At 46.2% G+C, this 110784-nt stretch overlaps 2 protein-coding genes and 1 long non-coding RNA gene across 5 annotated transcripts; 1 reads left to right on the top strand and 2 right to left on the bottom strand.

The window, feature by feature from the left end:
- The first annotated feature begins 8289 nt into the window (after positions 1-8289).
- Positions 8290-12181, top strand: LOC309380919 (uncharacterized protein). The gene is made up of 8 exons (XM_081931151.1): positions 8290-8899; positions 9314-9488; positions 10047-10188; positions 10266-10384; positions 10516-10665; positions 11080-11222; positions 11376-11490; positions 11602-12181. Exons 1-8 carry the CDS (start codon positions 8775-8777, stop codon positions 11740-11742), a joined length of 1110 nt encoding a protein of 369 aa, XP_081787277.1. The 5' UTR covers positions 8290-8774; the 3' UTR covers positions 11743-12181.
- Positions 8962-13504, bottom strand: LOC309380982. The gene is made up of 2 exons (XR_014173254.1): positions 13254-13504; positions 8962-9467 (listed from the first exon to the last, which is right to left on the bottom strand). It is a non-coding gene; the product is annotated as an uncharacterized lncRNA (long non-coding RNA).
- Positions 13505-17358: 3854 nt separating this feature from the next.
- TBX20 (T-box transcription factor 20) lies at positions 17359-60198 on the bottom strand. 3 transcript variants are annotated; one of them, XM_081931132.1, is made up of 8 exons: positions 59790-60198; positions 51470-51710; positions 47250-47414; positions 40443-40551; positions 37042-37200; positions 32186-32262; positions 20833-20945; positions 17359-19959 (listed from the first exon to the last, which is right to left on the bottom strand). In XM_081931132.1, the coding sequence occupies exons 1-8, from the start codon at positions 59914-59916 to the stop codon at positions 19619-19621; spliced, it is 1332 nt and encodes a 443-aa protein (XP_081787258.1). In that variant the 5' UTR covers positions 59917-60198; the 3' UTR covers positions 17359-19618. The 3 variants fall into 3 exon arrangements, with proteins under 3 accessions (XP_081787258.1, XP_081787259.1, XP_081787260.1); XM_081931133.1 differs by lacking the exon at positions 59790-60198 and adding an exon at positions 54638-54771; XM_081931134.1 differs by lacking the exons at positions 17359-19959; positions 20833-20945 and adding an exon at positions 26910-27407.
- Between the last annotated feature and the right edge of the window lie 50586 nt (positions 60199-110784).

Here is a 110784-nt window from a genome sequence, read left to right as displayed (position 1 = left end):
AATTGAAATCCTCTTTTCATTTGTAACTGCGTTAAAAATGTGGGAGAAATTGCACTGGAATCTTGATTGTGACTAAAACAGGGTGGTCAAAGGGGTCAAGTCACATTAAGTGATCAAGAATATTCAGACATATGAGCAAGTTCCTAATCAGCAGCATTCCTGTTTTTATACTGAATATTCAAAGCTGATTAATGGACAGATCCATAACACAAAGCCTCTACGCTTATAAACGATCCCATTTTAATTACTTTTTTTAAAAAAGAAGAAGAAGATTGATTTTGAATTTTAACGTAGTTATTTAATTGCACATACATTTGTTTTGGAATGGCATCTAATAAATCTTGCAAATGAATATATTCAGGCTGCAGTTCTACACAGACTTTCCCTGGGAATCATTCCTGTTGAATTTAGTGGGACTAGGTGCTCAACATCCAACCCCGGTCTGAGGGCACTTCTAGACAGTCCCCATTTTCAGGTGGGATTCAATCACAGAATAGCAAATTTGGGTTGCATGGTTGAAGTCGATTAGCGAGAGTTTTCCCCGCCCCCCAAATAAGACTTCTCGTGATAAGTAAATGCACTAGAAGGGGTGAGAGAATAATTGTTTGATGCAACCTTGTCTAACCTCTATGCACACTTCGTGCAAACAAATCAGGATGAATGCCCAGTAAATAGGTCATTGGGAAGCAGCTTGAAATTGTGCTTCTGTTTGGAAGAATTCTTTTCTTCCTGGCTGGACTGATCTCTTGAAAAGCCTTTGTTATATCACTGTATGCATTTCTGAGAAAAACAATAATGTTCTGTGCTTGGCTGGAGGCTGTTTTTTTCAGGTTTACAAAGCAAAACAAAAGTGCCTGTAACAATCACTGTGACAGACTATACATGGGTGTACATAAAATTAAATATTTAATCACTATACATCTTAGAATAAATTACATTCATACCAGTTGGCCTTTAAATGAGATTCTATTTTAATAGATTCTTTATCATATAGGTTCTGTTTGTAATTGTGCTGGGGAAAATAATTGAGGCTTGCTTATCTGCTTAATTTTCTGTGTGGTGGCTAAAGGCTAATACTGTCATCATGCATGGATAATTGCCTGGAGCTGGTCATTATAGTATCAAAGTCAGAACGAACCAAAATGCCATCTAATCCAGTCTTCTGCCTTGAGGCAGAACCATCCACAGCCTCTCGCAGAACAGCCATGCAATCCTGCACATGGTGTGTTACAAGCAGACCGCATAGGCATTGCAAGTGGGTGCTTTCAGAGCAAAAAGCTCCAGATGCATTATTCAAATGACCAGAGGGCATTATTCGCTTATTAAAAACATGGATAACCCACCCTGCATATGCACAGATACCAAGGTGGGGGGTGCAGAAGAGAACATTTGCGAACCATGTAGTGCATGGGTAGGCAAACTAAGGCCTGGGGGCCGGATCCAGCCCAATCGCCTTCTAAATCCAGCCTGTTGCTGAGTTAGGAATAGGAAGACAGACTTCGGTGGGTTGAGTGGATGAGACCAATAAAGGTAAAGGTAAAGGGACCCCTGACCATTAGGTCCAGTCGTGGCCAACTCTGGGGCTGCGGCGCTCATCTTGCTTTATTGGCCGAGAGAGCCGGTATACAGCTTCCAGGTCATGTGGCCAGCATGACTAAGCCGCTTCTGGAGAACCAGAGCAGTGCACGGAAACGCCGTTTACCTTCCCGCTGGAGTGGTACCTATTTATCTACTTGCACTTTGACGTGATTTCAAACTGCTAGGTTGGCAGGAGCAGGGACCAAGCAACGGGAGCTCACCCCGTCGCGGGGATTTGAACCGCTGACCTTCTGATCGGCAAGTCCTAAGCTCTGTGGCATCCACGTCCCCTGATGAGACCAATAGTGGGTCCCTTATTCAAGAAGACAGGTTCTGCATGTGCTGTAGAGGAAAGAGAGGGGCAGATGGGGCTTGTCAACCTGGGAAGGGAGCCCATCTAGGAGAAGGAAAACTCTGAACCTAAACCTCTGCTGCCTTACAGCTATACTTGTCAGGGACTGGGCGGAGGAGGAATGGTGGAGACCGCCTCTCCATCCTGACCTTCCCAGGGAGGAGGAGGAAGACAGTATAGATTTACAACAGGGGTTTGCGGGAGGTCGCAGCTCAGAGGCAGAGGAGGGGGAAAGTTGGGAAAATCATGGGAGGGGAGGAGGAGGAGGCAGAACTGGAGCAGCAGCTGGCGGACGCATTTTCACTAGAAAGCATTCCAGACCCTCCATCTCCCAGAACCCGGCGAGACTTAAAAGTAGGAGAGCAAAGACCTCAAAGACAGAGGACACTTAGCGGCACCTGTAGAGGAGGTGATGATGATGACGAATGTGGAAGTGGGAGAGACACAGGGGGTGTTGAAGATTCACTCGGGACAACCCCATTATCCAAGAGGCTGGGTTCTTAGCCTCTCTCTGTAAAAACTGAAATAAAATAGGACTGTGAGAAACTTTTTCTTGTCTTTATACTTTCCTTGGCAACCAGCTGGGAGCCACTGACAACACCTTGACAACACTCATCTGGTGCCATCTGGTCTTGCATGTTTATAGCACATTCAAATCGCTGTTTCTTTACTAATGTGTGGTATCTGAGTCCTGAGACCTCCATACACACTGTCCAAGACATTGCCTCTAACACAGCAAAACCAATGCAGGAAGCAGCAGTTACGAATTACCAGTCTTGGAAGCTACAGCAGGTGTCGTGATTCTCCAGTATTCACCTTGAGGCACACTCCATTGTCTCTCAGGACAGACAGATGCCAACAACAAAATACACTAATCGATTAAAAAAACCCAGAAGAGTCAGTTGGGTAAGGAGGCACCCAGCTTTGGGAAAGAGGTGGGGGGGTTCTGATAGGGTCCTAGAGCCCTCCCACCCCCTCCCCAAAACTGGGAAAGTGCTGACTAGGCTTTGGGAAGGCGGTCGGAAGGCTCTAGAGCCCTCTCTTACCCAAGCTTTGAGAAGGCAGCCTTGGTTCAGTGCCCAGTACCTGCACTTAGCTCACACAGCTCTAAATCTGCCTTTGAAACAGTTCAACAGAACAAATAAATGACAGTTATAAAAGCAACAACACATGGAAATAGAATGAGTTAACAGTCACCAACTTAAAAACCCTTAAGCTTTCAGGGGCCTGTTGTGGCACCAAAAAGCTAACAATGTTGGTACCGGTCATAATATAATTAACACATACACACACACACACACATATATATATACACACACACACACATACATACATATATATATATAAACAGGCCAAAGGTAAAGATAAAGGGGCTGGTAAGTGAGACGCACTGATTAAAGGTAAATGGACCCCTGACCATTAGGTCCAGTCGTGACCGACTCTGGGGTTGTGGCGCTCATCTCGCTTTACTGGCTGAGGGAGCCGGCGTACAGCTTCCAGGTCATGTGGCCAGCATGACTAAGCCGCTTCTGGTGAACCAGAGCAGCGCACAGAAACGCCGTTTACCTTCCCGCTGGAGCAATTATCTACTTGCAATTATGACGTGCTTTCAAACTGCTAGCTTGGCAGGAGCAGGGACCAAGTAATGGGAGCTCACCCCGTTGTGGGGATTCGAACTGCCAACCTTTTGATCGGCAAGTCCTAGGCTCTGTGGTTTAACCCACAGCGGCACCCGCATCCCAAAAACAGGCCAAACCCTACGCCAAAGGATAAGTAGACATAAATCTGACATCAAGAATCACAAGACAGAGAAGCCAGTAGGAGAACACAGAAGTCTCCCAGGACATTCAATACAGGATCTTAAAGCAGCTGTCTTATTACAAAAGAATTTCAGAAACAGACTTGAAAGAGAAGTTGCTGAGCTACCGGCATTTTAAATTGTGACTATGAAGCCAGGTGTATATTTGTATTGCATTATTTTCAACAGGAAGGTGTTGTATAGTATAAATAGAACAATATTATTTGCAATGAATTCAGTCATTTCATTTGCCCCAGCTATTTTGAAAAAGCCTATGACTACAATATATTTTGCAGGATATTAAATAAAGTATTCCAGCTCAGCCAAATGAGGTTTGCCTTTTTAAACAGAAAGAAAGACTGATGGATTCTCTGTCACGCTGCATAATGTGCTTGTATGTGCTCAAAGAGGGAGATGGAAATTTATGCAGGCACGGGAAGTTCTTGCCATAGTCCTTTAAAGCTATAGACAGTTATATCATACCTGATATGTGACAATATCTTGTTATGGCAAAAAAGACAATAAAAGTGACTGGAAGGACAATATAAATTTATTTATTGTTACATTTTTATTCTGGCTTGTCAAATGGTTAAATGCACATTGTGGTAAATTATCGCTCAGTAAATGGTTACCATGTTCACATTTTGTATAGTGGAAGAAAAATTAAGCACCGGAAAAAATTTCCACGCAAATCACTGATAGCTAGATGTGTAACCTCTTCGAGAGTTCCACCACCAGTTAAGTGTCTGAACTTCCATGGGATTTTACAACAGCTTGATCATTTATCTAGCTTTGTACTGTTCATTTAATACGTCACTCAACTAAAATCCAGTTGATTAAGCTAAGCATATTTAATCAGTTGACAGATCTATTTTTTATTCTTTCCAACGCAAAGTTACTACAGAATGTGTAGCTTAAAAGTCATAGTTAACAGGTGCTAGTAGAATGTTTCTGCAGTATATGAGGATTACACAGTATAACCAACAGATGGCACTGTGTGCAAAACTATATTAATGTAGCATTTAAGAAATACCATAAATGTTTCCTATCTTCAAATGATTCTGTATTACTCTAGTACCTGGGATGGCCAATTTTTTTCAGGCCAACAACTACATTGACTGAGGCTCCTTGCCAAAGTGGGAGTGGTTGAAATATGGAAGTGGGTATGGCTAAAGTGTAAACATGGGTGTGGCCAGTTTTTATTTTTAAATGATATACTGTATTTACTCGAATGTAATGCACACCTTTTTTTGCCAAATTACGTTGCAAAAATTAGGGCGTGCATTATATTCGATGGCACATTACATTCGAGTAAATATGGTATTTTGGGAAGGGGCATTACAAAAAGCATTTATTTATTAAATGAGAATGCCCCAGTTATTTCAATTCAGTCTATAATGGATCTCTGGTTAAGATTAAACCACAACAAGAATCAAATAGTGTGTTAGAAAAGAAACAGCTGTCTTTCCCCCTATGCTCAAAGAACTTTTTGACTAAGGGAAGAACATGATATAGATTCATAAAAATGTGGGCTGATATTCAATATTATTCATAGAGTCATTGAAATCAATGCACTTAATTAACCGAAGCCCATTGATTTCAGTGGATCTACTCTGAGTATGATTTAGTTGGGTATCATTCCTTGTATTACGGGGAGAACAAAATGTCATTTCTGCTTCTCAAAGTGCTGGAACTTGGAACTATAAAATCATAACTCCCTGTAATAGTGAACTCAGGTGATTAAGTACCTATAAGATTGGAAGCAAAGTAGGGGCACAGAAAATAAGGGTTTGTTTTCTATAAACTTTGGAGAATGCCTAGGTATGCAGCAAGGCTGTGGCCTGGCTGGACGGAGCTGGCTGAGAGAGGTTCCCTTACCCATAGGCACTAGGGGTGCAGGGCACCCGGGCGCTGGGCTCTCAGGGGCGACAGGCTGAGAGTCTGGGGCCCCAGAGTTGAGTCCAGGGAAGATTGCGCCCATCTGTCGGAGCGCCACAGCAGGCTCTTCTGCTGCGGGTGGCTCTGCGCCGTGAGTTTGGGGGCGAGTGAGCCAGCAAGGCGCTGAGGCGGCCGGCCGGCCGGCTCCACCCTCCTGCATTTCTGGGACTGGGAAACCGGGGGGCGGGGGGTGCTGGGAAGATCTTTGCACCCCGATGCCACATATGCTCAAGACAGCCTTGACCGTCACGATGGTCCCTTGGAGCCAGAAGGTCCTCATCCAGGAGCAAACCCCCAGCTGGGGTGGCCACCTGGCCTTCCAAAGATGGATTGGTCCTGTTTCAGCGGCACAGAGTCCCTGCTCCCTTTGGGATGCCTTTGGTCATGTTCTTGAAGTCATAAGAAATAAAATGTAAAAGTTTTTCCCCACACCCTAACTTGCTTGTCTTGTGCAGCGTACCTCTCCCTCCCTCCCTAGCTGGCTGATTGACACTCCAGGCTAGCCAATAGAGCTCATCAGCCAGTAGGCTCTTCTGGGGTGGGCAGCGCGTGATGCCAATGGCTACCAGAGAAGCAGCCAGACCTTTCCTGGAGCAGCAGCCTCTGCTTGCAAAGCTCCATCTCCCTCAACCTTTCGCTGGGGGTCTAAGGGGTCTCTGGGCTCCTTTCCACCTCTAGAATGGATTGTGTGGAGGCTGCAAAGGAACCCTCTTACCTTGAGGGTTCAGTCACTGAAATGGCCCACATGAAGGGTGACATGCAAATTTTATAAATAATCACCACCACATGCCATTTCCTGGGCATTAAAGCACCATATACAGGCACCCCCAAACTCGGCCCTCCAGATGTTTCGGGACTACAACTCCCATCATCCCTAGCTAACAAGACCAGTGGTCAGGGATGATGGGAATTGTAGTCCCAAAACACCTGGAGGTCTGAATTTGGGGATGCCTGCATTATAACCTTCCTATATTGGAGCTCTCAGGGGGATGAGGGGTTTTGCCAGCTGGAGGCAAAGCTCCATGAAGAAGAGAAGCAGAATTGGTGGTTATCTCTTCCCCCTTTTCTTCCTTCTATTTTGAATTGGTTTCTACATTTACGATTATTCTGGCAGTTAGAAATTCAGCAGGTGGGGAGCATTTGCCAGGCACTGCCTGTTGCTGCCTGTGGGGCCCAGATCAACCTCCACCCTGTGGGGTATCTGAGAGGGGTTTGAGCCCCACAGCCCCCTTGAAGTTGGGCATGAAGGCCTACAGGGTCAATTGCTGTGTCTCTGTCCAAGAAGAGCTGTGGGTGGGGAAGGTCAGCTTGGCCCCAGCAGGACAGGACTTGCCTGGGGACACCTCAGGCCTCTCCTTGGGCCTTGGGAAAGGGGCTTTTCCTCTGCCTTCTTCCTCCACATCCCTTCCATTCGGTGTCTTTGGACTTTCCAAACCTGAGGACAGGACTTGTCTCACCTTCTTTTAAATCAATGTCAGCTGCTTTAGGAGACAACAAGAGTCTGCAAAGCAGGATGAAAGTAATAGAAAAAGGATTAAACTGTACATTTCAAAGAATATATACAAATCACCCTTGAGTTGCATGGCATTCACACTGTTCTAACCACTAGGCGGGACGCGGGTGGCGCTGTGGGTAAAAGCCTCAGCGCCTAGGACTTGCTGATCGAAAGGTCGGCGGTTTGAATCCCCGCGGTGGGGTGCGCTCCCGTCGTTCGGTCCTAGCACCTGCCAACCTAGCAGTTCGAAAGCACCCCTGGGTGCAAGTAGATAAGTAGGGACCGCTTACTAGCGGGAAGGTAAACGGCGTTCCGTGTGCTGCGCTGGCTCACCAGATGCAGCTTGTCACGCTGGCCACGTGACCCGGAAGTGTCTGCGGACAGCGCTGGCTCCCGGCCTATAGAGTGAGATGAGCGCACAACCCTAGAGTCTGGCAAGACTGGCCCGTACGGGCAGGGGTACCTTTACCTTTACCTTTAACCACTAGGCCTCACAGACTCTCCTAGAACCTTGGCACTGAGGCCGGGAATTCCATGTTCCCAAGGGCCATTGCCTAGCAACGGAGCTTGTGACCATTTGAACTGAGGTTACTGCATCTTCAGCATCTCAAGGTTTGCAGAGGTGGCCTGTAGTGACCGGTGCTCAGTCACTACATTAGAAGATGGCGTCCCAAAGACTCCTGGAGGTAAGTGGAGGTTGCCATGGCCAGGGGACCTAACTCTAGAACCTAGTTCAATGGTATCACCAAGTTTGGCAAAGAGCTATCCAAAGTCAAAGAAAGGGTTGAGCTTTCCCCAAGTTGTTGGAAGGGGAGAAGGAATGCCCAAAAGGAAAATTTAGTGTTCTATATTGCAGTCGATTGACTATTTTTTTGAACAGAGGATTCCTTCTGATTTCTGTACATGTGCATCTGGGAGAGGCTTCATTTCCATTTCTACATGCTGGATGTTATCTTTGTACTATAGTTTGGAGGGAAAGGGAAAAACAGAAGAAGGAAAGAGAGCGTGAGCAGCCGGCCCAGTGGAGGGGAAGCGGGGGCTGGATGGATCTGGTTTTTCTGCAGAGCTGATGCAGGGAGCTCTGCTGCCCACAGAGTCCATCATAGGGGAGGATTGCTCCTGGGGGCAGGCGAGGGAGAGACAGGAGGCCTGGCGGAGCTCCGCTCCTGGAGGAAGGATGGATGAGAAACAGCGCCATGGGCTCTGCTGAGACAGGCCAGCTCCCTGAGGCCTCCTCTCCCCCAACTGGCATCTGGTGGCAGCCATTTCATTTCATCAGGCTGCCTCTGTGGGAGAGATGAGAACAGCATTCTAGACCCAGGGGCCTGAGTTTGTGAGTTGTTTTTTCCTCTCCCCTCCTTGCACCCTTTCCTTGTGTGTTGTATTTCCATTGGTCAGATTGTTTCTTACAATAGAAGTCTGCGATTAGGGAGTTTCTTGCATTTGATTTCATGGAAGGCTCTCTTGGAGCGTTTTTGGCTTAAGAGAGGGGTACAAATGCTCTAAAGGAATGAATGGATGAATAAGGTCTCTAAGGAAATGGAGGACAGAGATTTCCAGTTTGTTTCCCAACCTATCTTGCCTGCGCTTTCCTGATCAACACAAAAACATGAATGGGTCTGATCCATTCTTCACATTCTGACGTTGATGTTTCTCTTTCTCATGGACAGGGAATTGATTTCGATGAGGATCAAATCTCGGAAATGAGTCTGGAAGAAGGAGAGGATCTTCCTCTAAGGTAATGCTGTGCTAATCCCCTGCCCCCAATCATCAATTGTGAAATATACTCAGAGTCGAGAGTGGATTTCATGCTCTTTATTCAGCTCATAGTGGTGAGGAGGAATGGAAGTTCCCCCAGAATGTCTGCTTTATATACATTATTTACACAATGGGCCCCACATGATTGGCTAATTCTGGGATTCTCCTGTAGGCCAATCAGGTTGCGGATTCACTTCCACCTGGAGCTGGATTGGGTGGCTCCTGTGGACCAATCAGACTGCTGCATTCTGAATCCTATTGAACTCAGTACATAACAAATTGCTTTCAAAAGCCACCGCCCCCGTCCATTTTTATGGTGGTGGTACTAGGGGTCTTTGAAGGATGGGAGTCAATAAAACCTTTTGACATAAGTGCTACTTCTCTCTCCCCTCAGCATCCCAACCACAGGTTCTCCAGATGTGGCTGATGTTCCTCCCGAAGGCTTCAGCAAGAACCAGCTGAAGGCCAGACTTACGGATGTCATCACCACGATGAAGAGTGGAAAGAAGATAGTCCGAAGGAAGGCGATCCGAGATCTTTCTGACCTCCTGCAGAAGATCCAGGAATATGTGAGTTACTGAAGCAAAGCATTGCAACCATGCAGGGCTGTCAAGGCTTTCAGGCTGTCACTTCTAGGCCCACCCTGCAAGTTGCCCTAAGGACAATCAGGCATCCCAGTACATACCCAATTTTGAGAACAGAGCTGGGCCATAGCAGAATGAATCCTACTGAGTAAAACAGCTGAGAAAAGACGTAAAAAGCAAACATCAGGAAAAGAGGGGTGGGAAGTAAAAAAGAAATTGATTTTTTCTGTATAGGATGCTAAATGTTTTGGAATGTTTTGAAGATTTAATAAAAATGTTTTAATTATCAGTTTTTATCCTTCCATTATCCGTGTTTAATCTTGTATTTTATTCAGATGTTTTATCCTATGCTTGTTTCTTTGTCCTTATTTGCTCCAACATTTCAACATTTATCAGTTAAAAATTGCTATTTTATTTATATGTTGTTGTTGTTTTTTATCCTGGTCTGTGACTGTAATAAAGCTTTTTTTAAAAAAAAATGTTATAGGAAAAATGGTGATGGGTTGCTTCTCTCATCAGTCCCTTCTCTGGGTTTCTTCTCAGCCATCGGCAGTGCTTCCTGCGTCCTCCCTTGGCCAACTGGTGGCCATTTCCTGTCTGTGCGCATTGGATCCAGACCCGGAGTGCAGGCAGCGGGCAGCAGAGACCCTCTGCCATCTTCTGCCCATCTTGCGGTGCAAAGAAGGTAAGACTGGAAGAATTAATCCCAGCATGGGGTGGGGTGAGCAAGACCTGAACTAACCCTTTGGCTTTCCTTTGCAGAGACGCTGGCACGAACGTCCAGGAACCAAACACTCATCATCAGAGCTCAGAAGGTCCTCAATTCCACCAGAAGTCCGGTTCCTGCATTGTTCATCAATGACTGCTACTCTCTTGCCAAGGTAAGTCGCTGTCACACAAGGCACAGCGGTCTCTCAAGCCTCATGTTCTGGGTCCCACAGAGAAAGCCCCTGGGCTTTCTGCTCCCCAGCCCTGCCCTGTGGGCATCTCTGACCTTCGTCTCTTGCTTCAGGTCTTTGGCGCCTTTCTCCCTGCGGAGCAGCTCTTGGAGGCCATGTGCTTCCTGGCCAGCAACCTGGTTCTTGAGAGCAGCTTCAACCCCTTGGATATCTCCCACCTGTTGCAAGAGTTCATCAAGCAGTTTAGCGGCAAAGTAGTAGAGGTAAGATGTCTGCAAAGGTAGGAGAGGAGAAGAATCTCCACTTTGGTGTAGGGGAGGCAACCTCATGCCATTGGGTGGCCAGGGACACATGTTTGTTGAGAGGGGCCTGGCAATGTCAGGACAAGAAGCTCAGCCAAGGGTCCTGAGAAACATGGGTTCAAGAATGGGGAATCCTCCTCCTTCTGGGAGCAGACGGGCAAGCTTCTTCTCTTGGCCCACAATGGATAGGGGAACTGGTGCCCTGGAGCTGCCTGGGTCCAGTACTCTCAAGGACCCTGAGTGGTACCTTTGAAGGAAGATGTCTATGGTGGCACAGGTCAAGGGTCCCTCTTTCGATGAGGGATGGAGGGATCTGCCTGCAGACAGCCCTGCTTCCTTTTACTCTCCAAGGAACCCTTCCCTTTTCTCTGACAGGTGGAGGTGCTGCTGGAGGCCTTCTACAAATTCACCCAGGGGCCTACAGTGGAGGGCAGAAACATGGCCATCTTCGTTTTCTCCATCTTGTCACACCACAGTCTGGAGAAAGTGGTTGAATACCTCCTCCAGTTTCCCTTCAGGTATGGAGCCCTCCAAGTTCTACTGGGCTAAGGGAAAGGTTGGCAAGCTGCAGAGCTTGCTCAGAAAGCCCTAGCTGCCATTTCCTCTCTCTGGGGCACAGCAGCAAGCAGGAGACTTGGATTTGAGCGTTGCTCTTGTTTTTGCATTCACAGAGGCTGCCAGAGAATATGGAAGGAGGTTTTGGCATCGGCCGACCAAGAACAACTGCTCCATCTCATGGCCGAGCAGCTTTACCAAAGCCCCTTGGCGGAATCTGCCACCCAAGTGGTAAGAACCAACCACCTGCTTTCTGGCTTCCTTCTTCCCAGGGTGATATCGAGGGGTTTCTGTATTCTGCACAAAAGCAGGGAAAGAGACTTGCACCTCTCTCTCTTCCAGGAACATCTCACCAGCCTGTTGCACACCACCTTCAGGATGAAGAAATACAAAAGAGCTGTGCGCCGGAACTTCCCACAGCTTCTGATCGCTCTCCTGGGGATAGTTGTCAACTTCCACTATGACCAGGAATTCCTCGGGTGAGTAGTGTGCTGCAAAGGCGCCAATGGAGTCATTTTCCCTTCAAGCTCTGGGCGTTTCCAGTCTAGCTTGATTGTCCAAGGGAGGCTCTCTTTCAGGCAGCTGCTAGAGAGCAAGGATGGGGAAGGAATTTGAGTGTGTGACAATGACCCTCCTGGTAAAACTGGCCTAATCCAAGGGAGGGCAAAATTCCTCTTTGGAGCCCTGAACAAAAGTTCTTCTTCCTTCAAAAGGCTGGGGATACAAGGCAACACTCTGTTGAAGGTCTGACTTGTAAAATTGTGAGCGCAGCGGATGCAGGACAGATACCGTACATGCAGTAAATCTGACTTGCAGAGTTAATTGCTGCTTCAAGGTAGCAATGGCCACAAGCTTAAATGTCCTTAAAAGAGCCATCTTCTAAAGGAGACAAATTCATGGAAAATTATATCTATCAGTAGAATATATACCTGTACCTTTCTCATCTGTACATATTCTGACGGCTCCTTTGAATCAAAAGGTTTCAATAGGTCTTTGTCTGTCCTTGTGTTCCTGCCATCATATTCAGAGGCAACGCATATCTGATTAGCAAATATTGGAACTAAGTGATCCGGGACGAGGTTTAGATCTCTCATGAGCTTCCTTGTTTAGCACTGTTGGAGGCAGAAGGCTAGATTTCATGGCTGGTTGGTTGAATCCAAAGGCAATTCTTGTTAGGTTATGCTATTCTTCCGCTTAACGTTCATTCCTTTAAAATGAGAGCTCCTTAGTGGAAGACTGTTCCCTCCAGCTCACAACCCCAGTGGTGCAACAATGCCATCATGTGGCCAATTTTAATAAAAGCTGCTGGTGTGAAGATGCTGAAAGGCCATTTGTTTTTTTGCCTGGGGTCACCTCCAGACCATCAGTATCTTGCAGGAGAGATTCAGTCATGTACCAGGAATGTAGGTGTGCACAGTTAAAGTGGATTTAAAGCACTCTGGTGCTCTGAGGCAATCAATTCATTATTATTATTTTAAGCCAGACTTTTTGCAGTTAGAAGAGGAACAGATGTGGGATAAACAACTAACTAATGGGAAGAGAGATGACATCTATCTTTTTTTGTATTTAACTTTTGGCATTTCTGTATTTAACTGTTAAGACTTTCCCCCCCTCCAAAATGGCTGCTGCTTAAGTTGTCTGTTGTTGCTTTAGTTTTCTGAACATTTTCTGATAAGTGGTATAGAAAGGGTAATTAAGTCCCTAAAAAACTTTAAAATAACCACTGCACAAGCAAATCCGGATGGCTGCTCCTTCTTGTATAGCCTCCCGCTAAGCAGAACAAATGCTTGATGAAGAAAGGACATGGTCCAACCTCTGTGTAAACATTGTGCAAGCAAATCAGGATGAATACTCAATACTGTACTGTAAACAAGTTGTATGGAGGAGTCCCAAGGGAAAGCATGGGTTCAGGGAGGCACCCTCTGCCCATTACAATGTTCGACTCAGGAAAAATAGGACTAAGATATCCTAGAAGTCAGACAAGGGGAAATAACCTCTCCATGACACACACACCCCTCCACACCTTCATTATAGGCTGTGCCTGAAAGTACAGGACAGGCACAGTGGAGTCTGGCTAAGACCCTGATGGATGGTCTAATTCAATATATGGCAGTTTCCTCTGTTCCTACCATGGCCCTATATACCACTGGGTGAACCAAGTCAGAGGAGAACAGAAATGTAGACTAAGGGAAAGCAGCACACACAGAAAAATCTGCTTCCTGCCTTCTGTGTTAATGAAGAGCCAGTCACCAGGCCCAGTTTATAGGTGCCGGTGGCGATCACACAGGGTCTCCGCACGTTTGACGGTCTATTGATCCCTGTGCCAGCACTATGATCACTTCCCCGCTGCCACCAGCCCATTTCTCTTGGGTGCACACTGTGTCCAGACAGTTGTTAACAAATAATCAAGTTTATCTTATAAGCATGAACAAGTTTAGGGTTTCAGATCATTTTTCTTGTCAGTTTCTTATCCTTAGTTTCTATACCGGCCTATACCTTCCTAATAACTTCTAACTGATCATCCCAACTGCCTATCTGACTCCTCCTAACAGTTTCTCTCGCTCTCACACATCAAAACTAGACCAACCCACAGACTTATTCTCCCTCTTCCTTCTCCAACTCCCAACTGACTTCCCAACAACTCCAACTGTAACGCTAACTCCTCCCCTTGGGTTCCCACCGGCCAATCACTTCACACTCATTTAACCCTTTCCTTATGACCCACCTAGGAGGGCAAACGCCACAGTGCCCCTTGGTGCTGTGCAACTGGATTTGTACAGATGCTGTTTCTTACCAAACCCAGACTGAAATTTATCTAGATTCCAGTGCCAAATTAGCTCTGTTGAGCTAAAACACAAATAAAAAGGGAGTCGTGTGATTAAAAGGGCAAAGGAGAAGGTCTCTCAAAAAATGGCATGTGCCACTGGTTGGCCACCAAGCTTGTTCCTCCCCAATGGAGATACCGCAGGATCAGGCCTGCACTATCTGGCATTCACTACCACAGAACATGGCGACGACTGCCAACTTAGATGGCTTTAAATGGGCATTAGCAGGGCCGGATTTAGGTTTGATGAGGCCCTAAGCTACTGAAGGCAATGGGGCCCTTTATATGTCCAGCTGTCCTTTGTCAGCAACAAATTGCCTGTTTTTTGTGTTCAATATATGATATATGGTAATTTATGGACCTAATAGGTATCTAAGGCCATTTGCACATAACAAAATATGCATTTTATCAAAGTAATTGTTGAACGGAAATACAATTAAGAAGAAGTATATTAATAGTGAAATAATTATTAAGCTGTATGTAGGTTTTATTTTATTTGTTTTTTTTATCTTATATTTTGGAAATGTACATCCAGTTGCTTTTTTCTTTAATTTTTTTGGGGGGCCCCAAAAGAGTGGGGCCCTAAGCTATAGCTTGTTTAGCATATTATACGTAAATCTGGCACTGGGCATTAGACAAATCCAAGGAGGAGAGAGTAATTAGTGGCTACTAATCAAGACGCGGGTGGAGCTGTGGGTTAAACCACAGAGCCTAGGGCTTGCTGATTAGAAGGTCGGCGGTTTGAATCCCCACAACAGGGTGAGCTCCCGTTGCTTGGTCCCTGCTCCTGCCAACCTAGCAGTTCGAAAGCACATCAAAGTTCAAGTAGATGAATAGGTACCGCTCCAGCGGGAAGGTAAACAATGTTTCCGTACACTGCTCTGGTTCGCCAGAAGCGGCTTAGTCATGCTGGTCACATGACCCGGAAGGTGTACGCCGGCTCCCTCGGCCTGTAAAGCGAGATAAGTGCTGCAACCCCAGAGTCGGCCACGACTGGACCTAATGGTCAGAAGTCCCTTTACCTTTACTAATCAAGATGGATACTTGCTGCTTCCACGAACAGAGGCAGTTTGGCTCTCAATACCAGCTAGGGAATATAAACACGAGAGAGGCCTATTTGCCCTCAAGTCCTGCTTTGGGTCTTGACTTTGGGGTGCTGGTAGCCAGCAGGTGCTCTGCATGGCCATTAAAAAATACTGTATGTCAAATGGTTTAAAATCGAAACAAGCTTGAACAAATGAACACATACCATATTTAAAAATCCCAGTATTTTAATGAAAGGAAAAAATGAATATCCACACATTTGCACTTATGTACAACTTTGTGATATATATATATATATATTTATATATAATCATTTTAAGCTGTTTACAAATCACATTTAGTGCTTGAAATATCACATCATGTTGATATTATATTTCTGGCAGAAATAAATATATTGCACTTAAAAAGAATCTTTTGGTTGTTGATGCTGGATATTGTTTTCTAATTTGCAGTGCAAGCCTATACACTTCGACACAGATATTAGTCCCATTGTGCTCAATGGGATTTTCTCCCAGATAAGTGGATTTCGGATTGCAGTCTTACATACTCAACTTCTTTTTCGTAAAACATTTTGCCCTCACCTCCCAAATTACGCACGCACACACGTCATTACATGGTGAATGTGTTCACACAATTAATTTAAACCATTTAACACAGCAAACAGACCTGTAATACATTCTGTTAAGAGAGACTACCTCCAGTTTTTACTTTCCCTATGTTTACAGAAACACTTTCCTCCTATTTCTGGTATTACAGTAAGAAACTAAATGCTCGTTTAAAATGTGCCAAAGCTAAAATACAGCAATCTGTATTTTTTTTGTCCAAAATCATTTTTAAAAGAAGTTATTTAGAAAGTAACACAATTATTGACTGAAATCACTTTCTTCAGTATTTTAAAACAATATCAAACCCTGATCTTTTAAACCAGAAATTGTCATAAATAAACCCTTCATCCCGTTAAGATTCAGGAAGTACCAGAACCATATTTACTGCAAATAATGAGCAGGGAAAACAAAGAATCTGACTTTGTGGTAAAAGCAAGTTGAAAAAGTGAAAAGGAAAAGGTTTAGCTGACTCCCCAACCCTAAAGGCATCCTAGTCCAACAGCTTCAGTGCTCAGGTGCAGCTGCTGTCCAATGTCTGCAGTACAGTGGTACCTCGGGTTAAGTACTTAATTCATTCCGGAGGTCTGTTCTTAACCTGAAGCACCACTTTAGCTAATGGGGCCTCCTGCTGCTGCCGCGCCGCCGGAGCACGATTTCTGTTCTCATCCTGAAGCAAAGTTCTTAACCCGAGGTACTATTTCTGGGTTAGCGGAGTCTGTAACCTGAAGCATCTGTAACCCGAGGTACCACTGTGCTGACTGCCGCTTTGACAGCCCGCGCTGCCTACGCGACTCCCGTATGTATCCCGAGGTACCACTGTACTGGGAAATGCTCAACACATGCAAGTGGGACATGACACGTTTTGCAGAAATGAGAAGAGGCAACCCTTACTTATACAGTGGTACCTCGCAAGACGAATGCCTCGTAAGTCGAAAAACTTGCAAGATGAAAGAGTTTTTCGTTTTTTGAGTTGCTTCGCAAGACGAATTTCCCTATGGGCTTGCTTCGCAAGACAAAAACGTCTTGTGAGTTTGTTTCCTTTTTCTTTTTCAATGCATTCCTATGGGAATCCGTGCTTCGCAAGACGAAAAATTCACAAGACAAAAAAACCTCACAGAACGAATTAATTTCGTCTTGAGAGGTACCACTGTATCATGAAATTTGATGTGTGCCTAACAGCCTCACGAAGTCTTCTACTGCGCCCACTATTTTGAGCAGCTGTTTCAGTGTTTATCTGCCCACAATTGGCAGATAAACTATATGTGCCCCTAAGTCTGGTTTAAATCACCAGCCCTTAGGCTTAGGATGAACCAACTGCAGCAACTACGAACCTGTGGGGAGGAACCGATTGTTTGGTCTTCTTTCCCATCACTGTCAGGTAAGCAGTTTCTACCATCATTTCCAACCTCCTTCCATGGGTTTGCAAGTAGATTCATTAGGGCAAAACCGTAGGTCCATTAGGGCAAACGGGACAGTGCCCCACAACTTCACTCTGCTCTCACTTTCCTGCTACCTACCTTCTTACTTACTTGTCAGTGGCATAGCGTGGGTTGCCTGTGCCCGGGGCCATGAATAGCAGGTGGGATGGAGAGAACGGATGGAGGACACATGCACATGCCTAGTGTTGAAATTTTGCGCCCCTAACAATTTTGTGTCCGGGGCAACTGCCCCCCACTACACCATGACTCACTGTTGGTCTTATAGAACTCGGCAGCAAGAAGGGTGTGGACAAAATGATAATTAGTTGTCTCAGCCTGTCCTTGGCTCTAACGCCACCTACTGTTGAGTGCCAACAACCACTGGGTTCTGGGAACATGGTAATGTAATGCTTGTCTCATTGCAGAGCCAGATCCTAAACACTACAGGCTCTCCAGAGCAGCCAGAGAGTCGGTTTTAAGCAGCCCCATACAGCTAATGGTTTTGTGATGCCACCCTCCCTTAACGTTCTCTAGATCTTTCTCAACAGGATTGGGCAACACCAAGGTTGCAATCCTTTGCAGCCCCCAGGATAATCTTCATACTATGGAATCAGAAATCAAGAGAACTGAAAATTTATTGGGCCTTTTAGAATGTAGTTTCAATGTTTTCAGTTCTTTAGCTAGGAACTTGCTTAAACAATGAATTGAAAAAATGCTGGTTGGGGCATTGTTGACTCATCTTGAGGTGTGGCTTTCTGCTCCTCTGGGTCTTTCCATATTACAAATACGTGTTCCCATTCAGAGCGTCTGATTGGGAGTGGGTTGGATTTTATCATCCTTCTAGGACTGAGGTTTTCCCTATTGCTTTTTTCTAATTTTCAGCGAGGACCACACACCGATGCACCTCTTTGACTTTTTCCATGCTCGTTCTCATTACAGAAACTCTTGATGCCTATCTACTGAATTTGTAGTGTTCTGCGTTACATAATAATCAGGGAAAGGAAATGCTTCATGTCTCACCTCTTGTTCCAAAATACAATTATGCAAGGAAGAAGGCCTTGAAGGTGAACAACAGCAGGTGCCAACAACCTCCCACTTCTAAATGTCCCTCTGCCACATATTTTTCTAGCACAGGTAAGCCTTGTAGATACAATGTCAGATCAACAGAGTTGTCAGTTATCTGTTGTGGCCTCCGACAATGCTCCAATAATGTCTGGTGATCAATTAAGGGTGTGCTCTGGGTCTGCATGATGCAGCCATCTTGCAGTTTTGGCATATGCCCAGATGGGAAATCACCTGGAAATCCCATGTATCCTACCTTGAGTTCCATGATGGAAGAAAGGCAGGATGGAAAAGTACAAAAATAAATAACTAGGCCCCCAGGGACCACATGAACACACCCAATATGGCCCACAGACACTGGTATCAATACTGCTTATACGATCCTACCAAATTACTGGGCAGGCATGGGATCTAGTCATAAGATCCAGCCCCAGAGCAACATTTATGGATCAGGGCTGAGTAACAGACAGGTGAAGCCTGAAACTGCTGCTCTTCAGCCTTGTACAATGTTCTTCAAAGTAACACGGTGCTAAACCTCACCAGTTCCAGATATATCGCCATTGCAGATGGTAAGAGTGAGGTGCATGTGACAGGCGCCATAGATTAGTACCCCACAAATTGTCCCAACATTTGCAATGAGCTGTGAATAAAATAACAGAATGCAGAGAAATCTTCCGTCACCCTGTTTTACCATCAGTCCTCCCTGCTGCTGTCAGTATCCAAGAAAAAAACACCTGAGCTATATGAACCGTTGGCATGTTCTGTCATCTGAACTCTGCAAACTGTGGTTAACCCTATCTATGGTTTGGTGAAACAGCTTCCATTCATTTCAAACAAGGCTCATGCAGGAGGAATTCCAGCGGATTATGCCCAGTGTTCTTAACTAACTGGATTCCATATTTAAAATAAAGGAGTTTAAAGGATGGCACGGGGAAGGGAATGGTGCAGTCTTTTCCTTCTGTTTCTTTCATAGCGAGCTTAATGCTGAAGTAGCCTAAACATGCTCAAAGCAACAAATATCCCCCCCCCCCATTCATAAAAAGCAATGAAGTTATCAGCACAGTATTGCCTCTTTGGCCTCTGTCAGGAGGGGAAGTCTATACACAATTCAAACTATACACTGCTGCATGATGGCAGCCTCACATCTAGTGGTTATGATGCACCTTCAGATCGTTCAGTGTTTAATTAGAGACCTTGCAAACATTTGGAGTCCCTTGGGCCATGCCCATTTTCGGAGCCACTCAAGCTCCCTTAACCATCCCTTAACATGGATCCTTCAAGAGGAGGGATCTAACTCCACAATGCCTTTATGCAAGCTGGTTGTCTTAGTCGTTTTGCCCTGGGCCTTCCCAACAGGCCCAGGCTGGTTTGCCTGCCAAGTCTTGGCTTCTCTTGCCTTAGGTCAGTCATACGAAAGGGGTCATCACCGCAGAGGAGTGGCGCAGTCCCTGGATCGCTGCGTAAGGACCCTGCTGAAAGTAGTGGTGGTACCTGGGCATGTGGAAAGAAGGGAACGTCGGGCCACTGCCCTGCATCGAGCTGGCGATGGCAGAAGGGGTTAGAGGCATTCCCAGGCGGCTGTATGGGGGCAGGGAGCCTTGGATCGGGTGAGGAATCGGCGTGGCTATGGACGCAGCGCCGGAACCAAGAGCGGTCAAGGACTGCGGGTGTTGGAATCCCGGGAAACTTGATGTCGACGAGACCCAGGAACTGAGGGGCAGGTTGTCGGAAGTGGTAAAAGCTGATCCTGCAAACAAAGGGAAAGAGTGGAGGTTTGCATAAGGGCAACTAAATCCAATGTACCAACTGATGTAAGTAATGGGGCTGCCATAGCAAGACTACATGAGGTTAGGGGGCATACTCAACCAGAGCCAGGGCCTTTTCAACACTGGCTCCGGCCTGGTGGAACGCTCTGTCTCATGAGACCTGGGCCCTGCGGGATCTGATTTCTTTCTGCAGGGCCTTCCGCCTGGCCTTTGGCTTGGAATCAGCCTGATCCCCTCCCCCTCTTTCATTTTCCTTCTGTGATGGAACTCCTATTTGGGGACTTGCCTGGCTTTTTTCTGGCCCATGTAGGACCAGTCTGGAAAGTTAGCCTTGGTGACGACGTGACATTACCATCCCCAAAAAAGTTTTTGATTTGAGTTTCCATTGAAATGAAGCCGTATTTTAATATTTTAATGTTGTATTTTAATCTTGTTTTTAAGTTGTATTTCAATCAATTTGTTTTTATATTGGTTGTTAGCCACCCTGAGCCCGGTCTTGGCTGGGGAGGGCGGGGTATAAATAATTTTATTATTATTATTATTATTATTATTATTATTATTATTATTATTATTATTAAAAGGGGTCACTGCCACATGCACAGCAGGCACAGCTGATTTTCTTCAAGGGGCCGGTTATTATCATTTTATTTATTTATCTTGGATCATTTACAAATAATTGATAAAGAAAAGGAGAGGGCACGCAGATTCCAAGCATTGTGCATAATCAGATTCACAATGATACAGGAATCGCATGGAAGAAGGGGTACCTCCTCTTTCCAAATTGTGGGCTCGTTTGAAAGTACCAAAGGTTCTGATCTTGAACCTCTGCTCTTCAAGATCAGATGTTCTCCTACCTCTGCTTTGGGCTGCTTGGTTCTCGTCTCCCAGAACTTCATCCTCTGCGCCATAGGTTCTGATGGGGGATCGTGCATAGGAATGCTTTTGAATAAGGCTCTCAACGCTTTCTCTGCGAAAGACAACATTCCACGTTAGCAACAGAGTGAAAGCCATCTATGCACTTCTTTAATAGCTCCCTCTACTCCTAATATGGGCCAGCCCAGTCAAGAGGCAAGGTGAGGCCACTGCCTCAGGTGGCAGGATGCACAAAGACAGCAAATTCAGACTTAGATCTTTATCCCCTCATCTTGTTCACGATGTAAATCTTCACTTCACGTTCCCCTGGTGGGAAAGCGGGGCATTTTGTGGTTTACCTCAGGTGTCAAAATGTCTTCGGCAGGCCGTTCGATGGACATACAATGGAAGCATGTGCTTGGATTATTTTGAACTGAAGGCCCTTTCAGATATCTCCGTAAAAAACACCAGGACTGAGTTAAGTCACGCTGAAAACTGACTTTATGGGGTACCCAGTAAAATAGAGTACCTCATAGACTAGAACAGAGTTGCAAGAGCCCCAGTTACGATGGGGGCATAGAAAGGATCTTAAAGGGCATGTTAAAGGTAAAGGGACCCCTGACCATTAGGTCCAGTCATGGCTGACTCTGGGATTGCGGCGCTCATCTCACTTTATTGGCCGAGGGAGCCAGTGTTCAGCTTCCGGGTCATGTGGCCAGCATGACTAAGCTGCTTCTGGCGAACCAGAGCAGCTCACGGAAACACCGTTTACCATCCCGCCGGAGCGGTACCTATTTATCTACTTGCACTTTGATGTGCTTTCAAACTGCTAGGTTGGCAGGAGCAGGGACCGAGCAACGGGAGCTCACCCCATCGTGGGGATTCGAACCACCGACCTTCTGATCGGCAAGCCCTAGGCTCTGTGGTTTAACCCACAGCGCCACCCGCGTATATGCTGACAATTATTAAAATAACATCCAAATCACACATACTTTCTTTTCAGTTTGGAACATTGAGAGAAGCTTTCAAAGTAGCAGATAATAAACCTGTTACTGGGAGGCTTAGTAAGGGCAGAAGATCATGCAGAGTTACATCCTAGTTTGTACTTGTACCCACAGCCTAACACAGTAGATTATTTTCACCCACTGGGTGATATTGTTGGTGGTGGAGGAGGAAAAATCGTAACTCTACCTGGTTATTATAGATTGGACAATAGAATAATGCCAGGACACCAGGGGATGGGAATCGGCCAGAACACAAACATAGCTAAATACTTGCACCACTAGGGCTGGAAAAGTTAGCTCCCCATAATCTTCTGTGGGACTGCGTCTCAGTGGGGAGCATGGCCAGAAGCTTTGTATAGTAGGCAATGCAATAGTCAGAGCTTTCAACACACAACACCCACCCTGTGGAACGCCCTCCCACCACATGTCAAAGTGAAAAATAACTACCAAACTTTTAGAAGACATCTGAAGGCAGCCCTGTTTAGGGAAGCTTTTAATGTTTAATAGGTTATTGTATTTTAGTGTTTTGTTGGAAGCTGCCCATAGTGGCTGGGGAAACGCAGCAGATGGGCGGGGTATAAATAATAAATTATTTTATTATTATTATTATTATTATTATTATTATTATTATTATTATTACTACTACTACTACTACTACTACTACTACTACTCCTCTCCGTCTTCCACCCAGGCAAGAAAAAGGCATTTGTCACTGTTCAAAGACACATTAAAAAGGTAAAGGTACCCCTGCCCGTACGGGCCAGTCTTGACAGACTCTAGGGTTGTGCGCTCATCTCACTCTAGAGGCCGGGAGCCAGCACTGTCCACAGACACTTCCGGGTCACATGGCCAGCATGACTAAGCTGCATCTGGCGAGCCAGCACAGCACACGGAACGCCGTTTACCTTCCCGCTGGTAAGCGGTCCCTATTTATCTACTTGCACCCAGGGGTGCTTTCGAACTGCTAGGTTGGCAGGCGCTGGGACCGAATGACGGGAGCGCACCCCACCGCGGGGATTCGAACCACCGACCATGTGATCGGCAAGTCCTAGGCGCTGAGGTTTTACCCACAGCGCCACCCGCGCAAAGACGCATTACAGCCAAGCAAAAGCATTTGTGGAGTATGGCCAGGAAGAGATATGCAAAAAGCATAACCAGGGCAGAGTCCCAGGGGCCACATAAAGAAGTCTGAAGGGCCACATTCAGTGCCACCCCCAGACCTGAGGTTCCCTACCCTTGCACTAGCACATAATTGTGTAAATTCTCCCTGGCCGTGAGCCAGATTATTTCCAGAGCTGCCAAAGCATCACAAGCCAGAGGACGCAGAATTCAATGACTACCACTCACTGTAGATTTTACAGTCAGGAGATTATGATAGAGGATGGTATTTATTTTTGACCCCACTGTGCTAGAGTGACTGCAGTTTGGGTCGCTTTGAGCCAGTCTGCCTCAGATTCTCATGGGACAGGTTTTTTGTAATGATTCTGATTAAACTCATGCAGCAGGGCAGAGAAGCAATTTGCTTCTTTTTCTGTGTGTTCACTATGAGTACAGAATTCACCCAAAGTTTCATTTCATTTTTTCAAATACCGTATTTTTCGCCCTATAGGACGCACCGTCCCATAAGGCGTACCTAGTTTTTTGGGGGGGAAATAAAGGGAAAAAAATTATTTCCCCCCCCAGGCGTGGGGCTAGGGCGGGGGAGGCCCGAGCTTCCCCCGACCCCAGTCCCCAAACAGGCAGCTCTCTGCAAGCCGCGGGAGCCCAGCGCTGGCTCCTGCAGCTTGCGGAGAGGTCCACGAAGCCTGGACGCGCTGAGCTCAGCACGCGCAGGCTTTGGCATGCAGGCAACTCTCCGCAAGCAGCTGGAGTGCTCCCGCTGCTTGCGGAGAGGTCCACGAAGCCTAGAGAGCGAGAGGGGTCGGTGCGCACCGACCCCTCTCGCTTTCCAGGCTTCAGCGAAAGCCTGCATTCGCCCCATAGGACGCACACACATTTCCCCTTCATTTTTGGAGGGGAAAAAGTGCGTCTTATAGGGCGAAAAATACGGTACTTAACAAGAAACATCACATAGATTTCAGCTGCACTGCTAGAAAGCTTAGTAGTAGTAGTAAGAAGGAGAACTGATTTAATGAACAAAGCCATTTTATCTATCAGGATTCCCCAAAGGCCAATCTGACCTGATGCACTTCAAATCAGCTGTCTATCCCTGCTCCCATAGACAATCCAGTTAATTGAAGCCATTTAAACCTAGCCTTTGGCAGAGATCCCTGCTGAACCCACGTTTGGTAACTCAGCTAACTAAAAATGCATTGCCTTTCAGCAAAGCCTACTACATTTAAAAATAAAATAAAACGGGGAGGACAGTTTACCAAACAGTGCAATAAATCCATCACAGTGATCCCACCTCCTTACAAAAGAGCCGAGAATATTTTGTCCTTGGAATATCACTGGTATCATTCCATATACAAGCCTCTTGCAGGAGAGGGGAAATGAGAGTAAGAGTGAAAGGAGGAGAGGGAGGGGAATCTTATTGAAGCAATTTACTTGCAGGGACTGGAAGTGGACAGAAAGCAATGGCAGTTGCTACTGAGAGGAGGCTATAATTGAATTATTCCCTTTTAAGTGATTGAAGACAGTGGCCATCCAGCGTTATCTCCCAGAAGATCTTACAAGGGAAAGGGTGGGGGGGAGAGAAAGAGGCTACATTGGTTACATTATGGATCTGAATGGCCCCTTTCCCCCTGATTCTAGCAAAAGGAGAAATGCAAAAAAACCCATTTCATGTTATTACAAAGGCCATGGAGTCAATGAGCAAGGCTCTCCAGGCTTTGGTTCAATACACTCCCTTGAAGTAAATATTCCATTGTGTTAACATTTAGTTACTTTTTCAGCTACTGGTTTTGATGGTGGGGGGTGCTCGAAGGAGGGGGTAGAAGGTGGGGTTTTGGTCCCACTCATCTGTCACGCCGGATTACCAGCAAAACTCCTTCCTATACTCCTCTCTTGTCTGCAAATTGGCATGTCAGGGGCCAGTGGGCAATACTCAAGGGACCAGACTCATCCCCAATGTCTCCTGTTCCTGACCTCTAACGCAGCACAGTTTGCCAAGCATGCGCCTACCCAACCTCCATTCATTTCTGTCAAGCATGGGCAAGAACCCTGTGGCATTAATGGAGATCACTGCCAGGAAGCGCTCATCAGCTCCACTTCGGTTTGTAAGGCAAGATCACCTGAGGCCACTTGAGACTTGCGTCTGTGGCTCCAGCCCCTGAGCTTGAGGCGCTGTGAACATCTGCACAGAGGTAACTGCAGAAGAAAGCCTCTCTGTTTTTATTTTTTATATTATAGTGGTATTGTAGTGGTACCTTGGTTCTCAAACGGCTTAGTTGTCGAACAAATCGGCTCCCAAACACCACAAACCCGGAAGTAAGTGTTCTGGTTTGCGAACGTTTTTTGGAAGCCAAACATCCGACGCAGCTTCTGCTGGAGTGCAGGAAGGTCCTGCAGCCAATTAGAAGCCACACCCTGGTTTTCAAACAGTTTTGGGAGTTGAACGGACTCCCGGAACGGGTTAAGTTTGAGAACAAAGGTACCATTGTACTTGGATGACAAACCTAAATTAAAGCCTGTAAATTATTGGACTTCAGCTCCTTCCATCCCTGATTACGGGGCCAGGTGGATTGGGGATGGCAGGAGCTGAGGTCAAACAACATCTGGGAAGATAGCAGGTTCCCCATACCTGTTACATACACATGAATAATTGCTCTCCTATAGAGTTCAGCCATGCACGATTTAGCACATATGTGAGAAAACCTGGGGGTCACAGGCTGAAATCACAAAAATCCATGCGTTGTTGCTTTCCAAATGTTCTTCAAATACAAAACACATAATTCCTACATGCAGTTGAAACATGCGCAGCCACTAGGGAAGTACTTTGATGGTCCCAAACAAATATAAGCTAAGAAATGGGGAACAGGCGTGGACTGGATCCAGCTCTCTTCACAAATAGCTGATCAGCACCATGACTGACCCTACCTGTGAACGGAAGCTTTGTCACCCAATTTAGTGAGGCAAAGATTCCTCTCATTTATGTCTCAACAACTTCTTAGGCTGCAAGATCACCTTGTACTGTACACCGCCACCTTGCGATGGTGTTTTTCATAAGCAGATGCAGATAATTTTATAAATTACCAGCAGGCAGATCAATATATTTCCTATTACAATTCTACCCCATAAAAATACGTCAATGGCAATTTGAGGCAGAAATTCAATCTAGGGTGTTTTTAGACTGCACAACTGCACATTTTTCAAAAATGATACATATTGAGCCAGTCATTTTTGTGAATAATTGTATAATTCTACTTTAATTTTAGAAAAGCTTTGGGCATGTTTATAAGTCAGATATACATTGCCTCTGATGCTTAATCCCATTTTTCTCTGAAGATAAACTTTGACAACACCATCCATTAAAAGCAATCCTAAAGAACAGTCACAAATGCTACAGATATTTTTCTTCCATGATTGATAGAAGCCATAGCTTCCAATCAAGAGCTCTGAATAAACACACACATGAGCACATATATATGTCCCAGCACTAGATGACTTCCCCATTCACTTCAATGGATGGGACAGCTCGAAGCACACATGGAGCTCCTCGTCCTTTGACGTGAACGGAGAACCATTTGTAGGCACAAACCTAGTGCACAAAATTCATGGCTTAGGACCTCTAAGTCACTCTCTAACAACACTCTTGGTTTTGTGCCCTCTCTGCACAATAATCACCAACACCCACTCAATAAAATGGGCTGCAAACAGGAAAGGTTTAATTACAGGTGAATGGGCTCCTAAAAGCCTCAACAACTCTTTGTCTGTTTATATTAGGAAGGCCAGTCTTGTAATTATATTATATTAGGGATGAGGAGAGTTTTGTTCATTCCACATCTTTAAGCAAACCAGATTCACACATTCTGGACAAATACACAATTTGGAATGCAGTTATCCCTTCATCTTCCTACTTTTCCCAATTTTGAGGCTCAGAAAAGCACCAGCAATCTGTATTTGGGGTTTAAATGCATACAAAATGCATGCTTTGGGAGACAATGTGCACAAAAATGCATCTCAAATGAAAAAAATATGTTCAAGAATAATGCAAATGTTTGGTTTTTAATTTACAGGTTGATGTGGAAATAGGACAGAGCAGATTTATTAATAAGAACACAGGAATACTCCACATAAAACTGACAGGGCCTGGAAATACGTCATACATCAATTGTGACCAAAACAAATTAACCCACAAATCAGGGCTGGAAAACACAGGTCAATACAAAAAGCAGTGGACTCCAACAGGCCAACAGCAAGGTCAGCTGGGCTCTGCACAAAAAAACAAGTTAAAAAAGAACAGCAATTCCAGGAAAGGGCTCAAGCAAAAGCAACCCAACAGGTAGGCCCAAAATATAAGATGGCACCGCTCTTTGAGCAGATGAGACCAGTTGTGGGTCCAATGGTGAAGAAGGCACTTTCTGCATGCGCTGTCTGTAGAGGGAAGTAAGGGGCAGATGGGGCTCGTCAACCTGGAAAGGTAGTCCATTGAGGAGAAAGAAAACTCTGATCCTAAACTTCCACTGCCTTGTGGTTTATCTTCAGAAGAAGAAGCTAAGCAGTAAACCCTACACAGGGACGCGGGTGGCGCTGTGGGTCAAACCACAGAGCCTAGGACTTGCCGATCAGAAGGTCGGCGGTTCAAATCCCTGCGACGGGGTGAGCTCCCGTTGCTCGGTCCCTGCTCCTGCCCACCTAGTAGTTTGAAAGCACTTCAAAGTGCAAGTAGATAAATAGGCACCGCTCTGGCGGGAAGGTAAACGGCGTTTCCGTGCGCTGCTCTGGTTCTCCAGAAGCGGCTTAGTCATGCTTGCCACATGACCTGGAAGCTGTACACCGGCTCCCTCGGCCAATAAAGTGAGATGAACGCAGCAACCCCAGAGTCGGTCACAACTGGACCTAATGGTCAGGGGTCCCTTTACCTTTAAACCCTACACAAATCTAGAGTGAAGTCCCTAAGACAGTTGGGTGTCGCCTTGTATGCCTCCTTCTGGCAACTCCTGCAGGCAAACTGGTGTCAAATTTATTACTGTATGTTCCGGCATATAAGACGACTTTTTAACCCAGGAAAATCACGCCAAAGGTCTGGGGTTGTCTTATACGCTGGGTATACGTGGAGCCACCTGTGGTGAGCAGAGGTGCCCCTTCTGCCATTGCTCCTCCTCCCTCCCCACGGAAGGGGGCGCAGCCGCCTGTGACCTACTGAGAGAGGCAACTGGGCTGCACTGGGGACAGAAGTTGTTTTAGGGTAGCGGGACTGGTTCAGCTGGACTGCAGAGGGCACCACAGCAGTGCTGTGGAACAGAGAACAAGAAACAGCGAAGCACCAAATGTTAGCCTAGGCGCAGGGCACCGCTGAAATTTGAGGGCCCAAAGTCTGCCACTGCTGGGAAGGGAAGGCAGGGGCTGATCCCCAAGAGTCGCAGACTTCTCCCCATGCCATAGACTGGCCACCCATGCAGTAAGAAGTCACCCACTCATAATTTCTCCTCTTTTGTTTTCACGTGATTGCCGGTGAATAGAATATTAATGAGAGAGAACAAATAATAAAACCTCACGAATCAAATTTGCTTCTCCATTCAACGCCCGACAAAAGAAAAGCGCCAAAGCGGATATGGAGTGCATGGCTTGGCAGTCACCAGCGTGAAGGACTTCTTTAGTTCTAAATTTCAAAAGGTTTTCGTTTCGTGCAGTTGCCTCTTTGCACATTTGGAAGAATGCCCAGATTGCAAAAAACAACAACCACCACCAGAGGTGAGTCATCGGAATGGGTTCCAAAGGAGGCATAAAAATAAATTCACCAGGCACCTCAGTACAGAAGAAGGGAAGGGTGACTAAAAGGCAGAAGACAAAAAGAAATTGTACCATCCTCTTCCTCACACACACATGCACAACAGCCATATCCAGCTGCAGTATGTGTGTAGCTATCAGATACACATGATCACAACATGGTATGATGGCTGTCTTACTTGTGATGGAAGCCTAGCTGGGAGAACAATGGCTGAGTGAGCAACATCCACTCAGATGGCCTCGCCCATGTGCTTCTGTGTAGACATGCAAACTATGCTTAAGGGGGCAGTGACAGTGAACCCTCTGGCTCTGAATACAACAGAATACCGATAGGAATCCATTTGCAGAGAACTGGGCCCGCAGAAATGCTACCTAGCACTGAGTAGGCAGTCTGGTATTGGGCTAAGGCTCAACCTGCCTGGAAACCATTCTGTATGAGTTTGCCCTTAAGCCCAGGTGTTCCCTCAACAAGGATCTCAGCAGTGCATAACTGTCAACCATCCCTTATTTGGTGGGAAAGTCCCTTATCCCAGCGCCCTGTCCCGCTGCTGTCCTGGATTGATGATGTCCCGTAAATTTCCTGGGTTTCAAAGGAAGCAGCTCCTCTCCCTCCCTCCCTGCCAGCCAGGGAGGAGGGAGGCTCCAACTGTGTTGCTTGGCTGCGTTGCTCACCCAATAAGGAGTTTAAGAACAACTGGGGGGTGGAGCTTGCATGCCTTGTGCCGATCAAATTGGCCGCGTTGCCTGGGGACTCGCCTTTGCTCAGCACTTCCCAGTGGAGAGGTGACGGTGGTTTTCCTTGCTGCATCCCCTTTGCCGGGTTGCTGCGCTGTGGGAACCACCGCTTGAGGCTTCGTTAGGCTGCTGGCTGGGCTTTCTGCCTTTGGCTTGGAGGAGCTCAGAAGCTGAACCTACCTGTGCTCTGAAAATCCCTTATTTTGGCTGCTGATCCCTTATTTTTGAGGCTGCTTATTTCAAGGTCCCTTATTTTCAAATCTGTAAGTTGACAGCTATGCAGCAGTGGAGGGAAAGCACTCTGTCTATGCTCAGATGCTTTCTTAGACAAAGCCCTGCCATCGAAAACAGGCTGGGCTCACAGATTCCGCGTTGAGCCCTGGCTCAAATTAAGTCCTGGCAGAGACCGTAAATTTGAAATGGGAAGTTTGAAATTGTTAGAGTCATGTATTTATAAAAAACCTATTCAATTAGGCTAGAAAAGTGCAATGTCTGTCATCATGTCATAAAAAGATGTGTTTTTTCTCTCAGATCAACCGAAAGGAAGCCCAGCCTCTATTGCGGCAGATAGAAGCAGTGTTCAATCAGTTACATGGAGCAATCCAATTACTAGATGGTTTAGTGCGGTAACTGACTCCAGCCTAATTTGATTTCTTTAGGTCTCTAAAGATCAATTGATCTGATTTGCTTCCCTCCCTAAAGGCTAGTTAGGAAAAAAAGCAGACTTAAATATCTGGAAATTAAATCCAAAGCTTTGTCCCACATTCACACTATTTAGGTCAACCCAAAGACAGGCAGTGTGCAAGGAATAAAAGTCCTCACAGATGCTTTGCCCAGCATAGGGGACCATGCTATAGCCCAAATTGTTCATACACAAAAGCGTGTCTGCCTTACGAAGTCCATTCAAAAAATGGATTATCTGATTACAAGAGCTAATCAAATATCCACCTTTCAAGAAGGTGTGAATGTGAACTGGCAAACCGTCCATGCCAAGGCATGTAAATAGAACTGATAATATTGTTTGTTTCCAGAAATGGCAGTTGAGACTCTATTAACTTTGCAAGTTGTTTTCAAGGTCCGTCATTCAATGAAATGAGTGCAGTTGTGTAATGAAAGGTTTTTGGTACGTATAAATTTGCACTAAGCTGAACTGTTTCCAATCCACTAGGCCTCAGGTAGCTGGTGTGGTTCTCTCCAGATGTGTTTGGACACCAACTTCCATCAATCCTGCCTGTTGGTCATGCTTCCTGTGGCTGATGAGACAAGGAATCCAAGAATATCTGAAGGTCACCACAATATTGACGGAGTGGTAATCACATAGCAAGCCAGGCATGTAAGTATGGGCACCTGGCCCAGGGTGCCAGCTGGACTGGGGTGCAACTTGAACCTCAGAAATCATGTGGTATATAAATAGCCCAATCCAAAACATTTTTGTTGCACGCAGGTATGTATGTATTCGTGGGGCTTACTTCTTAGTAAGGACTGCCGCCTTCTTGCAGAAATGTGTGATTTAGTATGACCCTTTCAAATGATTTTGATGCCAGGGGTATTCAGTAAATGGGGTTGGGACTGGGATCCTGCCCTTGGCATAGAAATGACCAGCTAAAATAATCTGTGCTAAACCAGCTGCCATCCTGCTAAGGGACTAAGATGATCTGACCACATTTTAAAAATGTGGGACAGAAACAACATGGTTGCCTTCATACACCCATTACAGCGAAACCTCGGTTGTCAAATGTAATTCTTTTCCGGAAGACCATTCGACTTCTGAAATGTTCAACAACTGAGGCGCAATTCCAGTTGGCAAAATCCATTGAAAAAATGGAGAACCGTGCCTGGGAAGCCATTCAACTTCCGAGGCGCGTTTGAAAAAGGAAGCATTCACTTTTGGGTTGTCGGTGTTTGAAAGCCAAAACGTTCGACTTCCGAAGTGTTTGACAACCGAAGTTCCACTGTATAAATGGAGCAAAGTGGCCATTAAAAATAGCCATGCAAATTCTCATTCTCATGAGACAAAAGGACATTGTAATGGTCCAAGAAAGGGAAGAGAGTGCCTAATGATGACAACAGTGCCTTAATATCTGCACTGGGTTCCAGTTGTCCTTTGGTTGGAGTTAATGAGCCTTTTTTTAAATCTAGAAAAACCTATACCTTGTCCTAAACCTATACCTTTTCCCTTAGGTTCCATCAACATCTTTATGATCACACAAACGTTCACACAAGCAAGCAAAGGAAGAAAGAAGAAGATGTTCTGAAATAGTCTGATGGGGACTATCTCCATGACCTTGCAGAGGGTTTGAATGAGAAGGTGAATATTCTGGTTGTGGGCTTGGACAAAAAGACATACAGGTTGTTAAGAAAAGACATGAGAAAGACTTAAAAGTGGCAGAAATAAACGGCAACCACTAAGTTATGTGTTTATTTTATACGAAGTCATGCATATGTGTGTTTATGTGAGATAGACATATGAGTTATATGAGTGGCCAGCTCACTAGATCATTTTGCCTTTAGAGCAGCAATTGGAAAAGGTGGGGGGATCTTCAGGGGATCAAACTTATTATTTTTGAGTATTTATATAAAGTACCTGAGACCTCTTACAGTGCAACATGAACTTGCAAACACTACAGCTTCGTGGGAGAGGACAGAACACTTTTCACGACAGCTCTTCCTCTCTCCTCAGCATTATCTTATCTTGAACAAAAAGTAAACAAAATGTCCCTCTTACCTCTCAATATCAGTGAGTCTAGATGAGTCCCTGAATCCTTTAGCAAAAGGGTTGCTGTCAATCTTCAGCTTGGTTATCTGGAAACAGAGAAGAGCAGAGTGCATTTGCAGCCAGCTTTTGAGGAGACAGTCTTACAGTCCATGACCCCAACCAAACCATCCATGCCAAGTCCCCTGCTGCACTTCTACCCAATTTATCTCATCTCAGAGGCAGGCTGGCAAAGATGTGACTTCCTGCTTCTTCTGTAATGGCACTTGAAGACCACCATTAGCCTTCAGGGCTCAGGAACTCTAGTTGTTGCCACTTAAAGCAAAATGTGAAGCATTTTTTGTAATATATATTTCTCCTCGGAAGGACATGAGAGGAACCTTGTGAAAGGCGAGGAAGGTTGCTACAAAACATGAGAACTTTCTTGAGACCTAAACTGTCTCTCAACTGTCAAAGACAATTTTGCAGCAAAAGTGGAAACTCCTGCTCAAGTTAAACATCTCAGGAATTCCCAAGGAAAGCTAAACATTTCAGTAAGTCTAGCAAAAATTTCTCCTTAGGGATTTGTGAAGTGTAAAAGTCTGGTTTCCTTGCTCAAACCATTGTAAATCAGGAGTGTGGTGTTATTGGAACCCAGGACAGCTACTGAAACCAGGCCTCCTCTTAAGGACTGGACCAGTTCACGGTATCTCCGCCAAAATAACCATCCAAAATGGAGAATGTGTGGAGAATGTTGACAGGGTGATAAACTGAGACTTGGTTACACAGGAATGCAATAAAGTTGTCTCGTTTTTAAAAAAATACTATGAAGGGTAGACATATCTCAGTTCCATGAGGGGAATTAACATTTTTAATCTTGAGCACCACCAGTACAGAAGCAAATATTTTTTCTCACTATGGGATGGTATTCTTATTCTTATTCTTATTCTTATTAAGGCAATGTCATTTCAAAAGGGAAGCAAAGTGACAAAGTTGATTCCTACAGAGGAGAGATGGACCATGGAGAAGACTATGGTGAGCAATCTACAAGGTATCTGGAGCAATCTAGATAAGACAGAATTGGCCAGAAACAAGTAAGATAAGCCATGTTTGCCTGGGGAAATGGTGTGGTTAATATTTGCTTATTTACTTACTTTCACCCTGAGGTCCCAGGGTAGATCACAATGTCAAAACACAATTTACCAACACAAAAATAAGATTAATCTTAAAAATATACACTGAGGTTGTTTTTTAAAAAAATATTTCTAAGCTCTGAATAAAAAAAAATGGAAGCTGTTCAGGGGGACAAAAAAAAGGACTCTTTTTTCACAGCATTGTGCAGATGCTCCATGAAAAGGGAATCTACAAAGCGTGGCTGTTGCAGAGAAAATGCTCAGTACAGGAGCAACACCAGTTTAACATCAGAATGGAAAGGTGGTTTGCAGATTTGCTGGATGCTGTTGCAGTCATTTTTTAAACTCCCAGTTCCCAAATGAATCATGAGAACATCTCCAAGAAAGCTTGTAAAAATGAAAGTTGACCTACAATTCAACTCTCCCGTAGTGGCTTGACTGTTTAAACAAATGCATGACCTTTAAATCTTAAATGTGAGATAGTTTGTTGAAAGTGTAATGTATTTAGCCCTTATCTAATAACCCGCAGAAATGTAATCATCCCCCTTAAAACCAGCAGTGAAAGAAATGGCAAAAATAAGAGAGGTTCCATTTTCATTAGTCATACGTAATACGACAGCCTCTGTCTCTAGGATTTCCAGAGGGAAATTTGGCAGTATTTACGGGATGTGCTTGAGCATCAGACCACAGCTTTCTAAAACTGCTTTGTCCAGGCAAACACCTTTCCCCCCTCCCATAGGCCTGAAGCTTAATTGAAAGTTTAAAAGACAATAGGATCTATATGAAGGGTAAACACATAGCTGCCAGGCAAATAAATTCTATTTTTAATTTAAGTAATTCATTTATACACCAATTACTTCCATGTGGTAAGTTTCTTTTGAAATCGGGTTTGAAAACCTAGAAGATTTGGAACTTAGAGTAGTTGTGTTCAGCAGAGCTCACTGCCGTGTAAGCATACAGAGGGTTGCCTCTCACAATTAAGACACACTGTGTTCAGTGTGGATAATGTGATAGATTGTGGCTATTTTTTAAAAGGGATGTAAAGGTAAAGGGACCCCTGACCATTAGGTCCAGTTATGGCCGACTCTGGGGTTGCGGCGCTCATCTCGCTTTAATGGCCGAGGGAGCCGGCGTACAGCTTCCGGGTCATGTGGCCAGCATGACTAAGCCGCTTCTGGAGAACCAGAGCAGCGCATGGAAACGCCGTTTACCTTCCCACCAGAGCGGTACCTATTTAACTACTTGCACTTTGACGTGCTTTCGAACTGCTAGGTGGGCAGGAGCAGGGACCAAGCAACAGGAGCTCACTCCGTCACAGGGATTCGAACCGCCGACCTTCTAATCGGCAAGTCCTAGGCTCTGTGGTTTAACCCACAGTGCCACCCGCGTCCCAAAAGGGATGTAAACTGCCAAAAATGCAGCTATCTACTATTCTGAGCCTTTTGGAAATGCGCCAAGTTCTAAGCATCTAAATAACTGAAACTACGTATACATTTGGTCAAAACAGATTCATTTTGGGGGGAACAAAGTAAGGGTGCCACTGAAATCAGGGCGGGCCGCGCATGGTGCGCCAGCTCTGAGTTGCAGACAGAGGGCAGGGCCACCCTGAGTGGCAAGAAAGGGTTCGTGGAGCGCAAGGAGTCTTGATTTTTTTAAAAAACTGCTTTGTGCATCTGCGTCTAATCTTGCCCCTTTCTAAAAAAAATTATCAGTGTGTGTTTTCCATTTGTAAATCTACCAAAGAATAAAATTAAATCGGGATTGAGGGTGGTGGAGGGTGTGTGTGCTGTGTCCCATTGGTGTAGCAATGGCACCTGCCCTTCTTCTGACAGAAATGCTCTGTGGGGGCAGGGGAACCCAAAAAGGGCAGGTTGAGAAGGGTCAGTTGCAGGGAGTGAGAAATGTCCTTTTTTCATCTGAGGAATGTTGGAAGGTATGGGAAATGTGTTGTGGTATTGAATTCGTAGAGAGTCTGCCCCTGTGGATTGATGAGATGCACATTTTGGATGGACATCAGACTCTAGAAATTGTCTAGAAAGGGTTTTGAATTCCTCATTCCCCTACTGGGCCTTGCTGGTGCCATTTACCTGCCCAGTGTCGATCTGGAGATCTAGCATGCTGTCGCGGCTGCAGGCCGCACATTCAGCTTCAGCCAGATCACGCACCATGTCTCAAGGCTTCATCAGCAAGCTCAGACTTGCCTGTATTAGGAAATGCTGCTCTCCTTTCAGACATAAGCAGTTGCCGTCTTGTGATTCTCCAGCAACACCTCTCCAAATGGCTTGGATGTGAGCCCTCATCCGGGACCAGAGAAGAGTTTTTCTGACATGGCTTAGGGATGAGTGTCAGAAAGCTATTTTGAGATTTCACAAAGCAAAGGGCAGAGGGGGAATCTTTCGTCAAAGTCTCTGAAGGTTCCATTGTGGAACTGGCTCATGAGAAGTCGTTGGCCCTCTTTGTTCTGTGAAACTGCTCCCCAGACTAGCCTAGAAAATGATAGATTCCCATAGGAAGTCCGCAAGCAGAACATGAAGGGAATAGTGTTCTCCCCACACAGCAGCTTCAATACCAGAAGTCAGTGGCGTAGCGTGGGTTGTCAGCACCCGGGGCAAGGCAAGTAATTTGTGCCCCCTAACCCGTGGATTTGCACCCCCTAACCCGTGGATTTGCGCCCCCTAACCCTAACCCCCAGATGTTGCGCCCGGTGCGTCCGGCCCCCCCTGCACCCCCCACGCTACGCCACTGCCAGAAGTATTAGAACCATAGAATTGTAGACTTGGAATATGGCCGCCATAGCTAGTGCCACTGATAGGCTTATCTGCAGTGAATTTGTCTAACCCCTTTTAAAGGCATCCAAGTTGGTAGCCATTGCTTCGTCTTGTAATAGCAAATTCCACATTCACAGTATAAAGACAGACTTCCTTTTGCCCAGGGGTACCAACTTGAATAAAATATTGCGGAGCCCAGGTAAGCCCGGCCACACATAATAGATCAAGCATGCACACCATTCGAATGCATTGGCAATGTCCATCAATTTGGGGGGAGCATCCCCTCAAATATTTTATTGGGAGGGCCAAAGACTTCTTGGCCCTTAGGAGTTGGCTCCTGTGCTTTTGTCTGTCTTGAATCTTCTCACATTCCGTTTCATTGGATCATCCCGGATTCTAGGATTATGAGAGACGGAGAAAAGCCTCTCTTTCCATTTCCACACCCCCCCCCCCCAGCTGCGTTATTTTATACATCTCTATCATTTCCCCTCAACTCGCCTTTTTTCTAAATTAAAAAGGCCCAAATGTTACAATATTTCCTCACCGTGTCTGGAATGCCACCACAAACTCCCAACGACTTCCGATTGCAGTGTAATGCTGCAGCTGGTCTGCCCAAAGAAGACATAAGACTTCGTGACATCCTTAGGACCAAATCATGTCACATTGTTCACACTTTTTAAGCAGGTCACTTGCATTTTTAAGAGAAAGCAGCTGCAGGGCCCCAATCCAGTGTGTGCTCCTGCATGTGTTCCTCCTGCATCAGTTGAGTATCATCTGCTACCCCGCCATATTTGTCTCCAAAGGAGGGGATGGTTTTCAACAGGAACCCGCTGCAGGGGCCTGATCCCGTTTACAAGCACAAAAAGTAGCAGGGAAAGAGGGGGAGGTCCTCTTCATCCTTGCAATTCAGGCACTCAACCCGCATTTTCATTTCTCAGTCCAGTAGTAGCACTGACGAAAAGACTAATAAGAGTTATAAAACACTCACCAATTGGTTCTGGTAGGCAGTGACAGCAGTAAACACAGTCTCTGGAAATATAAATGTCCTGAATTCTTCAGACTTCAGGTTGAGCAAGGAAGCTGTATGGTCCTTCTTCTTGATGATGTGCACCCTCGGCTGGTATTTGTGCATTGAATTTAAGATTATCTGGAGAGAAGATAAAGGGAAGAGCTACTCAGATTCAAGTCAACACTCACTACTGTGGGGTATTTAAAGTGCAGTCAAACCAGCAATTCATCTTTTGCTAGATAGGAGTTGAAGCTCACAAAGTTTTCTTGTAAACTTGCTAGAGAGGACTCTGTGAGAGACACCCTCACTGTGCCCTGACAGGGGGAGGGCATAGCTATATATTCTCCTGCCTGCTTTGGCGTGTTCTCCTACTCTCTTACTGCTCATCACCATGCCAGCAATGTGAAAGCATCTGCTAAGTCTGAGCTACGTGCTCCATTTTAAGCTAGGCTTAAGTAAGCCTTTGTAACTGATTTACCATTTTAAGTCTGCCTGAACAAAGCTGTGGTGTTCATTATTCTTCAGCTAGTATTCTGAGTGAGTAAATGTTGTTTTTACCTTTTATAAGACCGTTTGTGTGATTATTGTTTCAAGGGGGAGAAAGGTGGGAAATACCAGGAGAATCCGGTCTGTCTTAAAGCATCCTGGATTACTTAAACGAAAAGGCTAAAACTAGTCCATCTTTCTCTTTTTAAACTGCAAAGGGATGCACTCTGCTGAACTCACAAACTTGAGGAAAGAAGGATAATACCTAATAAATATATTCTCTCTTAGCATCCATTCAAATCCCAACAACTACCAACTTTTTTACTTCAGCCCAAGATTTTCGCAACACCTTTCTGCAACACATATATCAACAGTTCCACAGATCACGGCTAGGACCTTGTAATTAGCAATGTGCAACAAATTGTTCCCTCACAGATATCTTTCTTAATTTAAAGATTTCTAAGAAAGGAAAATGATGAATCAGAAGAATGATGGGACACACTGCAGGTGAGGGGTGCCGAATGCTTCTCTGCATTTAAAAACAATATTCCAGGACAAACCATCTACTCCCTAAGAACAAAAGCTGGAGCAGAATCTTCCATCCTATCATTTAGCTGTTAGTTTTATTACTATTTGCACAGAATTTGGATGCGCGTTCAGAAATGTGATCCTTTTCTGCCGTCTGCCTCACTCAGCTGACTGTGTAAGACCAGCTCATGTTGTCTTTATGAACAATTGCAAAAGCGGAAGGATTTGATGCAGAAAAAGAACTTTCCCCAGTTTCTGTGACTATATGGTTTTTTATAAAAAAAAATTCCTTCCAGTAGCACCTTAAAGACCAACTAAGTTAGTTCTTGGTATGAGCTTTCGTGTGCATGCACACTTCTTCAGATACACTGAAACAGAAGTTTCCAGACCCTTCTATATAGTGAGAAGGTGGGGAGGGGTATTACTCAGAAAGGTGGTGGGAATGGGTGATTGGCAGATAGCTGTGATGAGCCTGTTGAGGACTCTTAACGACTGCAATAGGTCTTACAGGAAAAAGCAAGGGGTGAGAAGGTGAAAAATGGCTTTGTCATACCCCTCCCCACCTTCTCACTATATAGAAGGGTCTGGAAACTTCTGTTTCAGTGTATCTGAAGAAGTGTGCATGCACACGAAAGCTCATACCAAGAACTAACTTAGTTGGTCTTTAAGGTGCTACTGGAAGGAATTTTTTTTTGTTTTGACTATGGCAGACCAACACGGCTACCTATCTGTAACTGGTTTTTTATAGTCTTTGGGAATGTAGTGGTCTTTGCTGATCCTGATCAAAGCCAATAGCTCTCTGTACAGAAAGTATAATCCCAAACACTCTGTGAATAATTGTCTTCCTTGGAGGGCACCAAGGCTCATATCACTAAAAAAAGCAGCAGTCTAGTCCCAGATAATGTACCGCACTACTAAGGGTTAGTTGCCCTGGGCTCTTGGGTTAGATTATATGAGACAAGGAAAGACAATATATCTTTGTCATATTACTGTATTCTTGAGAAGCTGGCTCAGCTACTGCTATTGCAATTTTTTTAAGCTCTGATTTCTATTTCGTAGAAACACACTTTTCATATCAAGCATCACATAGATACAGGTGCAAGACTTCCACCCAAGGAGTTTGGTGCCTTCTTTAGGGTTAATGAATAATGACATCCAGTAAGGACAAACAATCACACCATCATTTTTCCATTATGACAGTGGGGGGGAATAAATTCTTCTTAAAAGCTAACAAGGAGAGTTGTGTGAGTGCAGACATGCCTACTCAGAAGTAAGTCCCACTGAATTCAACAGTAAAATATGCATAGCATTGCAGCCTCAGTTTGTTATGCTTCTTCCCCACTGAAATCAATGGGACTTAAATCAGGACAATTTTTTTCACACTAATGGGCCTTCCAAGCCCATCTCAGGATACTTCCAAGTGGAGGACGTCTATTACAAGCAGACCTGATTTTCTGTGTGTACGAGCTTACTGTGTTAGCTTCCGTACATTTCCATTTTTTAGGGACTGGTGTGGGTTGCTGTTCCACCACTTGCCATCCATCCCAGTAAATGTTTCACAATGGGCAAAATGGTAGCTTGTGATCTGGGAGGGAGGGATAGGCAGGGAGAGATAGGCATTTCCATTAACATTTAATATGGAGATCTTGTGCAAAACTGAAATGTAATACGGAGATCTTGTGCAAAACTGACATTTACTTCACTAAGGCTTGCACAAGACTGATAAAGAGAACATGCCCAATAATACTTCCGTATTATAATGATTATATGGAGGGAAAGATGCACAAGAATCTGTTTTTATAATGAAATGATTTTAGAACGTTGTATCATTTTACTGTTGTTAGCCGCTCTGAGCCCGGCTTCGGCTGGGGAGGGCGGGATATAAATAAAAATTATTTTTATTATTTTTATTATTTTTATTATTTTTATTATTTTTATTATTTTTATTATTTTTATTATTTTTATTATTTTTATTATTTTTATTATTTTTATTATTTTTATTATTTTTATTTGGGGGCAGGGACATGCACACCACCATAGAGCCTGTTTTAGGAGAGAAATTGTTAAATGGGGTCATGGGCTGGTGAGTACAACGATGTTAAGATGCTGGGCTGCTGAACCAAGAGGACAGAAGCAAGGGAAGGATAAATGAGGTATAAATGACAGAACCTTCTCCCCGACCCAAGGCATCCCTCACTCTCCCCATTACATTTCACAACCCTTTAACAGCCACCTAAAAACAACAGCACCTTCCCAACAGCCACCGGGGCTCGGCTCATAACGCCCGTTCACAACAGGTGTGCCGGCAGGTGTCCTTGCCTGAGAGAGCGGACATTGTTTCCCTTCCCACAGGACCAGCTACTCACGTGACCGTGCTGATCCAGCTCGTTGTTTGTTAGCTTCACTTTTTCAAAGGACACCATCTGCTTCAGCAATTGTTCCCCTGTGAACGGAGAATCCGGGTGCACGTACAATCTGGAAAGCCAAGAGACACAGGGCCTGTCAATCAACCCAATCTGTGTTCGGGACGTTTGTTTTTGTAAAGCAACTTCCCAGCCTAGTCTACTAGGCATAGCCACTTAACAACACTGACAACCCAGCTCAAGTTCAGGCGCCCTATTTACTAATTATTATTATTATTATTATTTTATTTAAAGATCTGCCTCTTGAAGAAAAAGCAATGCAATATATGAAAGATTGTTCTGAAGGAATAATATAGGAGAAGGCTCAGACTGAAAGATATGCCAGTGAAAAGAGGTTCACTGGCTCCATTTCCTATAGATGTTAAAAGGAACAGCAGCTGCCCCAGTGGCAAAAGTAATTAGTAATGTATCAGTCTCAGAAAGAAAGCACGAAAATTCAGTCATCTATGGATGTTCAAAATATCCGGGATTCTCTGGACATAGCCAGTATTCAGCTCTCTTAAGCAGTGTCTGGGCAAAAATCGCTGACGTGTCCGGGAAAATCCATGTTGATGTAGATTTGGGCGATTTCCATTAAAAATAGCTCAAAAAACATTCTTTTTATTGAGATTTTGCACACACAAAAAGCCCAACAACTTTGCCAAAAAAACCTGCAGCAACTTTTGTGTCCGGAGTTTCACTTTTTGAAATATGGCAACCCTACTTAACAATATATTCCAGTCAGTGCCGGATTTATGTATAAGCTAAAGAAGCTATAGCTTAGGGCCCCACTCTCTTGCGCCCCCCCAAATTAAAGGGAATAAAACTGGATATACATTTCCAATTGTATTTCAGTCCAACAATTACTTTGATAAAATACATATTTTGTTAGGTTCAAATGGCTTTAGGCCCATAAATTACCAAATAGCATATATTCAACACAAAAAAACAGTGACAATTTGTTGTTGACAAAGGACAGCTGGACATATAAAGGGCCCTATTACCTTCAGTAGCTTAGGGCCTCATCAGACCTAAATCCGGCCCTGATTCCAGGGGTAGACTTTCAGGTGGGGAAGAAAGTGCTGTACAATAGAAAAGCCCGTTCCAGTCCCTCCCAGATCAATGGCCAGGGAAGCGGAGACAGCATGGCATCATTGCCAGCCTTTGCCAACAGATAAAATGGGTGGGGTTTACCAGAGTGGAAACCCCAAGTTACCCCCAGCTGGGTAATAAGCCTTGAAATGGACTGCTAGAGGTAGGGTAGCAGCAGCTTTGGATCAGCTGGAGCTGGTTAGCTAATAAATCGCCGCCACACGCGTTTGCCCCTGCCAATATGATCCTCAGGGCTTCCTGTTAAGTTGTGAGTGAACATATCAGACGACACAGCGATTCTTCAAACAGCTCTTGTTTATTCACAGGCCAGAACAGAACTGAACTGGAGGGTTCAGCCAGCCTGCTTATATAGAGCTCCAGTACAACATAACTGTAACAACTTTCTGAAACTATCCAATCACTGAACGTCACTTTCAATCCCTTATTTGCATATGTGGACCTGAGTGAAAACTACAGTATCTACAGTATCCCCCTGCTAGCCCAGGGTGAGAACTTCAGTACATAACACTTCCCAACCCACATCTCCCCAGCTTTTCATTAGGACTCTTCTGGATGCAGAGCCAGCTCTGCCATTAGGTAAACTAAGGTGGCGAAAGCCCTGTGGGTGCCCCGCTGCCTCTGGTATTGGCTGAAATGGCACCCAAAATCGCAGAAGCAGCAGGGTGAGTAGAGAAGCAGCAGCAGGGCAAGGAAAGGTGGCAATTCCTGTTTTGCCTCAGGCGGCAAAATGGTACACACAGCTCACCTGGACGCCTGCCACGTATGACATTCTCGAATCCACCTCTGCGATAAACATGACAATCCCATCAATGCTAATCTGGGAGTGAGCCCTGCTGAACCCAGTAGGACTTACTTCCCAGTCAATCTGCCTCAGGTCCAGCTGCCTAACTAACAGCAACCCCAAGCCCACTTCCTTGCAAGTAAATTCCACCGAAATCAATGGAACAGTCCCAGGTTAATAGGATTGAGATAAGCGATGTCTGAAACAGGCTCATTAAGTTATTCATTTGCTGGTCTGAATCATGAATGCCTGTTTCTCTTTTAAAGCTTTATTATTTCCTGGGCCTTTCATTCCTTTTGCAATCTCAGTCAAAATTTTATTTCATTAGCTGATGCTTAATGCTTCCATTTTAGATTATTATTAAGCAAATCCATTGCATTGTCTCTCCCTCCTCCCCAAAAATGGAAGATTGTTTGCCTCTTCCCTTGCAGCTGTTCTGATCAAGGCTTGAAAAAACAATGAATGGCTCATGAGTACCAACATGGTATAGTGACTGGACTAAGAAAAGGAAACTCAGCCATTAAGCATTCCAGGTGACACTCTCTCTCTCTCTCTCTCTCTCTCTCTCTCTCTCTCTCTCTCTCCCCCCCCTCCCTCCCTCCCTCCCTCTTGTCCTCTCCTTCAGCCTAACCTACATCACAGGGTTTTGAGCAGGATAACAATGAAGGAAAGGGACTGTTTAGAGAAAAAACAGAATATAAAACAGACAAATCACTGGATAGTTTTACTCAGAGTAGAGCCACTGAATTTAATGAATGTAATAATAATAATAATAATAATAATAATAAATTTTATTTATACCCCACCCTCAGGGCAGCTAACACCATTAAAATTACAGTAAATAAATAATAGTAATAATAGTAATAATAATCCAATTTAAAATACAGATTAAAATGCAATTTAAAATGCAGCCTCATTTTAAAAGTAGCCCATAGATCAAAACCATAAGGTCAGGCGGAACAGCTCTGTCTTGCAGGCCCTGCAGAAAGATGTCAAGTCCCGCAGGGCCCTGGTCTCTTGTGACAGAGCCTTCCACCAAGTCGGGGCCAGTGCTGAAAAGGCCCTGGCCCTGGTTGAAGCCAATCTAACCACCTTGTGACTTGGGACCTCCAAAATGTTGTCATTTGTGGACCTTAAGGTCCTCCGCAGGGCATACCAGGAGAGGTGGTCCCGTAGGTACGTGGGTCCTAGGCCGCACAAAGTCCCACCTGCACTTTACATTTAAAGCAGTTATCATGCCACTTTGAACCATCATGGATCCTGGAAACTGTAGTTTGTCAAGGGCGGTGAGAGGTGTCAAGAGACTCCTAATTCCTTCAAAGAGCTACAGTTTTCAGAGTTTCCTGGAAACAGGAATTGGTTGTTAAACCACCCTGGCAATTGTAGCTCTGAGAGTGGAACAGGGGTCCCCTAACAATTCACATCACCCTTAAACTGCAGTTCCCAAGATTCTTTGGGGAAGACCCTGTTTGTTTAAATGTATGGTGCAGACATGACTTTAGTCTGGTCCATTATTTTTAATAGGTGTTCTCTGAGTAAAACTCCGTTGAACACCGCCCACTATCAGCACATAAACAAGAAACCGATTGTACTTTTACCTACCACTGAGCAACAAGTTATTATTTTGCCCTGTGGTGGATCTTAGCTTAGTCAGCAAGGAGTTAAAAGCACAGGGTGGCTTGCATTGTCAAGGAAACTAATCAACACTCTGTACCAATGTTAAAGAAACAAAACAGAAAACCCCAAAGGAAGAAAAGACAAGCAGAATATTTAGCTACAAGCTAGAACTCATAAGACAGGTATGTCTTTCAAAGGTTTGGTCTGGTTCATAAAGCCATTTAAGCTAGTCGTATTCTGGGACTGGGTACCCGCGGAAAGTTTCACAATAGATTTTTCCAAAAGAATTTTGCTTCTTCCATTCACAGCGCCAGGGAGGGAGAGCCGCTTTGCGCGCTGACAGCAGGAAAAGGAGGATTTAATGGTCATCCGCAGTGAAGGTTTATGAATGGAAATGCTTTCAAATGATATTGGCTAATCCTCGTTAATTTCGGTCTCAGCAGTTGTGGTGCTGAAAGTTATTTCTCTACAAAAATGATGGGGGGGGGGAGCCTGAGGGTATGAATGTCACCAAGGCTTACCTACGGCAGGGATTCCTTCCCCCATGCCCCCCCTTTCTCTTGAGAATTGATCTTTTCGACATCAACAAGTTAACTTCATTTGACTCAATCTCGCGAAGCACGCAACAGATATATTTCTATCACACATATACACACACAGATGTGGCTTCAGTCTACAAATAGTGATCACTGAAAAAATGAATTTAAAACCCCTGGAACTTAATTTATATTAGATTGCCAACATGCTTAAAGTTTGTGTCATTGAGAGTTTCAGCTTAATCTGCCAAAAAAATCCTCATAATACAAAAGACAAAAGCATCAGCTGAAGGAGACAGGCTGAGACCACAGTCCTATACCAGGTGAACTTATTGGGACTTACTTCTGAGTAGACATGTATAGACTGCATAGTGAAGGTCCTATTTCTCAACAAAGTTTATCCACATCTGGACAGTTAGAGAAATTGTTTTGATATATTTTTCCCACATAGGAAAAAGCTTTGATGTGGATAAAGTAGTCTTTACTTCCTGCCAGCCAAACTCTCTATCAGGAGGCCATTCCAAATTCTGAGGGCCACCACTGAGAAGCCCCTGTCCAAGGTAACCATCCATCATATCTCATAATTTGGTGGAATGATGAGGTTGTTTATCAGCCAGATTGACTCATTTCACTCTCTGCTGCATCTTGTACAGGATGACATCAGGAGGTGGCCAGCGCTGCTGGATCTGACCACCCACCACACCAGCCAACACAACCAGTGGTCATGGAGGACTGGAGTCATAGCCTAACAACATCTTGGGGGCAGGGTCATCACATCGCCTGACCCTGCCCTAGACAAACCATTCTAGGAAGTACCAGACGCCATTTTGGAGCAGTTGTGGTAAGGATGAGGTCTCATTCATAACTTCAGTGTGAAACCTCTGGGGCCTTGAATGCTTCACTGACAGGCATCAAAGAAACAACGTTCTCCCAGCCACCTACTGTCCAAAGTTTAAGGATTCAGTTGCCTTGGCGAACTACACTGAAGCATCTCAGGTGCTGTGGAAATAGAGGAAGGCTTTCCATGGGACATGGGTGGCGCTGTGGGTTAAACCACAGAGCCTAGGGCTTGCTGATCAGAAGGTCGGTGGTTCGAATCCCCACGACGGGGTGAGCTCCCGTTGCTCGGTCCCTGCTCTTGCCCACCTAGCAGTTCAAAAGCATGTCAAAGTGCAAGTAGATAAATAGGTACCACTCCGGTGGGAAGGTAAACGGCATTTCCATGTGCTGCTCTGGTTCGCCAGAAGCAGCTTAGTCATGCTGGCCACATGACCCGGAAGCTGTATGCCGGCTCCCTCGGCCCATAAAGCGAGATGAGCACCGCAACCCCAGAGTCAGCCACGACTGGACCTAATGGTCAGGGGTCCCTTTACCTTCTTTACCTTCCATGGAGGCCTCCAAGTGAGATAGCACCCAGGTCAGCACAACTCTGACAGCAGGAAGTTTGGGAGAAGGGAAGGAGTGGTTCATGGGATTTGGAATATTGCAGGAGTTGGGGAAAGAGATTTGGATCTCAATGTGTATTTTGAAACATCATGGGGAACATGAAGGGGTCTGAATTTAGAGTTGTGCTTGGGGAAACTAGCAGCTTTCCCGAGAGTGGAATGGCTTGGCTTACTGAGTTGGATTGCAAACTAAGCCAAGGGGAGCTCAGTCATTTCTAGATATTCTCTCTCTCTCTCTCTCTCTCTCTCTCTCTCTCACACACACACACACACACACACACACACACACACCCCATTTATTATTCAGAAGTTCTGTGGCTACAGAAGCTGAAAAAACTGAGCTGTTCAATTGAAAAAGGGATGGTGTCCCCTTGACTTGCAGAGCAAGTCGGCAATTAATTGACTGCAGTGCATAAACATGACCCATGGTTTAGTCTTCAGTTGAAAAAACAATGTAATTGCATGAATCAAGCTGTAATCTAATATTTTTGACTTGCACTTGGCTAAACATGCCTGGATTTCTTTGAAGTTAAAGAGTGGAAAGTATTGTAGCAAGAAGAAAATAATGTATATATTTAAAGGGCCATTTAAACTGTTCGGCACTAAAACTTTTGCAAGGTTTTTTGGGGGGTAGGGCAGCAAATCCTTAAGATCTCTGGGCATGATTAAGCCAACGTTAATAGAACCTGTTTTGACTTTGATTAGATCACACCTAGGATTCGTGGGGGGCGGAGTGCAACTCTCCTTTTAAAATCTGCTTGCATTTAGCTGGATCATGCATACTGCCATACACTGCTCAAAATTTTGGGGGGTTTCCTATAAAAAAAGCTCAACAATACAGCAGGGATGGACAACCCTTGGGGAAATTTCCTTGGAAGTAATCTGTCAAGAGCTGCAAAACAGTGGTGTGTGGAACAGGAGTCTAAAGTGGGCATGGCTAGGGCCAAAAGTAGATGGAGCCACCTCCTTTTCTCTCACCCCCTTTCCTTCCAGTTTTCCTCCTACTTGCCACCTGCATAAAATTGAACCAAGGGCCAAATGCAGCTATAAGGCTGCAGACTGACCACCTTTGGAATGCACAGAACTTTTGGCTCCTATCAAGGATTTTGTATTCCTGACCATTGCTTTCAGCAGTTGTCAGTTCTTGGTCTTGCCCCAGTACTCGATGGCCCTTGTGGTCTCTTCCAACTCTATGATTCTATTTACAAAGCAACACTGAGGATTCACAGCCGAGATTTGAGGAGTGTGTGTAATGGATATGACTTGCACATGAACTGACCTTGCAGGCAGAGGGGGGTCCGCTTTGCCAGCAACCAGCCAGGAGGACCTGTGGTAGGCATATCGGTACCGCTTATTGTCCACTGGAACGATATCCATCAGCACAATGAACTTGGCTTCCGGGTCCACGCCAGAAAAGGAAACCCTAATGGTCGGAAACATTCTTCTGAAACAGACAGAAGCAAACAAGATGGTGAATATATAAATAAGGGACCAGAGAAAACAGCCCCTTTGAAACTGATCAGAAACAGACATTATAAGCCTAGCCTACCAGAGAGACAGGGAAATTCCAAGCATTTTCTGTATATCTTTGTTTGGGGATATTTAAAACAATCCATATCTCCCTACAAATATACATTGACCGAAGCCGCTCCGCATTTTAAACATTTAAAATGCATTTTAAACTGCATCTTGACAGCCACATGCGGCTCCCAGGCAGTTTAAGAAAGAGAGTCGTGTAAGAAGACTTGTCATGTCCCTTCCAGCGCAGGGTGAGCAAGCCTGAGATTGCAAGTGGAAGGAGGTGTAAAAACCGCAACTGTAGATCTGTAGGAACACAATGGAATGGAATCCTCTGGTCGTGTGGAGCTCAATGGGGGAGATAGGGCAAGGAAGCAACAAGCAGAATGGAGGCTATGCGGGAGAAGAGTGAAAATTAGTATAATAAACAGCAGTCATGGTTTGGATATGACAGCAAGCTTGCGAGTTGAGGCATCTCACTGCACATCCTAACCTAGAGACTGGAAAAATACATATGCCTCCAGCTTTTTAGATGTGTTGCCGCATTAAAAGTCGGTCATACTTCCATTCTGCATCATATCCAAAGTAAATACAGGGGTACCACTGGTTAAGAACTTAATTCATTCCGGAGGTCCATTCTTAACCTGAAACTGTTCTTAACCTGAAGCACCACTTTAGCTAATGGGGCCTCCCACTGTTGCCGCTGCGCCGCCATTGCACGATTTCTGTTCTCATCCTGAAGCAAAATTCTTAACCCGAGGCACTATTTCTGGGTTAGCAGCGTCTGTAACCTGAAGCATATGTAACCCAAGGTACCACTGTAATGGTTTTCTCCCTTAGTGCTACAGATATGCTGTTGGCACACTATTTTATTCCCACTTCAAAAGCATTAAGGCTAGAGTAGGCATATTTAGGTCCTCCTTTTAAAAAAGCCACCATAGAGATGAGGACCACCTGTGTTTGCTCTCAAATACAGTGGTACCTCGGGTTAAGAACTTAATTCGTTCTGGAGGTCCATTCTTAACCTGAAACTGTTCTTAACCCGAGGTACCACTTTAGCTAATGGGGCCTCCCGCTGCCGCCGCCGCATTATTTTTGTTCTTATCCTGAAGCAAAGTTCTTAACCCCAGGTACTATTTCTGGGTTAGCGGAGTCTGTAACCTGAAGCGTCTATAACCTGAAGCATCTGTAACCCAAGGTACCACTGTATATTGTTATGAAGAATATTGTGGTGTTGATAAATGTAATAGCGTTGTATCTATCATCTGCCCAGGAACCAGTCAGAATGAAAGGTGATCTGTTTTTTAGGAAATGACATGCACATTTTTTTTTAAGAGTTAAACTTTTTTTAAAAAATCAAGGGGAATTTTGGCTATGTGTTTCCAATTTATATCCCTCCTTTCCACATGAAATGGCATGAAATCGTGGTATTGTAAAAAAAAAAAAAAAAAGCCTTGCAGGTGTTAATGGCTATTTCTGAATTGTTTAAGCACTCCCGTGTTAAATGGGACAATAAAGAAGCAGTCCAATGAACTAAGCAAATAGGAACCTGTAAAATATCATAAAATGATGCAGCGTGGAATAGGGGTTGTGTCACTCGCTAGTGATTTCACAAGCCCTTAGCTGCAATTTTTGGGGAGGAAACCCCACTGAGCTTACTGGAGCTTCCTTCTGGGTAAACACTCAAAGCATTATAGGTCTAAAAAGATGAAATAGTGTGGTAAACTCAGAGTTGTTGCTCAAGAGTTGCATGGGATCGTGATAGTTCTTTTCAAAGTTCCTGTTGCGACAATGGCATTTTCCCAGCGCTTACGGAACAATATTTTATCAATGGGAAAGTGCAAAGTTCCCACCACTGCCTTCATATATACTGCTTTCATTGAGAGAACAAGTTATATTTTAAGTATATAGTGTGATAAATATGCGTATGTCAACACTTGTATCATGCAGGTACCTTTGCCAAAGGAGATGAGCTTGGTTGCAGAGCCCGGCTGAGTTTTGTATAGGTCTGTGGTAAATCCAGATTTCCTTTGTGTAAAATAGCCTTAAGGAAACTGTAATCTGGAAAGGCCCAGGAAGAGGGAGGGAACTCACTTTTGAGTGTTTATGAGAAGAACGAAACCAGAACCCTAAATCCTCAGACAGGCTTTCCCAAATCTGATTAACTTTAGAGCTTTTAGGTCTGGGTGGGACTTCTGCAAAGGACACTAAGAATGGGGTAACCAAGAAAAGCTTTTAAAACAAACAACAACTACAATTTCCCCTTTTTAAGCCATGGGTTTTGGCTGAAGGAAATTTTGTAATTTAATTATTTTTATACGGGGTGTGTGGAATGTGCAAATTATTGGCAGAAATGAAAACAAGGAAGAAATGAGGGCGAGCATTTCCTTTGAGTGCAGAAGGTCCAAGATTCAGTATCCTAGCATCTCCGTGTGGGACTGGGTGAAACCCCTGCCTGAAACCTAGAGAGCAGCTGTCTGTCAGTGTAGGAAGTACTGAGCTGAATGGGCCAATGGGCTGATTTCATAATAGGCAGATTCCAGTGTTACAAAGCCCCCGAATACACATCAGTTTTATGCCTATTATGGATGGGGTCCTCTGCTTATTAGCTGTAGAGGCTGATTCATATACTGCACAAAGTGGACTTTAGTCCCCAAAAACTCACGTCACAGTACAGTGGTACCTCTGGTTACGTACTTAATTCGTTCCGGAGGCCTGTTCTTAACCTGAAACTGTTCTTAACCTGAAGCACCACTTTAGCTAATGGGGCCTCCCACTGTTGCCGCCGCGCCGCCATTGCACGATTTCTGTTCTCATCCTGAAGCAAAGTTCCTAACCTGAAGCACTATTTCTGGGTTAGCGGAGTCTGTAACCTGAAGCGTATATAAACTGAAGCGTATGTAACCCAAGGTACCACTGTAAATTGGGGTCATCTTTAAGGTGCTGCAAGCCTTTTCTGTTTTTGTTTCTGCTACAACAGACTGATTTGGTGTGACCCTTCTGAAAATAGCATTAATCCATAAATTATATTAATGTAGGGGGGTTTTTTGAAAAAAAATACTAGTTATTTTACAGATTTCAACTGAAGGCACACATTTTTTTACTCCATCCTAAGCTTCTCAAGTACTGCTCATGCACTACAATGTAATCCTACTTAGAAGTAAGTACCATTGCGTTCAATAGGACTTACTCCCAAGTAAGTGGGTGCAGGATTGCAGCCTAAAGCAAAATTAAATAGGTCTAGACAATATCCCAAAGCTGGTTTTTGCACTGCAGCAGTTTATATGGTTAGTATTCTACAGCTCTTCCCTCACGTCAAAATAAAAGGAAGCATAACATTCTCATTCTAACTATTACTCTGATATTAATAACCTTTAGTTGCAGTCTACAAGCAAATCCTTCAAGTGGTCTAATGTTACAGTGGCAGGCACATCACTTGGAGACACCAACATTCAACCCATGACATGCATGTGTTAAACAGCCATCACAGATCAAAAAGGAAAAAAGAGGACAAGAACCTTCATGTCATCTGACAACACCTTCAAACTCAGTATTTTTAGCAATGAGGCGTGGAAGCGGAGAGGAGCGGATCAGCACCTTTTTCTGCGTAAAGGAAGCTTTTCTAGCACAATCCAGATGCCTGAAGCATGGGCTGGATAAATCCACAGTTTTGCACCCTGGCTGGTGATAAACTACCCCTTTCCCAGACTTCTGAGTCAACTTTTTCGCCCTGTGCACTTCTCACCCCTCTTTCCTTTCAGTTGCTCCATTGTAATTTTGCACAACAAATAAGCAAAAGCAGTTGTGCTGAAGCAACATCTCCCCCAAACCTCACACGCAGCTAATGCCTTGCTAATTAGGACCACCAACCAAAGCTCGTCACTATTTTGTGACGTTTTTGGTTAGTCCTAACGAAGGCACTGTCCAACTGTGGATTGTGGTGCCAAAATGTAACCGATTTCTTTGAAGGTATAGCCTTACCTCCCCGATTTGGTGATGATCATCTCGGTGCCCAGGTCGTGGAATTTGTCCCAGAGGTCCTTGGTCTCCAGGCTGCAGGAGATCTTGGCCATCTCCTCGCTGGGAATGATGGGGGTGGTGGGAATGAGGGGTTCGGTGCAGAGGGAAGAGGGGCTGGCGCTGCTGAAATCCCCCGGCGGCGTTTCCAAAGCGGGCAAGTCGCCGAGCGTTTGGGAGCAAGACGACTTCTCCACGAATTGCTCTGCAAATGGGACAGAGAGAAAGGAGTGAGATCGCTGCTCCTGGTGAAGAATCGAGTCACCACAGCAGAGCAAAAATGGAAAAGCAAGTCAGCCTGGAGGAGCAGAGAGGTGAACCTGACAAACACTAGGAAGGATTCCAGCAGAAAGCCAATAATAACCAGGAGAGGAAATGATGCGCCCGCAGAAAGGTCCTGAACTCCCGCAAAGGAAAACGGCGCGCACGAAATTGGAGAGATCGTCGTGGCTATAGCCGATCCAAGACTATCTTGGGGTCTCTTTTCTGTCTGCTTGTCTCTTCCCTCACTCAAATGAACTTACGGCCCCTTTGGGAAAGCGGAGCCTTGAAAACTGCGGCCAGGATCCCGCGACATTAAGCCCCCTGAATTTCTCAAGCGGCAGAGGTTTTTAAACTCCCTACCGCCCTGCGTTTTACGCACAGCAACAGCAGAGGAGTTCGGGCGCTTTTAGGCAGGTAGCCGGCTACACACCGTTACCGCAACTGGCAGGTAAAAGCAATCAAAACGCAGCGAAAGTGTTGCGTCTGGAGAGCTTTCTCCACTGCCGCCGCCTCCTGATTTCCATCGCGTCTTGTCCTCAAGATTTCAGAAGAGAGAACGGGGAAGAGAGAACTTGTCGGTTGCCTCGCAGACGAGCGCAGACGCTGTCCCGAGACGGCTTTGCCCACTCTCGAAGCGCGCCACAGACAATGTTTTGCAAGCAGGTACAAGAACGCTGGCCACTTGCTTTCTGTGGCAAGAAACCTGTGTTTCATCCGCTTCACTTTAGATGTGAAGGCCTGGGAGAAAATGAGAAAGATTGCGCGCGGGAGCTGGGTTGTCCCGTCCCCTCCAGTTTGTCCCTTCCTCCCACCTATTAGTTTCTGAACAATTGGAGAGTCGACAAGGAAATATTGGGAGAAAGCAATTTTCCCCAATTTTCCTTTTCCCCACCAAGCCTACACTTCTCTCTACTTCAGGCTTGTTCTCGGGGTTCACATGAATGAATGAATGAATGAATGAATGAATGAATGAATGCTCTTCATTTAAAAACAACCTGCAAATAGAAAAATAGCGCGCCAACCTTCCAGACTTGCTCTGGCATTCCGTTTTCGTAGTGTATGTTTATTTGTTTATCTTGAAGCATTGTCACGTGAGCTTTCACTTTCCACCTAAAGATTTAGAGGTTTGCCTCCTCACTGAGGCCTAGCACCTCGAAGTGTGACACAAAGCTCCGTCCTTGAAAACATTTATTACCGTACAACGCGACCAGAAAGGTTTTAGCTCAAAAGACTTTGTGTAGATGACACCAAGCGAAAGGGAGATGATTTGCAATCAAGGAAGTTGATCTTTTTAGGGGGTGCAATTTATTTATTTTTTAACGACCCTGCTTACTTGGAAGAAAGGAAGTACCTTTGAACTCCGTAGGCGATTTTCTGTTTATTCAGGATGAGTTTGAACTGCTTTCCCCACCCCAACCGACAGCGCAATCCTATGCAAGTCTACTCGGAAGGAGATCAGTTGGGCTTCCTCCCAGGAAAATAGGTATAGGAGCTGCATCTGTTTGCAAACCACGGGTGAAACACCATGGGGCCCAGCTAACCTTCCCAAAATTCAAAGCACTGTTACTTTTTTCCTTGGATTTCAATAGAAGGCGCAGGCTGCTAATCCTTTAGCATCTCCTTGGGAGTAAGCCTCGTTGCATTCTGTGAGACCAAGCCTAGGATCGCACCTTGAGCCTGAAATCCCAGGCACACTTACCTGGGAATAAGCCCCATTGAACTTAATAGGATTTACCTCCGACTAAACGTGTAGTTCAGAGGCCTCCCTCCCTCCCACTGTGTTCAAAGGGGATTTCACGAGGGGCTGGACATTCTCCTTGGAGAAGCTCTCGCTGAGCCTTCTGTGAATAAACATGTTTAGGTTCGCGCTTCTTGACTGGATCCTGCCCCAACTTGTGATCAACAAAAGAGCTACATAGAATAGGTAGCAGAGCATCTCTCTATTGTGGCTTGCTTCTACCTGCGAAGGGTAACTGAAATTAAATGGTTGCCAGTTACTAGTGAAATGAATTCTTGGAGTCAGGAGTGCCAAGTTGGCCCTGTGACTGTGGGCGCCCAGGCCCGTGGGTGTCAGGCAGCATGCATGGTGTTGGCATGGACATTTGTGGGTGCCGGTCCAGCCCCTTCATGGGGAATTTTGTGGTTGCTCGGGCACCCAGAGCCCCTGGGACTTGGCACCTATACTTGGAGGGTCATGCTCGGACCAGGTTGGGTGGCCTTGGGCCGGTACTTACCTCTCAGTTTAACTTACCTCACAGGGTTGTAGTGAGGATAAAAGCAATTGGGGGGCCCTAGAACTTGATGGAGAAGCAGCATATAAATATTAAGATATAGGTAGGAAAAAGGACCACAGATTTGGGAACCTTCCCAAGTCTAGAGGGAGAAACCGCCTCCAAACACCCTGCGGCTCCTGATCGTCCTGATCAGTCTTCCAAAGTGATCACAAGTTCTTCTGGTTGGATTTCTTTCTCCAGTCCCTCCGCCTGGAGAGAGGCTGTTTCCAAAGAAACCCCCATTTTCATCAGGCGAGGGGACCGAGCGGGAAATAAAGTCATCGCTTGACCTCCTGGCGTTGTAACTCCCCGTGGGGCGCTATCAGATGTGGGCATCTCGAGCAGGCCTCACCTTCCGCACAACTCTAGAGCTCAAGTGCCATAAACTGGAGAAGAAATGCGGAGGGAACTGATCCAGCTGGAGAAAGTAAGTCAGAGATCCCCCCCCCCCCCCAACGCCACAGATGCATTCAGAAAATCGGGTTCTAGTGGTTTGTGCGCAGTCGGGATGGAGGCGAGAGAGGCTTGATTGTGCTTTAGCTAAAACCAGATCTTAATTCTAAAACTCTCAGGATGTTACCCTACGTCCACTTACCTGGGAGTAAGTCCCACTGAACTCGGAGGGGCTTACTTCTGAGTAGGCTTAAATTGGATTGCATTGTAAAGCCCCGGGCCCCCTCTTAGCAGCTGCTTGTTAAATCCAGTCCAGGGCCAGCATCCACCAGGAAATTTTTCTCAAATGTGCTCAGGAGGCTTGCGCAGGAGAGCTTCTCCTGCTGGTCGCGCGCCTCGGCGCTGTTGGAAGCCAACTGATAAGGACCCAGTTACTTTGAAGGCAGGGAGCCTGTCTAAATGCCCCGATTATCGCCGCCCTTAAATAAAGAAACCACTTGAGGGGCTTCGTGGTGGTTGGCGGTGGAGGGAGACTTTATCCAGCTGGCGTCCGAAGCGAGCGGCGCGCTACGGAAGGGAAACCCAAAATAGAACTGGTCCCAGATGGGCAGGATCGGACCAGCGACGCCGGCGGCCCATTCCCAACCAACTCACAGGACGCATCCTGTGCCAAGATTCGGGGCCGCACCAGCCGGAGACTGATCCCAAGCATTTCACCCACTAAATGCCAGAAAACACACACCACCAGTTGGTCAGATACACGTTTCCAACCGGATTAGCCCAGTGAAAGGTTGCGACTCCCTGAGATGTTAAAAACGGCTGAGATTTCCTTCCCAAGGAAATATGCGCAGGTTTGGAGCAGTTAAGATGTGCGCTGCCATCCCAAGCGGAAACCCCTTTCAATTCAGTGGAATCTATTTCCAATAATGAAGCAGATCTAATCGTCCAGTCCAGTCCAGGTCTCATAAGGCAGGCTCGAAGCCTGATCCTGACAGCGGTGTGGGACTGAGAATTGGAGTGATCATTCTGTGATATTATGGCAGTGGGCAAAGCTGTGTTGTAACCTTGGAATAAAGTCAAGGAGGGGTGGGAAGAAGAAGTCTGATTCTCGACCCCTTTATTCAGGATAAATATTTCAGCTTCAGAGGGATCGGACAGATGTAAAACCTCGGGCTTTATTCAAAGTCAGGGTGCGCTCAAATCCAAATAACTTCGTGGCTGGGTTGCCCAACTCATTGATCCAGTGTAAACTTCGGAGCTGAGTGGGGTATTAAAATAATTACGGTTTGGAAAGGGACATAACTAAGGATGACATATGCATCCAGACTTGGGGGTGGACAAAACGTCTCTGTTCCTAACACTCTTCCAAGGTTCCCCGCAGGGCGCAAACTGACCGGTAGTTTCACGCACCATTGAAAGGAATGAACTCTGCTTTTACGCAGTCTCGCTCCTTTGAAATGGGGTTTATTTAGGGAGAAACGCTCAGGTGGGTTGTGGCTTTCCTTGGGATGTAGTTCACTGACTTCTAACAGTCTGCACGCAGATCACTGCGTCTCCCTCGATCCAGGGTGTATAAACGCCTCCACACAGGATCGCACCCTCCGGAAATCTCAAACTCTTCATTTAAAATATCTCACCTCCCAGCAAGGGACTTAAACGCAATGGATGCTTTGTGGCAATTGTTTGGTTTTGCGTTCGGTACCCCGCCCTGGTATCTGTATGATGGAAGGCGGGTTACACAAATTTTTTGATAAATGTATAAATAAAAGTACTATGAAAAGAGGAGAGCACTCGCTTTGTTGGGATTTCTGTCAGGTTTTTGTTGTTCAATGTTTTTGTCACACTCTTAAGCACGATTATGTCAACGGGACATCCTCTAGAAAGCAAGTTTTTAGTTGAGTAAACTAGTGGCACAAAATACCCCATAACTCTCTCCCACTGAGATCTAGCGATTTTTTAATTCAGATAATATATGCCAAAGACACCCGAGGGAAGTTTTAAGCCTTCGCTCTCAGTCCTGGTGTAACCCTTCAAGCGCATTTTAAAGCACACGCTGCCAAGAATCCTGGAAACTGTTATTTACCAACACCCAGAACTACAGTTCCCAGCAAACTATGGTTCCCAGGATTAATTGGGGGAGGGGTGCGCTTTAAGTGTATGGCGCGAACACAGCCAAGTTGCGTCTCACACGTTCAGCAGTGACTCCTAGCTCCAACGCATAAGAATGGATTTCCCAGAGAGCTGTCCCATTGGGATTAAATGGACCGAATTAGATCGAAGTGTAACCCCCAGTTCACGGCAACGGAATCCGCCTCCGAGCAAAGCCAACCGTATCTATGACTCTGGCTCTAATCAGCCGCTGGGCGCGCAAGACTCCGCGGTTGAGTCTGGGAAATGGGCTGAACAGAAGGGACGGCAAGTTGGGCCTACACTTCCAATGGAAGAAGGAAGAGGGGAGCTAGAAGGCGAGGCATGTCTACAGCGAGTCGATTTGGAACACGCTCCAAAGAAAACCCAGTGCCCTCGGCCTCGGGTTTCTTCCTCAGCAAGGGACCAAACAAGGAAACCGAATCAAAACAAATCGAGATCCCGCCCGGTCCAATCTCTTGGTGATCATCTTAGTCGGTTTAGCAGAACTCAAGGATATGGTCGTACCGAATCTCTTTCAACCTGTCCAGGATCTTTCTGCTCATTTTTACTTAAAAACTCCCATGGGAGGCGGGAAGTAATATTTTCTTAAGAGCAGGCGCAAAGGCAAGTCTATGCAACCACGAGCCAGTCCATACTCGGAACAGAAAAAAGGGTCTGTAAATAACCGGAAACAAATTCGCTGTGACCGAAGCTCAGAAAGATAAAGTATAAAATTATCTTTAATGTACAATGTTTGGGATGAGGGACCGGTTTCTATTTTCTACGAAACTTTCTTAAGCATACGCATTGCTTATATTGAATGCATCTTTTTCGTACTTAAAAGCCTTCGGATTTTTGTTTTGTCTGTTTAAATTACCCTTTTTTAAACAACGCCAATGAGAACGCTCGCTCTTCCTAATAACAAAACGCAATATCAGAGTATAATTAGGAAAACCATTAGTTGAGGAGGAGGGAAGTCTCAGGCCAAGATGGCCAAGAAGTTTTTATATATTATATGTAAGACGGATGTTTTGTAAAAAAAAAAATTAATTAAAATTATATAAAAAGAGAGAACTCTCGCTCTTCCTTTCATTCTTCACCAAGAGAAAAAGATAGTTTTCTAAAGGTGCATTATTTCTATTAATGGTTAAAGGGTGGGTTAACTGACAGAGGGAAGAGGTGTGAAAAAATTTATAGTTAAGGGTTTCTGGGTAATGTTTCTTAAACAGCCATAAAGGAAACCCACACAAAGAGCTGAGCAATGATTTTATGAGAAGTATTTTTTGTTAAAGCTTCTGTAAGAGAAAATGATCTAAATACATAATGTACCTAAAGCTCAAAGTGCTATAAAGGTCAAAATCAACAAAATAGTATCTTAAAATAAACAGAGTGCAATAATTATTTGTTATTTTCCTTGTAACGTCCTTGGAGCAGAGACATATTTACTCTTTTCTTAGGAAATTCTGTAATTGAGGTTCTGTACAAGTCGACAGAACTTATTTAAAACAAAACGCACAAAACTGTTCACATTCTCCACTATTTATCATTATCATTATTAATCACCTGCCCTTTACCCAACATTAAAACACAATATTTAAAAACAGTTTTAAATAACTTAGGTGGGTCCTAAAAGGCATACACATCGAGTGTCAAAAGCCAGGTTAAATTGGGTTGGGTATTTGGGTTGACGCACTAAACTTCTGGAATTAGAAGCAAGTTCTCTTACGAATCAAAATGGCTTATTTTCAAGTCAAAGTGGAAAGTTTCACTAGAGAGTATGAAACTGTAGTCCTGGCGTGTTTATCAGAAAGCAAATCTTATTTACTCAGCGGGGGGATGTTTCAGGATGGGACGTCCATCCATGTAGGATAGCGCAGATTGACTTCTGAGGCTTTAAGGATCACAGTCAAAAATATGGGCTCCCTGTTGTGGATTGCAGAAAACCAGCGAAGTTTTGCCTTCGACTTCAAAGGGATGTGAACGGAGTCTTCGTATTGGAAAGCAAATCCCATTTCTTTCAGAGTCCTTAGCTTATGATCACCTCACCCTAAATATATTTATCTGAAATAGGTCGGGTTTACTTTTTTTTAATGGCTTCCAGATTCAGAATCACAGCCTTGGCTATTACGAATCCCAGGGATTCCAGAGGACAAGTTTATTTTGAATACAAATTAATTCCAAGGGAGGGCCCATTTTCATCCTGAAGCAAATCCTGCCAAGCTAAACGTGCTTGCCCAGCGATCCTGGGACTTGCTCCCAGCTAAATGTGCACAGGATTGCAGTCGTCTCCTGTGCAGCAAATGTTCACAGAATTTCGGGCTTCTTTTTTTATAATCTTGATTGCTAGTAATTACTTTAGCTGAATCTCCCTCTCCTTCAACTCTATCTCCCTAGTTTAAAAAGTGTACGAACAAACTGGGGAGAAGTGGTTCCCACTTAATGAGCTGGTCCTTGGGCTGATTTTACAACTACAGCTGCGCCCCAATGTTCTCGGATGAAAAGTTTGTTTTCCGTATCGATGGCCTCTTTTGCCCGGAGAGAGAAAGAGCAGTCCAAGAAAACTCAACTTAGCAAAATCGTATCTGGTTTTTATTTCTAACCGGAGATACGGCACTGGGGCCAGATCCTATCTCATCCCTCTAAAAACAGCTTCTTCTTAAAAGGAAAACGATGTGTCGGATAATCGCAGCCTTTAAAGAACCACGGAACTCCCCGTCGTAACACCGGGATATTTTAATTGTTCTACCAGGCTACTTAGAAAAGCGTTTGCTTCCGTTGCCTTTTAACACTTTCCACTGGGCGTTTGGAAGGCATCCTTGAGAACATCCCAGTCAAGGGGAAGTTGAACGCTCCAGTCCAATTTAGGAAAGGCATTCTCCCACCCCACGAATAATTATTGTTGTGGAAAGCTGTCCTTTCTAAACGTATCCTCCCGCCTACACACACAGTTACTAGGGAGTAAGGCCCAATGAGCTCGGCGCCGCATTAAAACTGCTAACACATTTGCAAAACTAAGCAGGAACCTGTCTGTTTTCCTGCATTGCAGGGGCTTCGCCTGGATGACCCTGGGGGTCCCTTCTGTGATCCTGAGACAGGATCACCCCTCCCTCCATTCCCCCAAGCGATCACTCCAGCACCTCAGGCGAAAGCCCCTCTAGGCTGGGCAGGTGGGCTTGGAGAAGAGGACCCCCCGACGGCGCGTCCCTCCTTCTCCGGAGACTCACCCAGAGGTTTGATGGTGCTCTCGGCGCTCTCCTTCTCCTTGGAGCTCCCGCTGGACATCAGCGCGGCGATGGAGAAGGCGTTCGCCCGGGAGGAGAGCTGCGGCTTGGGGGAGGCGGTGTACTCCATGGTCTCGGAGCAGAGGACGGCACCCCCAAAAGAGTCAGATGGCCGTTCCCTCCTGCTACCCAGACGGCTCCAAAGGAGAAGCGGCGAGGAGGAAGGAGCCCACGGGCTTGGGGATCGGGAGGCCAGAACTTTTTGCCAGACTCCCCAGGACGAGTCTGGAAGGTCAGGGAAGCGCGCGGGCGCAGTTTACGCGGCGACCATCGTTTTCCCTGCTCCCTGGATGGAGGCGAGGGAGAAGGAGAGCGCGCGCTTCGGTGCGGATGGAAGAGGCGTCTGCCAGGGCCGGAGGGCTCGCAATGAGATCCGCCTTCCTTTTTCCTCCGCCTTAATTCGTTGGCTGCCGAGATCCTATCGGCTGCCAGCCAATCAGAGCCTGCCCACGTCAGGCCTCGCTGATCCCACCGGAGAGGAAGGCAGAGCGCGCGGGAGGGCAAGCGCCGGGCTCTCCAAACTCGCCTTTTCTTTCAAAGCCAACAGTTTAGTTCTGGGGAGGAAACTAGAGTTTGGAGAGGTCCTTTTTCGGGGTTTCAAGAGGGAGGGGGACCCTCCACGGAGGGCATCGGACCACCCCTATTCTGTGTTTCAGCCCACGCGTTTTGATTTCTCCATCTCCGGGCAGCTCGCTGGTTCCACGAGCGTTCAGGGTTTGCTCATCACGAAGTTTGTTTATTATGGGTCCAGTCACAATGCCACCCCCCAGGAGTGGCTAAATGTAATATGTGATATTATTGCACACAGGTGGTGTAGTGACAATAAAGGTTTATTATTGTTATTATTAAACTCAAGCAGACAATGATCTGGATTAGAAATGGCCAAAACTTGATTACAGATATAGGTGGATTTTTGGCTCAGGCATTAGGTTGTATAATTAATTCCAGCCCCCGACCCCGGACAAAAAAATATTTTTTTAAAGGTAAGGTAACTCAGTCCCCCCCCCCCCGAGTTCCTGCTCAAAACACCCCCTGTATATATCCACAATAAATGTTCTCAACATTATGCTCTTTTGCCCTGCGTCTAAAAGGAGGCCTTTAGCCATTCCTAAGACTCTTCTTCCTGCACTGAAAAGGATTCAGACAACGGGAACTGCAAGGCCAGATCTCTGGTTCCCAGACTTTTTTGCTCCCCCACCTCAACTTCTCCCCCTCCTTCCTGTCAAGTAGTACAGTGGTACCTCGGGTAAAGAACTTAATTCGTTCCGGAGGTCCGTTCTTAACCTGAAGCACCACTTTAGCTAATGGGGCCTCCTGCTGCTGCCGCGCCGCCGGAGCACGATTTCTGTTCTTATCCTGAAGCAAAGTTCTTAACCCGAGGTACTATTGCTGGGTTAGCGGAGTCTGTAACCTGAAGCGTCTGTAACCCGAGGTACCACTGTACTGACTGCCGCTTTGACAGCCCGCGCTGCCTACGGGACTCCTGGCTACTCCGACCCACTCGGTCCCCAGCATGCCTAGTTCCCCACGAAGTGGCCGATCTGTGTCCGGATTACACCACTCCAGGCTGAGGAGTTTCCATGACCTAATGGCCCTTGAAACGACAAGGCCCAGAGAGCTCCTTCTCCCTGAGGTTCAGTTCTGGATCTCTTCCCCTTATGGAGGCGCCCCCGCCCGCAGACTGAATTGCAGCCAAGACATCGGCTCACCAGCTTAGGGAGAGCCAGGTCTTACTCCCACCGGCTCTCCATCAAGCACTTCCCTATACAGTGGTACCTCAGGTTACAGACGCTTCAGGTTACAGACTCCGCTAATCCAGAAACAGTGCTTCAGGTTAAGAACTTTGCTTCAGGATGAGAACAGAAATCATGCTCCGGTGGCGTGGCAGCAGCGGGAGGCCCCGTTAGCTAAAGTGGTGCTTCAGGTTAAGAACAGTTTCAGCTTAAGAACGGACCTCCGGAACGAATTAAGTATTTAACCCGAGGTACCACTGTACTAAAGGTGTTTCTCAAAAGGAATTCTTATCCTTTTCTCTTTCTCGCCCTTCAGCGACTTTGTCCTGTCTTCCGCCCGATCCTGTGCAAGAGCGCTTGTTCTCAAAGGGGCTTCGGGATTACGCGGCTCCACAACCGCCGCACCATTTCTCCTCGCCCCTTTTGTTCAGAGGCTTAGCGGGGACTGATTGCAGCCCAGAAAAATGAATTTACTCTGCCCTAACTCTAAGGAACTCTCTTTGCGTACGCGGCGACGAATATGCGTAAAAATGGACACGCCTGTCCTTTAACCACCTTGTTTCGGAAGCTGGACGTTTTCTGGCAACGCATTTCCTAGGGAAGAAAACGCCTTAAAAGCGATTTGGCTGCTCCAGCACCAGCTAGCTGTGGACACTGCCATCCACTAAACCACGCAGCTTCCGCTCCAAGGGCTGTTTCACGCGTCTCTTGATGGCTGAACCTGGCTTCTTGCACGTGCGAATGAACTGGCAGAGCTCTAACACCAGAGACAGTTGTGTCTGCTTTGTTCCTTCGGCTGTGTGCATGCTGCACACTTAAGAGCGCATTTAAAGCACACTTGCCCTAAGTCATCATAGGAACCGCAGTTTGCTCTGAATGTTGGGAATTGTAGCTGTGGGGTAAACTACAACTCCCAGGAATCTTTGGGTGGGAGAAGCATATGCTGTCCAGTTTTTCTTTCCTGCTAGGGTCCATACACATTCATTCAGGTCCAAGTGATGGCAGAGAGCTCTGTGAATCAGTTCCAAGAGGCGCTGGGACTTAGTCCCGACCGCTGCCTGCAAACTATGGGTGTGTTTGTGTGTATGTGAATCGCACTATACAAACACGCGTGGTTTTTAAAATTGTTATTATTTACTCTTCCCATTCCTTATAGCAAAAACACAAACATCTTCGCTGCTTTTGAGAGCCGATTCACACTAAATTAGACCCCTCTTTGTCTATACAGTGGTACCTCGGGTTACATACGCTTCAGGTTACATACGCTTCAGGTTACAGACTCTGCTAACCCAGAAATAGTACCTCGGGTTAAGAACTTTGCTTCAGGATGAGAACAGAAATCGTGCTCCGGCGGCGCAGCGGCAGCGGGAGTCACCACTAGCTAAAGTGGTGCTTCAGGTTAAGAACAGTTTCAGGTTAAGAACGGACCTCCAGAACGAATGAAGTACTTAACCTGAGGTACCACTGTACTGTCTTTTTCTAACGGAATGAGGTTAAGATAATGCGGCCGATCTCAAATATGCCTCTTACTTTGGAATGAGGTTTGTTTTGGTTTTACTTCCAGCGAGACTTCCTTCCAAGGCAGCGTATTTTGGATCGGCGCCGGAGAGGGCAAGCTTCGAGCCACTTACTCTGGAACAATCCCACAGAAAGCTTACTTGAAAATAAGTGGTGTGAGGCTTCCCCCCCCCCCACACTCCCACCCCTATTCAAAGAAACCCGGTTGGAGTGGTCGTTCAAGGGTTTCTCAATGCGGTCCCCTCGCTGCGCTATTTGGGAGTTTGCTTCCGACTAAATAGGCTTAGGATCGCGCCACGCGCCTGTGAGCAGTGAACTCAGCCCCACGGGGGAGTCAGCCCCACAGGTGGCAGCAGTGCTCCCTTCCACGCAGGCAGTGTGCGAGAGATCCTGAAGGCTGCTCACTTTCACCCACAGCTCTGCGCTGCGTTTACGCACATTGACCTTCCCAGGTGCCCCAGGCGTAAATGGACCCAGAATCACTTCAGCACCCGCCGGATCCAAATCCCAAAAAAAGCGGGTCCCCTTGGACTGAAGCCGATGGGCGTCCATTGGGCCAAACCGGATTAAATCCGAGGAATTAGCCTTCTTGTGACACCCCACCCCCACCCCTGCGATTCCGTCGACTAACATAGGAACGCGCATGTTTCAACGGATTTGTAAACCTTTCTGATTTGTTCCTCGGGTGTCCCATAGGTTGTAATATATCCACGCACCGTATTTGGACCGAGGTCGGGACTATCTATAAAAGGCCATCGGTAGAAAGCGTCTGTATAAACGATTCGCATCCTAAGATTTTATTTTATTTTATTTTTCCTTTGCAATATTTAATTAACATGCACTGAACATCAAACTAAATTTGTTTTAAGGGCATGCACTGTTTAACTCTGGGAAGACTAAATCGTCTCCTCTACCTACGATTTCAAAAGTAGGTTGACAAAAATTGCGCTTTTTCCTTCTTTTTTCTTTAAAGGTCAGCATATGCTTTCCCTGGAGGTCAGTTTGGGCTGCGATCCTAACCAGATTAAGCCGACGGTCTCAGTTTTCTTGAGATCAAGTGGCTGCGACTCGCAGGCGCTAAGCGACATTGAGGACCTTTGTGCCAGTTTCATTTCTTTTCTCCAATTGTACAGTGTAAAAACCCAACCCTAAATCCGGACTGGAGTGCAATCCTATGCACACTTCTTTGAAAGTGAGACCCTCTGAACACAGTGGGACTTGCATCGGAGAAGATAAACACGAAATCGGACTGTTAAACTTCAGCGCCTTTCTCCCCCCCCCACAGTTTTTTGGGAACAGGCTTGCTTGAACTCCGTGGGACTTGCTTCCCAGTAAAAACGGATTAAGGTCAGGCTGCATTATTAAATTGAAGTATAGGATGCTGGTTATTTCTTGAAAGTGCCATCACCGAAACCCCGCATCAGCTTCCATTCCTCAGTTTTACTGACTTGGGCAAGTATTTTCCCCGCCCCCATAAGCAGAAACTGATATCCTTTCTCCAGCTAAAACCCGTGTCTTCCTTCGCAAAAGCTTCCCAGAATTGCAGGCGCTGGAATGTATCTGGAAAGTGTGAGACATTTTCCCTGTTGCAGCCTTGCGAACTGGTGAGTTTTGGAATTCTGTGTTTATAAATCGGATCCACACATCAGTTAAGTCATCTGGCTTGACCTTAAATGCATAACTAACTCTTCCGGTCCTAAACAGAAGTGTATTATCAGACTGTCTTCGGTTGCCAGAGGTGTGCGCTCGTCTGCAGTCACTTTCCCTGTCTGTTCAGATGCAAAACCTCTCCGCGTTCATTAGGACTTCTCAGAGAAAGTAAACGTGTGAGAGACTGAACCCGAAAGCACGCCGGCTCCCCTGGCCTTCGTTTATTTTCCCCCTCAAGTACTGCTAATAATTGTAAAATAATTGCACGGGGAGTGTGGTTCTGGAAGGAAAATGAGGCTTCCTTTTCCTTCAGCAGAACTGGATTGCAATCTAGTTTAGCCAGCTCTCTTAGCCCTGGGACCTAGGAAAGTGCAGATCGCCTTTGAGCATGTGCAGAGTGTTGTTACTGACCTTTGACCAAACTCATCCAACCGTCCCTTTTCCCGTTTATCAGAAAAAGAAAACTGCTAGCTTCCTGGCACCTCTCTTAAAGGAAAGAGTTCCACACCCAGGTTGAATGTATTTCATCTCCCTCCGGGATTGGCCAAGATAAATCCCCTGGACTGATTTAAAAAAATATGGATACCGCTTCGGGGAGCTTTGGGGTTTTCACTCTCCCCTTAAACAACCTGAACCTGCTGGAAGCAGAAGCGCCCTTTTCAGAAACGCGCCGTTGCGAATTATAAGGTTGCCGGATGGTGCCATCCCCAAACAGCGTAACCCGTGGGCTTGCAGCGAAATTGGTTTCCAGCACGACCCTGAGTACGATCCCACCAAATCTGGGCACTCATTTCAAATTCCATTGGCTTCAATGGGAAGAGGAAAGCGCGCACTTTAAGGCTTCAATCCTATACACATTTACTGAACGCAGAGCTCGAGCTCCAGCAGTAAATATCTGAAATCGATGGGGCTTAAAGCACGCTTCTTTCCACAGAAATGGGTCTCATTGAGTTTAAAGGCCTTACTCCCAGGTAAGGGGACATACTCTGCATTTAGCAGGGCCGTGGGAGTTGCTTTTGAAATGGGTCCAAAAGCAGGGCTACAACCTAACCTACAATGAACCTGCCCAGCTTTCAGGAGACTTTCACTTTCCAGGGACGTGATCCGGGCCTTTCCTTCAGCGGGTTCAAGTCGAGTTAGGAGCAAGAGGGCGGGAGATCCACAGGATCCACAGAACTGAACAGAGCTGAATAAGCAGATCACCTAAAAATCTGGTCTGAAGCACGACCCCAGACCCCTCCTTTCTTCAGACGCCTTTTTGCCTTCCTTATATAGACAGGAAAAACCCCCCAAGAGAGGAGGTGGGGAAGAGAAATTCCTTTAGCTGCCAAAGCCTGTTCCTTAAGGAAACAACTGGAGCTGGCCTGGTGGCTTAAGTTCCTGGTAGTGCTTTGTGGAGGCGCCGCCTCTCTGCAGCTCGGACAGGTCCCAAACACGTCCTCTTCTTCCAAACTGCATTTCGGTACTACTGCGCGTTAACCGACCCACAAGAACTATCACCGCCTGGTCAATCTGCATTCCCAGTTTATTCCAATTTATTGCTATTCTGTTAGCCACTGTTAGCACATGGATAGATAGTAATCTATCCATGATTACTCGGAAGTAAATCCCACAGGGTTCAGTGGCTTCCTTAAGCGTCTTCTGGATTACCAGGGATGCTAAGGAGGTGACGATGCCTCCGGAACATTGCGATCCTAGCTATGTTTACAACAACAACAACAATTTATTTGTACCCCGCCCATCTAGCTGGGTTTCCCCAGCCACTCTGGGCGGCTTCCAACAAAGCTTAAAAGTGCCACGCATTAAAAACTTCCCTGAACAGGGCTGCCTTCAGATGTCTTCTAAATGTCAGGTAGTTGTTTAGCTCTTTGACATCAGCTGGAAGGGAGTTCCACAGGGCGGGCGCCACTACCGAGAAGCCCCCCTGCCTGGTTCCCTGTAGCTTTGCTTCTCGCAGTGAGGGAAGCAAGTCCCAGTGAATCCCACAAGTGTAACCAAATGGTGCGATCCTAACCCCACTTACCTCGGGAGTGAGCCCCCACTGAATTCAGTAGGATTTGTTTCTGATGAGATATGGTTAGGATTGCGCTGTATGTATGATGTGATCTTCCGGAGATCTGGGCTAACCCCAGAAGACTATTTTGCTACACGACATCTGTACTGTGTGATAAACTCATCTGTCAGGCGATGGAGATTAGCAAAGCACACTTGAGTGATGGAACTCAACTCGGATCTCTGGTGGGATTTCTAACTCTGGCTACAATTTATTCCTTTCTTCATTTCCTTGCTTTTATAGGCCACCTGATCAAGGTGTCTCGCATGGTTCTTCCCTTTATTTAATCCCCACAACAACCTTGCGAGGTAGGCTGAGAGGTAGTTACTGGTCCAAGATCAACCACTGAGCTTCAGGGCCGAATGGGAATCTGAACCCTAGTCTCCCAGGTCTCAGTCCCACGCCCTGGCTCTCTGGTGTGGGCTTTAGATCTCCGGGAATCCCCCCTCCAACACACCAGCAGCACGGATCCACAACATGCCCTCAAGGAAGCAATCCCCATTTTCTTCTATGGGGCTCAGTTCCTATGTAGCTTTACAGCTTCAATGTAAATCAAAAATCTCCTGACAGCACAAACAATTTTAGCAAATGTTTCCCCCTTTTCTACCCTCAGCCAGTGAGGGTTAACAGGGCACTGCCATTCTTACCCACACCCAGTTTCCTCAGGATCAAGATGGGTATAAAACTTGAATTAGTTGGCCCAGAGACCTCTCTGTTTTCTGCTCCATCAGTCCCAATGGGCACCAGCTGCCATTGCCCCCAGTCCTATTTTTAGAGGGCAAGTCACAGGTCTTATGCGGGCTGATCTTGCGCATAGTTTACTGTGAAGAGGATTCCATTGTGATGAAAGTAAGCTACTTTATAATGCGATAGGAGGGTTGGTGCTTTGGGTTAGAGTCTTGTGGCAACCTCAATTTCAATATGACATGCCCTGAGATCTACGGATGAAGGGCGGTATACGAATTTAACAAATAAATAAGAATAAAACAAGCTTTTGATGACTTCCTACCCACTTCACCGGATACCTGAAGCGCTATCCAGAGCACAGGCAGTGGTAGTTACACACTTACCGGCGGTAATTCACAAACAGTTTTTGGTGACGGACTTCTTGGCCAATTAACGCGTATAATTCGCTAAAACTGGCGCACGCGCTTCCCATTCAATAGGCCTAAAACCGGCATCCTAACCCCACCCCATCAACGATGAATCTCACTAGGGCAACCCCGGGTCAGATTTCAGATTAATCTACTTTACAGGGTTGTAGCGAGGGTCGAACTGGAGGGAAAGAACAGTGTAATGTTGAATGCCAATTCTGTCTCCAAGCAACACTGGCATTAGTTCAAAACTCTTCCTCCCTCTTCCCTGCTACCGTGCAGCCATTCGCTCCCTTTCCATCTCAAGAGAAGGCAGGATAACCTTATCCAATGTGCGCAAGGTCAAGCGCTGCGCATCCTCCTGTAGACCTCGCCTCATCTGCATTAACCCGGCGGCTTGCAAGTGCAGCGGAGAAGAGAGATAGGTGTGAAGAAATCTCTGGTCCAGCAGGCAGGTCAAGCCTTGATCCTGTTTGCAGGACACTAAGTTGCACTGGTCCCATCACCTCCTGGCAAATAGAAGGGGAAGAAATGGAGGCAGTGAGAGATTTTACTTTCTTGGGCTCCATGATCACTGCAGATGGTGACAGCAGCCACGAAATTAAAAGACGCCTGCTCCTTGGGAGAAAGGCGATGGCAAACCTAGACAGCATCTTAAAGAGTAGAGACATTCACCTTGCCAACAAAGGTCCGTATAGTAAAAGCCATGGTTTTCCCAGTAGGGATGTATGGAAGTGAGAGCTGGACCATCAAGAAGGCTGATCGCTGAAGAATTGATGCTTTTGAATTATGGTGCTGGAGGAGACTCTTGAGAGTCCCATGGACTGCAAGAAGATCAAACCTATCCATTCTTAAGGAAATTAGTCCTGAGTGCTCACTGGAAGGACAGATCGTGAAGCTGAGGCTCCAAGACTTTGGCCACCTCATGAGAAGAGAAGACTCCCTGGAAAAGACCCTGATGCTGGGAAAGATGGAGGGCACAAGGAGAAGGGGACGACAGAGGACGAGATGGTTGGACAGTGTTCTCAAAGCTACCAGCATGAGTTTGACCAAAATGCGGGAGGCAGTGGAAGACAGGAGTGCCTGGCGTGCTCTGGTCCATGGGGTCACGAAGAGTCGGACACGACTAAACAACTAAACAACAACAATAACAAGTTGCACTGTGATCATCAGTGGGCTTACCCACAACAAAGGATACAAACCTTGCTATCTCCCACCCTACCATCCTCATATCATTTGGAAGTGAAGCCCGGTTAGATCAGTCCCACAAACTCTCCAGAGATTTGGAGTTAAAGAAGGCGGACAGAACTTCTTCCGTGTAGTAGGAAGAGAGGCGCCTTCCCTTCACCCTAAGTTTCTCAGCTCTCATTATTGCTCCCTTCAATAGTAATCGCAGGTGGTGGGTGCCGACAGGAAGCCAAAACTGGACCTCTGTGTAACAACGGATAATTTGGTATGCTCATTGAACCCCGCGTTTCCAAAAAGAAATGTTGAGCCCACCATAACCACAATAGCTTTCAAACAACAACAGACACTGCAATCACAACAAACATCAAACACAGTAGCATGTAATAAAGCAAACAGCAACTATTAATGCAATTAATAGTTAATAAAGCCACAGAGAAGTATCTGAATATTCCGGAAACATCAGGCTTGCAAGGGTCCAGTTTTTATTTAGGGGAGGGGATTAAAGGGGCACCCCCCAAATGCCTTATGAGGACTACGCACGCTCAGACACCACAGGAGGTTGATTGACAGGGGGAAAATAGACCACAAGAAGTAGAATTGTCTGCTGGCTCGTTGGGAGCAACGTGAACAGGAGCGTTCCTTGCAGGAGGTGGGAAAACCGCTTAGATTGATTGTAAACCGCTCGCGTTGCTTGCGACCTGCTTAGAGGTTTGATTACTGTACAATAAAGCAGTAAAATTTGTAAAACAAAACAGATTGCAACATGTTGTGGCAGGTGCCAACGCGTTATACAGGACGATGGTCCAGAGATGTTTAGTAAGTCCCAACAGAAGTTGAGCTCCAAGACTTGGACGGCGGAGGCAGTGCAGTGTAGTGGTTAGAGTGTCAGACTAGGAGACCAGGGTTCGGACCTCCGCTTGACCATGGAACCCCTTCGGCCAGCCACTGCCTCTCAACCTATCCTACCTCGCAGGGTTATTGTGGGGGATTAAATGAGGGGGAGGGGGAGTCAGGCGTGCCACCTCCAGCTCCTTGGAGAAAAAGGCGGGATATATACGCGTTAGACAAATTAAATAAATAAATGTCAGGTTTTGGAAAGGCGTAAGTCCAAGCATCACATCCTAAACCAGTCGTATAGAGCAGGATGGGAGCTTGGGTGACGCAAGGCAGGATCCTTAGGATGCGCGCAATCGGGCTCGGGAGCCCTCGTCCCGTGCGCAAGCGTGCTTTTTGCGCAGCCCGGTTTGTTTCGATGGGGCTTTCGCAGGAGAATCCCCCGTTGCCTCTTCGGAAAGCCCAGACAGATCTAGATCCTCCTGACCCGGTTCTGAAAGAGTCCCTGTCCCCCCCCCCCGCCCCCAGGCGTCTCGCCATCTGCGCGAGACTTTGGCGACCTCTATCCAATTTCACCGCCCGCGCCCCTTCAATGTCACCTCCTTCTCAGCCGAGGTGTCTTCTTTGCAGCGCAAAGCGAGGCGCTCTTAAACCCATTAGGCATCTCCCCGATGCAAATCCGAGGGTGGAAAGAGGGGGAAATGCTCGATTAAGACCCGAGGGTTGACAATTAGATTATAGTCCAATTGCCAGCGGATAATGTGCTAAAAGCTTTCGCGCTGAGTGTAACTCCTTCCTGAGAATTATTCACACTTTGCCGGCTCCCGCGGGCCAGGCGAGGGGAGGCGAGGGAGCCAGGGCCGGGTCTCCGACGGAGACGGCCTGCCATCGACCGAGAGTCGAAGCTATCGAGCGCACACGTCGTAGGGTGGACCTGCTAAGCGAAACGCGCGTAACGTGTGAACGCGGGCGTAGCACAAGATGTCCTGCTCAGGTCAACACAAACACCGGGCCTATAGTGTATAGAACAAGTTCTGATCATAGGGAGTAGAAGCGCAACACATATTTACTAGAGAATAAGCCTATTGGACACAGTGAGACTTACATTTGAGTAAACACGCCCGGGATTGTACCTTAAAGCATCTCTCTCTCTCTCTCTCTCTCTCTCTCTCTCTCTCTCTCTCTCTCTCTCTCTCTCTCTCTAAGCTAGAGCTGGCTCCTTGTTCTACCTATACAGTATAATAAAAGCGAGCCAGAATTCAGCAGGCACTGTGTGTCTCCATGGGTGTAAATGAAATACAGTAGTTTTAACATACACACCTTACAGCAGAAGCTCATTCAAAGCGCGCGCACAGAATCCCGGGAACTGCAGTTTAAGGGTCTGAACTTGTAGTGGGTGAACTATAGTTCCCAGGATTCTTTGGGTGCGTGGTTGGGGCATGTGCTTTTCATGTGCGGTGTGTGCGCAGCCACATGGGACCAGCACTATCCAACCAAAGCGAAGTACAGTGGTACCTCGGGTTACACACTGTCAGGGTTTCTGGGAGAGAGGAGGAGATGACAGAGGAGACGGAGAGCGAGTGGGAGGAGGGGCAGAAGGATGAGGAAGAAGATGACGGAATTCTGAGGGAATCCACGAGTCTGAGCAGCGAGTCAGAGGATTCTCAAAAGGGGGTTACCTTAATCAAGCAAAAGGGAGGAGAAGGGAGAAGCGGAGAGGAGCCCAGTGGAAGACAGACGCAGCAAGAGGCGTCTCAGCCGGAACGGAGTAAAGGGGGTGGAGTCGTCAGCCTCTCGGAGGGAGCAGGATTAGGAGAGAACAGAGAAAGGGGGTTGGAGCTAGGTGTTCAGCCGGAAAGGGTGGAGAGCAGAACAAGGGGTGGTGTAGCGGTCGAAAGAAAGGTCAGCAGCAACGTACGCGCGCCAAGTTCAAACGTAGAGGCGCGCGGAAGTGGAGAGAGCTCAGGGGAGGAGCCCGGCCCTAAAGCCAGAAGGAGGGGGGAAGAGGCGGCAGAGGATTCAGCCTCAGGCGAGTCACGGAGAGAGGGAACCCAGGGGGGCAGGAAGACCCTGCGGAAAAGAAAGGAGAGGAAGAGGTGGTCTAGAGCCAGGCTATTAAGTTGGTGTGGAAGAGGGGAGGAGTCAGAGGGGACTTCAGCGGTCTAACGTGACAGACGTACGGCCACGATGCTGAACTGTACGAGAAGCAGAAATCTTCAATAAACTTTTCCTGTAAATAAACTGCAACGGAGTGAGGTCTCTTGTGAGCTGGGACCCGTCCTGGGTGGCCGTGACAGTAAGTCCCCTCTCAAAAAGCAAAAATTTTTTTTGCGAAGCTCACGAACGGGAGCAGCCATGAGCGCTGAGGAGCAGCTGGTTGCACTGCGGGATCAGGTTACCGCTCTCACATCGGCAGTCATTGCTTCGCAGAAGAAGAATGACGACTTGGAGAAGACGTGCCAGGATTTGCAGGCAAGGTGGGAACACGCGGACAGGGCGGGGGCCCCAGGTTCCAGAGCGGAGGGCATTGCGCTTGGACGGAGGGGGGGTGCCCTGGTTCCGCATTTTAATGGCAACTTGCAAGACTATCCCAATTTCAGAGCGGACGTCGTATATGCACTGCATTTACTCCGTCACGATTTTAAAGATGAGGAGGAGAAAGTGGGGTTCATTGTTTCGCACCTGCATGGGGAGGCCAGGGCTTGGCTACGCAATCTGTGGCGCGAAGATGGACCGGCCCGTCGCAATTCAACTGCGTTCATCAAAGCGATGGATTCTTGTTTTCAATCCTCTGTGGATGTGGACATTGCGCGCCGTCAAATGCACGGGCTGAGGCAGGGGAAAGCGACTGTGCGCCAATACCACTCTAAATTTTTTGCATTGCTCACCGCCTTAGATTGGCCAAAGGACAGTAAGCCGGTCAGAGATCTTTTTTGGGAGGGATTGAGCCCCCCCATCAAGGATGAGATCGCTAGGGGGGACAGACCCCAGACCCTAGAAGACGTGGTGCAACGGGCTTTGGCTATTGGAATTCGACATGAGGGACGTCCGTGGCACGAGGAGGACGGGCCCCAAGCGCGTGCGCAAGCGAGGACTCTCCCTTTTGTGCACAGGGATTTCAGCAGTGCGCACCCCTCGCCAATGGGGAAGGACAGCGAGGAGCCAATGGAGATTGGTGGTGCTAGGGCTCAGAAGCCACCCCAGAGCCCTGTCCCTGGTGCAGCCAAAGCGAAGCCTCCTAGAGGAACCAGGAAGTGTTACATCTGTGACAGTGCGCACCATATGGCGAAAGAGTGCCCCCAGAGGCTCCAGAAGCACACTGCAGCACTGGCAACTGTGACAGCAGAGGTGCAACCAGGGGAGCAGCTTCAGGGAAACGACAGTGCCTGGCTGGAAGCAGAGCTACTGGGGCTCAGCCAGGCGGATCTGTAGACAAGCCCCCAGCATCACTGCAGAGCGTGGACCCTTTGCCTCCCAGGCCGGCAGTTCTGCTCACAGCAACACTCCAGTTGCCTGATGGGAGACTCCTCGAGGTTCCAATAACGATCGATTCGGGAAGCAACGCCGACTTCGTGGGACTGCAGTTCGTTAAGCAGCACAACATGGCGCTCCTGCCTGCAACGACGCCTCTAAACGTGGTCACGGTAGACGGCAGGAAGTTGCTGGGGGGGCAAGTGGTGCAGCAAACCCCTCCCATGATGATGCAGATTGGCAACCATCGAGAACTTATTAGTTTCAATGTCACCCACTTATCGGACACACCCATCGTGTTAGGCATGAGTTGGCTGGAGAGGCACAGTCCCGCGGTTGCGTGGTACCAGCGGCAGATCACCTTTTGTTCATCGTATTGTGCTCAGCATTGCTTTCAGACCGATCAGGGAGGAGAAGCCGAGCAGCAGTTGCATCTGGGTATGGTGCAAACAGTGCCTCACAAGTACCAGGACTTCTTGGAGGTTTTCTGTGAGAAGGAAGCTGACAAGTTGCCGCCTCACAGACCTTACGACTGCGCGATTGATTTAGTGCCAGGGGCGCAACTGCCTGCTGCCAAGCTGTACTCCATGTCGGAAGACGAGATGCAAGAGCTTCGGGAGTTCATAGACCATAACCTCAAGCGAGGTTTCATCCAGGAATCTAAAGCAGCGGGTGGCAGCCCTGTGTTCTTTGTGAAGAAGAAAAACACGCCCCAAAAAAGGCTTATAGTGGATTACAGGTTCATAAACAGCTTGACTAAGCCCAAAGCTTTCCCCATGCCCAAGATTGACGACCTTTTAGCGACCGTCAGGAGGGGCAAGATTTTCACCAAGCTGGACCTACGTGGAGCTTACAATCTCATCCGCATCCGGAAAGGAGATGAGTGGAAGACCGCCATGTTCACCCCTCTGGGCACATACGAATACAGAGTCATGCCTTTCGGTCTCCAAAATGGCAGCCACGTTTTTCAAGCATTTATGCACCACGTGCTAGCAGGTCTCCTCTACAAGAAGTGTGTCTGCTTTCTCGACGATATCCTGATTTTCTCGGAATCGCCGGAGGATCACGATAAGGACGTGAGGGAGGTCCTGCAGAGGCTGAAGGACCACAGGCTGTACGCCAAGTTGGAGAAATGCCAGTTTGATGTCAGAGAGGTTGATTTCCTTGGCTACAAGTTGTCCGACGAGGGACTGGCCATGGACAGGGCTAAGGTTCAAGCGCTGTTGGACTGGAAAAGCCCTCGAAATCGGAAAGAGGTCCAGAGGTTCATCGGCTTTGCCAATTTTTACCGCAAGTTTATTAAAGGTTTTGCGAACGCGACGGCGGCTATCACTGACACCCTCAGTTCCAAGAAGAAGAAGTTCGTCTGGACCGAACAAGCGGAGCGGTCCTTCCGGACGCTTAAAGGTCTTTTCGCCTCCGAAGAGCAGCTGCTCCACGTGAATCCCGGCAGACCCATGCGGGTAGAGACCGATGCGTCAGACAGAGCGGTTGGGGCCGTTCTTTTGCAAGAGGATTCACAAGGCAACTGGAGACCGGGTGCGTTCTACTCCCGGAAGCTCAGCAAGACGGAGCGCAATTATACCATCTGGGACAGGGAGTTGTTGGCCATTCATGCAGCTTTCAAAGCGTGGCGACACTTCTTAATAGGAGCCAAGCACACGGTGCAAGTCCGCACGGATCACAAGAACTTAGAGTATTGGCGGACGGCTAAGTTACAGACCCAGCGACACATGCGCTGGGCGGAGTTCTTTGCGGATTTCGACTTCAAAATAGAATACATCCCAGGAGACTCCAATGTTATTGCAGACGCGCTGTCCCGAAAGCCGCAATACTTGGAGGAAGCAGCTCCAATCGCAGCAAAGCACATTTTCGCACCGCAGGCGTGGACGTGCGCTACCATCGCAGTCGACCTGGACGCGGTGCGACGCGCGTTGCAAAGGGATCAGTTTGCACAGTCCAAGATGGAGGAGCTACGCGGAGGGTCGCGAGACAACGATGAGTTCCAATTGCAAGATGGACTTTTGACTCGTAAGGGTGCCCTTTACGTGCCCACCGACGATCTTCGAGCCAAGGTTCTGCAACAATTGCATGACGCCCCTAGTGCAGGCCATTTCGGCAAAGAGAAGACGATGGAGTTGGTGGCTAGAGACTTTTGGTGGCCCCAGATGAGAGGAGAGGTGGCGGACTACGTCGCCAGGTGTGATATCTGCCAGAGGTCCAAACCAGTGCACCAGAAGCAGGCGGGATTGCTAGAACCGCTGGAGACACCGCAGCAACCGTGGGAGAGGGTAGCGTTGGACTTTGTTACGGACCTGCCCAGCTCCAGAGGTAAGACGGCGGTGTTAGTGGTGGTGGACTTGTTCACCAAGATGGCGCATTTCATCCCTTGTGCCAAGGTGGCGACGGCAGAACAGACCGCAAAGCTCTTCATCGATCACGTCTTCAAAGTGCATGGACTTCCGCAGTCCGTCTTGTCCGACAGGGGGCGCCAGTTTGTTTCCACTTTCTGGCGAAAGCTTCTGGGCATCTTGCACGTCAAAATCAACCTGACATCGGCGAGACATCCACAAACCAACGGTCAAGCGGAGAGGGTCAACGCGATCATGCAGCAGTACCTGCGGTGCTACGCCAACCAGCGACCTGCGGCGTGGGTGGACTATCTGCCGATGGCTGAATTCGCCTACAACAACACGAAACACGCATCCACCGGGGTGACGCCTTTCTTCGCGAACAATGGCCGTCATCCCAGAACCTTCCCGAGATTTGCGGCACCAGGAGGGGGGGGGCCTCAAGATGCCGACCAGTTTGCAGCGGAGTTGCAAGAGGTGCACGAGGAGCTGCGGAGACATTTGGAGCTGGCAAAACAGGCGTATAAGGTGCAGGCCGATAAGCACAGGAGGGCGGGAGAGGACATCCAGATTGGGGACTGGGTGTGGTTAGCAGCCCACGCGATGCCGGCCAGGTCATTGGCCAAGAAGAAGTTAGGACACAGGCAGCTAGGGCCATATCAAGTTGAGGCTAAGATCAATCCGGTGGCTTTTCGTCTAGCCCTTCCGGAGGGTTCCAGGGTGCACCCGGTCTTTCATAGGTCGGTGCTCACTCCCTACAAAACCCCACACAGGTTTCAAGAGTCAGGAGCACTCCCAGAGCCACGTAGGAGGGCGCCTGAGGGGGGGGAATCGCCAAGACCAGAACCTCTTAACGAGGTCACAGAGATACTGGACTCGAGATGGGGGGAGGAGGGAGTTGAATATTTTCTAGCCAGGGAAGGCACTCCGGCCTCTGCCAATAGCTGGGTGCCGGGTTACGCGTTGGACGAACCCCTGTTGAAGGAGGAGTTCCATGCACTTTTTCCGCACAAGCCCATGCCCGAGGAGTATTTTGATGATTGGCTTTTCACGCCCACTTTGTCAGACAGCACGTTCGAGGGTTTCTCCTCACCCGAGGGCCATACGCCCGAAACAAGCCCGACCAGGGATCCGAGACTGGGGGGGGAAGAGACAGGCCCTTGTTGGTGGGTGGATCAGCCAAGGGAGGCATGGAGTCAGAGATGGATGGTAGGTCCTTGGCAGGCAGCGCCAGGAGAAGCAGTGATGGAGGAAGAGACTGTGAGGTCTGTGGGTGGGGAACCCGAGTTCGAACACACATATACGGAGATGACAGAGGAGAACGTTGAAGTGGACAACTTGTATCCTGAACCGACCCCGGAAGAACCACGTTTTCCTCAACCTGCACCCGGCGAGCGGGAGGGGGGAAGGGGGGGCTTCGAGGGGGGGATGGATGTCAGGGTTTCTGGGAGAGAGGAGGAGATGACAGAGGAGACGGAGAGCGAGTGGGAGGAGGGGCAGAAGGATGAGGAAGAAGATGACGGAATTCTGAGGGAATCCACGAGTCTGAGCAGCGAGTCAGAGGATTCTCAAAAGGGGGTTACCTTAATCAAGCAAAAGGGAGGAGAAGGGAGAAGCGGAGAGGAGCCCAGTGGAAGACAGACGCAGCAAGAGGCGTCTCAGCCGGAACGGAGTAAAGGGGGTGGAGTCGTCAGCCTCTCGGAGGGAGCAGGATTAGGAGAGAACAGAGAAAGGGGGTTGGAGCTAGGTGTTCAGCCGGAAAGGGTGGAGAGCAGAACAAGGGGTGGTGTAGCGGTCGAAAGAAAGGTCAGCAGCAACGTACGCGCGCCAAGTTCAAACGTAGAGGCGCGCGGAAGTGGAGAGAGCTCAGGGGAGGAGCCCGGCCCTAAAGCCAGAAGGAGGGGGGAAGAGGCGGCAGAGGATTCAGCCTCAGGCGAGTCACGGAGAGAGGGAACCCAGGGGGGCAGGAAGACCCTGCGGAAAAGAAAGGAGAGGAAGAGGTGGTCTAGAGCCAGGCTATTAAGTTGGTGTGGAAGAGGGGAGGAGTCAGAGGGGACTTCAGCGGTCTAACGTGACAGACGTACGGCCACGATGCTGAACTGTACGAGAAGCAGAAATCTTCAATAAACTTTTCCTGTAAATAAACTGCAACGGAGTGAGGTCTCTTGTGAGCTGGGACCCGTCCTGGGTGGCCGTGACACACACGCTTCAGGTTACATGCGCTTCAGGTTACAGACTCCGCTAACCCAGAAATAGTACCTCAGGTTAAGAACTTTGCTTCAGGATGAGAACAGAAATCGGGCGGCGGCGGCGCAGCGGCAGCAGCAGGAGGCCCCATTAGCTAAAGTGGTGCTTCAGGTTAAGAACAGTTTCAGGTTAAGAACAGACCTCCAGAATTAATTAAATACTTAACCCGAGGTGCCACTGTACTTTTAAAGCAGCTTCCATTCAGCTCAGAATATGAATCCTTGGAAACGATGGAACTTCATGCAACAGGGACAGTGGCACACTTAGGTGAGTTTGACTCCACTGCTTGCTTTAGATGACAATGTAAATTTAAAAATATGGTTAGCGGGCAACTCTGCTACATTTTTAATTTTTTTTGTGGGTGGGGTTGGGAAGCCTCCTCATTTCCTGCTCATTCTGCTGAGTGGGGCTCATTTGCTGATAGGTTTATAAAAAAATGTGAAGGCCCATGAGCTTGAGCTGCCGCAATACATACAAAGCTGAAATCTGGGACGTATGGCCTATGGCTACATACTCTCCACTCTTTGAAAGCCACCCCGCCCAAAACAACAACAACATGGGAACTGCAGTTGACCCCGGTGCTACAATTCCCAGCACCCTTAACAAAAAAACAGCTCTGAGGGTTCTTTGGAGGAAGTAATGTGCTTTAAAAGGATAGTGTGCACACTGTGGTATACTACTTGGGTCAGGATCCTTCTTCAATCTGGTGTCCTCTAGACATTTTGAGCTAGAACTCCCATTGGGCTCAGGCACACTAGAATACTTACTTTCTAATAAAGAGTTCTTTCACCTTGCTGAAACAGCTCAGGAATCAGTGTGGGTAATTTTCTTTGCAGACTTGCCTTTTTAAAGTAATCCCTGTTGATCTCAAGGAGAAATTTGTTCTTCTAAGTGATCTGTTTAGGTTTGGGGTGCCAGGTACTGACTGGTTAACTGGGCAAGAGCCCCCTCCCCAGGTTAAAGGTCACTTCCTGAAAGTGTGAGTGGAATTGAGGTGGGAGAAACTGTCTGGATGTGGAATGCTATGGAAGACAAACGTTACTTGAAGGCATATACTGTATCCTCAACAGAACACCCCATGTTAAGCTGCTCAGAAGTAAATCCCAATGATTTCAGTGAGACTGACTCCCAGGAAAGTGAGCATAATAGGGCTGCAGCCTAGACGAGACTGAGTCCCAAGTCAACATTGTTAGGATCCCACAAGATGACCAGGGATTGTGGTTGGAGTAAAATAAAAACAGTCTGCCGACACATCATGCATTTAAAGCACACCCTCCCCCCAAGAACTGTGGCTTTTCAACAGAGAATTATGACCCTTAGTTCGAAAGGATTTAGTTGATTTTTTTTAAAAAAATAATATTTATTACTTTTCCAACAATTTAAACACTACAAAACAAAATGAACAATACAATACAATACACAAACACTACCTAACATAACATAAAAACACTACATAACACTAACACATTAGACTATCAAAACAAAATAAAAACAGTTTAAAAAACATCAATCAATTTCAATATCTTATCTTTCATTCACTTATTTCAACGACCTCCTCACACCTCCCTTTTTGTATTCCACTTCTGTTAATTTTTTCAGCAATTCCTTTCCATCTTCCTCTGTTTTCTATCCTATAATTATCTTAACATATTCTAACCTTATTTTTCCTTTAATACTCTAATAATCTAATTATACTTAATTCCTTATAACATTTCTACTAAAGCCATATATCTTCATTCCCACATTTTTCTAACATTCATTAATTTTACAATATTTCTGTAAATAGTCTTTAAACTTTTTCCAGTCTTCTTCCACCGACTCTTCTCCCTGGTCTCGGATTCTGCCAGTCATGTCCGCCAGTTCCATATAGTCCATCAACTTCATCTGCCATTCTTCCCGGGTGGGTAAATCCTGTGTCTTCCAAAAAGGATTTAGTTTATCCCGTTGGCCTATCAGCACCAGTATTGGCTCCAAATATAATACATCGCCAATTTCCTTTCACAGTCGCCGTTACGCGCGCGGAATTCAAGATGCAACCGCTTCTCTCCTCGCAAAGGACTGAACTTCTAGAGACTGGGAAGGGAGGAGAGACTTGAAGGAAGGCAAATCTAGGAGACGCCGATCCACAAGGACATGGGCGTGTGAAAAGGCGCCTCGCCATCTTTCCCCTAGGCCAAAAATATCCCCACAAACAGGAACTGTTTTGGATAATTGGACACCACGGAAGCAGACATGGAACACCAGTGGCGTAGCGTGGGTTGTCAGCACCCGGGGCAAGGCAAGTAATTTGCACCCCCTAACCCGTGGATTTGCGCCCCCTAACCCTAACCCCCAGATGTTGCGCCCGGTGCTGCCAGCCCCCCTGCACCCCCCACGCTACGCCACTGTGGAGCACCTCTTTGGGCACATGTGCGTAGCCAAGGGGGGGGGTGCTAGGGAGGGCCAGTTACCCCCATCAATCAAAATGCATAGATAACTGAAGTTCTTCCTCCCCCCCATCCTAGCTACACCCATGTTTGTGCAGGTGCCGGTTAGCATCTGTTTGGCGATCAAACAATTCCCTCCCCCTTCTACCTGGCCAAAGGTAGGTTCCCCCACCAGCCTTGCAAATTGGTGGATTTTAAAGATCCTGCGTCCTGCCAAATCAGGCTAGCTCGAGAGGAACTGGAAGAGCGCAGGGCAGCTTGCCCCTTCCCCATCCACCTTTCTCGCTTGCCCCCCCAGCCTTGCCCCGCCCCTTTAGGTAGCGCCCCGCCCACTTTGCCCCGGACTGGCGGCCAGTCAGAAGAGCCGAGAACTGCCGCGCCCCCGCGCTTGTTGCAATGTGAGTCTAAAGCGCAAGAAGTGCGCCGGCGACTGCCTGGCCTTCTCGCTCCTTGCGTTGCCTAATCGGTCCCATTATCAGTCCGCTTCTGGAGGGTGGCACCAGAGGAGCTTTGCCCCCATTAGCAAATCCCAGCTCTGGTCCCAAAATATCTAGCAAAGGCAGGAGCTTCCCCAGCGCGACCCTTCTAACCTCTCGAGGTCCCAGCGCTGGCAATTTGCAGTTGGTTGAGTCTGGACCAAAGCTACCCTCCTTTTTTTGTTTCCGTCCTTACAGCTGGGTCGATTTAAACCTTGGCTCTGTGCAGGGCCCTGAGCGAGGACAAAATCCCCCCCCCATGGCAGAATCCGAGACCAGGGAGAAGAGTGGGTGGAAGAAGATTGGAAGAAATTTAAAGTTTATTTACAGAAACATTGTAAAATTAAGGAATGTTAGAAGGATGCTGGAATGAAGTTATGTGGTTTTAGCAGCAATGTTATAAAGGATTAAGTAAAAATGGATTGTTAATTGGTGAGAATGTAAAGTTACAATATATTAAGATAAATGATTAAGACAAAAACAAAGATGGAAAGGATTTGCTGAAATAGCTAATTGAACTAGAACACAAAAAAGGGAGGTGTGCGGAGGTCAAGGAAACAAGCAAATGAAAGATAAGTCACGGAAAGATTGACTTTTTTTTAATTGTTTCTATTTTTCTGTTTTTTCTTTCCTCTTTTTCTTTATTTTTGTAATTTTTTGAAATTTCAATAAATATTATTTTAAAAAACAAAACAAAATTGCCCCCCCAATTCTTATTTTCGCAGTTTTACCGCCCCATCTCCCCTTCTGTGCATGCTCTCGAGTGCGCTGTTTTGCACCCCTTCGGCTCGGCACCAGGGGGAAAACCACCCACACTACCCTAAATCCCACGCTGCTTTGTGGGTGGAGACCAGGCCAAAGAGCTTATCAGATCATTGGCCCATCTAGTTCCATATTATCTAGGCTGACTAGTGATGGATCTCCAGGGTTTTGGACAGGACCGTGGACACAAACGTCTTTGACCAGGACACAGAACTTTAGCTGCATAAACTGGGTGTGTGCTTCCTATGTACTGAAAGCGAACTCATTCTCGGAGTATGGATGCTTATGCAGCCAAAACAGAACAACCCACACAGAAGAAGCTAGGGCTAGTTAGGGTTTTCTATTGGGAATAGTACCAGGAAGTCTAAAGGAAGAAGACAAGACATTATATTTATATGCAACAGTAGCCGCAAGGCTATTGATTGCGAAAATTGGAAAACTGGTATTATACCAACAAAAATAGAGTGGCTTGCCAAATTATTGGAGTACTACAATATATCCAAGACAATGGGAGAAATTCGAAGGATCTCAAAAGAGAAGATAGACAGGGACTGGAAGGCGTTTAAAGGATACTAGCAAAACCGTATTGAAAAATCAGAACTCCTTTTAGAATAAAGAAGTTCCGTTTTACATACTGAAATACCAAATAAGATGGCGTACTTCAACAGGGGCCTCCCACGGTTTGTGTTAACCCTTCCCGGACATCATGCCGGGTAGCGGATAGGAGCCAATGCCTAGGGCCAATACCTTCAATTCTCTAATCAATAAAGTTGTGGCCATTTCATGCCCATTAAACTTAAACATCGTGTCCTGTGTCTTTCTTTCTGGTGGGAGGGGTTTTGACACACAATGTGTAATAGAAAAAGAAGCATGAAATTAGGTTAAGGTGTGTGAGAGAAAGTAATAGAAGTGGAAAGAAATTGCAATTGGAAGTCTAACACAAAGGGTGAGGGGTGGTAGATGGTGATGAGAAAAGGAATTATCTGGGATTGAGTGTAGGTATGGTTTGAACATTTTTAAGGATTGTATAAAATATATGTTTGTATGCTTGTATATTTGCAATATGTTTGTATATATTTTTTTAAAAAAGAAGCTAGGGTAGCAGACACAGGGGAACCCCAAGATTGTAAAAAAAAAAAGGGTGTGTGGGTGTAAAATACCCTAAGGAGGAAGTCACCCCCAAACAGCCCAGTGAGGACAGAACAATGCTCAGTGGCTATGCAATACTCATGGAGAATTTTAAAAAGCAGGTGGGAACTGGGGGTGGGGAGGGAGAATGGAATGGAGTGTCCTGGAAAAGGGCATGGCATGAATGGGTGGCTGACACTCTGAATGTTAGCATTCCGCAGTGCAACTTTTCTTGTTGTTGTTGCAGAATGTCTCCACGCTGCTCAGCTGGTTTGGGTCTTCCTTTCCACTTTTCTGCACTTCACACAGCCGCCGATGCCTGTAATTTTTTTGTGCTGGCCTCAGCAGTGCTTTTCAGACTGCCAGTGTCTCCCAAACCACACAAGCTTTGAGATAAAGCTTCCTTATCATCACTTTAAAGCCCAAATCCAGAGCAGATACACAACCAGACAACTCAAGACAGGCTACTTTTACAGCAACCTTGCTAATAAAAAAATGTTAAGGAAATTCTCCTTTTCTTACTGATCCTTCAGTTAGAGATTATATATATATATATTCCTTAGGAAATACATGGCTACAATGCATTAAAGCTACAATACACTCCCAAGAACTCCAGGGTCTTTTACTGACATTATATTGCTTCATTGTCTTCTTACTGTTTGGTACTTTATACCTTGCAAGGTTTTCAGAGATGGCGAAGGCATGGATGTCCACTAAAATGTGGCAGTCCCCACTACGTGGTGAACCATTTGTGTGCAGCAGCTGATCAGCAGATTTTTCTGTACATCTCTGCAGATGTTTTTGTTGTATGCTGTGGCACACACACACACACACACACACACACACAATCACCCATTGCTTCTGGTAAACTGTTAAATGTAAATAGCTCATTTTGCAGCCACCATGTAGTGTGAGTTAATATCTCCATTTTCACAAGGAGGATGAAATTGTCACATGGTGTGCTGTCCCAGAATTTGCCTCTGCCATAGCAATCACCATAGATAATTGTTTCCCAGAGTGGAAGCGGTTATCATTCTCTCCCTGGAAGGAATGCAGATGGTCTTACTCTGATAATGTTCTCACCAGGCTGTCAACCAGTTAACATCCCCCCTCCCTCGGTCATCTTGTGTTTACCTGAGTGCTATAATACCAGATCTGTATTTCCCTTCCACATGACAGCTTGAGGCAGAAGGAATCTGTACGTTTTTATTACAGCATCCTTGACCTGCACAGATTTACAGCAGGACAAGTGGAAGCAGCAACAAAATGTTACAGCATGGAGTTTTTCTCCATGAGACTCTCCATGATTTCCCTGCCCACACAATTTTCCATACCACACCCACCAACAGTGAATCAGCATCCATGCTCATTGAATATGTCTAGTCACCATTTGGCTGTTTTTTCACCTAAAGTTTTTTGTTTGTTTGTACCTTTGCAAACCTTGGGTTTTACCTAAGCCTATTGACAACACTCTGTTGTGCACGGGGAGTGCCATTTTGGCTACAAAAGCAACTTTACTCACCTCCGAACATCAGAAACAGAGGGAGCGATATTGATCAGTTGCACCCTTCCTGAATCTTAGGTTGAAAAAGGAATGTAATAAAAATCTATTGGCATAATCATATTTGCTGTAGAACTTTAATTTCCTTTGAAGGGGCTGATCTTTCAAGATCTGTTTCCTTTCTAATTCTACTTTACTCACTAATAAAATATCCTCTCAAGACTATAGTGTCTCCCAAGTTATAGCAGTCATATGATCCTCAGCATCGTTTTTACTTAAAAATTCTCAAAGTTCTGTCCTATTTTTTTTCTAGTGTCAAGCTACTTTAAAGTAGAAGTGGGTTCAACCTCCAAGAGAAGGATGATCTAACAGTTTGTTATTAGTATTGTTATGCTTGTTTTACTTTTATGTACCTTAAACTTGATGTAAAAACTTAATTATTATTATTACTTTTTTAAAAAAACAACCTTCTATTAAGCACAGCGCATCATACCAGGGCAATGCACAATGCAATCCAAATGATATGGCTAAGGAAAGGCTGGTGTCAAGTATAGTATCAGAGGCCCTTTAGTTCTACATAGGATGCAACAGTATCACAAATACTACTACTTTAGGCAGAAAAGTGAAGAAATCAAGGAGTTGGATCAGGGAGGCCTAGGTGCAAGTTCCAGCTCAGTCAAGGAGTTCCCCAGGTTGCCTTGGGTGAGTCACTTGCTTTCAACTGTTACGGTAAAATCTGGGTGCGAGGCTGCTCTGCCACCCAGCTCGTCGGACTAAGTCCGCGGGTCCCTGCGGAGGAAAATGAGCTCAGCCGGAGACAGGAGCAAGCTGCAGAAGATCCAAGTTTATTGCGCAATAGGTTCAAGGCGAGATTGAACAGCGAGAAAGGGGTGACATAAACTTTTGAAACTTCCCTCCATGCCCCAGAATACAGTACAGTGCAAAACACATCCCAGTTACATCATGAATACATTAAGAAGAGGTTGGGTTACACAGATTACATCATGAATACATTAAGAAGAGGTTGGGTTACACAGGATTAACATATGGAGGAGGGAGGGGGGAATATGCAGAGCTGGAGATATGCGCAGATAAGCACATCCTGATGAGAAGACAATGGTCCATGAACTGGCATTGCCCGGAGGAAAAGCTTGGCAGAGTGATTTGACAGGATTAGGGTCTTGACACCTTGGTTGAGGGATTATGGAGGACAGGGGAGGTGTCATGGAGTCCTAGAGAAATTGAGCAAATTGGCACGTTGATTTTCTATGAATTTTATAGATTTTAGTCCCTTTTGACATTGACAATTGGAAATAAATGGATATATTGTAGTGAAGAAGAAGGTGAAGAAGACATGCCCCCCCCTTCCGTATCACAACTCATTGAATTGTTTTATGGGTACTATTATTCCACATATGCTAAACCACTTACCCCTTGTTCTGCAGAATGGCAAGGTATACATGCAGTCAGCAGAATTATGAGTTATGGTAGGCCTGCGGAACCTTGGTCCTCCATCATCCTTAGCCATTGACGTTGCAGTTCAGCAACAATGAAAGGTTCCCTGCTCCAGAGTTGAGAGGATGAGGAAACACATTTAGGAATCCTAAATGAGTTACATCAAGGCACTGAAGCAAATGGCAGCTAATAATAATAATAATAATAATAATAATAATAATAATAATAATAATTTTTATTTATACCCCGCCCTCCCCAGCCAAGACCTGGCTCAGGGCGGCTAACACCAGATATAAAACAATTGACTGAAATACAACTTAAAAAAACAAGATTAAAATACAACATTAAAATGCAGCCTCATTTCAGCAGAAACTCAAAAACTTTTTTTGCGGATGAAAACGTCATCTCTTCACCAAGGCTAACTATCCAGACTGGTCCTACGTGAGCCAGAAAAAAGCCAGGGAAGTCCCCGAGTAGAAGTTCCATCACAGAAGGAAAAAGGAAAAAAGAAAGAGTGGGAGGGGATCAAGTTGATTCCAAGCCAAAGGCCAGGCAGAACAACTCTGTCTTACAGGCCCTGCGGAAAGAAATCAGATCCTGCAGGGCCCGGGTCTCATGAGACAGAGCTTTCCACCAGGCCGGGGCCAGTGTTGAGAAGGCCCTGGCTGTGGTTGAGGCTAATCTGACTTCCTTAGGGCCCGGGACCTCTAGGGTGTTGCTGTTTATGGACCTTAAGGTCCTCCGTGGGGCATAACAACCCACTCACTTGATCTTTGCCTTTTGAGTGCAGTTGTTTCAAGCAGGCCTTCAGCCAGAAGAACTGGACACTCCTTTGTAAAACACGACAGTCAAAATCAAGGATGAAGAATAGGCTTGAGAGTTAGTTACTCTTCTTGTGGTTCACGGGCACCCAGAGGGTTGGGGTAGGAATATTTGAAAAATGACGATGAGAAATAGGCAGCTTTTCATTCCACACATTATGAGACCTGGCATGGGTTGATACTTGTCTATCAATGTAGGAAAAGAAGATCTTGGAGGAGATCTGGTGAAAGCTGGGGATGGAGGTGGTACTTTTTCTTAGTGAGGAGTCACATTCCCCATACTCTCTATCACTGGCCGAGTGTTTATGATGAACTACACCAGAAGCCCCTATAAGCACCCATGAATTTTTTCTGTCTTAGGCAAGGATTTAATTAAGTTCTTCAGCTGGTTACCTGTTCTCAACCGCCTTTCAGCCTTGTGTTGGAGGGAGAGCAGCTTTTGCCATATAAGATCTGACAGGCATGTGCTCCTTGAGGAAGTGGAGGGGAAGCCCTCCGTTCATATGACTAATTAGACAGGCTTCATGCTGGGTTGCTCTTTTTTGATGCTGATCCCTGTGCTAATTGTCAGTTATGTTCCTAAGGAAAGCAAGGTTGAGTTCAAATCTTGTAGCGCCTTGTTCCCTATTAGCTTTCTTGACCTTAAACTGATGTGAATTGACAAGGAACAGACTGAGAGACAGGGAAGGAGAGGGAGACAGAGAAGTTCAATCCACTTAGCTGGTGCATATTTGGGAGTTCCTTCGCGGAAAGAAAAACAGCAATAGAATTAAAACACTTTTGTTTTTTTATGTATATCTTTATTGTTTTAAAATACATACATTTATGCAAGGAAAGCAAAGAAACCAACCAACCAACAGACAATCGAATAGACAAACAATAAATTAACAAACAACAACAATATATGAGACAACACAATTATTATAACTGACATCATTTATACTCCCAATGATGTGAACAATTATAGAACTTATAAAACAAGAAATTAAGAATGACTTCCAGTTAGTCTCACTGTACTTTATCTGTTGATTATCTTGTGCCGCACAGTTACATATTTCATATATAGTTTCTGTTAACTTCCCTACAAAATATTTTTATACCGTGCAAGGTTCACTCTAATTCTGCCAAGAGGTTTCCTTTTATACCGTAGTTTTTTAAAGTATTTTTTAAAAAAAATTCCAAGAATTAAAACACTTTTGTGCCATCTGTGGTTGTCACTATGAGATAAAATAGCCAAACTATCGATTCCAGAATGAACTGGAAGAGGAATTCTACAGAAATGGGATCTGATGCCCTGTTACGTAAAACAGCAGTGATTCCCACCCCAAATTATCTTTGAACCCAACTTGTGTTGCCACTAATGCAAGTTGCTTTTAGAACAAAATTCTCCTCCCTCCACATTGTTTATGGGATTTAAAAATTCCTGCATTGAAGGAGGTTGGACTAGATGACCCTCGAGTCCCTTCCAATTCTACAAATCTATGATTCTATGACTTCTGGTGGGCCACAGGCTTCCCATCCTTATTCCAGCTAGTGCATCTACCCATTTTTGGGAAGTGATGTTTCCTCAGCACTCCTACTGCAACATGGAGTTACTGGGAGGAAATGTGATGTCTCTTGTTGTTGTTTAGTCGTTTAGTCGTGTCCGACTCTTCATGACTCCATGGACCAGAGCACGCCAGGCACTCCTTTGAGAACACTGTCCAACCATCTCGTCCTCTGTCATCCTCTTCTCCTTGTGCCCTTTCCCAACATCAGGGTCTTTTCTAGGGAATCTTCTTTTCTCATGAGGTATTGGAGCCTCAACTTCAGGATCTGTCCTTCCAGTGAGCACTCAGGGCTGATTTCCTTCAGAATGGAGAGGTTTGATCTTCTTGCAGTCTACGGGACTCTCAAGAGTCTCCTCCAGCACCATAATTCAAAAGCATCAATTCTTCGGCGATCAGCCTTCTTGATGGTCCAGCTCTCACTTCCATACATCACTACTGGGAAAACCATAGCTTTAACTATATGAATGTGATAAATGTGATGTCTCTACCATCCAGAAACTGCACCCATTACATTGAGAAGGAGCTCGGGCTGGATCTATGGAGACAACCGTCTTCCAGGCATCATGTGGGCACAGGGATGTTTACAGTGAGAAAGCAAACCTGGTGCAGATTTCAGATGGTGCAACTCCAGCAGGTAGGTAGATGTTTCACCTTGGGATCACTACACTTGAACCACCATGCGATGCTAAATTGTCACCAAGACAAGAGAGGCAACGTTTTGAAGGCTTGTGTGTGGCAAGGTTGACCCATGGCCCCTGTTATCCGTTGACTAGCATCTATTGCATGCCGTGTGACTCAAGCAGCCCTTTCTTCAGCACTGCTGAGGAGACATCAGAAATCAGCCATGTCTTCTTCTCCACCATGTCATCACTTCTCCACCAAGGACATAACTGCCTTCATTTCCATGGAATACATTTGCCATCTCTTTGAGGCGGAAATACATTTGTGGTTGAGAATGGGCAAAGGTTGCTGTCTTTCAGCTAATCTTTAGTCCTCGTCCTGTCCTAATTTCATGGATCAATAGCAGGCCTGCATCCTGAAAATCAAATAAGGGTCTCATTGGAATGCACATACATAAAAGATTTCACCAGCAGCTGTAAAAGGAGTTTTAACATAATCCAAGCAAAAGGTGGGGGGGAGTTGCAAAAGATGTAGACAAGGGCAAGGTATATTTTTCTGTGATCAAAACATTTCAAAACAGTTCCCATTAAATTCGTAAGCTTGATGTAGGACAGGGTTAGCCAATGTTGTGCCCAGACAGCTTTGCCCATGGCTGACGTCCAAAACATTTTAATAGCATTTTAATAGCTGTAGTCCAAACCATGTGCAGAGCAGCCTGTTGGCTATCTCTGATGTAAGGGCTAGCATCCCTACAATGGATGGTATGGGAAGATAAGACTGAAGTTTTCAAGTATGGAGGGAGCAAAAGGAGGGAGCACATTATCATCTGCCTGGAATTTCCAGTGGAAGAAGGTATGGTCAAAATCGATGGATGATTTTTTTTTTTAATATTTATTGAGATTTTCCAAGAAAAAAGAAAGGAAGAAAAAAGATACAAAAAAGGACAAAAAAGTAAAAAAGATTAAAAATAGAAAAAACAGTCAATTACAAACCTTATTTTCAATAACTTATTTCTATGACTTCCCCACGCCTCCCCTTCTTGCATTCCAATTCCAATTTTTTGTTCAACAAGTTCTTATCCCTAATTTTTTAACCTTATTATATTTAGTTCATTATTGTATTTAGTTCATTTTATTTAACCAATTTTAACTTATAAACATCAATCTTGAAATCTTTTTCTAAGGTCGACCTCAATTCCCTTCCACGAATTCCCCAATTTTTATACTGATAACAAACCCCCACAAGAAAAACTAAAAACATGACATAATTGTATACCCTTTGGATTCCCAATCCTCAACCCCCTTTCCCGGTTTTGATCCCCAACAAATGTTCGTCAATCTAACTGCTATCAGCCTGGAGATCTCACGTCCGAGGCCCTTAATTCTCTCTCAGTTCCTCTCTGCCGGTTTTTTTGATAGTCCTTTATATTAAACACCAAGTCTCGGAGAAGCTCTGTCCCCATAATGTCCATTTTTCTTCCAGCCAGACCTCCATATTTAAGAGTGGAGCCCAAATCTTGTATCTTACTTTTTTAAAGTCCTAATGTCCCAAAAGCTCCAGCTTCCACCTTGGTCAAATTTGTAATCCATAGGTCTTCAGATCCCCACATAAGGAGATCTCTCAGTTCTTCATTCTTCGATTCAAACCAGATTTTCATCCTCCAGATCTTGTATTCCTTTACAAAAATCGATGGATGATTTAGAGCAGAACTGAAATACATTTGCTTCAAGTGATATTCCTCAGAATTATCTTCTAAAAACTTTGCTGGCAAATGTTCACCGGATGTGTGACTATTTCAGGAGCATTTCATAACTCAGCATCGACATTTGACATCCAAATATAGTTGATAGTTCATTGGAACAGCTGTTATTAATTGACAGTTGGTATAGAGGATAACTGTCTTATTGTATATTTTAAATAGGGACATTTTTAACGTTTTGATGGTTTTATCACATATTTTAATTATGTATGGATTTCATAATTGATTTTATGCTTGCAAACCACTTAGCAGCCATCCTGGCATGGATGCAGCAAATAAATAATATAACAATGTCCTGCCCAAAGAGAATTAAAATTGTTCCAAAAATGGCTTCCAATAGACAAATGAAGTTAATTATTATTCATCTGTGCATAATGATTGGATAGCATTAGCGGAACACCACTTTCACATTAGACATACCGTATTTTTCTGTGTATAAGACTAGGTTTCCCCCCTAATAAATTATGTCAAAAAATTAGGGGGCGTCTTATACACGGATAGTGCCAAGGCCATTTTCTTAAATCTGAGTACCCCAAAATAGGAGACGTCTTATACATGGGGTATCTTATAGGCAGAAAAATACGGTACTCCCCCCCCTTCATGCCTGTAACAGGTATACAGAGGCATCGACTTCTGTGCCCTGTAGACTAGTCAGATATCTGAAGGAAGGTAAGTTGAATCAAGAACGAAGTGAAGGGGGATGGATCTACAGACCAGGGAGAATGCTTGTGTGCTGGTCCAGGGGGGAGGTTACCGTGGGGCGAGGTCCAGGACCTGAGTTGAGGGTCTGCAGACAGTCCTCCTTGGGTGAAGCGGGGTCCACAGCGGGAAGCCGGGCAAGGACAGGAACTCTGGAGGAAACAGGACTGGGTGCTGGCCGAAACAGCTCTTCGACGACGCTGCTCCCGCAACCTGGGACCGGGCTGACTGGCCTTTATCTTCTCTGAGGCCAGGGGCGGTCCCGGCCCCCAGAAGACCCGCCTCCCCTGGCCTTAAGGCAAGCACTCCTCCTGGGAGAAACCAGTTCCCTTCGCCTCTCTGCCCTTCGCCTCTGCAGTTCAGGAGAGGCTGAAGGGTTACTGGGCCCAGGGGGAGACTCACCTGTAGGCACTGAGTCCTCAACCACCTCTGGAGCCAGAGTGGATTCACCTGGTGCCTGCTCCTGAGGATCCGGCACAGGTGCAGGTGCTTCAGAATCAAGGCCCTGCCCCAGTTCAGCCGGCCCTCGAGGCGGGGACTCCTGTGCAGGCTGGGTTTCCTCCGGTTCAGCTTCTGAATCGGATTCCCAGGCCATCACAGCTTGAAGATGTCAACTGAAGTGAAGCAAGTGAAAAGGAACCAGAGCTACTGAAGAAACACACTAGCCACAATTCACCACACCCTTAAGCCAGCTTGTTTCAATTGATTTAAAGAACACCATGTATTCTTGTTGGCTTAGGACCACACATCTCTCAGACATACTATCCTGTTAGATCCCTTTGGCAGCCAGTGAGAATGAAGGCTGACAATCTAATCACAGAACACTGTGATGGCATGTCTGCATTCAAGGTGCTTTTAGGGCTTAGGCTGCTGATCTGAAACAGTGGACAGCTCCCAGGAGGTGGCTGGCTTAATGCACTCGCCACTTTCTTCCAGCTGAACAAGGCCAAGAAGGCCCTTACCAGTTCTTACAGACTGGAGGACAGCTGCTATTGATACTAAACCAGTGGTGTCTCCATAAGCCTGAGGGTACAGCTGCCTTGGTGGGTATACTTGTGGATAGCTCTGCTTCTTGGTGGACAAAGGAAGCACCCCCCCTTCTCTGTAGCATTGAAAAGTGATGCATCTGGGTCAAGCAACCCTGGACCACAAGGCATGTGACCCTGATAGTCTTATTTTTGATATATCATGTAAACTTGGAATTGCGTATTGTGAAAGAACAATGTTAATCAACATTTGATGATTTCTGCATCATGGTGTGATACGCTGGTTTGACATCAACTGATGGGAAGTGCCTACAGAGGGTGGTGAATACAGCACAAGATATTATGGGCTGTCCCATGAATTCACTGGATGACATTGCGGAAGAACGTTGCCTCAGGAGAGTGAGGAAAATTCTCAGGGATGATTCACACCCTGTTCAGCACTTTCTTGATCTCCTGCCCTTAGGCAGAAGATATAGAAGCAGGATTAGTTGCACCAACAGGGTAAAGAACAGCTTCTATCTGTGGGCTGTTAGGCTGCTGAATGAAGAGATAACAACAGGGCAACTGACTTTCGGGTTTTGAGGGGAATTAAGACTAAGAGAGCTGAGTGGAAGGTGCTCATGTGATCTCACTGTATGCAAGTTGTACAAGTGACAATAAAGTATTTCAATTTCAATTTTAGTAGTTTAGTAGGATGCGAAGACTCTGGTTCAAATCCTTATTCAGCCATGATATTGTGGGAATGTTTACATAATTTAGCAGAGTTTAAATGATCCCCTGTTTGAACTTATGCAGTAACTAGCGGGTTGCTAACTCGTTTGAGTCCTATCAATAATTATACCTTCCTGGTTGATAATCCCTTTCTGTCCCTCTTAAAGAAAACACACATGAATTTGAATCATATTAACATAAACTACTGTACTATCCTCCTTCATGGATCACTGCCTTGCCGTGGAAAAGGGGCTTGAATATCTCAGAGAAGCTATGAGCTATGCCGTGCAGGGCCACCCAAGATGGACAGGTCATAGTGGAGAGTTTTGACCAAACGTGATCTACCTGGAGCAGGAACTGGCAAGCCACTCCAGTATCCCTGCCATGAAAACTCCATGGACAAAGACAACAGGCATATAAAAGTTATGACGCTGGAAGATGAGCCCCTCAGGTCGGAAGGCGTCCAACATGCTACTGAGGAAGAGCGGAGGACAAGTACAAGTCGATTCAGAGCTGATGAAACGGCTGGGCCAAAGCCGAAAGGTCGCTCAGTTGCGGATATGCCTGGAAGCGAAAGGAAAGTCCAATGCTGTAAAGAAAAAAGACCCTGTTGCTGGGAAAGATGGAGGGCACAAGGAGAAGGGGACGACAGAGGATGAGATGGTTGGACAGTGTTCTCGAAGCTACCAACATGAGTTTGACCAAACTGCGGGAGGCAGTGGAAGACAGGAGTGCCTGGTGTGCTCTGGTCCATGGGGTCGGACATGACTAAACGACTAAACAACAGCAACAACTATACTATCAAATTCATTCAGGTTTACAGAGTTGTTCCTGAAGGCAGGCTTAGGTTACATAACAGATAGACTATATACTAGATAGTAGTGAGTCATGAGAAGATTGCATCCGAGCAGTTACCAGTTCACACTCCTTGCAGCGACCACTAACCGACCAACTGACAAAACTGTCTGCCACATAGAGGCAGTTAGTCCTTTTGGAATGCTGGACTTGACTGACAGCTTTATATCCCACAGATATTTGGACCTGTCATTCTCTCTCTGTCTAGCCTACTCCACAGGGTTGAATTTGTGGGGAGAACGTGGAATGGGGAAAGAGCTGTGTGTGCAGACCTGAGCAGGGGCGCCGACTTATAAAAAATATTGGGGGGGCCCATACCGGGGTCCTGCTCCGGGAAGTTTTCTAAATTTTAGATGAAAATTAGTGAGTTTTAAAGTTTTTTAAAAGTATTTTAGAGTCATATGATCAACATTAGAACCCCGAAAACCCGACTCTCTATAACTCCACACTCCGGGAAACTCGACAAGCCTGAAACACTTTTTGGCTTTGAAAAAAGAAACAAAACATAAACACGCACGGTATTTTCGTAAAAAGCTAATTTAATTTACAGTAACAATTATGCTTATAGACCAGTGTTTCCCAACCTTTTTTGGGCAAAGGCACACTAGTTTCATGAAAAAAATCTCGAGGCACACCACCATGCCAGATGGGGAAAGGTCACTTTTTACTTATGTAAAAAAAAATAAAAAAATAGTAACTTCCAACGAATTCTGCAGGTCTTGTTTCTGAATCATTAAAGCTGCATTTGGGAAGGATTCGTAAGGGCGCACAGCAACTCAGTCCCACCAACTCCACAGCAGGGTTCTCAGGTTCAGTGAAGGGCTCCCTCAGGGGGGCACATATATACACCTGGGCTCCCGAAAAGCTACCGCAAGAGCCCTTCAGGAGTTCACATAGCGCAGGCCTGAAGGCTGCAGCTTCCCACTTAGCATCCCGCCAGAGGAGGAAACCTCAAGTGGTCGACCTGTTTTTTTCCCCTCCCGCCTCCCTTTTGGAGCGCAGAGTTTTGAAGGCCGGCATCAACTCCGTTTTCCCGGATACTTCCCGCTCGAACCGAGGGCTGGGTGAAGCAAGGGCGGCGCTGCACGTTTTACCTCCACGGCGCAGGGGCTCTGGCTCGCCTTCAGCCACCGCACGACAGCGCTGGCTGCCACTTCGTCCTGCAGCAACAGCTCCAAAACAGCCGCCATGCCCACCTCTCTCCTCCTCTAGCACTACCGCGCGTGCGAGCCTCCGGGGCGGGCGCACAAGGAGCGTGGGCGCCACCCCTCGACGCCGTCCCAAAAGCCGCAAAAAAGCCCTAAAAAAAGAGGAGCAGCAAAAAAACCACACCACACACGGGGGGCGTGTTCTAATTCGCTTCTAACTCCGGGTTAGAGCGCAGCACGTGGAGGATGGGTGGGGAAAGAGAGAGGAGGCGCACTGATAGAACGCCAGGCACGGGGTCCGCCAGGGAGAGCCAGCGCGCGCCCCGCCCCGGACGCTCGCGGCCACCGCCGTCCCTCCCCCCCAGGGAAGGCGGGATTAGAGCAAGCGCCCGGGCAGCAAGAAGCGCGCGCGCGCACCGGCCCTGCCCTGGATCCTTCAGAACTGCCAGTCTCTGGGAAAGTGGGCGTGGCTTCAGAACTCTCAGGCAGCAGCGCCCGCCGCCCGGCAAGGCTTCCCATTGGGAGGCGCGAATGCTTTAGTGGACGGGGATTGGTGCAAATATAGGCAGGGCGGGCTGAGAGGAGGAGCCGCCGCCGAGGAGCAGCGGCACCAGCAGCGTTTCCTCTCCCCCCTCCCCTCCCGTGTCAACAAGCGGGGCGCCTGCGCCGGGGGTTTGCGCGTCAGGCAGGCAGCCAGGCAGGCAGACGGCGAGAGCCCCGCGCTGGGCGGCCTCTCCTCACCGCCGCCGCCCCGCCTCTCGCCGCCCGACTCGCCCGCCTCCCTCCCACGGCACACCAGGCAACGCCTGGCGGCACACTAGTGTGCCGCGGAACACCGGTTGGGAAACACTGTTATAGACTATTACAGAGCAGTGAATATATAGCTCTGAAAAGACTGAAATGATATTTAAATAAATCCTAAACTATCATTAAAAGAATAAAACATAAAATATTGCTGTCGCACGGTAATAGCACTTTGATTAATAAGTGAAATAGCTAATTTAAGCTTACTTTGAATAAGGCTGAGGGTTCATTAAATAAAAATAATATCTCAAAGTTAATGCTTTAATACAGTTAATAAAGTTAATACAGTATGCCTAATACTGTATGTAAATACTGTAATACTGTATGTAAATAACGGGCTTTAATTGGGTCTTACACCCTAAAAATATTTAAGTATTTGAAAATAACTAATACAGTACTATAGTAATATAGAAATACAGTACTAAACTAATACTAATATTTCGAAACTGAAAATTTAACATTCTGTATGTATTTAATTCTCTATTTTATAAAGATTTTAAATATCTGACAGTGAGTTTGGAGTAGCCCAATGCAAAAATCCTGAGGATCCATGTGGATCCATGCTTTGTAACCACGTTTTTGCACCACTGTGACCCTAGGCAACAGTGGGTGCGTGATTTTTTTGGTGCAAGATGTAGCCATGAACATGCTATGTGATCTGATGGTGAATTTGGGGTGACCCAATGCAAAAATCCTGAGGATCCATGTGGATCCGTGCTTTGTCACCACGTTTTAAATGGGGAGGGAAGGAAAAACACAGAAGGGACAAGAAGCACAAGAGGGGTGTGCGGAGAAGCAGCTGGCTAAGAATGCAGGGGAGGAGTTTAACGGGGTGGGGGGGAGGAAAGGAAGGCAAAAGTCCCCCCCCAAGCCAGCCGTGTCTCTCTCTCTCTCTCTCCCACCTGGAGCCTGCACGCAGTGTGACTAGGAAAGAATTAGAAGGAAGGACTCGATCCTTTCCTTAACCCTCTGCTTGCCAGGAGGGCAGGGGATTCCCTGCTCTTTGTTGAGTTTGAGCAAACGCAGCAACAGAAGCCGGTGGGCAGTAAGACCCTGAGGCAGAATGCAGGAAAGCAGCAGCTTCTTATTTTTGCCTATTTTTGCCCCTGCGCTCCGGCGAGTCAGCTCCAGGGACCACACATTCGCTCAATAACACGCACAGAGCGAAATTTACGGTAATAATTTTCTTAAATTATTGGGGGGGTGGAGCCCCCCCAAACGAATTTTTGAGGGGGCTCGGGCCCCCTCAGGCCCCATGGAGTCGGCGCCTATGGCCCTGAGCTGTGTATGTGTGTGGTAAATAATAACAACTTGCTATTCTATTATTGCAGCAAGCCCATTAATGCACTTTGATGGACCTGTGTGAACAGAATGTCATCAAATATCATTTCAGTAGCCATTTGTTTTGGTGAACCTCCTTATAGAGTCTCTCAATTTCCCCTCACAAGAACCCTAAGATGTAGTTCAGACAAATCTCTGGTGTGGCTGACTTCGAATGCTGTGTACAGTTCTGGTTGCCTCATCTCAGGGAGGATATTGCAGAGCTGCAAAAGGTTCAGAAAAGGGGACGTCACATGACCCAGTGGTTGGGCAACTCTCTATTGAAGAAAAGTTACAACAAAAGGCTTTTTAGTGTAGAAAAATGGTAAGGTGGGGGAGACTGGACAGAGGTGTACTTAATGATTGAAAAAGTCATACCCTCCAACATTTCTCCAGTGAAACTAGGGATGTCCTATTTCATCATCATAAATATAATGGTTGCCTCAGCCGCTCTGGGCAGCTTCCAATGTATATAAAAATATAATAAAACATTAATCATTAAAAAGCTTCCCTATACAGGGCTGCCTTCAGAAGTCTTCTAAATATTTTATAGTTACTTATCTCATGGGCTCAGAGTAGCATAACTCCATACCCTCCAACATTTCCCCAACATTTTCCTAAGGAAAAGTGGGACATTCCAGGATCAAATCAGAAACCAGGATGGCTTCTGTAAATCTGGGATTCTCCCTGGAAAATAGGGACACTTGGAGGGTCTGGAAAGTGGTTAGGCCCGTCTCATAATACTACAATTCGGGGACATTCAATGAAGCGCAATGTTGGAAGAGTCAGGGGAGACAAAAGAAAGCAGTTCTTCACACTGCTCATAGTTAAACAACAGAACTCGCTTCCATGGGATGCAGTGATGTCCATCAGCTTGGATGGCTTTAAAGGAGACCTCGACCAAAGGCCATTGACGGCTACTACCCACTGTGCTTATGTTCTGCTTCCACCATAATAAACAGTCTACCTCTGTTTACCATTTGCTGGGAAACACAAGTGTGGCAAGTGTTGTGCTGCTCCGCTTTTCCAAGGTGGTAGTTCCATTGTGGTAGAACAGGATGCTGGACTAAATGGGCCCTTGGCCTGATCCTGGGCTCCTCTTATGTTCTTAAGTTTAACTTGCGTCCCACAACACATCTAGTCCATGAACCATATATAGTGACCTACCAGGTGGTTTGAAAACCCCTTGTTTCAGCAGTCCTGGGCAGTCAGCAAAAACGAGAGGGCTCAGGAGCCCTTGGTAGGCCATTTGTACATGGGTGGTAGGCTATATTTGGCTTTCTGGGTTACTAGATGGGTCACCATGGACTGCAAGAAGATCAAACCTCTCCATTCTGAAGGAAATCAGCCCTGAGAGCTCACTGAAAGGACAGATCCTGAAGCTGAGGCTCCAATACTTTGGCCACCTCATGAAAAGAGAAGACTCACTGGAAAAGACCCTGATGTTGGGAAAGATGGAGGGCCCAAGGAGAAGAGGACGACAGAGGACGAGATGGTTGGACAGTGTTCTCAAAGCTACCAGCATGAGTTTGACCAAACTGCGGGAGGCAGTGGAAGACAGGAGTGCCTGGTGTGCTTTGGTCCATGGGGTCACGAAGAGTCGGACATGACTAAACGACTAAACAACAACAGATGAGAAAACGTGGTAGATTTCATCATTATTATGCACCAATCCTTCTCCCCCACCATCCAGTTCCACACTTGGTGACTGATACAATTTAGATTTTATCCAGACAAGTAACATTACAAATTACTTGTTTTAAACTGAACGAAATACCAAGGTATATTTTAAACAATTTAATCAGTTCTTGAGGAAAGGAAGGAAGGAAGGATAGATCTCACCAGGCTGACTCCCTGTTGTTTTCTGATACTTTGGAGAGCCATAAAATGGAACTTCTTTTTCACAGGCCTCATCTGGAGTCGAAAAGCAAAAGCGCTCCAGTGAGGATGAAAGCTCTGAGGAATTTTTGTTTTCCAACTCTGCCTGTCTCCTCACTCTCTCCCGCCTCCCTCCCCACCAGCCTGTCTTGGCCACCATTGCAGCAATTTTTGAGAACTTATCAGTAATAAACAGACTCCTGATAGGAAGCTAAAGGCTAGCAGGAAGTAAAAATCCTCTCTCTTAATTGCAGCCCCAAATACATCTGAAGTAAAATTAATCAACAAAGACATTACTCTTCATTAGCTGGGACTCCTTTCTCCGAGTCTTTGTTTTTTCATTTATATCTTCTTCCATCCCAGGCTTTTATCGCCAGTACACTTTGATAAAAGTCCTGTTTAGCTGTGTGACATTGCAAAAAGGGTTTCTACACACAAGAACATTCTCACCCTCTCCAAAGTATTCAATTTTTGTCTCACTTCTCCCGAAGAATTGCTGCCCCGGGGGTATTTTTACTCTACTTGAGTGTTACAAGCCTACATTAATACATTTATCCCAACTAAATTTTTAATAAAAATTGAATCAGTTTAGAAGGCACCTAATCTCTCCCCCCCCCTCCCTAGAATAAGCTAAGACAGAGGGCTGAGGAGAAGAGCAGAACTTAGAAGCTAGATGCAATGTTCTTATTGATCAACATCATGTTACACCTCTTGTGAATGAGTCTGAAGATCTTCAACCAACTTAGATGTTGATTTTGATAATTCCTTGCACGTATTTTGTTTGGCTTCAGTGGTTATGGCCAAGATCTCAAGAAAGGGCATGTGCACATACAATATAATGATGTGTGTCGCAGGAGTATTGCTTCCTGTTTTGCACCAAAATAAAAATAATCCGATTGCTGAAGAGGCAAGCCACTTTTCAAACTAAGCAGCAGCTTATCTGTTTGACTGTGGGAAGTACTATAGAAAAAACCAAAACAACCTCCCCCCCCCAAAAAAATATCCAAACAGAAAACACCAACTTTGTATACCACAGTTCAATGATTAACAGATTTCCATGTGTCCTCTCAATAAATGGAAGAGGTGTATATCCAAAAATGGATATAGATGCTGTAAAACAGGCATGGCCAAACTTGGCCCTCCATCTGTTTTGGGACTACAACTCCCATCATCCCTAGCTAACAGGACCAGTGGTCAGGGATGGTGGGAATTGTAGTCCCAAAACAGCTGGAGGGCCAAGTTTGGCCGTGCCTGCTGTAAAAGATGTCAATAATCTTCACAATATTTTTGCAAGGTAGGCCAGTAGTATTACTATTTACATTTTGAAGATCATAGAATCATAGAATCATAGAGTTGGAAGAGACCACAAGGGCCATCGAGTCCAACCCCCTGCCAAGCAGGAAACACCATCAGAGCACTCCTGACATATGGTTGTCAAGCCTCTGCTTAAAGACCTCCACCACACTCCTTGGCAGCAAATTCCACTGTGGAACAGCTCTTACTGTCAGGAAGTTCTTCCTAATGTTTAGGTGGAATCTTCTTTCTTGTAGTTTGGATCCATTGCTCCGTGTCTGCTTCTCTGGAGCAGCAGAAAACAACCTTTCTCCCTCCTCTATGTGACATCCTTTCATATATTTGAACATGGCTATCATATCACCCCTTAACCTCCTCTTCTCCAGGCTAAACATGCCCAGCTCCCTTAGCCGTTCCTCATAGGGCATCGTTTCCAGGCCTTTGACTATTTTGGTTGCCCTCCTCTGGACACGTTCCAGTTTGTCAGTGTCCTTCTTGAACTGTGTGACTGAAGCAACAAAAGCACTCTACTGTCCATTTCCCCAAGTCTGAAAATCTGGAGCTTAGATGGTGCTGTTGCTTCAGTAATAAAGCTGGTCACACTGGGAGCTTATACAGGAGCTGGACCAGGCTCTCTACCTTCCTAGCTCTCATTCAGGCCCAAGGAGGTGTTCCCATGCTAGTCCCTCTTCTCCTGAGTAGCCTCCTGGGAGCAGTGACCACTTGGGCAGGGGCTCTGAAGCATCTAAGCTGTGTTCCTGGGAGAGATGAGAGCCACTCAGGAAGCCAGGCTAGTGGTGTGAGGACTGTCAAGTTCAGATGACTGGGTCTCTTAGAAATAAGAAGCTTTAGTGAGGCTATGGTTATTCAAGGAAGAGGTTTGTTTTGGGCTCCTTTCCTTGCATGTAGACCAGCGTTCTTCCTTTCAGAAGTCCTAAAATGGACTCTTCTAGCTTTAGGCCAGAACGTTCTGAATTCCTGCTCTGGATCAAGGAATGGCTCTGCCATAGATATTACAGGGGTGTCCTGTTCTGGGGCAGAGGTGTCCTGATCCGATCGCTTCTAATGATCATTGGCAATGGCCTTGGTCCAGTATACCTGAAGGAGCGTCTCCACCCCTATCATTCTACCCGGACACTGAGGTCCAGCGCTGAGGGCCTTCTGGCGGTTCCCTTGCTGTGAGAAGCCAAGTTACAGGAAACCAGGCAGAGGGCCTGCTCGGTAGCGGCACCCGCCCTGTGGAACGCCCTCCCACCAAATGTCAAAGAGAAAAACAACTACCAGACTTGTAGAAGACATCTGAAGGCAGCCCTGTTTAGGGAAGCTTTTAATGTTTAATAGACTATTGTATTTTAATATTCTGTTGAAAGCTGCCCAGAGTGGCTGGGGAAGCCAAGCCAGATGGGCGGGGTATAAATAATAAATGATGATGATGATCCACTGGAAGGTCCTACTCCCCTTGCTCCTCATTTGATGAGACCTCAGGTTCAGAAGATGGGAAGGATTGAACTATGATATCTCCTGAGTTTATTGCTGAGATGCAGTTTAATCTGGGGACGCAGGCCCACAGCTCACTCTTAACCTCTTCGCCCAGCTGCCAAAGAGCAAGCAAACATGCCAAGCTGACTTCTGGGGGTCCAGGCCCCTCATAGCAACTCTGCACCTTAGTCCCAGCCTGACAGGCTCTTCCACACAACTGGGCAAAAAGTGATCCAGGACTCTTGGTGCTCACATACAGCTCTCCTAGCACACCTCAGGGGTCTGTTTTGATAGAGAGAAAAACGAGAGCAGGAGGTCTGATTCTGAGCGTGCCCAGATGGTGGATGACGAGAGAGAGGAGCTGCCAAAGAAGGAGGCAGCCAATGGTATTCCTTCCCACAGGGGCGGGGTGACTTAGGCCTTGGGGGCCAAGTGCAGCCCTTCAATGCTCTCTCTCTGGCCTTCAGGACTCTCCTCACACCTCCTTCTGCTGGTCTCCCAGAACCAGAAGAGGTATGAAGAGGGTGGAGCAAAGACAGACATGGCGACAGAGTCTCAGACCTGGGGGAGAAAGAAGCTTAGGCAACTGTGGGAAGGCGGGGGCCTTCAGTCCCCACAAATGCCGCATAGGAGCATGATCTACGGCAGGGGTCAGCCAACCTTTTCAGCAGGGGGCCGGTCCACTGTTCCTCAGATCTTGTGGTGGGCCAGACTATATTTTGAAAAAATATGTTGTTGTTGTTTAGTCGTTTAGTCGAGTCCGACTCTTCGTGACCCCATGAACCAGAGCATGCCAGGCACTCCTGTTTTCCACTGCCTCCCGCAGTTTGGTCAGACTCATGTTTGTAGCTTCGAGAACACTGTCCAACCATCTCGTCCTCTGTCGTCCCCTTCTCCTTGTGCCCTCCATCTTTCCCAGCATCAGGGTCTTTTCCAGGGAGTCTTCTCTTCTCATGTGGTGGCCAAAGTACTGGAGCCTCAGCTTCAGGATCTGTCCTTCCAGTGAGCACTCAGGGCTGATTTCCTTCAGAATGGATGCGTTTGATCTTCTTGCAGTCCATGGGACTCTCAAGAGTCTCCTCCAGCACCATAATTCAAAAGCATCAATTCTTCGGCGATCAGCCTTCTTTATGGTCCAGCTCTCGCTTCCATACATCACTACTGGGAAAACCATGGCTTTAACTATACGGACCTTTGTTGGCAAGGTGATGTCTCTGCTTTTTAAGATGCTGTCTAGGTTTGCCATCGCCTTTCTCCCAAGGAGCAGGCGTTTTTTAATTTTGTGACTGCTGTCCCCATCTGCAGTGATCATGGAGCCCAAGAAAGTAAAATCTCTCACTGCCTCCATTTCCCCCCCTTCTATTTGCCAGGAGGTGATGGGACCAGTGGCCATGATCTTCGTTTTTTTGATGTTGAGCTTCTGACCATATTTTGCGCTCTCCTCTTTTACCCTCATTAAAAGGTTCTTTAATTCCTTTAATTAAAAAAATATATATGAATGAATTCCTATGCCCCACAAATAACCCAGATATGCATTTTAAATAAAAGCACACATTCTACGCATGTAAAAACACCAGGCAGGCCCCACAAATAACCCAGAGGTGCATTTTACATAAAAGGACACATTCTCCTCATGTAAAAACACTCTGATTCCCAGACCGTTCGTGGGCCGGATTGAGAAGGCGATTGAGCCAGATCCGGCCCCCGGGCCTTAGTTTGCCTACTCATGATCTAATGGGAAGAGCTGCTGTGCTTACTAGACCTGGCTTCCTGAGTCAGCCTGAAATAAAGAGTTCACTGACCCGCTTCTGAAACCCGCTCCTGACACTAGACTACTCTGCAAAGGTAAAATGTACATAAGTTGCACCAACCACTTTTGTTCTTACTCTGCCCAGCACTGGCATGTGGTCTGAAGAAGGTTGAAAATGCAAAAAATAGTGTGATGAGCACTGGATTTAGGGTGCTGTGGGCTGTTCCCCCCCCAGGACATTGAGCTGAGGGGGCAGAAAATCAAGAAGATCCATAACTGAGCAGATCCCTGAGGGCCGCCAAATTTTGGCGTCACACAGAGTGCCATAATACGAAAGATTAAAAATCCGCCCCTGTGTGATGTCCTGTAACTGCTGCTCCTCCATCACCCTGGCTTAATTCTGGCCTCATTGGACATCACGGAGGCACCTGTTGATGTATCTGGGGATACAAAGTCCCACAAGTCATAAGCAACTCCCCAAAATAGAGCTTGATTGTGTCCCTGAATGTCACAAGTGAACTTGCCCTTTAACTTTGACTTAAAGTCAAGCATAAATATCTATTCCGTCTTCACAACATCAGAGCTAAGGGTGGCCTCCCAGCCTGTATTAACTATCCAAGGAATTCATGCTACCTCTTTCCTGGCCATTTGTTTTTCCTTTAAACCAGCAAATCTTTTTTTTCTCTCCAGGATCAAAAGTGCCAAAATTGCTACTTTCTGAGGGACAGCGACTATAGGGCCATCTCCCTCTTAAATTAGCAGATTGGCGCTGGCTTCAGCCAAGGCTTTTATCGGCTCCCTGTGTTCACCGAGGCCAGATGATTCCAAGGCAGCCGCTTAGAGATTTAGAGCGCTGATGTGACAGGGCCCCTTTGATTCTGGCATTCCAGCCTCCTCCTTGGAGGCAGTGTTTACATAAACCTGAGAAAAACTGCCACTGCTGCTCATCTCTCTCGTTTTTCAACCTTAATGGTAATTACATTCCACGCATGACAGGAGATTTAGCGTTGCATTCAAGACGGCGGTGGGAGGAGTTGTAATATTATCTTTGACGCGCCATTGCTGCGTCTTAGGTCACAATTATGCCACAATTATGCCTGTCCACCTTGTGACCCACCAGACGTAGCACATACCAGAACCCTCCTGTCACCAAAACTTACCATTAGCTGGTCTGTAATACGAATTTCGCCACTTTGCAATTTCGGTAATGAGCCCTGACTCAGATGCGCCAAAACTCTTAACGTTTGCAATTAAAAATAGGATTAAAAAGGTAAAGGTAAAGGACCCCTGACAGTTAAGTCCAGTCGCAGACGACTCTGGGGTTGCGGCGCTCATCTCGCTTTACAGGACGAGGGAGCCGGCGTTTGTCTGCAGACAGTTGTTCCAGGTCTTGTGGCCAGCAGGACTAAGCTGCTTCTGGCGCAATGGAACACTGAAACCAGAGCAGCGCATGGAAACACCCTTTACCTTCCCGCTGGAGCAGTACCTATTTATCTACTTGCACTTTTTGGCGTGCTTTCAAACTGCTAGGTTGGCAGGAGCTGGGACTGAGCAATGGGAGCTCACCCTGTTGCAGGGATTCGAACCGCCAATCTTCTGATCAGCAAGCCCAAGAGGTTCAGTGGTTTAGACCCTCCCAGCAAAAAAATAAAATAAAAAGGATTATTGTAAGTTAATTTCTTAATTTTTTTCCATTATTTTTTATCTCCTATATTGTCTGGCAGAACCAAGCAGCTGGAGTCAGGTGATAGCTGTCATCCTTGCACGCCTTCAGATGTTGCTAAGATCCGTTCCTCCATGCCAATCAAAACACTCCGTGAAACACATGGGGAGATAAGGCTCATGGCACTGAACATCCCGCATTCACCCTGGCAGCAGCAAAATGAGTGGGTGATGCATTTATTGGAGGCTGGATCTGCTGTCCTGGCCCGTGTTTCAAATTTCAGCAGTGCCCCATGCGACACCAAAATTGGGTGCCCCTACCTGTCACACTCCATTCTTAAGTTTGTGGCACCCTTCGCAGCACCCTGAGACTGTGCTCAAATTGGTCAGACTCCCATAAATCTGCCCCTGTCGATCTTGCCACCTGAGGTGGGCACCTCACCTTGCCCCATGGAAGGGCTGGCTCTAGGATCAGCAACAAGTTGAAAAACTTGCCCAGAGAGGATGGATGCATTTGAATCCTGATTAGAAAACCTTGAGGCCACCAGAACAGGCTGCTATCCGCGGAAGAGCCACGCGAAGCCCAAAGCCTGGGGCTTGCTGAGCGCAGTGCCCCCAAGCTTCTGGGTGCAGGAAAGCTCTCCGCTAGCCGTGGGAGAGCTGTGCGACTTCTCGCAGCTCTCCCACGCCTTGCGGATAGCTTCCTGAAGCCTGGAGAGCGAGAGGCTTCAACAAAAGCCTGCATTTGCCCCATAGGACACACACACATTTCCCCTTCATTTTGGGAGGGGAAAAAGTGCGTCCTATAGGGCGAAAAATACGGTAAATAAGTAAGTAAGTAAGTAAGTAAGTAAGTAAATAAAACCCACCCCACTCTGGGCGGCTCCCAACAGAATATTAAAAATACAATAAAACATCAAGCATTACAACGGGGCCAGACACACTGGCAGTCTAACGGATATCAGAATTCTAGTTCTGGTTCAAGAATGAGCTTACAGACACAAGTGCTCAGGATCCCTTCAGCTTTTGTCATTGTCAATCCACTTTTTCCTATTTGAAAGTTAGGGATCTGTTGAATAGTGGGTAGACATGGCAGCCAGGTGTCAACATTGTAGCAACAACAACCCAGGGTTTTCCGCCTAAAATAACTGACGTGGACCTGAGTGAAAACTACCTACAGTATCCCCCTGCTGGCCCAGGGTGAGAACTTCAGTACATAACAGGATCCATGCTGAACATTTAGGATTGGGGCGCACTGGGCAGAGCTTGCCTTGGTTCCTGCCCCCCCCTGCTCCAAAGAAACACCCTTCTGCATTTTGAGACCTTGTCTTTTGCAGTTTGGACCAAGAGGAACTCCACCTCATGGCTAATTTTGGTGCTCTGGTGACAGTCAAGGACTTATTCAGCATAGGCAAGGAAAGACCCTGTAATTTTGTACCCCCACATAGAAGGCCATGGCAACACAATCCAGCCTCCCGGTCAAGGAGTTGTTCCCCCTCAAAATAAACTAATTAAAGGAAGTTCCTTAGAAGCAACTGCAACCCTGGTGCAGATATGCTTTTATTATATGTGACTGAGATGACATGACCAACCGACATCCCAGTTTTAATGGAAGTGTATGATATACAAATCACATTAGTTTCATTTGTAAAATTACAGATTCGATTTTAAAATTCCACGTTGCTTCCAAAGATCCTGTTAACTACTTTTTTAAAAAAATTAGTTTTAAGATTTAGCTCCAGCGTGGTCTTTTTTAGAAAGAGAAGGGAGAGGAGAGAGACATTAAAGCACGGAATCGATTGGTTCGTGTAATGGAAATGGAATCCCTGCTTGTCCTAATTACTGTGAGCATTATTACTCTTGTCATCAATGCTGTCGTAATGCCATAAAAGTTTTTTTTTTTAATTCCTCAGGCATAACAGGGAAATCCAGCAGGAGGAGGAATACTGCCCATTTTCACTGTATTTGAATGGACCCCCCCCCCCACATCCAATTTTATGGTCTCGTTTGGAAATCTGGGATTGGACCCAATCTGGTTGGGACCAATCCAGACCCATTTTGACACACCCTGGAGCCAAATCCAGATTGCAACCCAGTAATTACAAATCTCCAGAAATCCTATTGATTTGCATCGCAAAACCAAAATGGCAACACCTTTCTCCACACAGGAGCATGACGTTTAGAGACATGGTCACTTCTTCAGAATGGATTAACGCTACCAAATTTCAGATGGATAGCTCCAGGGGTTTTTGTGCTAGTCACCTTTATGTGTTAAAATTAACATAACATTTTTGGTTTGTTTTTTCCCCCACATGAGGACATGAAGTCTGGGGACATGGTAGCCACTGCAGAGAGGTCGGGTTTCAGGGAGTTTCACGATAGCCACCTTTAAATTTTGCTTTTTTCAAAAACGTGTTGTGGTTTCTTTGAAAGGTGGAGTGGTCAGTCATTCCAATTTTCAGGTTCCTGTGCCTTCCATCAGGATTTTGAAAACACCTGAGCATTTTTTAAATAAAAAAATAGGTTTGAGATACTAGGCCTGGACAAGCATCGCCCTTAACAAACTACAACTCCCAAGATTCCTTGGGGGATGCCATGACTGACATGACTGTAAATATACAGTGCAGATGGGGAACTTAGTGACACCACTTCTATATCTAGTTCAGATGCTTGCATTCATTTGTAAAGGAACAACATACAGTCGTACCTTATAGATGCTTCGGGTTGTGTGATTTCGGGTTGTGCCCCGCGCCAAACCTGGAAGTACCGGAATGGGTTACTTCCAGGTTTCGGCACTTGCGCATGCGCAGAAGTGCTAAATCGCACTTTGCGCATGTGCAGAAGTGCCGAATTGTGACCTGTGTGTGCGCAGACGAGCAGGTCGCAGGTTGCGAACACTGCGGGTTGCGAACGTGCCTCCCGCATGGATCACGTTCGCAACCCGAGTGTCCACTGTACAAATAGAATATGTTTTGTCTCAGGTAATGCAAAACACACTGATGTGCCACCTTCTTCATGAAAAGCAGAGAGACAGGTGGGTCCAGGCCTTTACGCCATTCTGGAACTGGGTCCAGAGCTGGACACCAGAATCTTCCTTGGGGAAGGGTACTCAGTGCCCCGCAAATTGCCCTCACCTTCCACTTTTGGGTAACTTGCCCAAGTCACATAGACGCATTTCATAGCAGCATCTTTGGGGGGGAAACCCCCAAGTGTGTGATTTTTTTTCACCACCTGCCATGCTGCTCATGCTTCTCAGCCCCTCTTATATTCAGCTGCCATGGTCTCATACTGCTGGTCACCTGACTTCAGCAAAAGACACCAGTTACACAGCGCTGGACTTTTCCATTGCTGCCATCCATTTTAGGCCACCATGGCTATGTTTGCTGGATTCACTGGTTCCTTAGGCCTAGCAGGGCCTGACTGAGCGCCATTTGAGAAGTGGCTCAGGCACATCTGAATTGGTGCCTCTGCACATTCAGTCAGCCTACATGCGTTCAGCCTAGGATAGGCAAAGCAGACACTTTTGGTTTCCCTCACATTCTCATTTTACCAATCTTAAGTTCCACTCCAAATTTCTACATCAGTTTGAGATTGTATTTTTTAAGTCCTCATAAAAATCCGTTAACGTTTTAGTGCAAATTTCTCACACTAATTTAATAAATTTGTCATAATAATATTTAATAATATTCTCATAATAATAAATTTCTCATTCTTGTATGCATTTATTTGACCGATTACACGTTTTTGCAAAACAATTTCCCCCCACATTTTCGTGTACCATTTTCACCATTACATCCATTTCTCATTAATGCATTTCTGTATGCATTGCTTCACTGCAGAACTGCAAAATTCAGGGTAGCTTGAATTTGGTAGAAAGGTCGTGTTTTGCTTTGCGTATTGTTTCAGGAAGTGTGACTGAGTTAGGCTTGCCTTGAAATCAGATTTCTCAGCCCCCCCTAGTTCATCCTGTCCACCAACTCTCCAATGGCTCCTCCTCCGGCGAGGACAGCCACGAATGTGAATCAGCATGGCGTATATTCAGGCTGAGAGTCCATCCTTGAGAAACACAAATGTGAATGAGTTCTTTCTGAATGGGACGGCTGTTCTTCCAAGACCAGAGCAGCTTGATGTGCTGATTGTTGGCGCTCGGATTCTCAGTCTTCAGACAGAAAGCAAAGACGTAACCAATCAGAAAGATTAAGGGTGATGAGGTTGAGGTTCAGCTCTGATATGAAGCGATTTAACACTTGGCTGTGCAAAACATTTAACGGGTGGAGAGCTTCCTTGTGCCTTCAACCAAGCAGAAAATCGAGCTGAAATTATCTAAAATAATGGCACCCTTTAGGAGCTTTCAGTGCCACCAAGTTTCATCAGGCTGACACTACCTTCGTTTGGCACTTTGAACTTTGTACACACACAGAGAGAGATGATGCATTAGGCAGACCTGGATTTTCACTCAAAATGGGCAAAACGGCAAGTGTTGGAGCCAGATGGTATGTTATGCTGGGAGATCCGTGACTGATCTCCTAATTATTATTTTTTTAAAAGGAAATTCAGCTGTGATGCTGCTAATTTGACCAGGGGCAAAGCACAGAGGCTGAGGATATTTAACCCTTTCCCTGTGCGCCATCTCCCTCAAGCTAAACAGTCACCTCCCCCAGCTGCTATTTCATTGTGGGCGGGGGGAGACTACAGGCGTGTGAAACAGGTATATCCACATACACAGAGAGAGAAAATTGCAGCTTGAGGGAAATTATTTGAAGTGGGGAAATGGCAGAGAGGAAAGGGTTAAACATCCCAGTCCCTGAACCGTTTCCCCAATCAAATTAGCACCCCATCTCCATGGCTGCAATTTATTGTTGCTTTAATTTGAGAGATGAATAAGATCTCCAGCATAACAGTTTGGCCCTTAAACTGGAGATTGACAAAATGTTTCCACCAGGTACACTATGCCTTTTCTGCAACTGCTCATTCTTTTTGCAGACCTTCAGTAGTCTTAGATAAGGAATTCCATTACAAAGGTCTCTGCTTGAGGACTGATTTTAAAACAAACAAACAAAAAAATGTCGCATAGCTGGGTGCTTGCATTTTACATGATTCTGTGACATTGCACAGGAAGCATGGAATGTACTGATGGTCAGCTTTCATGTTTAAAAAAGCAGGTTTCTAGCCCTCAATAGCATATTTTACATAAATATTGGTTCATACAGGCAATGTCTTTTCTTTGTCATTGGTTTTCCAAACTCCTTAGAAGCTTTTGGAAGACCTATCAGTCTGAGCCTATTTCCTCCCCCTTTATAATGGCAGGGACGAACTTTGATATTTCAAATTTCAGTGGTGTGCTGTGCTAAGCCAAAATCCAGTGCCTTCTGCCTCTCACTTTCCGTTCTGCTCAGTTCACCATGTCATAGTTGTGACACCCTGCAGCGCCCCCTAGGCTTGGCACCCAGTGTGGCAGATCAAATTGCGCTGCCTGAAATCTGCCTCTGATAATGGCTTACAACTTTGACCGTGCAAACCAGAAGGGATCTGGATCAAGTAAATGGCCCAGGAAACAACAATGTCATTTTCTGCACTTGGTGAGGCACTTCTATAATTACAGTTACATCTGGGACTCAGCAACATTAGTAAAGAAACGATTTGCATGCACTGTAAACATGCAACACCAGATGGCACCAGAGAGCAAGAATTTTTAATATGCTTTTTCCATAGGGT

Source organism: Podarcis melisellensis (assembly GCF_964234715.1).
Source record: "Podarcis melisellensis genome assembly, chromosome: 12".
In the NCBI taxonomy this organism is placed as follows: Eukaryota; Metazoa; Chordata; class Lepidosauria; order Squamata; family Lacertidae; genus Podarcis; species Podarcis melisellensis.
Note: the sequence above shows the minus strand (reverse complement) of the source record. Positions and strands in the feature narration are given on the sequence as shown.

Bases quoted from the DNA above. Each gene is read 5' to 3' on its own strand.
- TBX20 (XM_081931132.1), bottom strand. From the start codon at position 59,916: ATGGAGTACACCGCCTCCCCCAAGCCGCAGCTCTCCTCCCGGGCGAAC. The intron at 47,415-51,469 runs GTAAGGCTATAC...TGTCTGTTTCAG, and splicing joins ATCATCACCAAATCGGGGAG to AAGAATGTTTCCGACCATTA. The intron at 19,960-20,832 runs GTAGGAGAACAT...CTTTGTTTGCAG, and splicing joins CCAAGCAGCCCAAAGCAGAG to GATCAGCTTTTACCACTTCC.
- LOC309380919 (XM_081931151.1), top strand. From the start codon at position 8,775: ATGGGTCTGATCCATTCTTCACATTCTGACGTTGATGTTTCTCTTTCT. The intron at 10,189-10,265 runs GTAAGACTGGAA...TTTCCTTTGCAG, and splicing joins CATCTTGCGGTGCAAAGAAG to AGACGCTGGCACGAACGTCC. The intron at 11,223-11,375 runs GTATGGAGCCCT...TTGCATTCACAG, and splicing joins CTCCTCCAGTTTCCCTTCAG to AGGCTGCCAGAGAATATGGA.